Raw genomic sequence first — 144179 nt, 5'->3', positions numbered from 1 at the left:
AGGGGGCCTGTCTCAACTCCAGGGGAAGAATGTTCCAGAGGGCAGGAGCTACTGCAGAGAAGGCCCACTTCCGAGACCCTGCCAGATGGAGTTCTTTTATAGATGGGGTCCATAGCATGCCCTCTCTGCATGACCAGGTGGAACGGATCAATGTGATTGGGATGAGATGGTCCCTCAGGTAGCCTGGCCCCATACCATGTAGGACTTTAAAGGTCATACCCAACATCTTGAATTGGACCTGGAAGCAAACTGGAACCCAGTGCAGCTCGCTTAGCAAAGGTGTTACACATGCCGACCTTGGGGCACCTAAGATTGCCCACGCGGCTGCATTCTGGACCAGCTGTAGCTAGCCTATGGTCTTCTTTATATTTAATTTATATTTAATCTTAGTTTCAGTTTTTCACTGTGCTCCTTGGATTTCATTACTAGTTCTTACAGATCATTTGCACTTTTAGCAATCACAGTAGTGTCATCAACATAGGGAATTCCTCTCCTAGGGCTTTTCCAGGACATGAAGCAAGGGTAGCCACGCAACAGCCAAAGCACATTCCATTACCTCACCCCAATAAAGCTGCAAAGTATTACAACCAAAATTGTTAATATGTTTTCTAATACAGATTAAGGATACTATGGTAACTAATCATTTTGGCCGGGTGAAGAGGTTGAATTTAATTGTCCCCTTTTCATGTGTTAATGGTTGCATTGCCTAAGGGAGGAACTTGCCTGAACTTGTTTTAGTTTCAGTTTCCCTTCTATGTAGGCTTGCAGAGAATATGCAGCTGAGAGAAATCTCTCCTCTCAGCAAACAGCCTTTAAATATGTTTGTTTTCTGTAAATAAAATTATTTTTATAGAAATGCCTGGTGTGTGACTTTTCTGATCTCTCCTGGGCCAAATGCTTTCTAGCACTCTGCCAACAAAAATTACATTTCAAATGAATGTTAAAGCAATCTGAGGATGAAGTACATTACTTACAGTATATTATAAATTCCTTAAATTAGTACATTTTCAATAATGCAAATAATGACATAAAGAGTATCACTGGTGGCAGCCTGCTTCTACAAGAGGCCTTACATCTGAGTTCACGCTTTCTTGTAGCAAGTTTAATTCACCAATAAACATAACAAAAGAAAAGAAAAAACCCTAAAGCCTTATGTTCAGGGACTACTATTGATGCCTGAGGATGTTGCTTAATCAGGTCATAACCATTTGTAGGATTGTGGGTAGCTCCAAGCAGAGAACTTGAATCAAAAAACATGCAAGGACACTTCCACCTGGATTCTGGCCATTATGAAATCAGCTCTGAACCCATTATTCCCATGATTTAAACAAGCAGAGCCTGAGCTAATTTATTTTCAGCTCAGCTGCAATTTTGTTGAACTCCAGCAAAATTAGGGTGTTTGGGGTTTGGTACCTTGAAGGGGGGGTCCTTACTTCCATACTGCTTCTCTTCACCCAGCTTGCTGGTTAGAAAAATTCAGGAAGTAAATGTCAGCTTGATGGTTTGCAGCTTCACTTCTTGTACTCTAGACAAAGTGAGCTGGATTGAAATTGGCAAGACCTTTGTCAGTTTCCTCCTCTTTACTCTTGTAAATACTACCAACCATGGGGTGCTCTTTTCTTTCTTCCCCTTTTGCTTGGAATAGGACTGAGTAGATATTTACTGCTACAGAAGTTGCAACAGCTTCAAATAAAGCAGTGATTTTTCTCTTCTTTCCTCAACATTTCAAGTTGATAGAAGTGAAGACAACCACAATTTGCCTTCAACCTGTTTGTGAGAGCTTCAGGAGTTTTAACAGTAGTGGTTTGGATGTGCCCTAATTTTTTTTATATAATCCATTTTGAAGTATGTTCTTCAAAAAGTACTAGAGATAACTTCACTAAAATATCCAATGATTTTTACACAAAATGCTTAAGTATGCACTTTTTTAAAAACAAAAAAGTTCCTTTGTGAAAAAGCAGCATGTTTTTTTATTTAAAGAGAAAAAATGGTAATCTTTGTAGAACAGGTAAAAATCAGAACAATCTAATGAAGGAAAGACCTTCAGGTCAGATTCTGAACTGACATTAATAGTTGCTGAACCAGAAATTGAAAATGACAAATCCTTTCAAAAGTACTACAATTAAAAAGCAAAATTCTTTCTGCTTTGTGGGTAGGTGAGAAAGTAAGTAAGTAAGTGGGCAGCAAACTACAACAGTTACAGAAGAATAGGGAAACAGTTACATAATGATGGAATCCATTGAGACAAGTATGCCCAGAGGTTTCAGCCAGGCAGTCAAGAAAGATGTTAAATGGTTGACTGTACATAGTGTGGGTTTGCCTTAAAGGCAATATAATTAATGGGTGGGCAAAAATTGTGCTAAGTGTGATATGTGATGACTCAAACGCTGCCTTGAAAAGAAGTCAATTTACTAAAACCAAGATAAGGTACTTCAGCAAAGGATCGTTACCTTGTCGTGGTGCTGGAGCTTGAGCACCTCAATGATGCCATGAGCTAAACCGTGAAGGGCCACCCAAGACGGGAAGGTCATGACAGAGAGGTCAGACTAAATGCGATCCCTGGGGAAGGTAATGGCAACCCACCTCAGTATTCTTGCCGTGAAAACTAAATGGATCAGTACAACCAGAGATATGTCGGTATACCATCGGAAGATGAGACCCCCAGGTCGGAAGATGGTCAAAATGCTACTGGGGAGGAACAGAGGATGAGCTCAACTAGCCCCAGACGTGATGACGCAGCTAGCTCAAAGCCGGAAGGACGGCTAGTGGCCGACGGTGCTGGTGGTGAACGGCGAATCCGATGTTCTAAGGATCAACACACCATCGGAACCTGGAATGTAAGATCTATGAGCCAGGGCAAATTGGATGTGGTTATTGGTGAGATGTCAAGATTAAAGATAGACATTCTGGGCATCAGTGAACTGAAATGGACTGGAATGGGCCACTTCACATCAAATGACCACCAGATCTACTACTGCGGACAAGAGGACCACAGAAGAAATGGAGTAGCCTTCATAATTAATAGTAAAGTGGCTAAAGCAGTGCTTGGATACAACCCAAAAAACGACAGAATGATCTCAATTCGAATTCAGGGCAAGCCATCTAACATCACAGTGATCCAAATATACGCCCCAACCACAAGTGCTGAAGAAGCTGAAGTAGAGCAGTTCTATGAGGATCTGCAGCACCTACTGGACAACACGCCTAAAAGAGATGTTATTTTCATCACAGGAGACTGGAATGCTAAGGTGGGCAGTCAAATGACACCTCGAATTACAGGTAAGTATGGCCTGGGAGAACAAAACGAAGCAGGACACAGGCTGATAGAATTTTGCCAAGACAACTCACTCTGCATAACAAACACTCTCTTCCAACAACCTAAGAGACGGCTTTATACATGGACTTCACCAGATGGACAACACCGAAATCAGATTGATTACATCCTTTGCAGCCAAAGGTGGCGGACATCTGTACAGTCGGTAAAAACAAGGCCTGGAGCTGACTGTAGTTCAGATCACGAACTTCTTCTTGCACAATTTAGGATCAGACTAAAGAGATTAGGGAAGACCCACAGATCAGCTAGATATGAGCTCACTAATATTCCTAAGGAATATGCAGTGGAGGTGAAGAATCGATTTAAGGGACTGGACTTAGTAGATAGGGTCCCGGAAGAACTCTGGACAGAAGTTGGCAGCATTGTTCAGGAGGCGGCAACAAAATACATCCCAAAGAAAGAGAAAACCAAGAAGGCAAAATGGCTGTCTGCTGAGACACTAGAAGTAGCCCAAGAAAGAAGGAAAGCAAAAGGCAACAGTGATAGGGGGAGATATGCCCAATTAAATGCAAAATTCCAGAGGTTAGCCAGAAGAGATAAGGAATTATTTTTAAACAAACAATGCGCGGAAGTGGAAGAAGACAATAGAATAGGAAGGACAAGAGACCTCTTCCAGAAAATTAGAAACATTGGAGGTAAATTCCAGGCCAAAATGGGTATGATCAAAAACAAAGATGGCAAGGACCTAACAGAAGAAGAAGAGATCAAGAAAAGGTGGCAAGAATATACGGAAGACCTGTATAGGAAGGATAACAATATCGGGGATAGCTTTGACGGTGTGGTCGGTGAGCTAGAGCCAGACATCCTGAAGAGTGAGGTTGAGTGGGCCTTAAGAAGCATTGCTAATAACAAGGCAACAGGAGACGATGGCATCCCAGCTGAACTGTTCAAAATCTTACAAGATGATGCTGTCAAGGTAATGCATGCTATATGCCAGCAAATTTGGAAAACACAAGAATGGCCATCAGACTGGAAAAAATCAACTTATATCCCCATACCAAAAAAGGGAAACACTAAAGAATGTTCAAACTATCGAACAGTGGCACTCATTTCACATGCCAGTAAGGTAATGCTCAAGATCCTGCAAGGTAGACTTCAGCAGTTCATGGAGCGAGAATTGCCAGATGTACAAGCTGGGTTTAGAAAAGGCAGAGGAACTAGAGACCAAATTGCCAATATCCGCTGGATAATGGAAAAAGCCAGGGAGTTTCAGAAAAACATCTATTTCTGTTTTATTGACTATTCTAAAGCCTTTGACTGTGTGGACCATAACAAATTGTGGCAAGTTCTTAGTGGTATGGGGATACCAAGTCATCTTGTATGCCTCCTGAAGAATCTGTATAATGACCAAGTAGCAACAGTAAGAACAGACCACGGAACAACAGACTGGTTTAAGATTGGGAAAGGAGTACGGCAGGGCTGTATACTCTCACCCTACCTATTCAACTTGTATGCAGAACACATCATGCGACAAGCTGGCCTTGAGGAATCCAAGGCTGGAGTTAAAATCTCTGGAAGAAACATTAACAATCTCAGATATGCAGATGATACCACCTTGATGGCTGAAAGTGAAGAGGAACTGAGGAGCCTTATGATGAAGGTGAAAGAAGAAAGTGCAAAAGCTGGTTTGCAGCTAAACCTCAAAAAAACCAAGATTATGGCAACCAGCTTGATTGATAACTGGCAAATAGAGGGAGAAAATGTAGAAGCAGTGAAAGACTTTGTATTCCTAGGTGCAAAGATTACTGCAGATGCTGACTGCAGTCAGGAAATCAGAAGACGCTTAATCCTTGGAAGAAGAGCAATGACAAATCTCGATAAAATAGTTAAGAGCAGAGACATCACACTGACAACAAAGGCCCGCATAGTTAAAGCAATGGTGTTCCCTGTAGTAACATATGGCTGCGAGAGCTGGACCATAAGGAAGGCTGAGCGAAGGAAGATTGATGCTTTTGAACTGTGGTGTTGGAGGAAAATTCTGAGAGTGCCTTGGACTGCCAGAAGATCCAACCAGTCCATCCTCCAGGAAATCAAGCCAGACTGCTCACTTGGGGGAATGATATTCAAGGCAAAACTGAAATACTTTGGCCACATAATGAGAAGACAGGACACCCTGGAGAAGATGCTGATGGTAGGGAGAGTGGAAGGCAAAAGGAAGAGGGGCCGACCAAGGGCAAGATGGATGGATGATATTCTAGAGGTGACGGACTCGTCCCTGGGGGAGCTGGGGGTGTTGACGACCGACAGGAAGCTCTGGCGTGGGCTGGTCCATGAAGTCACGAAGAGTCGGAAGCGACTAAACGAATAAACAACAACAAAAACAAGATAAGGTAAATAAATAAAATATAATAATTGTTAATAGCAGGACAGGGTTTATATATTGGGTGCCATTCTGAAAAGGATCTGTCTAAAGTTGCCATGTACCTTCGTTTGGATATTAGACCATGTAGCACCTACACTGAAACTTTCCCTGTTAGCAACTAACCATGGCAAAACATGCCCTGCAAAGTCTCGCCTTTTCTTTTTCCTGTCATGGAAAAAAGAAAGATGTAAGTCATATTTCGTGATACTGTAGTGCTTCCCCTCGAAACCAACAGCATCCAAGAAAGTATGTAAAATCTGTTTGTTAAGAAGGATGAGCAGTGCTTTAGATCCAAAGGAGGAAGAAATGCTTCAGAGAGGGTATAGGGATGAATGCTACAGCTATCAGCACCTCCTCGAAAAAGCTGCCTCTTTTCATAGTTCGTTAACCACTCAGTCACAGAAAAACATAATTTGTTTCTGTGCATTAGCTGAATTATACTGTCTTAATTATCTGATTGGGAATTAATCAGATTCTTTACTCTTTTTACTCTTGTTATACTAAGAATTTTTTTAAAAATTGGAATGGTTCACAAGCAAAATCTGGCATGCTGTATTTTGTCTGATTAACCCTGAGAACAGAAAGGAAAAGCATGGTGATCTGTAATGTTAACAGAATCCAGAAACTGGTGACTGTGAGCTACCCATAGAGACCTTGTATTTTATCTTTATTTTATTTTATTTGATATGATTATAAGACTAATCTATCAATATACTATCTGTCTAGCTATCCATAGAGAGCTGTCCTTTCTGGACAAGAAAGTGGCGGGGGGGGGGGGCACTGGCAGGAAAGGAAGAGGAAGAGGGGCATATAATGACTTTTTGTAAATTACCTATATACAACTAAAACTCTCATGTCTGTTTGTTTGTAACCTTTAACTGGGCAAAATGGTGTATCATAGGGCAACAATTTTTGAACCAAGGTATCTCAAAAGGGCTAACTTACACAATGTGTCCAAAATCCGGGACCCATGACTCCTGTGGAATAGAAATTTGGCAAATTTTATAAAACATTTCATGACATGAAAATTATCATAAAACATTTTATCACATAATACAAAATGTCATAAAACATTTTCTGTGGTCAGCTCCTGCTGTTTGTGCTGTACAGTTCAATCTGAATGCCATGGGCTATACATCTCATCCCTGAATTTTTAAGAACTTTTCCAGTGAAGGCAGTACATTAGAAGCTCTGCCATTGTTGAAGGCATTGAGGAATCTGGTAAGGAAATATTTCTGAAACAATGACCCAATGTGTCATGAGTTGTCTAGTTGTTAATAAATTCCTTTAGGCAGGCCTGCTCTGCATTTGAGATTATATAAGGGCGCTTCACAGAAATTTGGCTTCCAAGAATGAGGTTGATTATGCGGTCACAGGGCCAATGAATAGGTATAGACTGTGCTTTTCTCCTGACTGTAGAATCCAAATATTTGGAAGGTAAAGTAGAGGATTTTACTTCTGTAAAACAGTGAATGAGATGAACCTGAGTCTTTGCAGGCTATGAGTCTTATATCCTGGGATATCAAAGATGATACCCTCATGGCTCAGTGAATAATGAATATTCTCACAAAGGAGGTAGTAGTAGCATTCTCATTCTCTTCCTCTTTCCTTCTTTACCACTGTTCCGCCATGGTTCCTACTAGGGCCTCAGGCTTGGGCTAGAATCTTTGGACTGCAAAAATCCAGGTGATCACTAGAAATGGCAGCAAAGAAATTCAGAAAAATTTTCCCAGCCTCGATATAGTGCTACCCTGAGCTATCAAGTTTGTTGATGGTGTACAATAAAGAAACGGTAGCAAGGAGGAACCTGGGTGGGAGGTCTCCTGTGCAGGTCCTAATCAATTATATCTCTGTTTTCACTATATTTATGCCACTGCACATCAGGAAAAGTGCTTACATTTTAGCAACTTACAGCTACTTGACGGGGAATTCAATAGGACTACCATGCTGGAAGAAAAGTTTAACTCTTTCCCTCAGCATAGATTTTCAGAATGTTTTTCACAAAGAGTACTTGTGTTCTAACTGTAAATTGCCTTCAAATAAATGTTAGTCATCGGAGCTCATGTTCCTTGGATTAACCATTTCTAGCCTGTACCATAAGGAAAGAAGCCTGACACCATCAAGGCTCATCTTGCTGGTTAAGAATTATGGGTGCTAATTCACTTTCCCATTATCAGAAAACCTTTGAAAAAAGTGTAAGAAAACATGATAGCAATTATCTTATTTAAGCAGGTCCTTTGATTCCTTGAAAAATGTAGTAAGCAATGATCTGCTAATATCTAGAATCTTGTATATTAGGCATTTTGTAGTACTAGCTATATAGCAGGATATCTGATAGTCCTGAGAGTAATTCCCTTCATGTATTGCTGTGTCTCTAGAACAGAGATCTCCCATTCATTATCATTGTTAAACTAGCATTTGCAGATTTAGGAATTACAGACATTAAGAAAGAAGTTGGCTGCAATTCTAGGTTCACTGTCACTGGCATAAGTCCACTTTTTACATGTTCAGTGTTTTACATGTCTACTATAGTCTCATCCTAAATATACAGACTGAAATCTGTCATCATATCCTTCAAAGCAATCTTACTAAAATCCATTAAATTGAAAAGGGTTCTTCTAACATTGGTACTTTGTGAATTTAACTTGTTTTATTCCAATAGAAGGCTGACTTTATCAGCTCTAGCTTTTAACAGTTAATTAAGAAAGTCAGGGTATAATAAATTCACTAAAGTTTATTTTTCTTAAAACAGCTAATGATATCCCATGGGTCAAACCAAAATAATATCATGTGCAGGGAAATACCAATTGAACACAGTAGGAATAAGCAGTAAAGTTCTTCCTTGGAGATAATGTTGTTTTCTCATTTGCAGACTTAAATTTCAGGGGACTCAAATCCTTAGAACTGATATCTAGAGAAGAGAAACCGTCCTAGTAAATTTACAGATTACATTTTGCTCAGAGAACTATTTAAAAGGTTGAAACTATTAAAAATTGAAACTATTTAAGACCTATTTTTATTTATTTATTTAAATGTAGATCTTTAAGAAATTAATTTTGATATTTCTCTGTAGCAAGAGCACCTAATAAATACAGGTTTTTAACTTACTTGATTATTATAATATGAAGGAGATGGGCGGTGATAAAAATATGATAAATAAATAAATAAAATAAAGATAGGTGCACATCAAAGTCACTGAGATCCATTGGTCAAATAGTTCTTAATTTCTTTTTTCAACTAGGTGATGCAGTCAATTCCCAAAGAGAATAATAATGGGAAGAAAAAACGAGGCCATAATGGGGTAGAAGAAACAGAGCCCTGGAAAACGTTATAGGGAAATAGGATTGAAAGAAGCTGTCCAGACAGATGAAAGAAGGGATGGAGCAGAAAGAGGAATCCGAAAGAGAAGAAAAAACTGGGAATGGTCTGGAGAGACAGAAGAGAGTTCAAATGGCTCTCTATTGATTTAAAATAATCAGCTAATGGTATCTCTCTGTGTGTTTCCAGCCAAAGCACATGTTGTGACTTTCTAACATCAATTGTAGCAAAAAAAAAATGTCTTCACCACAACACAATGGAAATTGAAGTGAAATGCACCGCTGAGGTTCTTAAATGCTGTTGTCCTTTTTTTTTTCATCCCACTAAATATGTATAATCTTTCACTTTTATTTTTGTTTTGCCTTAGACCTGTTCATTCAGATCCATAAGTCTTGTTGTTCTGTTCAGATCCATAAATGAAATACAAAGGCTCAATGATCAAGCTTCACACCAGGGAACTCCCAAGAAACCATACTGAGATGTCAACAGCTTATAGAAAAAAACAAAGTAAAACACATTAGAGCACTGCATTTCCACCCAATATTCTCTCACTAAAATATGCAACATGAAACAGTACACAGTGAGTTGTGTTCAGCCTTCTGAATTTCTACAGTGAACATCATCGAGTTTCCAAAGCATGGAAAACTACTGTGTGTGAAAGAAAACTTTTCTCTGAATAGCAAACAATTTTCAAATGGCCTCATATTTCTACCCTTGCATTGCTTTTCAGTTTCATGAAGGCTGTAGAGAATTAAATGACCAAGCCTAAGGAGTCAGCATGCTTTGATCTGAAGACTTCAGATTATTCTAAAGTTCTGCTGGTTGGGTAAACCAGTAAGACATAAAGAGGAAAAAGGAGTATTTGTTTTTTCCCATTACTTTTAACAAATTCCCCTTTCATTTTTGTTATTTTTGCCTAACTCCTTCATCCCTATGCAAATCCTTTGCATTATAAGCCATAGAAGGGACTTTATTTTGTCTAACCAAACCACTGGTGTAAATCTCTACTACTCACCTACTCCAGTTAGAGACATGGGAGAGGCCTGGGAAGAGGATTTAGGAACTTCTAAACACTCAGCTCTCCTATTACATCTGCTGTTTGGTCCTTGTTCTGTCTCCTCTGATTGTGTCAGCCCTGGAGGCTAGTATGGAGGAAGAGTAATGGCCAAAAAAAGGTCCCAGTCCATTTGTAATATGGCATTGCTCTACTGATACACTGGATTCCTTGAGGTTGGCAATAATACCACAGAAATCCCAGTGTGTGGGAATTCTAGAATCTAACCAGAAACTAGCCCCATGATATTCTTGGTCCTGCAAGTCTAAGATTGAGTTCTACTTATTGTTCTATGATGTAATTGTAAAAACATTTTATTTGTTTAATTTTTATCACGCCTTTATTATTTTGTAACACCTCATATAGGGCTTTCCTCCTTTCTTCAGCCAGTTTCTTCCAATACTGGTATGAAGGATTTCCTTTTGCTGTAAGATCGGAAGGCTGGATCGCTCCTCATATGTTTCTGTGTTCCATTTTATCAGCAGCCTCAGGTTTGGAAACTTTTGAGATAAGCTGATCACTCCAAAATTTCTTCTTGACTAAAGACTTAGCCTGCTCATTTGCCCTGCCCACAAGACAACCTGTAATAGACGGCTGTATCATCCTAAGGGTCTGTCTCTGTGATGTGCAATTTGTATTACTTGTAGAAACCTTCACCGTGGGATGTTTTTCAGTATTTGACTGCTGCGTCATTTTAGAATACATGTTTCTCTTTCTAAAGCCAAAAGGGCTCCCTAAGAGGCCGCTTGCGGACCAACCCCTCACCTTGGATCCTGCGCTTGCTTAAACAAGGAGACTTTCACACATAGCCCTAAAGACCGCCTTTATTATTTTTATAAATAACTCAACATACCTCATACTCCTTCCTCCTCCTATTTTCCCCACAACAACAACCCTGTGAGGTGAGTGGGGCTGAGAGAGAGGGACTGGCCCAAGGTCACCCAGCCAGCTTTCATGCCTCAGGCAGGACTAGAACTCTCAGTCTGCTGGTTTCTAGCCCAGCACCTTAACCATTACTGTCTTTTTGAAGTGTGCCAACAGGTATAGTAAAACAAGTACAATACTGTTTGGTATTCTAGGTTTGAGAAATGCTTTATTAATCAAAATATTTTAATAAGACCTATCACGACAGTAAGGTTAAATTAAGTAAATCTATGTAACCACATTCATGTAAAGCTATGTTTGAAAACTGATACTTATTCCTTAAATTTCAGTTAGAATGTATGCAGTATTACAAGCAAGTACTAATTTCATGAGTTTATTATCAAAGCAATCATGTGGTTCTAAATCTATTTTTATGATTTGTCTGAAAAAATATTGATGGCAGTAGCTGGAAAATAATTTGCTATAATATAAATCAGTTCCTGCTATGCAAAGTTAAGGAAAACCAAGACACTATGATTAAATACAAATTATTGAAATGGTTCATTTGAAAACCTTGCTATTTTTAGTTCATAATTCTAAATGAATGCTACAAGGGTTATTTTGTAAAAAAGAAAAGAAAATAAAAGAAATGGGATATTTACTAAAACATACCAGCAAAATAAGTTAGCTTGAAAAGTTGCTTCTGTTTTTTATCATTAAACTAGGAATAATGGAACAACATAGCAATTAAACAGGATATATGCATCTGGATCTACTGTTTCATTTGGCTGGAAACACTTGGAAACCCATGAAAGCAAGATTAACAGATAAAATTAATAAATGGGTAAGACTGTTACCAGTTATCATGCAAACAAATCTCAAAAACATGATGTGTCTTCTAATAATAAAATAGAAACTTCCCATACTCTGATCCTCTCCAGATCTTACAATGACTTTTTTCAGAGACATTCGGTTAACAACTGGAGGATTAAGTAAGATATAATACTTTCAGATCTTGCCCATTAGATTTCAAGGGAGGCAGAATTTCAAGCTTAAGAACAAAACATATACTGTGGTTTTCCAATTAATTATGGGAAGAAGAAAAGGAAAACTCATAAAGGATCTACATAGCTTAGGCCACAGATAGACAGTTCCTCACTATCTGGCTGCATCTAGTTCATTTACATCTCTTTTTCACCCCCTTTAAAGTGTGGCAGACAGCTGATATATTCATGATCCTGCACACTCCAAAACATCTTTTGAAAATTGAATCTGAGGCATGACAGAACCCTAAAAATAGTATTAAAAGGTTGCAAAAGTAGGTTACCATAGGATAACATTCATTAATACATTGCTATATCAAGGTTTATAAAAATAGGGGCTTGCAAAGGTTATCTGAAATTTGGCAGTAAGAGAGCATATGTTGTCTACTTCAGATATTGAAACAGGTTGTGAATAGATTCTTGTTGATACCTTTTCTGATTTAATAAGTACTTAACAATTCATTTATCATGCTGGACAGATAGTCATGGACAGATAATACTATCTTCTTTCTTAAAGCATAAAGTATTTATTAATGCATACATTGTTTAAGCAGATTTAATGTAGATAAAATCATAACCCCAAATTTCAAGGTCTCTGCACTGTTTTCTATCATTCCCTTTTATAGCTTTCTATCCATTTGGAGAGGTCTCAAAGAAGTATACAATGAAGAATAATGAATAGAATAACAATAATTCACCAAAATTCAAAAGAGGAAGTTGAGGCAGTGCTGAAGCATACCTATGAATCTGGAAGAAAATGAAATATCATTAAGATATCTTTTTCATATCATTTACTTTATTACACAGAAAGAGTGACATAGAAAGTGTAAATAATTTTCTTTTATATCTGTTAGTTACAAAGAACTTGGACATAAAATGCATGAGTTTCAGGTAATAAGAGAAACAATTTTTATTTTCAATATCACACCTTACACAGAAGCTCAAATCAGTATCAATGTCACTGCTTCTGAAGCATCACACCATGACCCTGAAATCATCATTAGTTGTTTATTACAGTCACAGAAATGCTGACTTTGTAGAGCTCCAAAATATACTATGTCTTTCAGTTGTATAGCCAAAGCTGTGGCTGGTGGGTGGCCAAATGGGACAGTAACCTCTGTGCAGCTTGTCCTCCCCAAAAATCCTACAACAATGTATGCTGGAGGAAGACTATAGGGAGAACAAGAGGCATAGTGGTCAAGTGTATAGCCCCCATGCTCCTGCAGGGACTTGAACACCTCCTCAGGTGTGACCAAACCACTAATTAGATGTGTGCATGTGTGGAAAAAGTGTGTAATAAACCTATTTATATTGTAAAGTTGTATATTAGGGTTGTACAAGTGTGTCCTGCCTTCCTGCTAATGATGTGCTAATTAGCCTTTGGTCCACTTGCATGATCATTGTTTGTGTGATCATTATTTTCACTCCATAATAGCCCCATCATCAGAACAGGTGGGCTGTCATGAGTAAGGATGGCGAGCAGGGGGCTCCCATCCAGACTGTCAAGCGCATGCGTAGCACTGAGGAATTGGTCAGCCGTTCAAAGAGACACAGATCGGGACCGCCTTAACCCTTGGGGGTTATATGTCTGGGTTTTTCCCACGCTTCTTCAGTTTGTTAGGATTCCTGTTAAGTACTAGCAATAAATATTAGAGACCAGTTCCTTGTCTCAGTGTGTTTCCTGGCTGTTAGGACATGGGCCAACCTTTTTGGTAGACAGAAATAGATGGTTTTGCCACTCATTGTCAGTGTGACCTCAGCAAATGTTTATTTCTATTTATTTATGTATTGCTTTATTGTCCAAGATCAAACTAATATACTTTAAAACATATACAACAATTAAAATGCATGTATAAAAAAGGAGGCACCAGTTGGTTTCTATAGGCTGATAATACAGATAGAAATTTGTCACCATCAATGATACATCTAAAAATTGGTCACTTAAAAGAAAAACAGTGATCTCTTCTTCATGAGGGACATTAAAATTCCTAATAATTGCAGTTATGAATTCTAATCACCAGTGTGAATGTAGTAGACATTTTAATAAGACATGAGATACCAATTTAACTTCTATGCTTGAGTATACACAAGTTTTGTATGGGAGATTGTAATATCTTGCAATTGGGTTATGTATTGACTTGAGAGAAAAAAACCTCCTAGGCGGAGCATGCATGACCCTGAAAAAATAATTAGGAAGAGTCTAAAGAGAGGAGGTGATTATTCTTCAGTAAAGATGGGAAATTTAGCCCAATCTGCCTGAATAGCTAAGTCCCAAACCCGCTGATTAAATTCTGTTAAGCTTTTATTGGGCCTAGGATAAGGAGGACTGGTTCTGACAAATAACAATATATCAGATCTTGGTCAACTGGGCTTCACAGAGTGGATTCAAATCTATCGTTCAGGGTAAGACCAAAGAGGTCCCACAAAAATTTGCTTTGCCCAAGATCTGAAGCAGCATAATTTTGCATGAATCTCAAAAAAGACAAACTCAATTCCAATCATGTTAGAGCATTAGAAGTCGATTGAGGAATATGTGCTATCATTTAAAAAAAAATAAATTGTATAGAATCTAAGGTTGAGATCTTCCTATAGATGCACAACTGAGTTCCATAAAGCAACATACCCCAAACTTTGGCCTTGAATAACTTACTGACAACTGGGACAAAATTGTTCCCATGTCAACTTGCAAATTTGGTAATAGCAAGAGATGCTTCTGAGTTCCTGCACTTGATTTTCCCATCAGGTAGAGGATTGAAAATATATTCCTAAATATTTAAAGGATTTCACCTGCTCAATAGTTCTTCCATTAATCATTCACCTACTTGAGGGATTGGGGTGCTTTCTGGAAAATACCAGAATGCTCTAAGGCACCTAAGCAAGTTTTTCTAATCCATTGCCAAAGTAGATTTTTTTGTGTGATGTCACTTCTGTGCTCCTGTCTGTTTGGGATAACATGCTTAAATTTGTTGCAAGCTAACTCCAGTTGCTCATTGGCTACTTTGCAGAGGAAGGAATCAGTGTCCAACTGAATCAGTGTTTACCATGCATTCTAATCTTTATACTCCCTTTTACAGCAGTGCTGAGATTGTGCAGTGACTGAGATCTTTGTGTAGCATATCAAAAGTTGCTGGTTTTGAAGCCAATTCAGCGGCCTGCTAGAACCACTGAAATGGAGCAGAGCTTATAACACAGCTTAGAAACTGGCACAGAAAAAAGAATTATCTTAGATAGCTTCATTGAGCATGCCAGAGAAACACAGGTTATTGCTCTTACACATTCAGCCCTCCCAAGCATAAAGAATCACATGCTTAGACACATTAGGTTAAGAAGTAAGAAGAAGCTTACTGACTTTCTTCTTTGTTGCTTCTGCTACATCCATCTTGGTGGAAAAAGATGAAGTTCCTTTGTTCTTCTTTTCTTTCTAATTACATAGTTTGCCCTAAACTCTCAGCCCTACAGCTACGAAGAGGTGTGTGAAAGAAAGGGGCAGAATCCCTCATCAAGGCCCAAGCACATGGCCCTGATGAAGAGAGCAGCATCTAGGCTGCCTCTCCCTGGGTGGAGAAGAGAAAGAGAGAAACAGGAAGTGGGAGTGGGAGTGGCAACAAACAGCTTCCTCAGAGTTGCATTTTGGGCAACTTAATTTACATGTTAATGAGGCATGCTGGATTTGCCAAAACTTCCAACAGGTTTGATGCAGAAATGTTGTTGGTTGTTGTTGTTATTTTCTTAGACCAACTAGTTCTCCTCCCCCCTTTTTTTTAAACAAGTCCGGGAGTACACAGAGCAAACTATGTTTATCAGGAAGACTACCCTTTGCAATTGGCGATCAAGTTCCTGGAACAGAAATATGGAAGGGCACAGCAGCATTGGAATTCTGCAATGGGAGAACACAACAGCCTGCAATTTGGACTTAATACTTTGCAAATTTTTGAGAAGGTGTCTCAGTTGGGACAGAATTTCTTCAGCCAGCTCAGAGTCAAGCCAGCTTCAGGACAGAAGCAGTTAAACAATAAATGTGGCTATGTCCTATGTGAAGGGACCATATATCTGAATCAAGGTACTGTACCTGCTTAAAACTCTTCTAGATGAGGCAGGATCCTGGTTCTGTGGAAATACCATTCACATGGACAAATTATCTGGGTTTATATCAATCTTTTCTCACTAGTCTGAAAACATGCTACACTGCCCTTCTGCTCACCACCCCAATTTCTTATGATCAGATGTTTACCATTCCAAACCTGTTTAAGCCCCGCAACACAATTCATAAATTGTAATAAAACACAATTAAATAATTGTTTTAACCATCTTACTGGGTTTTTTTTTATTTTTGCACTCTGACATTTGTGATTCCATCTAGAGAACAATTGGTTTATTTCTGATTCAGCTGCAGTATATGAAATCTCAATAAAATTAGTACTTCTTTTTAAATGCTGCAGTTCTGTGGAACTTCTTAACAGTCTGTTCTCCCATTTCCAGGAACTTTTTCCTCACCCCACCTCTCACCTGCCCCAAAGAGAAAGGTAGCTTGGTGGCTTCCTAGCTTTCCCTCTTAGGACCTGCTAGGATTTTTTTCCATACAACTAGACAGATACACACAATATGAAGTAAGATGAGTGTGAACTTGCATTTTTTTTTAAAAAATCCCTTGGTGTAGAATGGAGATAATGTTTGACAGGCTCTACAATGTTTTTCCAGGATCTATAGTAGCTTGGAGCGCAGCAGAGATGACATGACGTTCTTTGCGTCTTAGTGTCATTTTTCAAATTGTTCTTGGAAAATTGGAGAATGGAAACAGTGCCAGTATTACCAGATACCTATTTCTCTCACTGAATGTTACAACTGTCACTGTCAGATGATAATGACCACAAGAGCACCAAAACATTTATCTGAAATGTATACATGTTGAGATGTTGGAACTGAAATCAAGATTCTAAGTGGGAGGCTCAATTGCTTATTCCGAAAATTACAGTTGGAATAATTTATTATTTGATGGCAGATTCTGCTGTTTGTTACCATATATTCATTTTAATATTTGAAGCAAGCTACAGTATATATAATGCAATATAACCTGATTACTGTAGTAGTTTTCTTCTTTAGGATATTTCTTTCCCCACTCCTCACCCGAAAGGCTTTAATGATGGCTAACACTGATGGAAAAAAATAATCTTTGCCAAAATCTGTCTTCTAGTTTCCTAAAAGTGATTTTTCCTTAAGCAGTTTCCCAGGTTAGCATTTCATCTCTATTCACCTTTCACATTTTACTCCTAAAAGATTTGTAATTATCTAACCAAAAGGACCTACTATTTAAAATCAGGTTTATGCAAAGGATAAGAGTATTTTTGAAAGCTGAGATTTAAAGGCAAATGGGGATGTGGCTTATAGGAAACTCTGCTACATTTTACCAGCTCATTGTTTTTACCCTTTAAGTTTTAGTAAATAATGAAAATTAAGTATTATACTTGATCAGATAAAATGAAAGCTAATGCAGCTATCAATAATGATATGAGTCCAGGAGTAACTATTTTCTTATGGGAAAAATGATTTAAAAGTACTCCTCGTTATCCTTCAGATACATTGGACAAGCTCCTCTAATCCTCAAATTCTGGCAGTGGGATTATGAGTATTGAATACATCTGGAGGGCGTTAGTTTAGGAACAGCTGGAATAAACTTTTAAGTTACTAAGATATAATCAATGATATGAAGAGAATGATATGACCAATTGTTATATTACAGCAGGGAAATGTTGAATTCTAAGTGCAAAACATGAAATGTTCCAGTGTTATCCAGAACCCAGCCTTTCTGGAAGTAAAACTTTTGAAACAAGAAGTGGTTCACAGTCTTCCATTCAGAGGTAGACCATGTCTGAAACACTGAACCACTTCCAGGTCCAGAAGGTTTAAAGTCCAGGTTTCTGGAAACCCCAAATTGGTACTTGACACAGTAGGCCACAAAGCTTAGAGCCAAGCAAAACATGATAAAATGGTGTGCAGTCAAATATCTTGGTTCATTTTCCATCAAATTCTTATGTGTTTTGTAAAATTCAATTAAAATTCATGACATCTTCAGGCGTGTGTGTGTGTGTGTATGCATATATGTATGTATATATCATCCCGAGTCATTAGAATAAAACTTGAACTCTGTTTAATTATTGTTTTAAATGCCCTTTTTCCCCCTACACACAGAATAGGCAATATTTTCTCCTCTCAAATTTTTGAGAACAAGCTTCCTATTCTATAAAAGAAGATGCTGAACCCCTATTTGACCTAAAGTATTTTTGAAAATCAAAAGCCATTTGCTTTTTAATATATTATTTAATACTTCCTTTGGGGAAGGGAGATTATAACATATTTGAGGATCCACAGGGATAAAATTGTTAATTTCTAGACTTGTTAATCCCACAGAATTTAATGGGATGTACATTTAGAGCATGATGAGGATGGTACACTTGCTTTCTTCCCTTTTATTGTCCTTTTGCCAAAATTTCAAGTTGTGAAGCATCCTAAATAGGAGAATCCAAATAAAGTATTCAAATACAGGGCAACCTTGATTATCTAGACCTCGATTCAGTGGATTTTAGATGCAGTCAATAACATTTTACTTTGGATGTCACAATTTTCAAGACAATCTAGAGACAGTTGATGTAATTAGTGTCATATGTGTAATTATACAATTATGCAAACCATGTAAATTGATGCAAATGATATAAATGCATCAGTTACATAATTACACAAAAGATATAAATTCAGATTTAACAGACATTCAGATTTAATGGATACCTCTTCCTCAAATCGTCAGTTAGACTGAGGCTTTAGTGTAAACATATCTCTGTGCAATAATATATAGCATAGTTTATTAAGTTCAGATATGTATTTTTATACAATACTCACATATTTTAAATGCAATGAATAAACAAACACTTTCAAATTAGCATCATAAAAATGAAATATTTGCCAAAATAAATTTAAACAACCACATACAAATTATTGAATGTAAGGAATATTTAATATATTTGCTACATAAACTTCAGAAAGCTTAGACTGTGGTACACATTTTGTCTACAAACCATGTTATCCTCATAATCCTGTGAGTGATAATAGAATAATTTTATTGTCATTTTACTATACACCAAAGTGTAGATTAAAATGAAATTTCATTACAATGGGCTCAGCAATAAAATAAAAATACCCTGATTACTATAATATGTATATACATTGTTTACCCATGCCACTCCTCTAATCTTGATCTCTAATAAATATCAGTCCTACACACAGCATGTGTACCCATGGAGTGAGAAAGGGTTATTAAGAGTTCAGGAGTCTAATACCCCAGGGAACAAAACTATTATCTAATCTAGCTGTTCTACATCAAATGCAGCGGAACCTTTTCCCAGAGGGTAACAAGGAAAAGCCATGATGGGGGTAGGAGGGATCACTAACAATATTTCGGGCTCTGGACAGATAGTGTGTATGTGCTATATCCTGAATGAGAGGAAGTGAAATCCCAATTATCTTCTCTGCTGCCCTCACCACCCTCTGCAGAGACTTCTTATCCGAGGCACTACAGCCTCTAAACCAGATAGAAATACAGTTGGTCAATACACTCTCTATAGTGCCTCTATAGAAAGTAAGGAGGATGGGAGGTGGAAGATGTGCTTTCCCTATCCGGCGCAGAAAATGCAAATGCCGCTGTACTTGTTTTACCAAGGATGCAGTATTAAGAGACCAAGTCAGTCTATTCGTTATCTGCACCCCCAGATACCTGATGCTACTAACTGACTCCACAGCTATGTCATTAATAAAGAGTGGTGTATGGCTGGGCCGGTTATTTCTAAGGTCAATAATAATCTCCTCAGTTTTTTCAACATTTAGAACCAGGCTATTTTTATTACACCAATCCACCAAACTCTTCACCTCCTCCCTATAAGCCCAATCATTGTCATCCCTGATAAGACCCACCACCATTGTATCATCCGCATACTTCACAACGGAGTTGGTGGTAAACCTGGCACAACAGTCATGGGTCTTCAGGGTAAACAACAATGGGCTCAGGACACAGCCCTGAGGAGGACCAATGCTCAAGGGAATAGAGCTGGAGATATTGTTCCCAACTCTCACTGACTGAGTGAGGAAGTCAAGTAGCCAATTACACAAAGAAGTAATAAGACCCAGTGAACCCAGTTTGTCCACCAGATGCCGAGGAACAATCATATTAAATGCTGAGCTGAAATCAACGAACAGCAATCGCACACAGCTGTTCTTCTCCTCTAGATGTGCCAAGCTGAAATGGAGAACAGAGAAGATTGCATCCTCTATAGAGCAGTTCTGCCGGTAAGCAAACTGAAATGGATCAAATGATGGAGGAAGTCTGGAGACTATATGGTTCTTTATCAGCCGCTCAAAACATTTCATCATAATAGGAGTAAGTGTTGTCGGGTGATAATCATTAAGACATGTGATCGTAGATTTTTTAGGCACAGGTATAATGGTTGCAGTCTTAAAACATACTGGGACCACAGCCTGACACAATGAAATGTTAAAAATGTCTGTGAAGACACTGGCCAACTGATCAGCACAGTCCTTGAGTACCCGCCTTGGAATATTATCTGGGCCCACTGCTTTCCGTATTTTAATTTTTCTCAGGGTCCTCCAGACATCAACTATATCAAGGATAAGTGCCTTGGTTAAGGAGGAAGAACAGGAAGGGTTTCTAATGGAGATTATTCCATAAACCCCAGTCCCATGAAAAACTTATTTTAGATAGCACTGCAACCTCTCCTCCCACAGGCTCTGATTCTAAATTAGATACTGACCCACTAGTCAGTAGGAGTGTCAATGGATGTGGAGGGAAAGCAGGAAATAGGAGTGCCCATTTGCAGAGAGAAGCTCATAGCAGAAGTGAAACTGGCAGGTAGTTTTGCAGCACCAGGCTCTGTAAATAGGCGTGATAGGCGCCAGTATGCCTGGACAAAGGCTGAGAGCATGTGGAATTAAGACTCTACCAAAGTACAATCATTGGCAATAACTGTTTTGGGCTCCATTTATGTTGCACTTGACTGTCTCAACCCTTAACCACATCTGTGTCCTGACCATATCTCTGCCTTGCCTGTTGGATCTTGGTTGACATACTCTGTTGTCCCTAGAACCTCTGCTTCATTTGGATCAAGTTTTTGTGTTGCTCTTCAGATCCAGTCTGCCAGCTGGAGCCTTGATTTAGACTGCATTAGTTTAAAAGCCTTGGCTTGGAAATGAATTGAGAGTAGCTTTGTAATTTACAACTAGCTGTAAAAGTGGTGGGATAGGTCAATATGGTACTATGACTAGGGATACATGAACAATTTATTTCATTTCAGTTGTTATATAAATTTGATCATAGTCACATGTGAACTTATAGCAAAACCAGAATGCACCATCATTCTGAAATCTGCACTTTTCAGAAGTTTGCAAATGGAACATAGGTATGAAAAGGAAATGGACACACAAAAATTTGTATCTTAGGGTAAAATATATAACAAGCATGTTTTATATTAGTGAAAATCATGTGCACACTAGGCAAAATGCAAGCAAAAATGTTTACATAAAGGGAATTGCATAGGAAAACATGTATGTACTACTGACTGAAGAAAAAAAATTGAGCAGATTTCTGTAGCAGGAGGGGCAAAAAAATGATTTGTTTGGTAAAACAAAGAATTAAGGAGAATGCAGATGAACAGCTGGGGTGGGGAAGTTTCATTTCAAGAGGCTGAGATACTGAGGCATGTTAGCTGGCCTTCATTCTAGGTAATGGGTAGAAACAACCAAATCCCAGGACAATCAAATGCTGAGGAGTCAGTCAGCAGGATGAGCTTCCCTGCTGAGGGAGGCTTTTATAAGAGGGGAGACTAGTCTCCGTTATGTCCTCTTATTTTGCTACTTGTGGTTTCTCCTCCAAGGCTGGTTGCAGTCAAAACCCCCGGTCAGCAGCAACAGGGTTAAATCTAGTGAATGTGGACAACTAGCTAGGGCCAGTGAAACAGGCTGTAATATCAATTCTGTTTTATTTTTATGGAGTGAGATCTAGGCTATAAGAACCTCATCTAGCATGTGTACATATGAGAGAGTGATCCTGACTGAGGGCACAGCTAGTCTCTGGGCTGACAGGGACTGAGGTCAATCACTTCAGAAGGCAACTGTTCATTCCTTCTTCCTTTTCAGCTTTTCTCATAGGTTTCCCATCTTGTCATATACCATAAACAATGGAATTCTTAATGAAGCAATGGTGCTAATTCTGGAAAGGGAACCTGTCCTTTAGTACATGCTTCCTTGCTTGGTCAGGCTACTGAAAGAAGATTGGTGCCACTTACACCTTCCCAGATATATATCAGCGGGAGCTCAAGCCCCCACATTCCATGTGAGTGCATGCCCCATTATACAGTACCTATCTATACAGAGAGCTACAGTAAGTTGTAGAAGACGCTTTTCTGTAAAACCAAGTATCTTGTTTCTTCTCTCTTCTCACACCTTGTTCCTGCTTTCTATCCACATTGCCCTCACTGAAGAAATTGAGTGGTTGTTTGTCAGAAAGGTTCCCACAGTTTACAGTGATTGTTTGAAACAGGAGGGCTACAGCCTTTTTCTTGACTAAAATGCATTGTTTTATTTACAGTAAGTACTTCAAAAACCATAAATAGTCCTTGTTTTTACTTTCACGGAATACCTCCTGTGCCATATGAATGGAAAACATGTGTTTGTTTTCAAAACAATTGGTCATGAAAATCCAGGCAGACTTAAATAAAATGTTTGTATTTATATAATTAACTAACAACAAACTTCTTAAGTTAGAATATAGCCTTGCTTTAAAATGGTTGCGTTAACTCCTAGTTTTTCTTACAATGAAAATAGTACAAAGGTAGTCTTACATTTAAAATGGTAGATTATTTACTTATTTATCTATCAAATTTGTCACCGCCCATCTCCTCCCATCAGATGTGGGAGTGCCTTGCGTAGTCCCTTGTGTAAAAACACCTTAGAATATGAAAATACTTTATCGGAATAACTTTACATCTCATTCAGATCTGGTAATGCCATACAAATCTTTACGTGATAGAAAATGTAATGAATTAGATCAGACAGTTTAGTCATGAACTTTAATTTTTTTAAAGTCATGTTTTATCTGATTTCCTAAGGAAGATACTGGAGATTAAATCTATGCTCTAGATAATGTAGTGTTAATGAAGTTAAATATTATGCAAGCAAGTGTGATCTTCAAAGCAATACTGCCCCATAAAAGAAGGTTCCTAAAAATATACCTTTGTTTTACCAAATATCTTCTTCAGCAGGAGCAGACCTTAATCTTTATAAGAAAACCTACATCTGAAAACTGTTCTAATTCTACTACAATTAAAATTTCTACCTATTAGCCTTCTGACAGCAATTCCGATTGGCATATGGCATGGAGAAAGAACAATGGTGAAAAACTAGAGTTTGGACAACTGCCCTTAAATCTAACAAAATCAAGGTGACTGTTCATTTCATTCATTTATTTATTTAATACCCTGCCTTTATTATTTTTTTATAAATAACTCAAGGCAGCAAACATACCAAATACTCCTTCCTCCTCCTATTTTCCCCACAACAACAACCCTGTGAGGTGAGTTGGCTGAAAGAGAGTGACTGGCCCAAGGTCACCCAGCCGGCTATATTAGAAGTGCATCTGCTGACACATGAGTGGACAATAACCACTGGGAATTTTTTCTAGTCTTTGAATAAAAATAAGATTTTTTTCCTTAGGATTTTGTTGTTAGTACCATAAAATGGACAAAAGCCATTTTATATAGAAGTATTGCAGCTAACCTCTTCACAGTGGCTTATGATAAAATCCCATTAGTATTTAGAAATCAGGCTCATAAGCAAAATATACATAAATCAGATGAAATGTCTCTTATAAACAGTGGTTTTGAAAGGATCACACGACAGATTTTCTCCAGTGGCATGAAAGCAGCCAGAAAACATATGCTGGAGTGTCTGCTAGGCTAAGTTAAAAAATCAGAATCATTTACAGTTCTTTATACAACAGATATAGGGTTTAAAGAAACAAAAATGTGATCTCTCATCCATCAGAAACCTTCCTAGATCAAATTATTTCATTATAAATAATTCACTATAAAACAAATAGCATAGCAAAAAAGAAATGATTACAAGCAACACCAACAACCAGAGCTAATGAACAAATAGTGTTCAAATACAATAAGCTAAAGGAAGATCATAAAATTTCACTATTCTCCAAAACAAGGCAGGATAGACACACAAAAATAACTCCCAAAGCAATGGAAAATATTGTGAACATGCCACAATATTAATGCTATACTTGAATTTGTGATCAAAATGTGCAGTAAAGGATGCTTAAGAAAATGTGTGGCAGCTCAGTACATCTATAATGCAACAGTTACTGTAAAAGCTGAAGCTGAAGCTGTGGGAATAAGCAGTGCTTAGGATTTTGCAAACACTGAGCAAATATTGGACTCTTAAGGTGGCCAGGAATGGAATGCCCAAAAGTTCATTGACTCAAAAAGGCTTTTGTGTGAGTTGGGCAGCCATATAAATCACATAAATAAAATAATACATGCTACTTGATTACTTTTGTTTGCAACCTCCTGCCAGCAGCAGAGGTTAAACCAACTATAGTCTGATTTTTTTAAACTGGGATCCTTATCTTGTTCCTCATTTACAAATTAGAAAGTTAAGCCAGGGTTTATGCTGCTGGTTTGCTAGGAAACAAATATGTATAGTTTTATATATCTAGGCCAGCCGTCCCCAACCGGGCTCCCTCCAGTTGGACTACAGTTCGCATAATTCCTAGTCACATCTGGAGGATATCAAGTGGCAGAAGTCTTGAATTGCACGAGGGTTATGGATCTTTCTGACTGCTGAATTGAGATGTTATCTACCCATCTTTGAGACAGCATTCCTGCTAGTATGGTAATTTGTTGTCCCAACTGCTGATCCTTACCCTGCCTCTATTACATCTTTTCTGAGCCTCTGCCAAATGCTGCTGTCCTGATTATGCATATGTAGCATATGATAAGCAAACTGATTGGTTGATTCTCCAATTTTGATGCCTACACTAATCATGGAAGCAGGAATGCAGCAATCGAACTACAGGATTCTGTCATCTTTTAAGTTACCTGTGTTGAAAAAAAGTTAAAAGAAAAAGATTTGAGTCACGGAAGGAGCTGAGTTATAAGCAGCAGGCTTATTTAGGATTTCTCTCCCCTTCTTTATGTCAAGCTCCTTCCTTGAGTTGGCTTCAATCTGGCAGAAGCAACACTCAACATGATACAGTTAAGAATCTTTACTGCAGACTAGACTGAAGCCTGTTAAATCATTTGATTGCCTTCTGCCCAAGGTGAAAGAACAGTCTCTTTTACTTCCTTAAGTTTAAACTTGGCCCCTCTTTCTCCCGTCTTTCCCATGGTTTAATGGATACCTTCTTTTGTGTTTCTCAAGCTTGGTGTGAGGTTCCAAGTACTGATAGTCAGCATTTCTGTCTTTGGAAACTCTCAATCAGTCTCCCATACTTTATATAGGCAACAAGTGCTGACTTCCAGATTCCTCCATGTTTCATTTAGGGAGAAGGGTTGCTCCTCTCATTCCCAGATTATGTTGTTCTAGCCTTCTGCTAAATCAGTAAGTGCCACAGAGTTAAAGCACTTACAGTACTGCCACTGAGCAGTCCAGTGCTGTTGCACAATTGTTACAGACCACCATTTAAATTTACCAACCACTGGTTACTTGAACTATATAATGAAGGATGTAAAAAGGCCCATAAACACACCTCTCTGATACCACCCACTATTTCACCTCTGACATAATGTCTGATGAAGCATAGGAGATTTTACACATAGCTGTTGTTGAATACTCTCAGCTTAAGGCAGGAAATGCTGGTTTAAAACTAGTACAGTTACAGACAATTTAAGCTTGTCTCACTTATACTGTAAATTGTGGGGATTTGGCAGGAAAGAAAATGTTGCCAAGATCCTCCCTCTTTCTGTTTGGTTAATCAGCAAACTAGGCCTCTATAGTTCTAGTGGTGACCTTTTCAGGAGACAGTTTTTAAGGCAAACATCACTACCACAATCTTTTTCCAGGCATTTTTTCCTGACCTCTCTCTATAGTTGGCTGCTTCTTTCGCCAAATCCTCAGTGGTTGCACTCTTCATTGAAGGGGCTTTATCTTCCCATTTGTGAAAAAGCACTTAGTTCAGTGTGGTTGAACCCACAACCTAAATAATAAATGAGGACAAAGCAGATAGAAAGTGATGGGCAAATATAAAACAAGTTTTATTTTAAAATTTAACAGAAAGTACAGAAGACTCAGAATAGAGCATGGTTCACAAAGCATTACAAAATACATTATTAAGACGGAAGAAAATCACTTTGAACAGCCTGGGAAAATAACTTATTAACCAAGAAAATCACAACATTTTCTCTAGATCCAGATCTACAGCTCTTTTAGACCACCCTGAATTACTGTATCTTCTCAAACACTGCACAGAACTAAACGCCTCATTCATTAAAAGTAACCCAAAGGAAGATAATTTAAATTCAATTTTATCTGAACCATCCAATGTACTGAGTTTTGGATTGTCCACAATTAATCCTAATGAGTCACAAAGTGAAATAATTTTCCAGACAATAACATGATAGCACTTCCTCCACAGATAAACAGTGCTGGAAATATTTATGCATGGACTAGTACTCCAGTTGGGTGAGGTATACATGAGAAATCTCATTCCTTTTAATCAATGCTTTTTTCCACATTCATTCTTTCCACTGTAAGATGAAGAAAGAGTTCAAACCCTTTCAAAATACAAATGCTAACACAATTTAAAATGTTACTTTCTATCTAAACATTGTGGAAAAGAGCCAGCATGATGTAGGATGTGCAAAGAGTTGAATATAGATGGAAAATCTCCAGATTCAAGCTGTTGCTCAGACATAAAAAGCTATTGCTCAGCCATCAGAACAATCTGAACAATCTCAGGCCAAACACTCAACAAACTACAGTTATTGAATAAATCATGGCCACCTGATTCTCATAATATTAAAGCATAAACCACTACTTTGTACCATAATAATTGGGTTCAACAACTTGCATTATTGCTTGGCTTGATAGGTGAACCAAGCTATCTCAGTTGAATCTACATGTCATCTAACCCACCTTTCAGAGCTGTTTGGATATAAAATGGGAGAATTCTTATAAACTGTTCTGCATTTCTTTGGAGATACATGGTATACCACTGAAAAATGTAAGCAGGTAAATATTAACCAATTTAAAGATAATTTTTAAAAATAATTGAAGGAAAAAGAACCATAGATTTTGTAGGGAGCTTGTGACTCTCTTGACTTTGCTAAAGTACAACTGCTACCATTCCTCACCATCTGAAAGTGCTGACTGAGGCTCCTGACTTAGGAAATTTTCCCTATTTACAGTAAGTCCAAGAATTGAGATAGCTATTTCAATAACTTACAAGTGGAAATATTGATTAGGCAAAAAAGGAACATTATTTAAAAGAAGCCCTAGCAAACAAAACAAAAAATAGGAAATCAATATTCATATTGAATCATAAGACCCTAACAGAAATATATGTGGGGAAAAAAAATGAATATTATTTCAAACCCTTCATACCAGAAGTTCAGATTTCCATAGGATGAATATATGCACTTAGCTTAAGCACAATACCATAATGGATTTATTTGATCGGGCTTTATGTGTTGTGTGAATGTAGCCAATAGTGATTTGTTCAATAAACCATGCTTAAACTAACCATAACTTGTTCAATATGTAAGTCAATATACATCATAAAGGATTTAAATTATTTAAAGCACCTGTATTTTATATTCCCACATGCTACTACAGTTCATCTGGGAGTTCCAGATTCAACGTTGTCTTGCCATAGCTGCATATTTATCACAAACTGGTGCTAAGAATCCATGGGCAGAATGATTCATATATAATTAACAGAGCAGACGTCCATTTAAAACCAATCCCTTTCTTGCCCTCCATTGTCTTTTCTGCCCTCAAACATTGTTCACAGAGAGTTGGGGGGGGGGGCTTTTTGAGTAATAGTCATTGTTTCAGGCACCTACAAGGGATCAATGATTTGCCGTAAATCAAGCAGAAGTAAGATTCTTTTGCTCAGTTTTTGAAGATTTCCTTCAGGAACCAAAAAGGGGGTGGCATGGGGAGGAATTGCTGCTGCTGCACTGTCCCCCCACATAAGAACCAATGGATCTGCTGCCTCAATCAGTGGCTCTTCCCAACATTTCTCCTTCTTTCCCCCACTCCCCCATCCCAGGACTCCAAACATGAAGCATGCCTTATCTCACAGGCCCTCCTGATAACCTTCCCTCTTCCATCCAGAACTTGCATATGTTTTGCAAGTATGGACTTTTTTTGTGTGTGTGTGCCTATAAGTCAACTCTTGACTCCTGGCAACTGTCTGGACAAGTCCCTGCAGTTTTCTTGGCAAGATTTTTCAAAAGTGTTTTGTCCTTGCCTCCTTCCTAGGGCTGAGAGAGAGTGACTGGCCCCAGGTCACCCAGCTGGCTTTGTGCCTAAGGCGGGACTAGTCACAGTCTCCCAGTTTCTAGCCTGGTGCCTTAACCACTACACCAAACTGGTTCTCTCAAGTATGGATTGAATGTTTATGGCGGGCTTGTGGAAAAGCTAAGAAATTCTGGAATCAAATATGTATTTGATTCCGGAATATTGTGTTCAAAAGATTCTCAAAGTGGACTTACAATTGAAACCGGAGCTGTTTCTCTTGGGTTTGATGGACCAACAGCTTGAGAAGCAACATGGAACTCTGTTCTTATATATGATAACAGCAGCAAGACTCTTATATGCTCAAAGATGGAAGGATGCACAAATTCCCTCAATGGAGGACTGGATGATTAAGTTAATGGAACTGGCACAAATGTCTAAACTGACAGCATTGATAAGAGAAAATACTGTAACTGGATTTGTTTCTATTTGGAAGCCTTTTGGACTATTTGTTTGTAACAGAAAAAAATGAAGTTCTGATTTTGGGTTTTGATGATTAAATGGTTTGATTTTAGAAAAATAATCTTACTAAATGTTTAATTAACAGTAAGAGATTAACTTTTATATCTCTGTTGGAAAAGGTCGGAAGTCACCTGTCTTTTATGTTTTTCTGTCTATTCCTGCACTGTTTTAGTTTCTCTTGTTTCTTTTTTAGACTTTATATGTTCTATATTTTATATTTTGTGTTTTAATTATATCTTGGAAATTAATAAAGCTTTATTTAAAAAGTATAGATTGAATTGACTATTTTTGCAAAAAAATAGAAACGTTCATTATTTTGGGGTGCTCTCTAGATAAAGAAACGTTACTGAAAGTTAACTAAACTCAAGATTTACTGTATTTATTGCATTTTTCCAGTACTCTGTAGGTAAGCATCTCCCAAACTCACTTTAATTAAAAGACAAAGGCAGGCCATATTGACATGCTCACAGTCTTTAAAAAAAATACAAAAGGAAAAGGGAGCAGAAGGAATGGAGGGAGGACAGGGATCTTTACAAGCTAAAACAGCAACCAGGAGTAAAACTGTTACTGAAATAATTCATGATAAATTCTTAGATTGAGCAATTTTAAAAATTATTTTAATGCCTTGCTGTACCATTTTATTATTTTAGTGCTACTGTAATTAGCAATTTTTTGAAAGATGAAAAAGCTCCTTTAGTTTTGTTTGGTTTAGTTTTAAGGGGAAAGTCTTCCTCATTTTGAGCTTGACTGCTAGTGACTTCGAACATGTCCATATTGTTTTCCTGACAACAATACAGGTATGGAAGTTGTGTGACATTGCCTTCTAGGAAATTTTTTGTTGCTTGTCTGAGAGTACAGTACCTTAATGAACAAGAAAGCAGGATATCCTACTCTCAAAGTACTATCAGTCCAATCAGCTATGATCTAAATGTCCATTAATTTTAAAAGTCCATTAATTTCATTATTTTCCAATAAGACTGATAAGCAAAACTGGAGGAAAAATATTTTTAAAATAATGCTAGATTTGCCTTTTTAAAAAATATTTGTAACTGTGATTTGAGGTTGAAGGAAGGGATCGTAAAGACTTGTTCATAGCTTCATGACTTAGCTATCACAGCACTGTTTGATAGGGCCAGTGTGTTTGTCATTTATTAGACAATATTTTTGCTTTTTTATAGAATTAGTGGCTGAGTCATGATTTACTAACGCTTGTACCAGCACAAAGAAGTTTCTGGGCTCATCTGTACAGGACAGGACATGCAAACAGACACAAGGACTTTACCAAGGGAATTTCAAACTACTCATATTACACGGAAGTTAAACTACCTGAAGTTCAGTGAGGCTTATTTGGTGTGTATAGCATTGCAGTCTCTGCTATTACTATGAACTCAGTCAGACATCCACGTTAACACGCTACCCTTGTCTTTGAGTCAATAGAAGAGTATGCTAGCACAAATCACAGTGCCCCAAATGCTGAGCCTTATTCCACCTCATGATCAGCAAGTGGTGCTCTCCTTAGTTTTAATGGGGGATATATTAAGAACAAAAATTGGGGAATTTCTCTGGCTTAGTCTTCCCTCCCACTGAGCATCACTGGCAATGGAAGAACACCCACCACTCATTCACCTTAACTTGTGGTAGGGCAGAGTTGGGTAAATATAGTTGGTGCCTGGGATGATGGGGTTAGCCATTTTTCAGAGGTCCTCTATGCCTCTCTCCTGGTATCCAGGCTATGTAGGGTCACCAGTTTAGCCCCACTTTTTAAAAAGAGTACTAGATCTCTGTTGAGAAATACCCTAACTGAAAGGTCACAGTTGTGGAGGAGAGGTTGTAAAAAGTATTGGGGGTGCTCCCTCTTTGTTCATCCTATGCCCTTGTTTCCCCCCCCCCCCCGTGACCTATTAGTCAATTGAGGAGGTACGCAGGTAAAGTGGGAGGGATCAAATGATAATAAGTGAGCTCCATGTTTGAGAGGTAGCCCTGGAGGAGACGAAATTATACCTTCCTGCCACATACCAATAAAATGTACTGCCAGGCAAAACAGTTTGTCAGGCAGAAACAGTGAAAACTTGTAATGTACCCATTGGTGACACAACCAGCAACAGACAGCTGTCAGAACCCATCTTTCTTTCCCAGTTTAAACTGAGGTTCCATGCAGCAGAAGAATAGCTTCTCTCACAAGAGGAAGGCTCTTGTTTTTAAATTTTGAGTCTAGTGCAAGACTATTAAACCTGTTTTTTTTAAAAAAAACAGGTTCTAGTATTTTTCTAAATCTATAGCAATAAGGACCATGTGTAAGAACTGACAGGTGCTCTGGAAAGCACTAGTGGCTGCCTGTCTATGCAGATGGCCAGTGGCCATGGATGGAAGCACCTAGTGACCTGAGAGAGGGGGGCACGTCCACAGAAGCCAAAGATGGCCAAAAAGAGCTGAGTAGATCCCAGCCTCTTACTGCATCATCACTTCATTTTCAGTGAAGCATGCTAGATCATGTCCATGGGAAAAATGTGTTGGGAGGAGGAAAAAAAAAGCATTCCTTTTATTCTGGAACAGCTGTCAATGACTTTAAGTTGCCTCGGCTGTGGGCTACAGATGATCTACAGGCAATATCATGAGGGAAGGTCGTTTAAAAACAGTTTTGGAGGGAGACATAAGAATGAGCCCTCTATTTCTGTTATATGCTGTTAGAGATACATAACAAGGAGATATATTGTTAACATTTAAATAATTTATGAACATTATATTGAGAAAGTTTATCACCATTTCTGCTATTAATTCTGCACTTTAAAATGGATGTTAGTATTTTATTATCCTTGTAGTGCTTTACTAATCTTGCACTCAAAACAGGAAAAACAAGGGTTAGGATTTATTGCAATAAGAGAGCCTACCTCTACACTGCTATTAAAGAAGTCCACAGTACAGCTAATCTTTATGGACAACCTTTGAATCTAACTTATTTAAGGAAACAGATTTCAAAGTTTTGGACTTTATGCATAGTTAGATATTTCAAATTTCAAATCTAATACAAATAAATTGATACAAAATAGTGTCTTTTATGTAGTAATTCATTTTTCTCCTAAATGTTGAAAGCTGTATATATGATATCTCACAACAACTCTGTGAGGTAGACTGAGAGACAACAACTGGCTGTAGTTCATCCTATGGTTGTTAGTAAACACCTGGCTAGAAAGTAACCAACATTTTAAACTAGGATGTTGTGCGAACCAAAGCTGTGTGGTTATTTTTCAGTGTGTTGTATGAATGCAGAAAATTGTGCCAACTAATCAAAGCATGATTCAATTAAGCATAGATAAATAAGTTGTGCAAACATAGACAATGACTTCCATGGCATAGAGGGAATCTGAATCTGGGTCTCCCATTTCTTATGCAACAGTTCACATGCACCATCAAAGCTCTTTATGTAGTACTGCCATAAAGTAACATAGATTTTTTTTATTTTTTGGAAGACTTTATTTCAACAAATATTTGCAGAGTTAGGGGCTGACTTCTTATTTCTTGCTATATTTTTGGGACCCACAGTCCCAGGAAGACTTAGTTATAGGTAATTGGAAATACATATTCCAACATATTTATCAGAGAACTACTTAATAGGCAGAATGGCAGGGAACAATTTCATCAGATTATTTTCTAAGTGGGTGTTTTGTGGTTGGCCACCCATATCATGCCAACTATGTTTTAAACAGACAAGCTTTAGGCCTGAGTGACTTTTTGGGCCTGAGTGACACTTTTTCTATAATGGCCATCAGTCAGAATCTGATACAAAATAGTAGGTGGGACATGAAGAAAGGAGGAACTAGTTGCAAAATATTAAGGATCTGGAAGTAACCCTATGTAATTGCTCTAATCTCATCTACACTTCAGTGACGTGCCTATGGTTTACATTATTATTTAAGGCATTTTCAGACAGATTCTTAATGTTTTTGTGCCATGGACCCCTTTTAAGAAAAATGTATTTAAATGCATAAGCACATAGATATAGATTGTATTACAAGGTCTCAACAAACACAATGGGTTTTTAACACTTTACCAGTACTTTATAAATTAACAATTGTAATCTGTCTCATGTGCAAATCTGCATAAACAAATGGCCTTCCTATCCTTTCCCCTCCCCTCCCTCACTCTAATTGTAATCCTACAATAGTCTAGTGTCACTCAGATGTATAGATGAAGTGAGCTACAACTCACAAAAGTATATGCTTTCTAATAAAATTTCATTCAGAAAATATGCTACCAGTCTCGGAGTTTTTGGCACCACATGGCTCTTCTACAAAGGAACCAATAATGCTCAAATATACTTATCAAAGTATAAAAATTAACAAATATGTAATATAGTAATATATATACTTCTTTATTCTATTAATACTAGCTAAATATTAGATTAGTGACAATAAAGTTGTAATTTTGTTCCCATCCAAGTTCCTGGAGCCCAGGAGGTCATAGACCCCAAGTTAAGAATCCCTACTTTAAGATGCTTTTACCTCGCCACAGCTTCAAGGTGTAAATAACTCTGTAATGCTTTCTCACCTATTATCTTGGAGATGGCGACTAGGTAACCTGCTGTAGATGTGATCACCAGCATGTTTGGGGTATGTTGGAAAGCACAGATGTGTCCCCTCCTCTCAGGTTGCTTGCCTGCCTGCCATTTCTCTCCCCGCGTTTGCCCTCTCCATTACTATTTTGTCTGAGGAATTCCTTTCATATACATCACTCCCTGCTCCGCTTTTCACACCAATTTCTAGAAAAATTTCCACCAGGTCTGCCAAGGAAGAATGTAAGTGTATAGGTAATGTAACACTGCTATATCTTGTTGTGGCAGAGATTATACGGAATACTGCTGAGTGCTATGTAGAAATTAAATAGCCCTATTATTTTCTACATCTTCTAGGGGAAAAAATCAGCTTATACCAGTTTATATTTCTTTCCCTAATTGCGGGGAAGATTAGATCCAAAACATGCTCTAGTTTCAGTGCAGATCAATGATCAAACTACAATTCCCACAGCCCCCCGGGAAGATTCTGTGATGATGTTACCCAGCGACAGTCCAGACGAGCGTGCGAGCCTTCTTTCTTTGCAATGCGCATGCGCTTCTGCAAGAAACTCTCAGAATTCAGAATGATGGAGGGGGGGTAAGTTGCGACTGGGCGGAACACCGCGGCGTCTCCTTTCCTCCCGCTCTTCCCAGTTGCTACTAAACATGGCGTCTCGAAGAAATCGCCCCGCCTCAGGTCAGTGAGAGCCCTATTTCTTTCAGGGCTGTCATGGCGCTATTCCTGCCTTCCCGAATGGAGCTGGCCAGCGTTTCGGGAAGAGATTAAAACCGCTAGTCGAGGAAACGGTTGGCCCGTTTGGCCAGAAGTCGCCCTCGGGCCTCTTCTGACCTTCGCTCTGCGCAGGCAGAGGCTCCCTCCCTCCAACCTCCCTGTGGGTTGAGCGAGAGCTGAGTGGTTGCCCGCGCGGGGCGGAGCTTGCTCAGGCCTTTCCTCGGACGCCCGCTGGGAAACGTGAAGGGCAGGCGGGGCGAAGCGGTGGTCTTTAGCGGGGGCGTCTGGTGGGATGCTGCCTCGCGTTTAACCAGGGAGAAATCTAAGTGGGACTCGCCTTCCTAGTAAAAGGATGTCAGATCGTGCTTTAGAAGAGCCTTGCAGAAGCAGATGAAAAGCCGACTTAGGTCCCAAAATGGCCAACCAGATGCCCCACAGGGATGCTCATGAGCAAGGCGATTCAGAGCTATGCTACCTTTGATCCTGGAGCGTCGTGATTAGTAGCCATGTGGCTTTGCCATTTCCACTCTTGAGTTTGCCTCTCGGTTCCCGATGCTGCGACGATCCACTCTGCTCGCTGGAATTAAGAAGAGTTACTCCCTCCCTGCCATCTCCCCATTTAATTAACATATTACTGATTCTGATTGTAGTTTATGAGCCCATGTGTTAATGTAAACTTAAGCTAGAAATGTATATACTGTGTTGCTGTGTTCACCTGAGAAGGGGGATTGGCTGAGGTTCATTGTTCAGTCGGTGCTTGGTAGTGATTGTGGGGTTTTACCAACAAGAAATATGTCATGGCCTTTTTGAACAAGATCATTAGACACAGGACAGCTCTTTTGTGTATGTATAACTATCTCCTTTCATAGCATGCATCATTTGTTCCATGCTTAATCTAGGACACAGGCAATAAGTAGCATTCCAGCCTTCCCTATAGCATTGGGGATTAATTGGGAAGACCCTCAGTTTGATATTTTTGCTCCAGTAGTTTTATTTGGGTGTGGTTGGGTGTTTACCATGGATTTTTTTTTCCTGTTAACTGCTGGGCGTATTGGAGATTGTGGTAGAAAGCAAAGTAAATAAATACAGTAGTATTTATCTGAATGTGTTGTTTTCCTGGAGAAAGTTCCCATACTGATAGGAGGAAAAAGACACATGGTCCAGATTGGTCTTACTGTTGCTTCTAAGAGGCTTTGCTTAGGGGGGAATCCACATTTGGTGTGAAAAAACTAGCACCATTAGGCTGTAACTCAAAATAAGCTCTCATTGTGTTCACAACTTACTCAGCTAACCCAATTTTATGGATTAGTTGCAATATGTTCAACCACAAACTAGACAAACATGCTTTGGGTGCTGACCAAGCCTAGCCATTGTATTCTTACATACCATGTGTTGTGTGATGCCATTTTACTCCATTTTTAAATAGTTACAAGGCAGTAAATAGAGTATCATTTAACTATTCCCCCATCCAACCTGGAGTTTTAATTTTGCAAAATGTTGAACTTGAGGATAGTGCCATATACTTTTAGAATTAATGATTCTTGTATTTATAATTTTAAATATTTTAGAGGTTGAGAAAATGTCAACTGAAAATAGAATTGGAAACCATAGATTATTCAGAGTTCATGATACTATAATTCCTTTTAGCTGAAGTAGGTCCATGAGATTCATTTTAATTCTGTTTCTTTTTTCCCTAAATTGTATTTACACTTTTAAAATTAAAATTGAATGGGAAATATAAATTATTTTACAAATAGAACATTTCAGGCAGGATCTTGAAATTGTGAGAATTTCATTTTTCATTGTAGCTTGAAAGAGTTACCACCAGGGACCACTGAAAATATAATATTTTGGAAATCTGATTGCAGTAGGTGTCATATATATCTCTTGTAACAGATTCTAATATGTACTGATCCATATTAATCTTTACTTCATGTCTATAATTTATAGTTTAGTTTATGTTGGATTCAACTTGCATTAGTCCCTGTTACTACAGTCTTCGTCATGAAGAAAGGGAATTGAAATCCAGCATCAGAAGAGCTATAAGTTATCACCCATAGAGCTTAGAAATAGATTGTATTTAGTGCATCTGTAGCATTGAAACTCACAAAACACATTAGAGACTCTGAAATATTTTAGTTAACAGTAAATATAGTTTTCTGTTCTATTGATTTTTATGAAAACATCAGTAGTTTAGAATTACATAGGAATGAAATTCCACATCTATTTATAGATAAATCATGCTTTGTTAACAGCCAATGCAAACTTGGTTGACTGGTTATCTAACAGTAGAAAAGCCTTTTTTTACTTTATTTTTAGAAGTTTACAAAATATAAACAGAATACTAAAATACACAGCAATAAGAACATTTAATTCAAGAAATAAGAATTTTTTAAAAAGTAAAATGAGAAGTGAAAAAAGAAAAAGATAAAAAGGACACCCTAAAAACCTTAATAAATTTAACCAATTACAGTACTAAAGAGTTTGGTTGAAAATAAAAATCTAACATATGTTAAACTTACAGTCACTAGTTTGCGAAAAGTACCATATAATACTGTATTATACAAGACAACCCCCCCCCCAATGCTATTATATTATTGTAAAATATCATAAAATATCTTCAGCAAAGGATCGTTACCTTGTCGTGGTGCTGGAGCTTGAGCACCTCAATGATGCCATGAGCTAAACCGTGAAGGGCCACCCAAGACGGGAAGGTCATGACAGAGAGGTCAGACTAAATGCGATCCCTGGGGAAGGTAATGGCAACCCACCTCAGTATTCTTGCCGTGAAAACTAAATGGATCAGTACAACCAGAGATATGTCGGTATACCATCGGAAGATGAGACCCCCAGGTCGGAAGATGGTCAAAATGCTACTGGGGAGGAACAGAGGATGAGCTCAACTAGCCCCAGACGTGATGACGCAGCTAGCTCAAAGCCGAAAGGACGGCTAGCGGCCGACGGTGCTGGTGGTGAACGGCGAATCCGATGTTCTAAGGATCAACACACCATTGGAACCTGGAATGTAAGATCTATGAGCCAGGGCAAATTGGATGTGGTTATTGGTGAGATGTCAAGATTAAAGATAGACATTCTGGGCGTCAGTGAACTGAAATGGACTGGAATGGGCCACTTCACATCAAATGACCACCAGATCTACTACTGCGGACAAGAGGACCACAGAAGAAATGGAGTAGCCTTCATAATTACTAGTAAAGTGGCTAAAGCAGTGCTTGGATACAACCCAAAAAACGACAGAATGATCTCAATTCGAATTCAGGGCAAGCCATCTAACATCACAGTGATCCAAATATACGCCCCAACCACAAATGCTGAAGAAGCTGAAGTAGAGCAGTTCTATGAGGATCTGCAGCACCTACTGGACAACACGCCTAAAAGAGATGTTATTTTCATCACAGGAGACTGGAATGCTAAGGTGGGCAGTCAAATGACACCTCGAATTACAGGTAAGTATGGCCTGGGAGAACAAAACGAAGCAGGACACAGGCTGATAGAATTTTGCCAAGACAATTCACTCTGCATAACAAACACTCTCTTCCAACAACCTAAGAGACGGCTTTATACATGGACTTCACCAGATGGACAACACCGAAATCAGATTGATTACATCCTTTGCAGCCAAAGGTGGCGGACATCTGTACAGTCGGTAAAAACAAGGCCTGGAGCTGACTGTAGTTCAGATCACGAACTTCTTCTTGCACAATTTAGGATCAGACTAAAGAGATTAGGGAAGACCCACAGATCAGCTAGATATGAGCTCACTAATATTCCTAAGGAATATGCAGTGGAGGTGAAGAATAGATTTAAGGGACTGGACTTAGTAGATAGGGTCCCGGAAGAACTCTGGACAGAAGTTGGCAGCATTGTTCAGGAGGCGGCAACAAAATACATCCCAAAGAAAGAGAAAACCAAGAAGGCAAAATGGCTGTCTGCTGAGACACTAGAAGTAGCCCAAGAAAGAAGGAAAGCAAAAGGCCACAGTGATAGGGGGAGATATGCCCAATTAAATGCAAAATTCCAGAGGTTAGCCAGAAGAGATCAGGAATTATTTTTAAACAAGCAATGCGCGGAAGTGGAAGAAGACAATAGAATAGGAAGGACAAGAGACCTCTTCCAGAAAATTAGAAACATTGGAGGTAAATTCCAGGCAAAAATGGGTATGATCAAAAACAAAGATGGCAAGGACCTAACAGAAGAAGAAGAGATCAAGAAAAGGTGGCAAGAATATACAGAAAACCTGTATAGGAAGGATAACAATATCGGGGATAGCTTTGACGGTGTGGTCGGTGAGCTAGAGCCAGACATCCTGAAGAGTGAGGTTGAGTGGGCCTTAAGAAGCATTGCTAATAACAAGGCAACAGGAGACGACGGCATCCCAGCTGAACTGTTCAAAATCTTGCAAGATGATGCTGTCGAGGTAATGCATGCTATATGCCAGCAAATTTGGAAAACACAAGAATGGCCATCAGACTGGAAAAAATCAACTTATATCCCCATACCAAAAAAGGGGAACACTAAAGAATGTTCAAACTATCGAACAGTGGCACTCATTTCACATGCCAGTAAGGTAATGCTCAAGATCCTGCAAGGTAGACTTCAGCAGTTCATGGAGCGAGAATTGCCAGATGTACAAGCTGGGTATAGAAAAGGCAGAGGAACTAGAGACCAAATTGCCAATATCCGCTGGATAATGGAAAAAGCCAGGGAGTTTCAGAAAAACATCTATTTCTGTTTTATTGACTATTCTAAAGCCTTTGACTGTGTGGACCATAACAAATTGTGGCAAGTTCTTAGTGGTATGGGGATACCAAGTCATCTTGTATGACTCCTGAAGAATCTGTATAACGACCAAGTAGCAACAGTAAGAACAGACCACGGAACAACAGACTGGTTTAAGATTGGGAAAGGAGTACGGCAGGGCTGTATACTCTCACCCTACCTATTCAACTTGTACGCAGAACACATCATGCGACAAGCTGGGCTTGAGGAATCCAAGGCTGGAGTTAAAATCTCTGGAAGAAACATTAACAATCTCAGATATGCAGATGATACCACTTTGATGGCTGAAAGTGAAGAGGAACTGAGGAGCCTTATGATGAAGGTGAAAGAAGAAAGTGCAAAAGCTGGTTTGCAGCTAAACCTCAAAAAAACCAAGATTATGGCAACCAGCTTGATTGATAACTGGCAAATAGAGGGAGAAAATGTAGAAGCAGTGAAAGACTTTGTATTTCTAGGTGCAAAGATTACTGCAGATGCTGACTGCAGTCAGGAAATCAGAAGACGCTTAATCCTTGGGAGAAGAGCAATGACAAATCTCGATAAAATAGTTAAGAGCAGAGACATCACACTGACAACAAAGGCCCGCATAGTTAAAGCAATGGTGTTCCCTGTAGTAACATATGGCTGCGAGAGCTGGACCATAAGGAAGGCTGAGCGAAGGAAGATCGATGCTTTTGAACTGTGATGTTGGAGGAAAATTCTGAGAGTGCCTTGGACTGCAAGAAGATCCAACCAGTCCATCCTCCAGGAAATAAAGCCAGACTGCTCACTTGAGGGAATGATATTAAAGGCAAAACTGAAATACTTTGGCCACATAATGAGAAGACAGGACACCCTGGAGAAGATGCTGATGCTAGGGAGAGTGGAAGGCAAAAGGAAGAGGGGTCGACCAAGGGCAAGATGGATGGATGATATTCTAGAGGTGACGGACTCGTCCCTGGGGGAGCTGGGGGTGTTGACGACCGACAGGAAGCTCTGGCGTGGGCTGGTCCATGAAGTCACGAAGAGTCGGAAGCGACTAAACGAATAAACAACAAAATCATAAAATATATGCCAGAGAAAAACATATTTCTTCATCCTTTGATTAGTAGAAAATATTGCTTTTTCCAGAATGGATAAATAGCATATTTCCAAGAGCCGGTTCTTACTGTCTGGAATAATAGCACTTTTCAAATTTCTGTATGTAATTCTTCCGTGCCCCCCTACCCATGCCCGGTACAACCATAATTCCTCATAGACAGTTACATTCCAGAGTTTTGGTATATAATTCAACATCACATCTTTAATGTTGACGTAGTTCCCCATAAATCTACTTGTGTACATTAAAATACCATTCCAGAAATCTTCTAAAGTTCACATAAACATTTCATATGGGTCAATGATTCCTCAAAATTTTAGTATCTCCAACAGAGAAAATCTGATATCATCCTTTCAAGTATATTGTTTGGGGATTCCAATATATTTTAAATAGCGTTTTTTGATGAATCAACTTTAATCTCAAGTTCGTAAATACCATTTTAACATTTTAAAGGATATTATAATACAGGTAGTCCTCATTTAGCAACCACAATTGGGACTGGCAACTTGGTTGTTAAGCAAAGCAGTTGCTAAGTGAAAAATCACTGAGGCTGTGCTTAACTATCTTATTTCAGCTTTCGTTTTCTCTACAGACCTGTGAAGGTTGTAAATGCAGGCATTGGTTGCAAAGTTACTTCTTCATCAGTGTCATAACTGAATGATCACTGTCTGAGGCAGTCGCTAAGCGAGGACTACTTGTATTATATTGGCATTAACAGAGATTCCAAATCTAGGTTTGATTGCCATATTCAATGCTTTCAAAGATAATTAAAATATCTTCTCTTTATCATTGTTTTTATTACTAAGAAAATACAACAGTTTTGTATAATTTGATATTCAGGGTAGCTCAGTGAAAATGCACTTGTATTATCTAGTTTCATAATGCATATGTTTGCTACTTAGCATTATTGGGAGCCATGTTGAGTACTTCCTCATCTTTTTAAAGTTTAGAACGTGTCTAACTTTCCATTTCTTTTAAAGAACATGACAGTGATGATGATTCATACGAAGTACTGGATTTAACAGAATATGCAAGGCGTCATCATTGGTGGAACCGGGTATTTGGCAGAAATTCTGAACCTATTGTAGAAAAATATTCTGTAGCTACTCAGATTGTAATGGGTGGTATAACAGGCTGGTGAGAACAAATTACTTTGACATTCTATTTTGCACAATTATTTTTCATACTTAATCTCTTTTCTTTTTAAAAATTATATCTAATTCAATGCTAAATTTATTAATTTGCTGTATTTTTCTATTAAGTAACTTACTGTCTGATGGATTATAAAACTATTAAGCAAGTTAATAGAAGTAAAAGAATTTTTCAATACATGCAAGTAATTTGTAAAGTATCTTAAAAGTATCGTAAAGTATCTTAAACAGAAACGTTTTCTATTGTGATTTTTGAAAAGAAAATGAAAAAAAATATGAGTAGATTAAATGGTTAGTTTTAGGTATCAGAAATATTTTTTATGTGACTAAAAACAAGAAGCTGAAAAGTGATTAAGTGGTCTTCCCAGAAATGAATACAGATGCTACAGAAAAGTTTATTTTAAAAGTACCATGTAATTGGGCTGAAAGAGACTGAACAAATATGTTCAACACTGGGGTATGTGGTACAGTGATGATATAGTTTATATTTGACAGCATCTTCATTGTATGTTGTTATGAATAGCATATTCTCCTTAAAGACTGTGATTATTTCAATACATGAAGATACAGAAAGCTGCATGGTCATATTTATTAAAGAAGATAGATTCTAGCCTTACATTTTAAAATGACTAAATCTCTTGTGTTACTCTGCTATTACTTCCTCTGCATTGCCAACATTCTGGCATATTTCCTATACTTTTCACAATGGACATTTTTAGAATGTTAAAGTTAACACCAGTGATCTGATTATTTTTATTGCCCATTGTCTTATGAATGCTTATTTGAAAGTAGGTGTGCAGTAAGTATACACAGATCCTGAATTTTATTTCTCTCTCTCTTCTTTAAGGTGTGCAGGATTTTTGTTTCAGAAGGTTGGAAAACTTGCAGCAACTGCAGTAGGTGGTGGCTTTCTTTTGCTACAAGTAGGTAGATGTTATTATTCTGAAAATACAAATTCAAGTAGATGTCAGTTAAATGTTTTACAAATGGAAAAGGAGGTGGAACCTACAGAAATATTTAAGGGATTGTGCAAACAGATTTTCAGAAGTATTTAAAGCTAACTAAAACTTTTTTAAAAATAAAAAGTTGCATATATTTAACAACAAATCACATGAGCTGACATACAGAAGCTTATCATTCTGCATACTCCCCTTGCCCCAGTCTTCAGTAGAGATCACCCAATTCCTAAAGCATATTTTGACAAGAAGCTAATAACTGGGGAGAGAAAATCCATTCTACCAGTAAAAATAGACATAGTTAGGTACAGTCCTATAGATTTAGTAAAAAAAATTGCTGTATTTATTTTTGTGCAGATTTCTATTAATATACTGTATTCTAATAAGTATAGGGCTTTATGTAAAATCTAAGTGTACATATTTTAAAACACACTGCAATCAAGTATCTATTCAATAAACCCGATTGGTAATTAGGTAGAAAGTAACAAGTTTGATCCATAAGGAGAACAAACCTATTTCAGTTTAAGATTAAGAGTTTGATGTGTATTGTTATTTTATCTAGGGAGATATGTAATGTGAAATGGCAAAACTAATATTTCCTATTGAATTATCCTCTGTCATAAATGCATAGTTTAAATCTTTAAAAAGGATGTTTTTGCTTTATACTGATGGCAGCACCAGGGGAGACATCCATGTGTAGAGAAATGGCATCATGTGTCCTTTTGATTTGCTATTGATAGAGCAGAATACAGTGGTGGAAAAGCTTTCCCAGCTTATTGATTAGCTGTCTGCATTATATGGAGCCATCAGGCTGTTTGTTTATTTAGTACATTTATAGGCTACCCATTTCATATACTTGACTCTGGGTGGCTGGTACATATTGGGGAATCAAACTGGGTTAGAAAGTGGTATCTTGTACTCACCCCTTCAGGCTCCATTTTTCCCCCTGCTGCACTGGGAAAATTGAGACAGTGGAACATTGAATGAGTAGAACTTTCTATGGGTGGGCTGAGACATTTCTTGCAGATGTCGTTTTTTCTGGCCTACTTCTGTCTTGACTGGCACAGACATCACTTCCTGAGGCCCCTCAGCCAGCTCACAAGTGGTTTATTTCTTTGGTATAAAGTCCTTTATATCCTGATAGTTTTTAAAATTTATTTTGCTCAATGCAAATATATATTTTTTTGAATTCTTAAAATGTGTCTCTTATATTCCTAGATAGCTAGCCATAGTGGTTACATACAAATTGACTGGAAAAGAGTCGAAAAAGATGTAAATAAAGCAAAAAAGCAGCTCAAAAAACGTGCAAACAAAGCAGCACCAGAAATCAACACATTAATTGAAGAGGTAAAATATGTATTACTGATTTTGAATATTGATTTTGTGTACTTTCTTGGTATAAGGATGGCCCATTCAGGGGAAAAACGTGTTTGATAGATCTTCAGCATGTCATATCTCATGCTGTCTCAGCTTTATTCTGAACTTGTCAGAAACAAGTGAATTCAGTCATGTTCAGTTAGTAGTAGTGGAGGAAGAGAAGTGGGTCAGTTGTCTCTGCCTTGCAGAGTTCTTCAGGGATTGCTCTGCTCTCCCCTGCTCTTTAACATGTATATGAAGCTGCTGGTGAGGTCATCTGACACACAGTTCAGGGTGATCCTTGTGATGCTGAACTTTACATCACTATTTCTGGAGGTAGGGGAAAGGCTATTGATGTCCTTTCTGGATACTTGGAGACTATCAGGGATTGGATGTGCAGAACAGACTGTAGCCATGTCCAAACCAGAGGTACTATTTGCCATTGAGGCACTCCATTGACACCAATGTTCTGTCTGGAAGACAGGCACACCCCTGAAGGAGCAGGTTTGGGACTTGGGGATTCTTCTAGTCTTCTAGCTTTTGCTAGTACAGCAGGTGGAAGCTGTGACTTGAGGGGTCTTTGCCCAGCTTCAGCTAGTGCACCAGTTAAGGCATTACCTGGCAGAAGAGGACCTTGCTACAGTAACTTCTGCTCTTATTACCACCAGGTTAGATGATTGCAGTGTACTTCGTAATAGTCTGCCTTTAAAGAGAATTCAGAAGCAGTAATTAGTACAAAATGCAGTGGCCTATATGATAACTGGCACTTGCTGCTGGAACATATTACACTTTTTGCTATGGGGCTCTGCACAAGCTACCAATTAGCTTCTGGGTGCAATTTAAAAAGCTGGTTTTGACCTACAAAACCCTTTATGTTTTGGCACATGGGTAATTACAGGACTGCTTGCTCCAACCAGAGTCAGCCTAATCAATTAGTTCATCCACGGAGAAAGTGCTTCTAGTGTCCCACTTTTGGGGATAAAAGGAGCTACTTCTTGGTAGTAGGGCCCGTTCTGTACAACAGTCTTCCTGTGAAAAGCAGACTGGCCCCCTCACTGATTTTATTCAGAAAGATGCTGAAACAACTGTTCCAGAGGGCATTCTGATTAAATTGGGTCATTTCTTTTTTATTTGGGAGATTGTTTTATTCTTGATATTGTTATATTGTTTTGATTTTATGCTTATTTTATTCTTACTCTTTTTGTATATAAGGTTAACTGCCAAGGGTTGTTTGTGGTAAGATATAAATGAGATAAATAAGCACAGTACTGACATAGAATAAATCAAGAATTGATACAATAATGTATTACAATAAATTACAGTATAAAGGCATTTCTAAAGATACATGACCTGTAGTATTAACCTATATGCTTTCAAAGCAGCAAGTAAGGGTTTACTTATTTATTATAAAGCAATTTCACAGGGGCAGATGATAAGGAAATGTTTTTAGTGCTTTTTTAAAGTTAAGTGATTCAACTTCAAGTTTAATCCTAGTGAGAGTCTGTTGCAGAGAGCCAGAGTCAGATGAGAAAAAGCTCTTAAGAGAGCCCTGGATATGCTAGTATGTAGTAGAATCAAATGATCCTGGCCCAATGTAACATTATTAAAAGAGTCAGAAACAAAATAAGAAAGATCCATAAAAGTATGAACAACAGTACTCTGGTCATGAATCAAGCTATGGAATGAAATCTTGGATAACCTAGTCAACAGGCTGCTACAATAATCCAAGTGTGACACAATCAGGGCATTAACCAAGAAGATCTGACAGATTCTGTGTGCATTCATTCCATGGAAATAGGTTTTAAGAAGCTGTGTTTTTGGGGGGAATGTTTTTAATAAAAGTTTTTAAGATGATATATCACGGGTTTGGACTTCCAGGAAGCTCACAACTGACAACCTTGGAACTCAAAGTGAGAAATAGGAAAGGGAGGGTGGGGAATGAGATGATCAGCTTGGAACACAATAATCTCTACCATATGTTCAATGTAAGACAGTGGGAGGAGATCCAATACGAAACCATGCTATAGCAGTAATAAAAAAAATTCCCACATTATTGTTATCCACAGAAGGGACAAACAAATCTGAAAGTTGTCAGCATATATGTAGGATTTAATTTGGAATACAAAATCAGAGCACATCCTGGAAGAGTTTATCAAGGGACCTAACACTGAGCTGTGAAGAATTCCTACTGGCGGTGGGAAAGATTCATTCCATGAAACTGAAAACATTCTGTGAGATTAAGACTGAAACCACTGAATCTGCAGTTTAGCTATTTGCAGTTGTAAGTTGAAATGGAACTCCTGCAAATAATGGGTATTTGAAGAAAAATAGACATTTTTTTCCTTCTCTTCTCTTCTGTATTTGGATAGCCAACAAAAAGAGTTTCTTACTATTCTTCGAAAATGTAAGTGAGAACTAATGGGATGTTATCTAATCCTTTTCATTGAAGAGAGATGTACAGCAGGGTTATGCTGTCATTAAAACTTTTTAGCTTGTGCAGATGGAGCAGAATGATTCATAGCTTCATACATACGAAGAATAGAAAGTAATCCTATTTGCAGATTATGTGTGGTGTTTATTGATAAATCTGAATCTCTCATAGCAAAATTAGTAGCATTAGTAGCATTAATTGAGGGCTTCAGACCCTTCTCTGAATACCAACTTGTATTAGTCTAAATTTCAACCAAAGCTTTCGGGGCAGGAGGATTAGGGGATTCTCTTGGACCAGTAGGTTGCCCATCTGTGTACGACAGGAATAGCCAAATACCATAGCAAAACCTTTGTAGTATAACTGCGCACTGGTTAGCATCCAATGCATATATGCAATCTGACATAAACCTCTTTCATTTTCAGTCAACGGAATTTCTTAAACAGAACATTGTGGTGTCTGGTGGGTTTGTCGGAGGCTTCTTGTTGGGCCTTGCATCTTAAGGACATGATTTTCATCATCCTGCTGACTTAACCACAGTAAAGACGAATGACAACAATGCACAGACCCTTTCTGAGTCTCTTCCTAAATCTCCTGAGCAAGAAGGATGGAATTACCAGACACATTGGAACATTTTATGTCTTAGGCTTTACCTCCTTAAGCTTGCCAAAGCAGGTTTGCTGAAAATTCTGCTTTGCATTCAGTATCATTCCTGAAGAAAAAAAGGCTAATTCTCATAATATTTTTATTTTCTTTTAGACTTCATATGAATATGTTATTTTTGTTCTGCATTTCTCATTTTAGGGTTTATATTTATTATGTAAAGTTATCTCATATGTGGTTAATATTGTACTTCAAGTGCAGGGCTAGCCATCTTTCTTTTGAAATCACTGCATAATAATTTGTACATGTAATATCTTTTTTTTTGCAAAGATAAAATAATAAGCAACTATGAACCTATTAAAGAGTAAAAATATCATTAACAGATCTTTGCTTTTTTATATTTTCATTCTTTTATCAACTTGGGATTGCATTATGAATCAGGCTTCAAGTGGCCTCTTTCTGATGTAAACTATATCTTCTTGGTTCTGGACTACAAAGTACAACTCATTCTTTCAGTGCTACAGTATCATTGTTGCATAATGGTACCTTTGGGAAATTGAGTTAGTAGATTAAGAAGTACATGCAACTATATTGATGAAGAAAAGAAGTCCATATTAAGGCAACTGTTTTATTACCCAGTTAAGCAAATAGCATGCAAGCTTTTGAATTTCAAGTATCCTTCTTCCAGATAGCATGGCTAAATAACCAGAAGAGAAAAGAAGGGGAGTTGGGAGACAAATTGCTGCTGTTAAAGCTATGTCTGCACCACGTTACAGTATTAGAGAGCATGTTAGAGTAGTGGACAGATAATGTAAATTGGTTCTTGTTAAGTGCATAAATGTTTTTAAGTTGTACCTAGGACTCTCCCAAGGTTTGCTGGGAAGAAGAATCCAACAAATAATTAACTGGAGATTGCCATTTTTGGTAAGTCTGAAATTCAACATTTAAAGTCAAAATTGTTTCCTTGCGTATTAAGATACAGAATATCTGAAAGCAGAAAAGAAATCAACTAGGCCAGCCTTTCCAGTCTAGGCATCCTCCAGACATATGACTAACTTGAAGAATTCCCCAACCAGCATACCATTGCTGAGAATTTTGGAAGGTGAAGACCAGGCATGTAGAGGTTATCCAGATTATGGCAGGCTAGGCAGTCTCTGTTACCAGTGCTAGAAATAAGATGTATTAGAGAAGAACAATAAAAAAAAATTGTAAAGGTCATTTGGGAAAACTTTCCATTGATTCCAGCTATGTTTCTATTCTTTCATGTCTTTTGGCTCAGTTCATTTTTTTTTAATTGGACCTCTTACACTGTTCATTCTTAAACTCAGTTGATATTTTGGTTTACCCCTCCATTGGGGTTCTTCAGGACTGAGTTTTTAGCCAACTTCTTTTCACTATCATTGCTTTCTCTTGACAGCTGATTTATTTCTTTTGGGGTGCAGTATTGTTGTTACTGGTGGTGGTATCCAGTTCTGTTTTTCTGTTTCTTCCTTTCTGTTCATCCTACTACATGCAGCTGTTTCACAGCTATTCCTCTTTGGATGGAGGATTATCTCAAAAATACGAAAGACAGAGTATATTGCTTTTTGTAAATCTTCACTTTTACCTTGTCTCTCTCTTGTATAGCAGTATCTGAGTGAGTGTTCTCGGCAAGTTAAAATTTGGAGCTTTTACCGTTCTTACTACATATTTCTGCCAAAACTAAATTCTATCAACTTTTCCCCTCATTTTTTAAATTAATCCTTTCACTGATTAAAACAAATTCCATTGAGTTATTTAAGGCTGAGTAAGGTATCCTTACATAAGTAAGAGGGGTAGCATGCACACCAGCCCTGCTTACCCTCTCTGGTTTGAGTGGGAAGGTCTGCAGATTACCAAATTATTAGTATAATTAATTTTTCAGGATTCCTGACCATGCAGACTTATATTCAAGTGAGCAACAGCCCAACAGTAAGGGCCCCCCTCCCCACCGGGTGGACTGGGAGCAGTGAGCAAGGGTGGATTTGGGAGCACTGAGCAAGCCCAGGGTTCTCATATATAAATTCAACATTCTAGTCTTTTGCCATAGACACACAAGGAAAAAAGTAATCTCAACTTCTCTTTCTCTACTACCTTGCTAACCTGTTTCATTAGCATGCACTATCCACTGTCGGGAATTAGAGTCTAGCCACTATACCATCTAGGATGCTTTTTGACAGGTCATGATGAGGGGCCACCCACATTGCTTTCATTTTTTCTCTAGACTAATGCTTTGGCTTTTTTGTACTAGCCTTAAGGCAAAAAATGAGCTCTTGGCTGGACCACTCAACCCTCATCTTTCCTATTCCTCCAACTATGCAAAAAAGCTGTAGAAGCTACTTTATGTATTGGAGAGCTGTTTCCATTTTTAACTACTGTAACACAGTGACTATGTAAGCAGAGGTTTTGGGGTATACTCCCATCTTGAAACATTTTGCAGTTTTTAGAAATCCACCAACATTTCTCAGAAATGTTTATGTTCATTATGCCAATATACATTTATTTAGTTTTAGCAAGACTTAAGTTTTTTTGGCAATCCTGTTTTCTAGATTTTAGAATTGAGGGGAAAAAAACAGTAAGCAGTATCTTGGTTTTGGCAAGAAGCATAAACTTTTAAGAATAAATAAGACAAAACAGTTTTGTTTCTAAATAAATTCTAGTCATCAAATCAACTTGATTGCTTTCTTTTTTGCTAATCTTGAGGTAATTCTTACTACCACATTTACAGCCTAATTCATAAGGGAAGTTCTAGGATTTGATTAAACTCAGTTGAAGACAATGGGATTAGTCTGGCATAGGTCCAAGCTTTTTAGTTTAATTGGTTTGTGCATTGAGTAAAAATCACTCATTCTGACTACAGATAGGAAATGTATTAATAGCTATGATTTACTTAAAAAAAGAATATTTTTATTCAGCAACAAAACAGATAAGCCATTGCAAGTTCAATCAAGAATTTTTATTACAATGGAATGTGCAGACTTTTGATTCATTGAATATGATTCATGCATTATAAATGACATTGATAAATGAAGTATAAATTAATGTCTGATACATTTTTCTTGGGGAACAAAATGTAGTAATGAGATAATTCTTACATGAATCCAGTCAGTTACATTTAGCTATTACAGAATTTTCATTCATTGTGCAAAACCTGTTCACAAATCTTATGGAAGCCTCACTGAAATGAATGGGCATTATAATGAGCAAGAACAATGTTTGATGGCTTGTGTTCCCTATTTACATCTGTTGCATTAAATATTCAAAACAAAATCACCCTAAAAATGTCATGTGTAGCAATTTTGCTTTAATCACTTAAGACAAACATCTGTTTATTCCAAGACTGACAACTCTTTCCCACAGAATGATTTCACTTAATTTCTTCATGGTTTGGATTTAGGAAAGGAATATCACTAACGCCTAAGAACATAAGTTAACTAAAATTATCATCTTAATGGTCAGTTTAATAATACCAGCCAAACCCACAAGCCATATAGGAAGGGATAGTCTACCTCTGTAATTGTTGGTTTCCCAAAAACTGGCTTGTTTTAAAGATTGAAGTCCTGTTCCACTATTAATATAAATTTATATATATATATATGGATATGGGTTTCTTTAGCCTTTTTAAACACAGAAATAGGCTTGTTTTAAAGATTGAAGTCCTGTTCCACTATTAATATAAATTTATTTATATATATATATATATATATATGGATATGGGTTTCTTTAGCCTTTTTAAACACCTTTAACTAGTGGTCATATATGTCCTATACTGTAGCTGAGAATTCCTTAATTTTATTCAGAGAGTTATATAGTATAACTGCACTACTAGCCAAATTTTACTGCAGCATTAACAAATTGGGAGCTTTCTAGATATGCTGAACAGCAAATTATGTCTGGATAAGGTTTGGAATGGTGGGATTTATAGTCTACCACAATTGAATGGTATAGAATCATGACTCCTGCTTTATTGGCTAGCATCAAATGCAAATTCTCATCTTTCATATTTTCAGTGTGCCTTACGTCTAAGAAGAATGTCTATTATTAACACCTGTTTTCTACTCATATTTAGGTTCTTGATAAATTAGGTTAAATTTAGAGATAGTGACTGGTCATCCATTGTTCTAACCCATAATCCATTGCTGTAACCCATTGTTAGTTTTTTTTCCAAATTGACAGGTAGCTGTCTCCCAAGAACCACTAACATAATGGATAGTGATCTAAGCAAATTTATGGGTTCATGTCATCATCTGGCTTCTATGCATTTTTGGTAAATGGTTAAAAGGAACCAACATTGAGTGCAATTACATCCTGGAATATATGGGCTACTTACTGGCCATATGTAAGACTTCCACAACTTGCTTCTTTCTATTTTGCAGCCACAGAAAACTGATTAGCTACTGTGTTACTTAATGTTAGTCCCTATGTAGCTTTCAGGCATAACCTGACACTCTAATTGCAATATTTCCCTTAACTCCTTTTACTGAAACAGCTGGAAAGAAAGAAATGTTTAATTAAAAATGCAATTGAAAAGCTACAAAGCTTGGCAGAAGCAAAAGCTCTGAGATTTCAGGTTGATGGGATTGTATTAAGAATGAAACTGAGCAGGTCATGCATGCCACAATTAAATTCCAGCCACAGCTAGTCTTCCACACAAACTGCTGTGAGTCATGTTTGCATTGACAGTGAACAGTGTTGCATGTTAATTGAATCATTTACTGATTTAATTTGAAATTGACAAGGAAAGAAGCAATTTTGAATAAAACTATGTAATGGGAAATATGTGGGTGGGATGGGCATTCTTGTCAGTAGCACTTCAGTGATAATCTATTTAAAAAACCTTCTCAAACATATTAAAGAAATTCCAGCATTCTTTCCTTGTGAATCTTTGTTGGTTTCAGAAAATAAATAATAGCTTTCAGTTCTAAAATTTGTTATTCCTCTACAAACATTTTTTTCCAGACCTGTAAATAATACCTTCATTATTTTCAACGATACTGTATTTACTGAATCCATTATTAACTTGCTTGCTTTGTGTTGTAAAACAATTGAAAGTCATGCTTAAAATGTATGGTAGGTGGAGAGGCAGCTTAGTCACAAAACAGACATATCCATCAAATGGGTTTGCTTCACTTAGCTGAAACCCCTAACTCTGCTACAGTTGTCTTCTTCCAATCTTCTTCAGTGTGATGTTCTCCAGATGAAGTCTCCAGTCTATGAAGGGCAATTTTATCCAAATTTCTTCACTGCCTATCTGCCATAAGAATGGTCCAGATAAGAGGGTTACATTTATGTAAAATGTATATAGATTGTGGAGCAAAATTGCGCTCTACTTCCATAGTAAAATACAAATAATATTACTTAAAACTCCACCCCCTACATATACAGAAATCTATTAAAACTTTATAGCTGAATGTAATCAGCATCTTGTTAAAATAAGAATGCCAGAAAAGCAAATGGGTCTTTAAGATTTTTCTAATAATAATGCTTGATGCACTGCAGCCAGCGATACATTGATTGATTGATTGATTGTCTATCCTGCCTTTATTATTTTTATAACTAACTCAAGGCGGTGAACATAACTAACACTCCTTCCTCCTATTTTCCCCACAACAACAACCCTGTGAGGTGAGATGGGCTGAGAGAGAGTAACTGGCCCAAGGTCACCCAGTCAGCTTTCATGCCTAAGGCAGGACTAGAACTCTCATTCCAAAACAATGGCCATTCTTACTTGAGTCTATTAAAGTAATTGTTCTTGGATGCAGGCTATGAGAAGGACCATTTTTATCTTAAAGCATGCATAGGTCCTTCAAACAACTTAATCCCAAGCACTTTAAAGCTAAGGCTATCTGATATGGGTAGCAAAAATCCAGATGGAAAAAAGTTGAGTTTTCTGCATCTTTGGTTCCATATAGTGGGGTATCTGGATTTTGCAACCCAGATCTTGTACATCTTACTAAATTGGGCTTGGAAATATTGGCAACCAGCATAACTGATGCAGGTTAGGCATCATGGACAGATAAATTCTGCACCAACTAAGGTTTCTTTACTATCTTTAAAGGAAGTTTCACTGAGAATGTGTATCTTCACTGTCTCCGAACTGCATCCAGGCCCTAGTTCTTAAGTTCTTGGAGGTGGGTAACAATGTGAAATAGAGCTGAGTAATCAACATGTATGGTGAGGATACATCAATCCAATCATCCAAATAATGTCTAGTAGTAGTTTTATGTAGTTATTTAACCTTGTAAAGGTAGAGGACAAAATATAAGTTTATGGCATCCAGCGGGCAAACAAAATCTTTTCTCCAAGGAGGATCAGAATCATCATACTGTTATGCCACCTAAACTCAATCCAGAAGGATCTATGGCTGGTAGTACTGAAATTGCTAAGAGGTTCCAAAGCTTTATTACACCAGATCATATAGTATTCCATGGTTTGTTTAACCAGAATTAATTAAGTCTCAATTGATGGGGTTCAGAAAGCACAACAAACCATAAGCCATGCTTTATGTAATGATTGCCTATTCTAAACACCATCAGACTCATAAGCAGGATCACAAAGATATCTGATTTATTAAAGAATAGTATGCAGGTTCACAAAGAAAGCTGAGAATGGAAAAAGCATGCCAAATGCAAACTAAAAAACCCTCGGTACAAATGAGATCCCTCCCCCCGTAGAATCTTCCCAGGCTCACAATCCCAGGTGCTCCTAACGGCTTCTGATGGTCCATGGGAAAAGTCCTTGAGCAGAGCACATAACCCAAACACATGCCATTGAAACGAACATAGATACAGAGCTTGGCACAAGGTTTCACAGCAGCTCCCTCCCAAAAGAAACGCGCATCAGCACCATGGCATGTGAAACGTTACGATGTACAGTGCACATTGAAACAGTGAACATGACACTTTACAAACCACAGCAATTAAACTCAAGGATCATTCAGTTCTAAAACCACACAGATTACAGCCTAGCACAGTATGTTAATCTTAGCACAGTATGTGAATCCAGTCATAAGTGTGCATTCTTCCAAGATGCAAGATTGTGCCTACCAATCTCCAAACCAGACCTAATGTTGGTTATATACATTCCCATGTGGTCAAAGCTTGTGAAAAGAGAGTTCTGATGACCATTTCACTAAGGTTTCTACCACTTTTCTTGAAGTGAATTTCTTTCCTAAGGAGACAGAGGGAGTAGATCTCTCGTACTTGACAAGGCTCAGTCTGATAGGCAGCAAGGTTACAGGCCAGAATATGGAGGATATAACACATGCAAGCGTATCATTCAAATCAAAGTAGTCCAGGGACACCATATTTGGGCTACAAAAACCTGGATGACCACTAAATGGCATTAAGAGACTTTCTGTATCTCTAGACTGCCATCTAGTAGTCATCTGGATTTTCAATCCAGATCATATATTAATATAACATAATACATTACATTATACTACATTATATTACATATATACACCTCAAATCCTGTGCTGCTTCATCATGGTAGGGGTGGGGTGGTTATTTTTCTGGGAGGGATAAGCAATACTTCACTCCCTCTCACAACGTCTTCATCGTAGAGTATATTCCAGAAATCTGGCTTCCCAGATGGCATGGACTTGAAAGAATAATACTGACTTTTAAGCATTTTGCACTCCCTTCAATGATTTTTAAACATAAACATCTTCTAAGGAGATTTGAAATTATGTCCATACATGTCTTTCGCAATAGCAGTGTACAGCCACTGCTAACTCCTGGGAGGGAGCCAAGCCTGCAAGTGAGGATGGTAGAAGCACCAGTTCATAATCTCAGCCACCAACTACCCACACAACAGAGCACTCTACCAACTCCACGGTCAGGACTAGATAAGCAAAGGAGGCATAATACTCTTGATTTAATTAAAGGGGAAGAAGAAGAATTAGCTCAGCTGTTTGGCACCCTTCCTATAGAAGAACAACAAACAATTACAAGAAAACTTGAGGCAGTTAAATCAATGTTTCAGTCAGTGACTGCTGCAACTGAATCCCTCAATACTCTATTGCCCTCCAATTGTCCTCATGTTGAAATGCTGACAAGTTCAGCCTCTGAGCACTTAACATCTCCAAAAAATAAAAAAAGAAGGCGCTCCAGTCCAAAACTCACTCCGACAAATGAAGGGAACACCAAGTTGATCAATGTAACACAATCTCTCTATAATCCTCCAGATGATCAATCCACAGGTGATAATCCCTTACAACTGGTTTCTAAAAAACAGACTAGTCAGACTATAGCTCCATCCCCACTGACTCTTCCCTGTATGGACCCTGATTCTATTCATCCAATGATTGCCCCTACAATTTCCCATTCTTCCCTGCAAATCAATTCTCTCCACAGGAACCCTGAATATAATTAATCCTGTAACTCTGACCACCAGTCTAGCCTTATTTGCTCTACTCGTAAAATTATGGAATAATCCCAGATTCAGGACACTATCCACACTATTTGAAAGCAGGAGATCTGTCCTCTGTCTTCTCCCCCAATCACCGATTTGTTCAACCCAAGTGTTGCTCCTTCTGAACAACTATCCAGCGACAGTACCCCAAGAAAACCAGCAAACTGACAACTACATTCTGCTAACAATCTCTCAGTCCTCTCATGGAATATAGCTGGATGGACCTCAAAACAAGCAGACCCTGATTTTCTTGGATTCTTGTCCCATTCTGACATAATTTTTTTGCAGGAGACATGGATGCTGAGGGAATTTTTAATCCCTAACTACTTCTTTCTACTAGCCCCTGCACAGCCTAGCCTCAGAGGTGGCAGACCCAAAAGGGGACTTAGTCTATTTATAGCCTTTAACGTGTATTCAAATTGTAAAACAGCTACCCCAATCTGAGAATGCTGTATCAGTTTTGTTAGTCTTTGACCAATTTTCCTTACTATGTATTAATTTTTATCTTCCTCCCCAGCAGCTTCAGTCACAGGTCACCCAAACATGGAGTCAGGTTGATACCTTCCTCACACTTTGTCTGAATAAGTTCCCCAGTGCATATATTATAATAGGCGGGGATTTCAGTGCAGGAGTTGGTTGTAATGATGAAGCTCTCTGTGAAAGTTTCAATGCCTGTCTCCCTGAAGAAGTAACTGAACCACCATTTCTGTCCAGATCCTTTAAAGACACAAAATACAACCTAGCTGGCTTTAGGTTGCTGCATCTTATAAATAGGCTTAACCTTCAAGTGTCAAATGGTTCAGTCCAAACTGATTTCCCTGGGCAGTATACATTTTGGTCAGCCCACAAGTTATCCACTATAGATTATTTAATAATCTCCAGAGACCTGGCCCCTCGCCTTAAGCCCTTTGGCATAGTTCCTAGGTCGGAAAGTGACCACCTTCCACTTCTTTTACATATAGATTTAGGCAAGGCCCAATTAGGAACCAAATTAAGGCCAATTCAAAATGCCTGAAGGGAGGTCAGATGGAATAACTCCTTTGAAGATAGGATAGCCCAATGGTTTCACTCAGAAGAAGCAAGAGCATTCTCTTCATCCCTCTGTAAATTTGGGGCACGCTCAGACCCAACCACCCCACAAGATAGCAGCACACTTGATGCATATCACAACCTCATAGCTAAGCTCCAACCTTTCGTAACAAAGGTGAATACCAACCCAACCAGGATGGGATGGCATTCTAAGAGCTGGTTTGCCAAATCTTGTATCGCTGCTAAAGCAGCAGTGTTGGAATCCTATGCCACCTCACTGCAGGCCAATTCACCAATTCCATCCAAACCTTAAAGGAGTGGAAAAGACAATATAAGGCCCTGCTCAGAAAGAAAAAAACCCAATACCAGAAGAAAAAATGGTCACAGTCAAAAAATCCTTCCCTATTCTGGCATATTATAACTAACTGTTCCCATAATGTCACCATACAAGTGCACTGTAGTAGTCTCTCAGGCACCTGGGTACATCATTTCCAAACCTACCCTCTACTGTGATCTGCATGCCAACACTTATGTGATGGCTTTACCCTTATCCTCACTACCACAGTGGCCCCAGTCACATGCAAGGAAGTTAAAAATCTTATTAACCAGCTTAAGTGTGGCAAAGCCCCTGGGAGTGATCATATTCCCCCTGAGCTAATTAAATCCAATTCAAACTGGTGGGCTTCTGTATTGGCCTCACTCTTTTTATACATTAACCACAAAGCTAAGATTCCAGAGGACTGGGGGGAAGCCATAATTGTTCCCTTATATAAAAAGAGGGATAGAAATGACCCAGCTAACTATAGGCCAATTAGTTTATTGAACATTATTAGCAAATTATATCCCAGGTTCACCAAACTCCAAACCTGGGTAGTAGATGAGGGAATAATCAACCCAGAGCAACCAGGTTTCCAACCAGGACGATCTACTATAGACCATTGTTTGGTGCTTCAACACCTAGCAGACAAATATACTAATCACTCTGGTCTGAATCTATATGCAGCCTTTATTGATTTCAAGGCAGCTTTTGATAATATCTCAAGGGTCAGACTTTGGGACATTCTGAGCAGATCCTCTATAGACAAAAGACTTGCTCCAAATTCATAAGCTATATGATAAAACCACCCATAGAGTAAGATGTAGCCAGGGAGGGGACCTTTCTGATTTTATACAGACTGTTAAGGGGGTGAAACAAGGATGCATTTTAGCACCATTGCTTTTTAACATTTATATCAACTCTCTCTCTTCAGAGGGTTGATATCCTTGCACCTAAATTGGCCGATAGACATCTCCCAATTCTTCTCTATGCAGATGATGCAGTTCTTCTCTCCTTGTTTTCCATAGGCATGAAGTGGGCACTAAGAACCCTGGCATCCTACTGTAATGAGGAGCAATTAATAATTAATTATGAGAGATCTAAAGTCCTAGTTTTCTCTAATAAAAGACAAAAGCAAAAGTGGACAATTGACTCCCATGAACTAGAACAAGTTAAATGTTTTAAATACCTGGGCATAGTATTTCAGGCCTCTAGGAAATCAACAGCCCAGGTAAACTATGCCACTTCTACTGCCCAGAAGAGCTCACAAGCAATAATAAAATTTTACAGGCAACAGGGGGTAAATTATATCCCAGAAGCAATTAAATTGTTTATGGCCAAAATGGTTGCCCAGCTACAATATGGGATACAACTTGGCCCATACACAAACCTAAGGGCTTATGAAACCATTCAATCAAATTTCCTTAGGTCTTTGGTACCCCAAAATGCACCCCCAATGCAGTTTTGAGTTTTGAAGCTAACATGCCAAGTATTAAGGCTCAGGCCTGGATCAGGATTTTAACTTCAGGACTCAAAATCAAGTCTGATCCTACAGGCCTGATACCTTTGCTGTTGTCAGACAGCTACCAATCTCATTGGCACCGTACTTGTACAAAAGAACTTTGCAGTCTTGGCCTCTCTCCTGAATCTTTAGGCCAACTAACTCTGGAGAAGGCCAAATCAATAGTAAAAAAATTAGGGACATTGATCGCCAAATGATATTATCATTGCTCCCGAATTCTATCGTCAATTTCTAGACAGCCGCAAACCCTCTACTACAGGGTATCTATACAATCTCTCCTTAAGCAAATATAGATGGGCCTTTTCTAGAGCTCGCTTTGATGCCTTTTCTTCAGCTCTCCTGGCAGGAAGATTTCATGGGACTCCTTATTCACAGAGACTTTGCCCTTGTGCATCCAGGGAGGTAGAAACTCTTGTCCATGTCCTCATACAGTGTCCTTTTTATGGTGCCCCAGGACGTGCTCTGATCTCCCCAATTATTTCTAAATTTGTGGGTCACACTGACAGATTTTATGTTTATTTCTTTTTAAGGGATGCTGATTCTACACTCACACACCAGGTGGCCAAATATTTTTATCAAGCTATACAATTATGCTGTCCTAACAGCTAGGAACCACGCTGAGACAAGGAACTGGTCTCTAATGTTTTATTGCTTGTACATAACAGGAATCCTAACAAACTGAAGAAGCGTGGGAAAAACCCAGACATATAAACCCCAAAGGTTAAGGCGGTCCCGATCTGTGTCTCTTTGAATGGCTGCCCAATTCCTCAGTGCTACGCATGCGCTTAACAGTCTGGATGGGAGCTCCCTGCTCGCCATCCTTACTCATGACATATGCAAAACTTTTAATTAGATATATTGCTTTACTGTTTTATTGTTTCCCTTTTTCTTGACAATGAATTGTTGAATTAAACTATTTTCTTTTATTGTAAAGGCTGGTCAAAGACCATAATAAAGATATAAACTCCAATTCACCCCATCCGCCCTCCGGACAGCTGCTTGCAGCCAGAAGATCACAAATAGCGTTTCATGTTCGACTGGTAAGAGCTAGCATGGAGGCAGGAACATCATCACTTTCCAAGCCGTGCTGTAGCCTTAAAGGGACACTAAGACTGGTCACCCCATTTCTAAGTCACCAAAGTTATATATTTTTTAAGTATGTGTACCCTAAGAGAGGCTTTCTACAGCAAGGAGAAGCTGGCTGTCTTGGTGCTTATTGTTATTTTTGGGATTACTTTTTTAAAAAATTCTTTTTTAAGTTTTGGAATTTGTTTCCCTTCCAAATATAAAGTAGGATTGAGAGTAAACAGTTGTCTTCCTGCTATTATTTTGGTATTAAATTTGAAGATATTAGCATTTTCCTACATGTTGAATCAGCTGATTTAAACCTTCAGCTTTCTGTTTTTACTTTCCCTTGGGAACTGTCTGTTTATCTCACTTTCACTTTGTGTAAACACACTTCAGAACTTTTCCATATCTTCGGCTTTCACTGGTTAAGCCCCTAGGAGATGCTATAATCTACTGCATGAGACATGGAGGATTTTAAACAATTTTTTTCTGACTTCCATCAAGATTTTAAGCTAGGCTGACCATATTTCCTTGAGAGAAAAATGGGACATTGGGATGGCAAAACAGGATGGGGTTAAAGTTATGTAAAATCACGTATTCACAGAAAAGACAATAAAAATGTTATCGACAGTAAGCTGGGAAGGTGCAGGAGGGGGAGGTATGGTAATGGTTGGGTCCAGAGAGGCTGGTGCAGGGGTGGCGTTGGGCAGAGAGGTTGCAGGAGGGCTGAGGGTGATGGCGAGCTGAGACTGGAGGACGGGAATGGAGGAGTCTAGTGAACAGTTGTCCCCAACAACCTATTCCTCTCTGGGGCACCCTTTTATTTTATTTTATTCCTGCCATTTTGGCCTGAGAGCCAATCGGCTTCTTTTCTGCTGGGTGTGCTTTTCCGACTGTCATCCACTGCACTGATTGGTGGCAGCAACTCTTCCTCTTGCTCACCACCAATCAGCTGTTCCTGCAGTTCCGCTCTAGGTTTCCTGCTGGATTGAGAACTACTGCCAAGTCAGCCTCCATTTCAATTTCAATTTTTTTCCACTTTTCGCAATAACGGCTCCAACGTTTTTAAAAAATGGGACAAAATTGACATTTATATTAAAACAACGGGACAGTCAGGAAATGTTTAAAAAATGGGACTGTCCTGTTCAAAACAGGATGTATGGTCAGCCTATTTTAAACAGATGTTTTCTGACTCCTATCAAGTTTTTATACAAGACATTCAGGACATTGTGGAAAATATGAGTTTTAAAATGTGTCATCTGGTTGGGGATGTAGTGGATGAAACTGAGGAATTCAACAATGATAGAAATGTTTCTTCTAAGAGTGAGATTGGAATTTCTGTTGAGATGCTGGATGAAGATTGGATAGTGGAGTTGGAGAAATTCAGTGGAGAGAGGGATCTGCAAGCAGTAAGTAAAATTGACTTTTTGGTGAAATGTTATGAAAAAGAAAGGGTCATTATGTATGGGAGGTTTTCTGAAGAAAAGTTGGAATTTTTGAGGGGGCAGTTGGGCTGTTTGATTTTTTCAGGAGAAAAGCTCTGTGCACATTGTGGGGATATGTAAATGCTCTGGTTTATTTTGAAGTGAGGTAAGGGTTAAAGAAGGTTTTTCTGGACCACTTTTATGGTTTGACTGATATTATTTGTTTTTAAGGATATGGATTAAGATCATTAGGGTACAAAAATGTTTATTTGGATAGTTTTAAGAATTTGAATTAAAGTCATTTTTTCAAATTTCTTTTCTTTTTTGGGTTTATTAAGATTAGGATTATTAAAACTGTTGTATTATTTAGTATAATGGCAGACAATATATGTGCTTTTTAGTTTGACTTTTATTATAGTCAAACTAAATTATATCATATATTATAATATATATATATATTATATTATAGATTTTATTGTAAACCACCCAGAGTCCCCCTTTTGGGGGAGATGGGTGGTGGCAAAATTGGAATAATAAATAAATAAATAAATAAATAAATAAATAGTAGTCAGAAATGTATAGAATAGTAGTAGGAAGGGAATAATTAAGTATTATTTGTGGGGGGGAGTTGTTTAGGAGGTTTATATGAATTTTTTAAAGAATAGAATAGAACAGAACAGAACAGAATACACTTTTATTGTCATTCCACTATACACCAAGGTGCACATTAAAATGAAATTTCGTTGCAATTGGCTCACAAAAAATAATTACTATAATATATAATACATATTCTTTACCATTCCACTCCCCTAGTCATCCCTAATAAATATCACGGTCCAACATACAACATGTACCACAATAAAATAAGAGGGGATTATTAAGAGTTCAGGAGTCTTAATAGCCCAGGGGACAAAACTATTACCTGATCTAGCTGTTCTGCATTAGATGCAGCGGAACCTTTTCGCAGAGGGTAGCAAGGAGAACAAGCCATAATGAGGGTGGGAGGGGTCTCTGACAATATTTTGGGCTCTGGACAGACAGCATGTATGCGCTACATCCTGAATGAGAGGAAGCGAAATCCCAATTATCTTCTCTGCTGCCCTCACCACCCTCTGCACAGACTTCTTATCCGAGGCACTGCAGCCTCCAAGCCAGATAGAAATACAGTGGGTCAATACACTCTCTAGAGTGCCTCTATAGAAAGGAAGGAGGACGGGAGGTGGAAAATGTGCTTTCCTCATCCAGTGCAGAAAATGCAAACGCTGCTGTGCCTGTTTTACCAAGGATGCAGTATTTTATTTTAATATAAGGGGAGGGAGTAACTGTACTTAGTGAATTTTATAATGTGCTAAAGAGGAATGATTTATAGAAGTAATGTGATTTTGGTTTAATATAGAATAAGTGATTATGGAAAAATTTTGTATATCCTTGCTGTTAAAAGTCAGAAGATCACAAATAGCGTCTTTCTGTAATGTAAAATTTTTTTCTTTTGTGTTTTCACACCTTTTTAGTTTTTCTTTTCTTTTTTTATAGTTTTTTTTTGTTTTTTCATAGCTTTTATCTTTCTCTTTAAACTTAATAAAATTCATAATAATAATAATAAAAAACGGAATTGCTTTAAAATCCTGAACTTCATTGACAGGGAAACAGAGGAACTGTGGAATGAAACCAAGAAGTTACTAAAGATGAATGTAAAAAGAAACCACCAAATATCAAGAAAAAGAAGAAAGCAAGCTAATGTCAGAATGAGTGGTGGAAATTCCCAAGAAGAGAAGCCAAAGCCAATAAAGACAAAATTATCAGGAAAGAACTTAACAAAAAAAATTGAGAGAGCTGTTAGAAGAGACAAGAACAGTATTACAATGACATCTGTGAAGACATTGGAGATGAAAACAGACATGGAAAAACAAGAAAAGTCTTCCCAAAGAACTCTGAACTCAGAAGGAGGATCCAGTCTTGAACTGATATACTAAAGGGCACCAACAGACAGTAGAAAGTAAATCAAATAAAGATGCAAGGAGTATACTGAAAATTTGTACACCACTGCTGTCAACATCCAAGACAGTTTAGAAGGTATTCCCTACTTAAAAGCACTAGAAGAGGAAGTTAGATTAGGACTCCAGTCATTACCAAGTTGGAAGCCTACAGAGATGGATGGAGAATCACAGAAATATGACAAGTAACAGAAGACTCAGTAGAGGGTCTAATCAGATTGCGCCAGCAAATCTGGAGAATGACACAGTGGCCAACAGATTTATTTAATTAATTTATTATTTCAATGTATATGGTCCCCACTTGTCTTGCAACTCAGGGCAGCTAACACAACACAGCAAATAATGTAAACTTTGGCCAATGAAATAATACTGATCAGTCTGTCTGTTACAATGATATAAAATCAGTCCATAAGCAGACAGTAAATCAACATTGTTCCCAGATTGTAAATTTGGAATGGCATTTTCTTCCTATTGTATTCTGCTGTTGTAACTGTCATTACACTTACCAGGATAATACTGGTGGTCATTCATTTTACCACACCAGGCACTTGCTAAGAGGCTGGACGCCAACTGCAGTTGCACTACTGACTTTTAAGAAAGAATAATGTGGCCCTGGGGAAACCAGCCTGCTCCTTTAGATCTGGCAAGGTAGAAGTAGGTAAAGGCTGCCTGTTTCTCTATCCTTACTCACTCATATGCACTCGATAGTCCTGGGACTGGAGAACTGAAGGGCAGCACATTCTGACCATGTTTCTCAATCAGAAGATTGAAAGTCCATCAGTTGCTGTCAAGCAATACCAGCAAACACCAAGTAGTATGAACAGCATATAAATGTCAATTTATAGCTTACCACTTTGTTCTGCCTCTCCTTTTTCCAGTAGGCTACCCTTCCATTGTGCCTCTTGTCTGTTTAATGGACAGGTAGTCCTCACCACTTGTTCTGCAACCATTCAAAGTTATGACTACACTGAAAAAGAAGATTTACAACCTTTCTTTATTGTTTACTTTCTGAACATATTAAGAGTAGATCTTCAGAATAGATTACAAATATAATATATAACTAGGTAGCTAGCTATATAGACACATGGAAAGGACATGTCAGCCCTGTAAGGTAGACCTGGTCAAGAAACAGATACAGCAGGGATTCCAGGAATGCTCTTTATTATTGTCAGGCAGAATAACAGAATCTTGAAAATTTCTCTGTTATGCCAAACAACATCAAGGTGGGGCTATTTTGATTTTCTTTCTCACACTTTCCTCCTTCTCAGGACCAAGTAATTTTTTTTCCTGAAACTTCCTGTCATGAGTAAGGATGGTGAGCAGGGGGCTCCCATCCAGACTGTTAAGCGCATGCATAGCACTGAGGAATTAGGTAGCCATTCAAAGAGACACAGATCGGGACCGCCTTAACCTTTGGGGTTTATATGGCTGGGTTTTTCCCACGCTTTTTCAGTTTGTTAGGATTCCTGTTATGTACAAGCAATAAAACATTAGAGACCAGTTCCTTGTCTCAGCGTGTTTCCTGACAGTTAGGACACTTCCCCCTTTAACAGTTCACTCATTCCTTCCCCATTCCCAAGGCCAGATCTATATTCCTGCACAGAGCATGTGCTTGCAACATAAAAGAGACATATGTGGAACCACACAAATGAATCTGCCCCTCTGCTTTGGATATGTGCTTGTCTTGTCTTGTGTTTCCTCACCTTCCTCTTCCTCTTTTTTTATGGTTTATCAATAGTTTCCATAGTTTGTAAAGCTTCTAGGGCTGGATGGGGAATGTTTTGAGGAAATGTTTATTGAATGTAGGTACTGATTTTTGTCCTTTTGCAGAATGGTGTCTAAAATGTTTTTAAAATACACAAGAGTGTATTTTAATATAAGGACATTAAAATGACATATTTAGAGGATTTGAGATTGGGCTGAATAGATCATAATGAGGTGAGCAACCCTGCGTCTTATAGATGTTGTGAAACATATCCTATAGTCTTTTATCACTGGCCATGCTGGCTGTGACTGATAGGCACTGTTGTCGAAAACCTCTCCCTATTCCAGTTCCAATGGATTCCTTTAAAATTTCTCTTAGCTTTGAGATTCCTATCCTTTACCCTAGAGCTTCAACCTGAAATAAGAGTTTTTTTTAAAAAAATTAGGTATTATATAACAACAAAATTAGTTTAAGTTACTGCAAACTAGCTGAATACTGAATTGGTTTAACATTTTGACTCAAAGAGTTATGTAATCTTGGCCTTTTTAGCTAGATAAAAATTATTCAATTGTAAAAGGTCCTTGAGCATGTAACATTTACATCTATCTATAAGCCCTGTAGATTTCTCATAAAATTCCTCTGATCGTAATGACTTGAAGCCCATTTTTATGCACATTTACTCCAATGACAATCCTTCAGTGTTCAATAGGATTAACTCATGTGTGTATAGAAGTGCAGTCATGGAAGCTAAAAACTATTTTATGGCAATGTAGTACAATAAACAATTATCCAATAATTTTGTGTCACGTTTTAACATTTCCCCCCATCTAAATGCCATGCCATTTTGTCCCCAGTTATGAGACAATTTTTTACAATAATTTGTTTGTAAGTCAGGCACCACACTTAATACATTGATTCTGTTTTATTTAACAATTGAAGGGAACAAAATCAAGTATGTTAAGTTTTTAGCATGCATTAACTTGTTTCATTTAACAGGAATAATTAGCCTGAAGGATCTTATGCTGTTTAAATGTAGCATAGCTAGAGCAATTAGCATAAAATGTGAAGCTGTGGGTTTTACAGAAAACAATCTGGTGTTTTTGCACTAGGAAGATGTGTGAGGGTTTCCAACTGATATTAACTTGAACTCGGGGAAAGTAAAAGTCAGTTGTTCCCAAAACTGTACCTTGGTAACCTCTGGACAGAAATGCAAACAAAAACCTGATTAATGAAACTTTATTAACATTCATAAAACATCAGAGCAAACTGTCACATCAAATCATACTCTAAAACCAAACAGATGCACACGCACACTCTAGCTGCAGTTCTAGTTCTGATCAGTTTTGTTTTGATCAATTTTCTTAATTCTAGGGTGCTCTAATGTACTGTTGGACAACAGTGAATGCCCTTTCAGTATGACAGAAGCAAAAGTATACCCATACTGTTCGCTAACTGGAATTAAGCAGGCCTGGAATGACATGGGGAATTCAGATTATATATTAATCTGAACTGGAAAAGGCAAGAGACATTCTCTCATTTGTTAAAAAATTTAGTCCAACCATTGGAGATGGCTATGATTCTTCAGAATGGTACACTATTGTGAGTCTGGGGAGCAAAAGTCTGAGGCAACCTTCCCCAAACTGTTCCTCCCAGGGTTTTGGACTTTTACTCCTGTAATTCCTAACCATCAACTGAAATCCAGCATATTCAGTTGGGGGAGTCTGGCTTAATGTATGGTAACAAAAGATCCTTCATCTGAAAAAAAGTGAGAAAGATCACATTTTAATTAACTGCTTTTTCAACTCAGAAATTTTTTAATGATTTTACAGAGAGAAGGAATGTAGCATCCTGACCACCAAACAATGCATTCAAGGGTAATACGTATCTGCTATAGCTGTACAGCTGCCCAGATTTAAAGGGAAAAAGACACTGGGAACATGCATGGTCAGGCAATTCCTTAAAGAAGCTGTATGTTTTCCATGTGTGACACTAGACAATACCAGGAAAAAACATGTTTGCCTTAAGGACATGCTGACAGGTGTGATACACGTACCCACACATGCCCCAAATCAGCTTTATACAAAAAGGTATCAGAAATAATATTCTTCCAAAATTATTTGCAACCATTCATACTTCATCAATTCAAAAAGTAAGCATTTATCTGTTTACTTTTATTTTCAGTTTTATTATTAGTTTTATTTTATTATCTGTTCTGCGAGAGTGTGTGTCTGGAGGGAGAGCAAGGTTCCTATTTTGAAGAATTACAGTAAATACTTAACAAAGAATTTTGTGGTACCTTGTTTTTCCTCCAAATAGCTATGAGGATTATCCTTCTTGAAATAAAGAATTACTCCAGAAGGTGCATAAAGAGCTGGACTGTATTGGCATTTTGGTGTTTTCATATTTTCTTTTTAGGTTACATTATGACCATTAGGACTATAATAATTCAAGGGACAGGAATGTCAAGGAAGAGCTTAAAATACTGTGATGTTCCATTGACCATGGTGGTTCGAATGGAATAATCTCTGAGCTGAAGAGGAGAAAAGGATGCAGTTGGAGGAGTGTGCAATCAATATCATCACATTGCCTTATTAAAAGCTTAATTTAAAAATGCTCTTATCTGGTTCAAAAAAATCAGTTGTAACAACACAACATCACAAATGAATCTCACAAATATACCACAAACTACACACACACACAATGATTTGGCTTCTTTCTTTGAGCAACTACAAATTGCTATCGAAGATTAACAAAAGCATGGTGAAAATTAGTCAAATGCTGCAGGGAGCCCCTGTGCTTACAATGTTCCAACTGAATTAATGGTTTCTACAATGCAAAGTCTTTCTACTGCCCTGTAAAGAGAACTTTAGAGGTTGTGGTGAAATGACAGTTTACTTCGTAAGTATAATTAACTGAACATAGCAGAAAACTAAGAAACTAGTACCTAAGAGAGGGAAGGGGAGGGGAGGGGAGGGGTTTAGATCTGGCCTTGGGAATGGGAAGGATGAGTGGATCATTAAGAGGGAGTTTCAGAAAAGATTGCTTGGTCCCCAGAAAAAGGAAAGTATGAGAAAAAAACTCAATAAATAAACAAACAATAAAATAAAAAAAATAATGTCTTGATTTTCTAAATAAATAAAAGACAGAATATAATGACTCCCCCCACATAAACCAAATACTACATTACAAGAAGAAGCAATAAGAGAGGAGATAGCCTCAGTATAGAGCCAATCTGGTGTAGAGGTTAAGACATCAGATCAGGCTGGAAACCAGGAGACCGTGAATTCTAGTCCTGCATTACGCACAAAGCCAGCTGGGTGACCTTGGACCAGACACTCTCTCTCAGCCCTGGGAAGGAGGCAAGGGCAAACCACTTCTGGAAAACCTTGCCAAGAAAACTGCAGGGACGAATCCAGGCAGTCACCAGGGGTCAAAAACTGACTCAAAGACACACACACACACAAAAGCCTCAGTAAAACAACACTATTATTATTATTATTATTATTATTATTGTTAGTGGCAGTGAGATTTTAAACTATATTTATTCAACCCCAAAATAAACTTAAACAAATTAAGCCATTTCTGACTGAATATGCCAGTTTCCACCACAGTAATACTGTAAACTGAAACAAAGTCATGCCAAAAGATTATCAAAGAGCTGAATCAGAAGCTTTAACCCTAACATCAATTCGCATCTGCCATTCTTCACTTATTTCCATCATTTTGTTTCCTGCACTCTGAGAAATAGGGAACAGGATTTGACCTTTTGTTTAACATTCCTTCAGGTTAGGAAATGCTATATACTCTGTCTCAACTGTCTTTTCTCAATACTAAAATTATCCCTAATAAAATTTTATTTTTAGTCCCCTGATCATCGTTGTTTCTTTTTTGTGAACCTGTTCCAGATTTCTGTTTTTTTCTTTGTGCTGTCCAGAAATGTGGAGGAGTTTCATTAATGTAGAATCTGGTGGAATTATTACTTCCTATGAACTGGAAACTAAATTTCTATTAATGTAGCTGAAAATTGCTTTTGCCTGTTAGCAGTAATATTATTTTTCTGGCTTATACACAGCTTGTGATCAACTACAATTCCAAGGTCCTTGTTTGATGTATTGTTATCAGATATTTCCCATCCTGTATCTGTAAATCTGGTTTCTTTTATCTGTATGCAGAACTTCGTGTTTGGTTCTATGAAATGTAATTTTTATCCCACTGCTCTAACTTCTCAAGATCATTTTGAATTGGTGTGCCAGAACTGAATAATATTAAATACCCATAAAGACATAAATAAGTCAGATGCTAAAGCTTGAGCAGTTTCCTATAAGCCTAATTAATGCTAATTCCAATTAATTCATTCAATGTATCATTCATACTTATATCATTACACTTTGTGTTGCTAAACAAAAGGGAGTTAGAGGCTAGAGAAATGGAACATGTACATAAATTCTCTCAGGGCTGCAGATGGAGTCTTCTCTCTGTCCCTCTATGAAGCTAGAACTTTCACTGGCTTTTATCTCGCTTCCACTTATAATCATATCCAAAGAGTTCCCTCTTTGGACACACTTAACAAACACATCCCTCTGTAGTTTTTACATTTACCTTTGCTGCCTTTTCCTGTGGATAGAGGAGCTATAATGGCATGGCCACTGGCCTATCGTTCCAAGTAGCCAAGTCCAAATATACTTCTTTAATAAAGAATTTCACCACTGCTTCCTTCCTTTATGGTTGCAGAAAGATCCATTTGCTGCAAATAAGCATTAATAATCTCACAAATTATTGGGAGGATCAAGTCTTTAAAGGCTTTAAGAAGCCAGGATCTAATAGATAAGAGTGGAATGAACCTGTCCAAGGATTTTACCTGCTTCCTTGAGACAAAAGCCACAAATTGGGTACTTCTAATCTTAAATACAGTATTACTCAAAATGGTGTGAAACTCAGGATAAATATGAGCAATTTTATCTGCCACAAACCACCCAAATTGCTTACAGTGGAACTCATATGCTACTAGGGCACCAGCTTGGGCCTCCAAAGACTATGTTATCCTCGAAACACCCTAAAGAACTTCTGTGGCCAATTTGCTGCTGATGCTATAAGAAAAGAAAATCATTGCTTCTTTCCTTCTCTAATTGACACTGCATAACTTTTATGATGGCAGCTATAGAATGTCTATCAGACTACTGTCACTCAAGTCACCTACTGTTATGCTTCATTGCCTGGAACAGTTAGGTATACCATAGTGCGCTATGGGCTCTGATGCAGGACAAGAATGCTTAGGAGCCAGCATGTCATATATTTATTCCATGTCTTCCCCCAGGTCATTGATAGGGGTGGCTGGTCTGTTATGGGTAGTAATTATACTTTTGAAACTTTTGAAACTCTGCAAAATGAATATAACTTACCTAGAAAGGCAGAATGGCAATACATACAGTTAAAACACTTAACATTTACATTGTTTGACCCTGATTCCCTTGTGGCCTCAGAAACACCAGAAATTTAAAAATTGTTGGAGACAGTCTGTGGAAACTGTGGTGGCAATTTATTATCATCAAAATTTTTTAAAGATTTCAAAAATAAATTTGGATAATATTCAAGGATAATACAATTTGGAGTAGTGAATTGGAGTATTTAATGCTACGCAATCAATGGCTCCAGATTTTAAAAAATAGTGCATATTAAAAATCAATGAGTTTAGCAAAAAAATTCTCTTTAGGGTCTACTGAACCCCTCAGAGAATGTTTTAAAAAAGTTGGCTGTCATCATTTTTATGCTGAAGATATAATAGATATGAAGAACTATGGGCTTCTCTACTTGCAGTTCTGTATTGGTTAGGTATTATAGTTATGATGAATCAGGTTCTTAAAAGGTAGTTAACAGTAAATATTAATGTCAATATTTTGTTAAATTATATCTCCCAAATCTGATACCTTTCAATCCTTGAAGGATTTCGGTTATATTGTTTTTCTACAGTGGCACAGAAATGAAGTTTATGTACTTACGGAAGAATGTCTGTATCCCTGACTCTAAATGTTGGCTTAATGAAATTTGTCAATTCTCAGTCTTTGATTTAGTTTCTATCAACAGAGAGGCAAGATCAGATAATATGATTCTGTACAGTCTAAGTTCAATTCATTGTTTAAAAATTAAAATACAGCTTCAAAAAAATTGAAGAAAGTCACAATCTTAGGGTAGTATTTATGTATCTCAGCATCGCTCTATCTATCTAAAAGCACATATATTTTTTATAAAAAGAGGAAAGTTAGATATTTCAGTGTTTGCTGTGTTTTTAATTTTTTTTTAGTTTAATGTATGATTTTTTTTCTGAGTTTTTTTTTGTTTCTTTAGGTAGTTTAATATAGTATAGCATTTTCTTTTTCCTTTTTTCTTCATGTTTTTTTTATATATATAATAGATTAGAATAGAATAGGTATCTATTCTAAGCTATATAATTGTATTATATAATAATAATATTATATTTTGTACTTAGTTTTTGTATAATACCATAGTTTTAAAAATAAATGTTAATTGCATTTTTTAAAAACTTTATATTATAATGTTCTGAGCAGGGGGGAAAATTCAATAGTTTTTCAAATAGGCCTGAAAGAATAACTGGAAAGCTCTTTATTAAAGAATGAAGATGTTTCTTTCCTATTTAAAAAACTGAAAAAGTATTAAATCTCAGACATAGCATATCAGTAGCACAGTCAGAAAATACCAGCATCTTTTAAAGAAGTCTGGATGTTAGATTTGAAGACTGATTGGCAGAGTAAGTTTTAGCTGCAGATTTGAGGGTTTTAAGATTTTTACTACCCCCCTGTCCCCTTAATTTGAGAAAGATTAAGTTTAAAAATTGCAGTGTAGGAGGAGAAATAGATAATTCCTTCATTCATCTTCAGGGGACATTGGAATAAGGTCAGGGGAATTTTCAAAGACAGAAAGCAGCAGGTTAAGGACATCTTCTGGAAATAATGTCAGCATGTGGCTTTTCAGAAATTCATTCTTTCTAGCTCAGTACTTTCCAGGACATTTGGGAACAGAGCTGTCACTATCTCCAGCTAGTTTGACCACTGGAAAATAAGAGCTACAGTCAGCGAGGTTAGAGAAAGTGGCCCACCTATACAAATACTGATTCTAGGTAAGCTCAACTTGACTTGAAACTGAAAACCAGTGCAGCTGCTAAATGCTCTCTCTGGACATCATCTGTATTTAAGACAACTGTGGTAAGTAGGGTGGTTCAAGATATTATGCTGGCATGAGCCAACCACATGATAATATTCTCCTCTACCATTTTTGACATAGAGCAGCTGATCTCAAGGCTGATAACAGTCTCTCTTACAGCTGAGGCCATCAAGTTAGTTAGAGGGTACTGAACATCTTCATGACATATGAAATTCATTTACCCACCAGGGGAAAATGCCCATGAAGCGGTTGCAGGGGAAAAGATGAGGAGCTGCTTCCACTATTCCCCCTACCCCAACATTAGTTATCTTGAAGTGGTTACTTCTCCTGCCAAATGGCTGGCCTTAGAAGTGAGGTCCACATTCTTTTAGGCCATTCTGGTTGAATCCTGATGAAGTACTAAGACACTGCAGAGGATATGAGAAAAATGCCAATACAACATTTCTTGATCATTCAGTAGTAATAATGACAGATTGCTCTATTAGTCCAATAAAATTGTTGGTGATAAACAAATATGTCCTAAAGTATGTCCTAAAGTAGTGCTATTTTCACTCATTATTGCTTGAGTTATACCTCAGGAATTGTCAAGCAGAGCTTATGGAGAAGAGTGTTAATCCTAAACCCATTTTGGAGATGAACTCATCTGGGATGATTAGGAGAGCTGTTCTTCATCTAACAACTGCTGCCTGAAACAGCTACTTAGTTTAGTTTAATTGTAGAGCTAGATTCAGTTGCTCACATATGCCAAAAAAGAAATGTGAAGATATTATTGTAAAGTTAAGGCCTCTACTTAAATTATTTATATTACACTGAAGTAACACGAGTCAGTATATTGCTCAGTATGTCATAATAATAGAGCTTCCTAACACTAGAATTTCCAGGACATTAAATGGCATATCTTCATCAGTTTCATTTCCACCCCTCCCAATCTTCAGATCCAAGATTACCTGCAGTCTTCTTCACTTGTGCTGATCTTAAGATGCAGAGAAAGCCATGAACCAATCAATGTTCTCTCCAGCTGACCTATAGGAGAATGCAAAAAACTCTGCATCCTGTTCCAAATTACTGCCAAATCTGGAACAGTAAAAATTCCATTCACCACTGATTTGCACCAAAGTGAAAGAACATACATCGCTATCAACCTCCTTATTTATTTTTCTTTTGTTCAATTGATATGCATCTCTCTGGCTGTATACAAATGTCTTGTAAATACAAAAAAAAATACAAAAAACTAAGTTTTTTGTATTTAAAAGGCAATTTCAAAAACCTGCTGCTGGACCTGAAACAAATTGGCTCAGTTACTGAACATAGCCAACACTATGAGATCAAACATGTGTGGAAGTGATTTGAACTGGTGGAAAGTCATTGTGTAGAAGTGACCAAAGTTCTAGTTAAGCTTTATTTCATGCTGATTTGGCTGGCATTTTGCCAACACCTAAATTTGGAACATAAATTCCAACCACAGGGGCAAACTGAATTCATCTCAAAATTGCGGTAGTATGCAGAGGTGTAGCTAAGTAGTGTTCAGCTTTGGTTTAATGTAGGTGCTCTCTTTGTATGGCTATGACCTGTATTTGGGAATAAGCACCATTCTGGGGTGCCGTAGAAATTGAGAAGGTAGTAGTAAAGAGAAAGGGATATGTGGTGCCTGAGAATTTGACCCTGAGGTCTATTCCTAACTTGCATCACTAGCAGTGTGTGTGAGGTGCTTGGTTATTCCGGAGCACATTTACTTGAGATTCTGAAAAGGTTCTGCTGAAATATATTGAATACAACTGAGTAGCACACAAAAGTGATACATAACTGAACCACTTCCTTCCTGGTAGGTTTTCACAAGGCTGTAAAAACTTGGCTATTTGATAAGGTCTTCAGAGGATGTTAGTTTGGTGGATGGCACCTTTCTTGTAGTATTGATTTTATCTGTTGTCTTTTCTAGCATCCTTAATGTGTTGCTATAAGCTGTTCAGAGCCATTCTGGAATGGGATGGCAAAGAAATCTTACTAATAGTAAACATACAAGCAAGCAGATAGACGAACCAACCAAGGAAATGCTGGCATTCTGCTGAGCTCTTACATGATCTTGGCAGCCATTTTTTAGGTCCTGGAGGGTGAAAGGGACTACTTTTCAAAATCATGTTCTTCCTGTTTGCATCTTCCCTCTCAGTTTTATTTACAAAAAGCATGCTCCCTCCTCTCCTCTTCCTTTTCATACTGGAAAAAAAAAGCCTTGGAAGCATCTCCATATGTTCACAAAGTCTTTCATCCTCTTCCCAGAATATCTGTAAACCCACCTACTCCCCCTTTTTCTTTCTGAGACATCCTGCCTAGCTATAAATAAAAACGCCAAACTTCTGCATGCCTTGGTTTTTTCCAGTATATGAATAACTACACATAAATTATGACTTTCAGTTTAGTCTTTAAAAGTTTTGATTTGTTTAGCATCCTGAGCTTAAGCATTTGTACTGTCATATTAACTTGCCATACATTCCTGCAACAGAGGAATAAGTTGCAGTAAAGTTATTCTTAAACAACAGTTGAACAACTTTCATTTAACATAGAAAGTTGATGTGACTTTTTAGTCTCTGTGAGGTAAATTTGTTTACCATGAATTGGTCTGATGTGTTACATATGTTGTGAGTGGTTCAATATATTTTTATCAAGATTCAGCCTTAATTAGGCAGAGTGACTTTGAAGTTTGTTTATCTTTGGTAGCTGTTATAGGAATAAATATTGGCCAAATTACAATTCAGACTTCCATGACAGAAATTACCACAAAATATCTCTGTTGCAAAATGGGCCAGCAAATAAACCCACTAAACCTGTTCCTGCTTGTAAAATAAGTTGCAAAAGGGCATCCTGAATATATGTAGAATGCAGATGATTGGCTTGTTAGTAGAGAAACAAGGCATTTTGGTCTTGATAGGGAAAAGAAACAGGGATTTACAGTAAGTACAAAGGATATGCAGAAAGGATACCAGTATTAGTTTACTAAGCTCTACCAACACAAAGTTAAATTACAGCTGATGTGAAATGCACTTTTTAAATTATTGTTTCCCAAGTCCACATCATTTATAAAACAGTTTGTTTCATTCAGTCACTTCTTTTTCAACAAACAAACAAAGTTGTGAACTAGAGTTTACTTCCATTCCATTATCAACTGGTTACAAAAAGTGATAATCAAATGCAAAAAAACAAAGACTGTGATATGGAAAAGAGACTTATTTCACTTGGCTTCCTTTTGAAAGGACACAGTGATTGAACTGTAGATGAACCGAAGGTTGTCTTTTCACACAGAAATTGTATGAAGACCAAGATATAAGGCCTCCCTCGCTGCAAAGTTTGTGTAAATAGACTCATGTGAAATAAGTCTAACTGCTAAGAAAGTAATGGGTAAGAAGGACATGTGAAATGTAGAGATAGCTGCTCGATAGGAAAAGCAGCTACTGCTAGCTTCATGTCACTCAACAGGAACAATCTCTTTGTAATACAGCCAAAGAAGAGGGAAGAAAATGATTTCCCAGAAAGTTCAGCTAGCTATACAAGGGCTTAATTTTAGGCTTTAATTCACAATTCATGTTGTTGGGAAAAACACTAGTTATGGTAAGTAACAAATAAATGTCATCATGTACAATGCACAAATACATATTTGTCATTGACTGTGAAATCAAGCAATGAGAAGCATATTTCAAGGAGGGATCTCAAATCATATTGGAAACTATGCTTTTATATTGCTAGATGACATTGAAAAAGGTGAACAAAATGAGTCTAGAGGACACCCTGATATACAGCTATGCATTCAAGGGTGAGTTAGATGGACTGTAGGGCCAGGGGGCCTAATACTATCTTGTTGTCCATATGATCAACATGCTGGGGGTAAAGATTCCATGCATTCCAATATAGAACACTTTTTCTCCTTGCACAGAGAGTTTTCACACCCATACATTGATATGTCCACAGAAAACTGTGGTTGGGAAGCCTTTGGGAGATTTTCAGTGTTTTTGCTTAATTTTTGAAAACAGTTGATCTTCCTTCAAATAGCTTTTACAATAGCAACCTCTCAGACTTTTTGCAAACTACCTCTGACTCACAAACCTTGCTTTATTTGGTCAAAAGTGTCAATTTATTCTAAGTATTTTGGGATAAATATAATTTAAAATTTGCTGCCATCACCACAAAATGATAAACTTAAGAGTTCTTATACTGTTATCTCATTGTAAGAGGAGATAATATAAGATACAGGCTGTTTCTCTTTAAAAAGGTACATCAGTAAAGATCCTTCTAGGTGCTTCATTACAAAATGTTTGTCACTAATATCACTCATTCCTTTTGTTCTATATGTTTGTTATCTCCTTTTCCTCTTTCTGCTCTGCCTACTGTTACCTGCTCTTCTCTTCTCTTAGACCCCTTCTCCCCCAAAGTTCTCTCTGTTTTTTGGTCACTTTTCTAATAAGGAGGAATCTAGTTGATCTTATATTTCCTTCTGGCTACTGCAGTATCTATTCCTTCATCATAGGGAAATGGTTTGGGTATTTGTTATGCCACAGATGGTGATAACTCAAAGGATAGGAGGTTCTTTGCGCTCTTCAAATGGTCTGTTGGAGAAAAAAAGGTCAGCAGAAGTGAAAATGGTTGTGAGTTGGATAGTTTATGAGGGATTTGGGGTGGAGATGGTGGTGTGGAAAATGCCTGGCTGTGAATGTGCCTGTGTGCAACTCACAGGGGCTTTTATAAAAATCAGTGCTTCATTGGCAATGATTTTCTGGGGTTTTAAGCAAGAGATCTCCCCACTCTGCTTGGAGGTAGAAACTGATACCTGCAAGTAAAGCACATGTTCTACCATTAAGGTCCCATTATAATATTGCCTGAAGAATTCATGTATAACTTCAACCCTCCTCTCAGTTTTTCCAGTTTAGTTCATGAATCCTGCTGACTGGATCTGGGAATGTAAGCAGCTGTAGAAAACATGTCTCCAGTTCATTTGTAAAACTGGCTATCCTGTTGATCTCTGCTTGATACCAATTTTTCAGGAAGAAAATGGCAGCCATTATCAAGATGCATAACATTCAGTGACTTGGAAACAAAACATTCTGGAGAATACCCCGAAGAACTAATAAAGATGGACACACACGATTAGCAGCACTTTGTCAGCTGGTTTTAAGGTTACATTATAAGTGCCAAGTCATGTTCACATCATACAGTAATGTATTAATATTATTAAATTTATATCTTGCCTTTCTTCAGAAAGCTTCAGGTGGCTTATGTGAGGATCTTTATTTTGCCTCCAGAATAGCAACCCAATGAGGGAGCTTGTGCTGAGAAACTGGCCCAAAGACACTCCAATGAACTTCCATGACTAAGGGAAGACTTGAACTTGGGTCTCGCTGGTTGTAGTTCAACACCTTAACCACGACACCACAGTGGCGTATGTGGAAAGTCAAAGGGCTGAGAGATTGGTAGGAAAAGGAGTGGGCAGAAAGAAGTCTTCTGCACAGCTTAAAATCCACTGAGGTTCTGTATTCCATTTCTGTACAGAGCATGAAAGAGAAGAGAGGGGAGAAGCATATGAGCTTGAGCAAATAGCAAGTTTTGCAGATTGCTAATTGTTTCATTCATAGCACTTATATTCTCATTTGCAATTTACTTAATGAAATGTTGACAAAAGTAGATTTATTTGCTCAACAGATGAGAGAACACATTTTTAAAATTGTTAGGAGGAAATTGATTTTTATAGTCAAAAACATGGGGGAGGGGTGGTATCAGAGGATGAACACTATAGAAGTCAATGTATAACACACTTAATCTGTTCCCTAATTTTCTTCAGCAGTGAGAAAGACCAGAAATTAAAATGATGGCTTTGAATTTGTTTTCTGGCTCATGTAAGAAAAAAAAAAGCCTTTGTGATATTTTAAAGACTAAAAAAAGAGACAGAAGATTATGGAATCCTGACCAATCACATCCTGGAAAGGTGCTAGGTTCAACATTCATAATCTCAGTTTGAAGTCAGATACCTTTGGAAGATACTAGATAGGGAACAGTTTGAGGATTAGTGTTTACTTCATCAAATATGAAAGTGAAACTGGTATGTTCACTTGGTAGGTTACAGGTGGGTATAGACAAATATATGTAGCAGTGAATTCAGTGAATGACACTATCTTAAGGCTTAATAAACGATCCCAGGATGTCTAGTTGACATTATCTTATTCATTTCAAAAAGACTTCCACTCCCAGGTGTGTATAGCGGATTCCAGCCTAAACAAATGCAAAAGAACAGTGACCATTCACAGCAGGACTGATTGATGAGACATTATCTCATGGAGTGAACAGAAAACAAAAAAGCAAAATCAGTGCTGACAGAATTTTTGACTCAGGAGTTCCAGGTCAAAAAAAAAAAAAAAAGGAAGATGCCTCCTAAGTGAAAATTGGAAGGTTCAGAATTTCTGAAGTCAGCTGTATTACATGTACCACGTAATATAATATATTAAGGGTGAGACACAATATAAAGTAACTGTAACTGTACTGTAATTAAAGGGATACGTTTGTTATGTCAATTTTTAAGAATTGGCCGATTTCAATACACACATCCGTTTAACTAATTTGTGAGCTGAGGTGGCAACAATTCCCTCGGGTATGTACAATGAAGAGGAGGAAAGACCATTCCAAGAGAGTAGATGGAACTTCGGATACCTCAACTGCAAAGCGCGATCTAACAGCCCCAGTCCCCCTCCCCCGCAAGTTTTGCGGCAGAGAGTCTAGTGCCTGCAGGGGGCAGCATAGAGCAGGGGCGAAGCGAATGCACCATTCCCCGCCACCCTATGTGACGTCAAACGGGGGTCTCCAGGCAACTGGACTCCAAACAGCGCGGGTGCGCTTCCTTCGGCCTTGGTAGCGCGGAGGGCGACCGGCCGGGTTCGGGCAGCAACACCAGCCCTGAGGCGGCGGGGAGCGCGGCCGTCAGGACCGGCACAACTATGGCGCTACCGCTCCTGCCCGGGAACTCTTTCAACAGGAATGTAAGTAATGTTGGTTGAGGTCCAACGGCAACCGGGGGCTTCCTAACTTTAGGTTTACAGAATGTTTTGCGGGGATGCCTGTCCACGTGCGTAAACTTCGTTCTGGAAACTGATTCTAAATGCCAACAACTGCCGTCCACCAAGGGAAAGAATCTCTTCCCTCCAGAAGCAAACTCAGAGTCTCCGTTTCATCAGGTCTCAAACTATTTAAAGGGTTCTCCAACATGGCACAATCCCATCTTGCTTCCTGGACCTGCACCATCTGAGTAAAGAGAAGGCTAAACCTGATCCTTTCTACAAATGTGGGTAACGTAACAGGAGCTGTGCACCTAGGGAGGGAGAAGGTGGATGAATCAGTTTTTTTTTACTTCCACCCTTCTTTCACTGTTGAGATTGGCAGAATAATGTATAGCCTGCCCTCTTTCAGTGCATCAAACTTTCTGATACAAGGACATGACTTTTACTGAAAGGGATCTTACAGCTGACTGGCAGTAGATATTCAGCCTAAGGCATTCCTTGCCTTTCTACTCATCTACAAATATGTAAAAATATTTTATATTTAAAAACCCCATATACTTCATTACAGTAGTCTTACCCTTATTTAATATTTGAATTTACCTGAAGTGTAGCTGTCCACCCTTTCAGTCTGTGTAAAACATTAAGGAGCATGGTACAATGAAACATGTTAGAAATACATTGAAAGATTTTGCCTCTTGCATCACCAGCAATCCAAGTTTAGTAGTTTCTTAAGTCCTTACAGTATTGCATATTTGTGTGTGATGTGTACCATCATTAAAGTGCATGTGTATGTTTTCATGGAGCATGTCCAAATATATTTGCATTGTTATTGACAGAAATACCACTTTCAATCTGCAGTCAGGTCTGTGTTTTGTTACATGATACATTTTGGCATTAGCTCTTGTGAAACTAAGGCACAGTACTAAGATAATTATTTCCATTTCTATGGCATTAATCCACTCAGTTAAGTCTTACTCAGTAAAGGATAGATTTAAATCACCATTCTACTTTGTTCTTAGCTTTTAATTTAAGGTTATATCAATTCTGAGTATCTTTTGTTAGACTTTTTTTTTGTTGTGGTTCCAATTTTTAAAAGACAGTTCTCTTGGTTATTATCATACTTAGTTTGCTTAGCACATACATTATAATGAACTAATAGATGTTTACATGTGTTTCTACAGGCACCTTGATGATGAATTATTAGCCAAGCGGATATTTACCTTCATTTTTTCTTTGGACAGAAGGTGTTCATATGCTCTCTAACCATGTTTCAGGCATTTCCCCCCTTTGGTTAGACATGACAGCAGCTGGCTTGATCAGGCAGAGTAGGAAGAAAAAGCAGAGTACTCACTCCAGGCTTTTCTTTCCCTTCTTCCTGGACAAGCCAGCTGTCACCTGGTCATTGTTGTTTGGTGTGTAGATAGAATTTGAAGGAGGGTGGTATATATACTGTTAAAGATTATTATTATTGACTTTTGTGAATTATTTTCCAAGAGGCCACTTAACATGTTGAAACAGCTACCACTTGCTTCTACCACCCAAACGTCCAGAGTACTTTGATGCTGACCATCCATCATCTTCCCTTCTGAACTTGAAATGCTGTGGACATGCAGATTTCACTTTGAGCCAATGAGCACTTCCTCCAGCTGACCAATGCGAGAGTGCAAGAAATTATCGATCCTTACCCTCTGAGCTGCTGTGCTAAAAACAACAACACTCCAGGTCCTTTCTTCCTACTAAAAGAAAACAAATAGCTACCCTAGCTCCATCATTTTCGGTTTATCCTTAGAGCATTTATTTGCTTGTTTCTCCCCCCCGCCAAAAAAGGGAGAAAGCTGACTGCAAAGACATTACTCCTCCTGGATTTAAAAGTCTCTTGCAAGCTGTGATGGTGAAATGGTAGCATATCAGAATTTTGCAATCAGTCTCTTTCTTCAGTAGCTTAGGCATGGTTTTGTGCAGCTGCGGTGGCTTGAATAGGGGAGATACATGCTAAACAATATCTGTAGACATGCAGGCACCTGGAAAAGTTGTATTGAGGCCAGGAGCCAGGAGGCAGGATGAGTTGGGAGTTTCCAGCAGTGGGAGAACAAACTACTCCAGAGTTGCAGCTTTGGAAAGAAAAAAGCTAGCTTTATTTCAGGTTCAAATAATCTGTACCTGAAGGCAGAAAATAATTGATTCTGTTCGCAAAGTCAGGAAACATTGTGCAACTGCACAAGTCCAGAGCTTATTCTGAAGCACACAAAGCCCTTGTCTGAAAGTGTCTTGAACTTACAAACAGTATCTAGTGGATAGGAGGACATTTTTACAGTTACTGTTGTGGATGAAGATAGCTGTACCATTTCTCCTTTTTGCTGTTTTGTAAAGGCTAAATATATAAAATGCATTGTGGGAGCACTTGGCAAATAAGTTATTTTAAGGAGTGAAAACTATGATCATACTACAGTATGTTTATGCTAGCCTCAACAATTTTTCCAGAAAAAGCAGCTAGGCTTTGATCTAACCACAATGCTGGTTTTCTTCTGAAAATCAATACATCCCATCCCACCCATCTGCTATTACCAAAAATACTTCTGGTGCTAATCTCAATTGGGATCTTATGTGAATACTTTTCTGAAAAAAAGAAAGAATAGTCTTAACGTGTAACATGACTTGTCATTGTCACTAGTTCTATCAAAGTCTGAGGACTCTTCAATAGAAGTCCTAGCCAGTAGTCAGCCCTGCTACAAATCCCCTTTTTGCACTCATAATTCATACGCCTCTATTTTTGCCAGTGGTGAATAGACTGTTTACATTATGCAGTCTTGTCCCACCTATATCTTTAAATGTGACTGAAAATATATAACACTTCAGCACTGATAATAGAACTGACCACTACTCAGATTCCTTCAGAGTCCTAGATTCCAGAATATTCTTGCATTTTCAGACCTACAGATGCATGGCCTTTTTGTTGGAGTGTTTTTTTAAATAAAACTTTATTATTTTCAAGATATAATTAAGATACAAACAAAAGCAAATATAGAACAGATAGAAAACAGAACTAAAGAAAAAAGAGCAAACTATAAAAGTGTCAGTAGAAAGAAAAACAGAAAAGGAAAGTGACTTCCAACTTTCTCTGATACAGATATAAATTTACAAATCTAATCTCTTACAATTAATTAACCTATCTTAACATTATTTCTATTAAAGCAAACCATTTAATCTCTAAAACCCAAAATCAAAACATCACCTTTTTCTATTACAAGCAAGTAATCCAAAAGTGGTTGCCAAGTTGATATAAATGCAGAAACAGAATGATCTCTTATTAAAGCTGTTAATTTAGCCATTTGAGCCAAGTCCATTAGTTTCACAATCCAATCTTCAACCGAAGGTATTTGTGGATCTTTCCATCATTGTGCATATAACAATCTTGCAGCCGTGATCATGTAACAACAACATGTTGTTCCTTTTCCATCAATCCCAAAAGAAAAAGTTCTTGTTTTCTTTGTATATTTACTTTGAGAATCTTTTGAATAATATTTGATCCCAGAACTTTTTAGCCTTCTCACAAGTCCACCAAAGATGGTAAAAGATTCCTTCACCCTGTAAACATTTTCAACAGCCATTAGTTACACCATTATACATTTCTGACAACTTATCAGGAGTTAAATACCAACAATACATCATCTTATAGTTTTCTTTTAAATTATAATTCAATGTGAATTTCAGATCTTTCATCCACATATTCTCCCATTGAGCCAGCATGATATTATATCCAAAATTCTTAGCCCACTTAGTCATGCAGTCCTTGACTTGTTCATCTTCCATATTCATCTGTAACAAAATCTTATACATCTTAGTAATAACATGATCATCATTTATACAAATGTCCATTTCAAACTGAATTATTTCATTAACAAATTTATAGTTCTTTTTGTCCAATTTAAAATGTTCTACCAGTTGCATATAGGTGAACCAATAACAGGTAAATCCATGTAACTAACATTTCCCTTGTTTTAATTTTTGGTTCACCCTCCTCAAACTTTAACAAATCTTTATATTTTAACCAACTAATAGCTCCCACATTTTCTCTTCTAACAAATGCTTCCTGAGGTGACAACCATAAAGGTACATTTGGAGATAACCTTATCTTATATTTATTCCAGATTCTCAGTATGGTATTCCTGATAAAATGATTTTTAAAATCCTTATTAACTTTGTCATACCATAAATAAGCATGCCACCCGAATCTTAAGTCATGTCCTTCAAGCTGTAGTAATTTCTTGTTCTCCAAGGTAATCCATTCCTTCATCCAAAGCAAACAACAGGCATCAAAGTACTCCTTTTTGTTGGAGTATTGAGTGTGCTGTAAGATCTGGAACTCTGTTCTGAAAAAAAAAAATCCAATTTCCTTACTAACAGTTTTCTGAAGTTGGTGAAGACCTTTCTCCCTGGGGTTTTATTTAAAATCTTATTCCTGATTTTATTTAGATGAAATTACTTTTTTGGTATTTTTATTGCTGTTGTGTTATTCTCCTACTGTTCTCTTTTTCTCTTCGGAGCCTTTGAAAACTTTCTGGAGGAAAGGCAGGATAGATAAGTTTTAAATAAATGAATATATAAAGCAAGCATGCTTTCAGAGGGTTTTAAATATCCAACACTTTTTACCATTTATTTGTTAAAATTATGTTATTTAAAGTTTAAATGTTTCTTCACTTTTTATACACTTTGAGATATCTTTCTTTGAGATATCTTTGAGATATTTTAGACTGAAAAGCAGTCTAAAAATAATTAAATAAATGTTAATAGATTAAAAATACTGTGCTCATTTCAGATGGTTTTGGAAAAGGGCACATTATGCCATTCCATTGCCTCATCAAAAAAATTAGTGGAATTATTTAGCAGATGAGATTAATGAAACTACAGTAAAGCCTCACTTTACTGAACTTTAATTCAGTGGACTTTGGAATCCACCAGATATATTTTTACTCTGATATCGCCCACATTTAATAGATTAATGTTTGTTAAAATGAAGGCTTGTTCATTAAATTGAGGTTTTACTGCAAATGATGCCATATACATCAAATATGTAATTATCCAAATTACTGAAATTGACCCAAATGTTGTAATTCAACTTCAGATTTAATGGAACTCCCACTCCCCAGTAATTCAAGGTTTTACTGTATTTCAAAGCAGATGTTATTCAGTGCAGGGCTGGTATTTAGTAACCTGTGAACTGCATGCAGCCCTTTCTTTCTGAGGCTTTGGTGCAGCTTCTAGACTGATTTTAAATTGCTGCTGGAAATCATTAGCGGATTGATTTGACTCTAGCTTCTTTTTGGTGTGACCCTCAACTCAGCAAAGACTGAGTGTGATCCTTGGACCAAACCTTGTTGCTTACCTTTTGTAGGAAAATATCATATCTAAATAACAACTTGATCAAAAGTTTGCTATAAAAAGTTTATATTAAAATTGATTTATCATTATTTTGCCATTATTAATAATGTTTTATGGGTTTGAACATGTCTGATTTTTATTCTTATAATTAGAAATTTCTAGGCAGGGAATGTGATTTCTATTTAATGCTACTTCTTCCAGACAAGGATTCGAAAATATCCTCCCAAGTTGCCCAGTTTTGCGCTACCATCTGTATGATATGCAGCACCATTACTTAGGTTTAGAATTTCTTAAAAAAAATTATTTTGATTTATTTTAGTATTTTTATTCTTAATTATTTTTAGATCTTATCATATTGTTTTTCTGTTATTATATGTGTGTGTGTGTGTGTGTGTGTATGTATGTATGTGTATATATATATATAAAATATCTAATAATATATTGCTAATTATTAGATATTTTGATTGTATCTGGCCTTAGGGCTGTAATAAATTTGATGATGATATTCTTACAATTGTTTATATATTTAAAACGTCCTCTTACTTCCTTTGTTTTCTAAATATATTTATTTCATTTTGACTGCAGCTAGGAAAAGAAAAGTTCCATAAGTCTCAACATTGGAGTTATTGCAATAAGGTTTCTATGTTGGTGGGAGAAGACAAACCTGGAATAGGAGGCAAACCTTTGCTTGGACAAAAACTAAAACCAAAGTATACTGTATTTCCTAGAGGTGTTGGAAGTGATGCGCCTTCATGGGTAGCATTTGATAAACAGGTACATTGTAATTGATTTGTTTATTCACTTATTAATTTGCTTCTGTGTTTTTTGTTTGTTGTCATTTTCAGTAATGAATTAGATCCTAAAATAAGTTAACTTAAAAAATGAAGGAAGACAGTTTATTGTACCCCACAAAAAGCCTTTTCGGAGAGCGAGAGATTGGCCATTGTGCATCAGATGGGAGGAAGTAGAGGAGCTACTAATGAGGAAGAGAATAATCCAAAATTGGTGGAAATCTTTGCTATTGTGTAATTGAAATCTGGCCAGGCTGCTAGACAAATTCTATGCTATTGGACTGTGCTCACACAAACAAAATTTTTTGAGGTTGGGGCACATGCAGAAATGGACTGCAGGGACAGTTGTCTAAGCTTTCCATAGCTGTTAGAATTCACAAGCCAAATCTTCTAGAGCTCTCCAGTAGTTTTGAATTATGTATAGACAAGTTCTAGTGTGTGAATGGGTAGGTGTTCACAAGTCATTTGTATAGTTAAAAGGAGCTGAACACTCCAGCCTTGCAATTTGTGACACACATTTATTCAGATGAAAGAGGTAAATTAAGAAGCCCAGCCCAATTGACCAGAGATTCTTTCATTTCTGCTACTGATTTATTCTCCTGAATTTGTAAACAAATCAGAGATTTGTTATCCTAAATACACTGGTTGTGCAAACACGCTTAGCATACATTTGCTGTTTCATAGATTTTATGAATTTTATAAGTATTGTACCTCCAGGGTTACCCCATCCTGTGCAATAAATATTAAGGACACATCTAGCCTGGGGTTTTAGCTGTAAAGTTCTAACAGAAAATAATCTAAAGTATGAATTTAGAAAATCCTAGTTCAAATCTCACAGTACCATGTTTGAATTTAGTACCTTAGGAATCCACTGTCTTTCAGCCTCTGGTTCCTCATCTATAAAATTAAGGTAATATTGATCTAACTTGGAAGATTATTGTGGGGCTATGTAGGTCATGGGTCTACACAAATAATATTTCTGTACCTTCAAACTCTAGTTTGGATGGAAACAGACTGTTATGCTTCCTGTGATTAGCAAGCCCTCTGATCCAGGATTGCTAAACACAGTGTAATCTAGTTTACTGTCTTGCTTTTCAGATCTTGCTGCAATCACACACTCTAATTACAGACTACTAGAAAACAGTGGAAAAGGGCTATCACCCTCCTGTCCATGCTTGATTCCAAAATGTGTTTGGTTGACCATGTGTTACACAGAATGCTGGACAAGATAAGCCTTTAGCCAGATCCTGTTGGTCTTCTCATTTTCTTATATAAACAGAAGTATTCCATTTATAATCCAGCACTTAAAAGTTTGTATCATGAAGTGGTTACATACTATTCTTTTTGCTCCTAATTTTATATTTTCAAGAAATATACTAATAGAAGAATTGTGATGACTGGAGAAAGGTTTGCATTTAGTGCATTCTAATGATACATAAAATGATGATCTTAGTTTTCTGTTTGTGTAATGCTTGCCACAAGAATGTAATGCTTGCAGCATGATCTACAAACTAGTTCAGCCAAAGTGCTTTGGAGTTAAATCATTTCTCAGTCTGAAAAAACCTGTGGGGCAGAATTAATATAAATCCAAATATAGTTACTTAACTGGACTATGAATTAGGATGTTAAATAGTTAAATCACATTTGGGACAATTCATGCTTGAAAATATTCCTTGTAAAACATGTTCATTAAATTATATTGTCCAAGCAAGCCAAACATAATGCTGTTTCCAAAGTGCCCCCCAGGATTTGGCTAATCTCCATTTTCTCTCTCTCCCACCATCTTTTCCCCCTTGATATAGAACTTCTATTAATTTTATTGAAAGAGAGAGGATAAACATCAGCACGTGCATGCCAAACACCAGGCAGATAGTGTTAAATTGTTTCCAAAACTATATGCTTACAAGAAATAGGAACATTTCAAAAGTTCAGAGATTTGAATTACCAGAAAGTATGATCTGCAATGTTAATCTCCTTGCTAATATGAACATTTTTCTTGATGAAAATGTTATGACTGTTTCCATTTGATACTGGTAATGCTAGCTGCACAATGAGTGTTTAATTAACTATGTACAGCCTGTCTAATTTGGAGATTAAATCTATTCATTAAGGGTAAGTTCAGATGAGACTTTACCTTTCATAATCTTTTTCTTGCCTACACAGCTGCTGTCCCTCAATCTTGGTAGCAGAACATGCTTTGGCATTCTTTCAGTAAGGAATGCTAAAGGATTTCTTCCTTCCTGCTGTGTACCATCATGACTGCACACATTATAAAAATAAATGTCATCATATTAAGGCATTTTTAAATAATACATTTTCCAATGCACATTACAAAGCCAGAAGATGTTCTGAGCCACATCTTTGCAGTATTGGGAGAATCAGACAGCATGACATTCAGCAGAGTTCCTTTTTTTTTAAAGTTTATTATTTCCATAGTTGTGTCAATTAAAAAAGATATTGACCAATTTTCTGTTGGTTTTGCCTGCCTGCCTGCCTGCCTGCCTGCTTGCTTTCCTTCCTTCCTTCCTTCCTTCCTTCCTTCCTTCCTTCCTTCCTTCCTTCCTTCCTTCCTTCCTTCCTTCCTTCCTTCCTTCCTTCCTTCCTTCCTTCCTTCCTTCCTTCCTTCTCATGAATAGGAAGATGTAATACTGATTGTCATTCTTAGATTGTGGATCTATCTGCCATATCCCAATACTCAACTTCAAGATGATAGAGCAGGCATTGGCAGAGGTGGTGAAAATGGCCAATCTTGTAGCCTTTCTTCACGAATTAAAAATAATAATAATTGGAGTGTTACTACACTCAGTTCAACCTCAGGGTCACTGGGTGGGATTAAGCAAGATAGTGTTTCTTAGCTTCATTAGGAAGACTCACATGTGAGGACTTCTGGGGAAGAAATGGTGAACTAAAGACATGGAGCCAACAACTGGGGGTGGGGGGATGAAGAGCCCGTGTGTAGACCAGCTCTTCATAATTCCTCTCTGGACAAAGAGAGGACTTGAGATTGCCCACAAGTGATCCATATAGTTGTTCTTCATGAGGAGACTGCAAGATAGCGGTCACCAGCAGGCTTAGAGCTCTGGGAGATGAGGAAATAACAATGGACCCAGGAGTTAATTTTAAGATTGTCTGCCTCTGTAGATAGACTATGTTTAAAAGGTGTTATGAAAGAGGACAAGTTTTACCTGACAAGATTAAGACTGATCTGAAAGTGGATTTAAAAATGATAAGCTACAAGAATGATATGGAAAAAGATGCTACATTGGACATACAAAAGAAACTGGCTGATGTCTTAATAATTAAAACCAAGAGGATAATTTTCCTATATTGGATTTACAAAAGAGGCTTGTTAAAGCTTTGAAGAATTTTGTAAGACAGGACAAAGAAAAAATGAAAAGAAATCAAGTTCTAGGACATTATTTGAAGGGGCTAAAGATCAAGATTGTTAAGGAATATAAAGTTGTTTTATTTAATCAAGGTTAAAATAGATATGTTGTCATCCCTGGTAACCCTTAATGGACTTTTGCTGGTCAGGACTGAAATCATGAGGTTTTAAGGATTTGTTTATAGATAAGAGATGGGATATGGGAAGAAGAGATCATTTGTTGTATTTTAAGAGAAGGTGATAAGTTTATTTATTTATTCATCAAATTTATCACTGCCCATCTCCCCCACAAGGAGTTACTAAAGTTATTTATACTTGTTATGAAGTGGGAAGTAATTTCTTTATATTTCTTTTCTTTTTCTCTACTATATTCTTATTTTTTTCTTTCTTTTCTATTTTCTTATTTCTGCACTTTCTATTTTTTCTTTTTATTCTTTTATTTTTTAGTTCATATTAGTTTTTATTTTTGAAATTGTAATTTTTAATAAAATTATTATTGAAAAAAGGAACACTCACATATATCCTATAGTAACCCATTACATTTACATTGTACACTTGTACAGTAATATATCTTTATCAGTTTAACATTATGTTCTAATAATAATATGATATTGTTTTGGAATTTTTGTTCATAAACTGGACCAATGCTACTTTTTTTCAAACTATAACATATATTATTAACCTTACAGAACTTACGGACTACAAAACTGTAAGAACATAACTTTGGTTTGTTCAGCCATGTTCATGAGTGACATTCCTATGTTATTTGTGTTAAATCGGAATGTAAGAATCTGGATAAGTAATTTATTGTATAATCTAATCAATTCAATAAATATGATCACATAACAGATCAGTAAAACTAATTTAAAATATCTCTATAATAAATACAAAATGGTATAGTATCTATCTATCTACCTTTCGGTTCATTTAAATTCTTGCTTACAACAGAGTGGAACTGATTTTGTGGGTGGTCAATCTGTGCTTTTTATATAGGTATTGTCTTTTGATGCTTATTTTGATGAAGAAGTTCCTGACAAAAATCAAGAGCTATACAGAATAAGACATTGTAAAATATATTTCTATCTTGAAGATGACACAATTCAGGTGGTTGAACCCCAGGTGAAGAATAGTGGAATCCCACAAGGTATTTTATATCTTTTTTATTACAAATGTTCTTTCTTTGGTTCTGAGAGTTTTTAAGTTGTTTCTTTTGCTTGCCTAATACATTTTTTTTAGTCAAGAACCAGTTAAATATTATGTTGAGGTTCAGGCACAGAATAAAATTTAGTGATGTAGGCCACAGCCATCCATCATTTAGCAACAGGTTTTATGTCAGCTAAACTATATGGAATTGCATATAGAGCAATTGTTGAGGTTCTCACTCTATTTGATACCAATCTGAGAAATTGTAAAAATGTTTTTGTGATCCTATGTATGCATGTGTAGATTTTATTATAGTTTCTCACTGTAGGAAAAATACAGCTGTACTTCTGTAAGAAATGTTTTTAAAGCAAAAAGTAAAATCATATAAGCATTCAAGGTAAACTAGTTCAAAGAACTAAATCAGGGTTAACAAAAATGTATGTAGATCAGGACCAAATCCCAGAACAGAACTGCCGTATCAAAAACTATATGAATCAGGTAACAGTTTGGACTTGAGATGAGTAATATAAACAGGTATTCACTTCTATATAACTTTTCCAAAGTCTAAATATATTAACAAAGTGGTAAGAAGAAACATGACATGTACACATAGATTTTACACATACTGTATAATATGATCCCCTGTTAACTGAATCCCAGCTAACGTTCTTTGGTACTGAAATGCTGTGTTCATCCTCGGAATTTACTTTCTGGTGTACTCCTTACTGCACAGTCCAGAGCACAGTTAAGATGGGCTGGCCAACTTTCTTGGGTCAGACAGTTTTAAAGAGAAAGGTGTGAGTTGCTGGGAGTCTTCCCAAAGGCCATCTGGATAAAAAGCAAAGTACAAGCAGGCACATAAGGCCTCAGTCACATCTGCTGGCTTCAGTGAATCACTGATTGTCTTAAGGCATTTGATGTTCTCAGGTACTTTAGAATATGCCCTCTGGAAGGAGGTTCCCCCAGAGTATATTTTTACAATGATACGTCTTAGCTTGGCTGCAAATGGTGATAATATGGTAATATCCTATCTAAAGAAATGACCAGCTCTAAATCTGTCAGCTATGTTGCAGAATCAAGTGTGCTTACATATATTTAATTCTTCTTGTCATCTTATTCAAACTGCAAAAGTTTTCTTTATGAATCGTGGAATTAATTGCTGCTTTGAGGATCAGTGTTCTCATACTTCCAACTTTTATATAACTAAATTAGATAGGCGGTGGAAAAACATTAAGCTGTTTTTCCTTGTTTTTGTAACTCTTTAATAATGCTATCAGATGCTGGGTATCCAGTTAACTAGCTGATAACAAATTTATTTTCTCTTAAATACCACCCTTGCTGATATGGGAAGGAATATATGTTCTGTTATTCATAAGGGGCTTCATGCAGCAATCTAATTCTGAATAGAAGAACTTTTTTTAGGGGACATGTCAGAGTAATGGGGGGGACTATTAAATGGATGAGAAATTGTTCCTAAAAACAGGACAAGATTACTATCCAATGTTCTTTTCTCATTTCTGGACATAGTTGAAAAATATTCATTGTGTTTTTTATTTGATCAGTAGCTGTCTCTGGGTTATGCTTCTTGGTGGAAGAGAGAGTTTTCAGAATAACAGATTCAAAAAGTCTAGTATAATTTTTCTCTTTCATTTTGTAGGTGGTATATTATTTGTGAAAAAAGTTTCAAGCTCAAAACAGACTGTTTTAACCATTCCAGAAGTATTTTGAGGTCAAACCAGGGCCATTTTGAGCTTGGATCACTTTTAGAATGGTAGGAACAGTCCATTTTAAACTCAGTATAGTTGTTTTAAACTCAGTGGGACATTTTGAGGTTGAAATATTTCAAAATTGAAATGTTTTCAACGTTGCTAGTTAATTGTAATTATGTGTTGCAAATAATGCGACAGTTCATTCAAATGCTTATCTGCTTTTTCAGCAGCGGGCAAAATGTATATTATGGCTTCCTCATCTTGTGCTGTCAAACACTTTTTGTTAGCATTTATTTGTTCCAATATACACAGTTTCCTAATATAATTTTATGATGATCCTGTGATTAGATCCATGTATGAACTGTAGAAATGATATTTCATATGAATTATATTTGAGTTTTGAATCTGAAATTAAAAAGACAGAGTTTAAGTTTTCTTTACCTTTGAGAGTCAGCAGTTTAAAGTTGATGGCACATTATCGTAAAAAAAACTTTGCATTATACTAAACCTAATAGTAACAGATTTGTATTTATGTACAAAAAATGAAATATTGCAGATGTTTTTTCTCCAGAAATGAAATCCTTTTTTCATTCAGTTATAATGAAAAAATCTGTTTTAGTTGGTTTGCTTTTTGATGTTTTGTGTAAGTTTTATAGTAATATTTCTGCGTTTTAACACAGTTGTTACATCAGCTTGTCCAGTAGACAAAACACTAGTGAAGTCTCAGGAGGAGGAGTCTTTTGGTCATCTGGTTGACGATGTCCCAGCATTTCTGCTTGCAGTATTCATCCCTGGTTTTCTGTTGTCTTCCCTCATCTCCATTAATTTTTACAGTTTTGCTAAAGGGGTGCTGAGAGCCAGTTTCGTGTAGTAGTTAAAGGCAATATGCTAGAAATGGGTAGACTATGAATTCTAGTCCTCCCTTAGGTACAAAGCCAGCTGGTGACTTTGGGTCAGTCACTGTCTCTCAGCAGTAGGAAGAAGACAATGGCAAACCACTTCTGAAAAATGTTGCCAAGAAAACTGCGTGGACTTGTCCATGTACTTGCTAGGAGTCAACACTGATTTGAAGGTGCACACACAAACACACAAAAGGAGAGGGGTGCTGAAGGAAAGTAAGGCAGAAGTATTTTAGTCCATTTGGTGTGGTGTTGGTATAACTGCCTTTGAATTCATTTTAAGGGAAAATTGTTCAGCTAAGAATCGTTTCCTAAAACAAGTTTGTAGGTGGTCTTCTAACTTCAGAATTTGCTACGATTGCAAAAAAAAAAAACCCCAAAACCCCCCTCTATTGTTGATCTATGTGTATTTAAGTAAACCCCACTGAATGGAGTGAGATTTGCTTTTAAATAAACATGTACAAGAACAGAATAACAGTTAAAATTAACTATTAAGAGGCAGATGGCCACATTAATGGCACTAACTGCAAATTAAAAAAAATCCATCTGGGGATCAGGAAGACATCCCGTGCATTATAAGAGATTTAAATTGGCATGGTAAGAAAACTAAGGCCAGAAACCATAGATTTTTAGAGGTGTTTATCTAATTTTAGGAAAAATAATACCTGATTTCTTTACTTGTAAATAATGTATAGTATCACACTCTCAAATGCTCTTTTTGAACAATTCCTTGTCCAAAAGAAAAGTATTGATACTCGGTCTTGCAGTGAATCTGGAGAGGAACAGAGGGATCATTTCCATTTTCTTAACTTCCATGTTATGTAATCATTTTTAAAAAATTAGAATGATTAAAAAAATACTCCAAAGTATCCTTTTACTTGTTCTTTCCCAGTAACAGGTTTCCCCACTCTTTGCCCCATGTAATAGGGAAAATAATATATTAAATAATGTGTGGAATTATAACTAAAATTCCACCTCCAGATCATTCCAAAATTGTATGTTTTCAGCAGCAAATAGCCTGATATTGGTAAGCTGATCTGAGAACCATGTTTGTCTGAAGTGTAGGCTAAAAAGCTTAAACACAGATAGATATACATTGTTCTCTCTCATAGCAGAAAGATACTATATTTTAATATAGATAATTTAGTTAGTTTAGTGTAGTATAAATAATTCTTAGTTTGCAGAGCAAACATTTTGTTCTTTTGCTTGATATTTTTGAGTTCAGTCAGTCTTGTTCCAGAAAGGTCTTATAAAACGTTTTAGATTTTTAATTATTTTAAAATACTTGATTTGTGCTTTGTACAGATTTCAGGAAAATTTCAGAGGTTGCATGATTTCATGTTCGTATATGCTATCTCATATAGGACTAGTCATGAAGAATATAATTTATTGGTTTTATTAGTTTGGGCAGTAACTAATGAGTTTTGTCTGCTATCAATGTTGACAGTACAAATAAAAGAGACAATGAGCTATGGAATCTGTTTGCATGGAAGACCAGTATGAATGTATCTCCTCCCTTAAGACCTGTGCATGGACCATTACTGATAATGTTTACAAACTATACTTCAGTTCATTCCTCACTATTGATTTGGTTCCCAAATAAATATAGTTTGACACTGATATCTCCTTTAAATATTGCTGTCATGGTTTGTGACCAGTAATTTTTCAGAATGTTCATCTCTATTATACTAGAAATTTAAAAAATCACTCCTGAAACATTGAAGAACAATGTATGTTCCTATTTTATACTTGAAAACTCAGTTTTATGATAGCTATTTTCCTATGAAAACATAGACATTATTAATTTACCATAATAATATATTTTTTATGCATACTTATATTCTGTAACTGCATTTCATGAAGTTAAAAGAGGATATGAATTGGCTATATGCCATAAGGTTTAGAATGACATACGAAGGTGAAGAAAGGAGGGTGAGAGGTAAGTTTTCGCTTATAACTATTATCTCAGTAGAGATAGGGATAATTCTTGCTCAGGAGTATGTAGCACATCCACTAAAATATATCAGCCTCCTTCATAAGTACAACCTGGCAGTGGGAGGGAGAGAGCTATATGGTTGTTATATACTCTACATACCCAGGGTATCATTTTTTTTTTCATTATGCTTCCACTAATTATTTTATTGTATTTTGGATCTTTTCTTGTAGTTTTGAACCCTTTCCCTTAAGAAATTTCAAACTTTTGGTAATGTTACTGTAAAGTTCCAATTTGGAATAAGTTATATTAATTGTGTTTTCCTCCAATATAGGGACACTTCTTAGGCGCCATCGGATTCCGCTCCCGCCTCCTAATGAAGATCAGTTTTATACTGTAGATTATTTCAACCTTGACACTGAGGTCATATTTTATGGCCGAAGATATAAAATTATAGACTGTGATCAGTTCACCAAAAATTTCTTGAGAAAGATGGGAGTCAAAGTAAATCCTTCGTTGAATCGTCCAGATGATCCCTATATGAAAGGACGCCAGAAGGTTAGCTGAAACAATCATTGACAAAACTATTGTTTGCAGGGTAAAAATAAGCACAACTTGTATATAATACAACAAGAAAAAAACCTCCTACTATACAATATTTTATGTTGGTGGAGATACATTTTAAAGAATCCCTCTTAAGAAAAGTTCTTAAATTAATAATCCATATTTATTATATTTCTTGTATTACTTTGCATATATCCCTAATTAGATACTTATTTCCTCAGAATGTGATGAGAACAATAGCCTAACATTCTGTTTACCATCACTATAAATGGTATTATAAAATTTGGTGCTTTTAAAGTATCAATGAGTAAATAACATTAAATTGGTAATATCTTAACGCGTTGTGCACAGTCTCAAACAATATCCAGGATGTGTTAGCATGTAAAATCTTGTATTCTCTCATTGCAGACCAAACAAGTTAGTGTTCAAAAGTAGACAAGGAAATTCCTTTAATATTTTTTTTAATATTGCAATCCTATATATATCTTGGGAGCAAGAACGATTGTATTCAATGGAACCTGTTTAAAAGAAACATATAATGTACTATAAATATGTTTGTTGTTTATTCATTTAGTCGCTTCCGACTCTTCGTGACTTCATGGACCAGCCCACGCCAGAGCTTCCTGTCGGTCGTCAACACCCCCAGCTCCCCCAGGGACGGGTCCGTCACCTCTAGAATATCATCTATCCATCTTGCCCTTGGTCGGCCCCTCTTCCTTTTGCCTTCCACTCTCCCTAGCATCAGCACCTTCTCCAGGGTATCCTGTCTTCTCATTATGTGTCCAAAGTATTTCAGTTTTGCATTTAATATCGTTCCCTCAAGTGAGCAGTCTGGCTTTATTTCCTGGAGGATGGGCTGGTTTGATCTTCTTGCAGTCCAAGGCACTCTCAGAATTTTCCTCCAACACCACAGTTCAAAAGCATCTATCTTCCTTCGCTCAGCCTTCCTTATGGTCCAGCTCTCGCAGCCATATGTTACTACAGGGAACACCATTGCTTTAACTATGCGGGCCTTTGTTGTCAGTGTGATGTCTCTGCTCTTAACTATTTTATTGAGATTTGTCATTGCTCTTCTCCCAAGGATTAAGCATCTTCGGATTTCCTGACTGCAGTCAGCATCTGCAGTAATCTTTGCACCTAGAAATACGAAGTCTTTCACTGCTTCTACATTTTCTCCCTCTATTTGCCAGTTATCAATCAAGCTGGTTGCCATAATCTTGGTTTTTTTGAGGTTTAGCTGCAAGCCAGCTTTTGCACTTTCTTCTTTCACCTTCATCATAAGGCTCCTCAGTTCCTCTTCGCTTTCAGCCATCAAAGTGGTATCATCTGCATATCTGAGATTGTTAATGTTTCTTCCAGCAATTTTAACTCCAGCCTTGGATTCCTCAAGCCCAGCTTGTCGCATGATGTGTTCTGCATACAAGTTGAATAGGTAGGGTGAGAGGATACAGCCCTGCTGTACTCCTTTCCCAATCTTAGACCAGTTCGTTGTTCCGTGGTCTGTTCTTACTGTTGCTACTTGGTCGTTATACAGATTCTTCAGGAGGCATACAAGATGACTTGGTATCCCCATACCACTAAGAACTTGCCACAATTTGTTATGGTCCACACAGTCAAAGGCTTTAGAATAGTCAATAAAACAGAAAGAGATGTTTTTCTGAAACTCCCTGGCTTTTTCCATTATCCAGCAGATATTGGCAATTTGGTCCCTCGTTCCTCTGCCTTTTCTAAACCCAGCTTGTACATCTGGCAATTCTCGCTCCATGAATTGCTGAAGTCTACTTTGCAGGATCTTGAGCATTACCTTACTGGCATGTGAAATGAGTGCCACTGTTCGATAGTTTGAACATTCTTTAGTGTTCCCCTTTTTTGGTATGGGGATATAAGTTGATTTTTTCCAATCTGATGGCCATTCTTGTGTTTTCCAAATTTGCTGGCATATAGCATGCATTACCTTGACAGCATCATCTTGCAAGATTTTGAACAGTTCAGCTGGGATGCCGTCGTCTCCTGCTGCCTTGTTATTAGCAATGCTTCTTAAGGCCCATTCAACCTCATTCTTCAGGAAGTCTGGCTCCAGCTTACTGACGACACCGTCAAAGCTATCCCCGATATTGTTATCCTTCCTATACAGGTCTTCTGTATATTCTTGCCACCTTTTCTTGATCTCTTCTTCTTCTGTTAGGTCCTTGCCATCTTTGTTTTTGATCATACCCATTTTGGCCTGGAATTTACCTCCGATGTTTCTAATTTTCTGGAAGAGGTCCCTTGTCCTTCCTATTCTATTGTCTTCTTCCACTTCCGCGCATTGCTTGTTTAAAAATAATTCCTTATCTCTTCTGGCTAACCTCTGGAATTTTGCATTTAATTGGGCATATCTCCCCCTATCGCTGTTGCCTTTTGCTTTCCTTCTTTCTTGGGCTACTTCTAGTGTCTCAGCAGACAGCCATTTTGCCTTCTTGGTTTTCTCTTTCTTTGGGATGTATTTTGTTGCCGCCTCCTGAACAATGTTGTGAACTTCTGTCCATAGTTCTTCTGGGACCCTATGTACTAAGTCCAGTCCCTTAAATCTGTTCTTCACCTCCACTGCATATTCCTTAGGAATATTAGTGAGCTCATATCTAGCTGATCTGTGGGTCTTCCCTAATCTCTTTAGTCTGATCCTAAATTGTGCAAGAAGAAGTTCGTGATCTGAACTACAGTCAGCTCCAGGTCTTGTTTTTACCGACTGTATAGATGTCCGCCACCTTTGGCTGCAAAGGATGTAGTCAGTCTGATTTCGGTGTTGTCCATCTGGTGAAGTCCATGTATAAGGCCGTCTCTTAGGTTGTTGGAAGAGAGTGTTTGTTATGCAGAGTGAATTGTCTTGGCAAAATTCTATCAGCCTATGACCTGCTTCGTTTTGTTCTCCCAGGCCATGCTTACCTGTAATTCCAGGTGTCATTTGACTGCCCACCTTAGCATTCCAGTCTCCCGTGATGAAAATAACATCTCTTTTAGGCGTGTTGTCCAGTAGGTGCTGCAGATCCTCATAGAACTGCTCTACTTCAGCTTCTTCAGCATCTGTGGTTGGGGCGTATATTTGGATCACTGTGATGTTAGATGGCTTGCCCTGAATTCGAATTGAGATCATTCTATCGTTTTTTGGATTGTATCCAAACACTGCTTTAGCCACTTTACTATTAATTATGAAGTCTACTCCATTTCTTCTGTGGTCCTCTTGTCCACAGTAGTAGATCTGGTGGTCATTTGATGTGAAGTGGCCCATTCCAGTCCATTTCAGTTCACTGACGCCCAGAATGTCTACCTTTAATCTTGACATCTCACCAATAACCACATCCAATTTGCCCTGGCTCATAGATCTTACATTCCAGGTTCCAATGGTGTGTTGATCCTTAGAACATTGGATTCGCCGTTCACCACCAGCACCGTCGGCCGCTAGCCGTCCTTTCGGCTTTGAGCTAGCTGCATCATCACGTCTGGGGCTAGTTGAACTCATCCTCTGTTCCTCCCCAGTAGCATTTTGACCATCTTCCGACCTGGGGGTCTCATCTTCCGATGGTATACCGACATATCTCTGGTTGTACTGATCCATTTAGTTTTCACGGCAAGAATACTGGGGTGGGTTGCCATTACCTTCCCCAGGGATCGCATTTAGTCTGACCTCTCTGTCATGACCTTCCCGTCTTGGGTGGCCCGTCACAGTTTAGCTCATGGCATCATTGAGGTGCTCAAGCTCCAGCACCACGACAAGGTAACGATCCTTTGCTGAAGACTATAAATATGTACATTCTATTAAAGTTTTCTTTAACTTTATTTAATAGAAAGACCCACATGTACGTTTTTTCAACCAATATAGTATCAGTACAGAAGACAGTAAACATAATAGCAAGCCTCCCTTCAATTATAGCAGTAATTATTTTATTGCTCTGATAAATAAAATAAAAACAAACAAACAAACAAAATAAAATAAAATAAAATCTTTCTAGTCACATTTTCAGCTATCTCCAGTCAGCCATGTAGCTTGAACATGGACAAGAGGGTTTAACCCTCTGGTCTGGCTGCTGACCCTGTTCTAAGATGCTGTTACCCTGCCCATTTTGTGTTCCATATCCCTGGGAGAGTGACTGTGATATGTGCATGCCATTGATGGGTACGCAACCTTGCTATGCTCCTATAACTATTGTTGAAAAGAAAAGAATAGTTAATTTTGGATATATGCTTCATTTGTGGGATGTGAATTTTCTGTCATCATCACCCTCCTGAGATTTTCTTTTGTCTAATATCTACTTTTTCATTATTTTTGAAAATAGCCTCATGACAGAGACATTTTAGATACGAACTAAAATTAAAATCATGGGACATGAATTCTAGAGACTTCAGGGCTATCAGATCTAGGCTGCAAAAATCTGGGTAGTCTCTAGGTTAGAGTGTTCTGAGTCACTTTGCTGCCATTAGATTTTTATAGCCTAGCTCTGGTAACCCTGAAAGCTTTGGATTCACAAGAGAGAACTGCATGATATTGGCAGAATAGTTGCACAGAGACAGAAGTCCTGGATGGATAGACTTGGTGGAAACACCTGCTCTTTGGAATGTTCTCCTCCTCCTATATAGGAGATACCTACTGTTAATTTAAGCATCTAGTGAAGGCCCATGTCCTAACAACCAGGAAACACACTGAGACAATGAACTGGTCTCTAATATTTATTACTAGTACTTAACAAGAATCCTAACAAACTGAAGAAGCGTGGGAAAAACCCAGACATATAACCCCCAAGGGTTAAGGCGGTCCCGATCTGTGTCTCTTTGAATGGCTGAACAGTTCCTCAGTGCTACGCATGCGCTTGACAGTCTGGATGGGAGCCCCCTGCTCGCCATCCTTACCCATGACAGCCTATCTTTATACTTAGATCTTCCCTGTGTGAATGTTAAGAGACTTAATTTTGTATTTTTTCCTCTGTTATATCTTTGAGTGCATATGTTTATATTGTTTTAGCATATTACTGTTGTTTAAGATTTGATTGTAAATTGTTTTGTACAAAAGCTGCTCTTTGCTGCTATCTGGTGGTCTTCTGGAGCTTTACAGTTCCGATCTGGTGACTTCAGGAAGAAAACACAGATTGGAAGAGGAAAGATTCAGAAAAATATTAGAAAGATATTGGGAAATGTTGAATGGACATAGTTTAGATTTGGAAAAAGGGAGGAGAGATACTACTGAGGAGGAGAAATGACTGAGAGAGAAGTAGAGATCAGAAAGAGAAGGTAGGCGGAGAGGACAATGACTGGTGGCTGGTGGCTGGATCTGTTTTGGGGAAAATGTGGACTAGTTTATAGTTTATATAAAGGCACACAGGGAAGCAGATGGAAAATAAGCACTGGGAATGGACTGCAGAAGCAAGAGCAGAAGGGCTTGAGTTTCTCTCCAGTAACTCCTATTGCCTAAAGCTGAATAGCTGTTAATTCCTGAGAATATTGTCAGAGATTCTTATTCTACAGTGGGAAGGTTAAGTAATGGAATGTTGAAAAAAGTGTACCTACTCCCAAGAATGAAAAAAGGCAGTGGGGGTTCTGAAAACTATACATAGTACCTGTATCACAGTGAAAGCGGAATAGGGAAGTCGATATAAAAATTGTAAGAAGAATTCACATATATAAGATATTCTGCTGAATGTTTATAATCACTCTGTAAAATATAACACAGTGCAACAGAATTCCCATTATATGAATCTGCCCAAATGCCGTGTCCTTGTATACATCCCCTTTGAGACAATTTCATTTAAATTCTAACCTTGGTGATCCCTTTAAATGTTTTGGCAGTTGTTTTATTGTTCTGAAAGGGATTGTAATATATTCAAAGCTGCTTGTTTTTAAAGCCTGGAACATAATAATAAACATAAAATAATAGATACTCCAAGGAGAGTTTTCATAAAATAAATCATCTGAACAGACGTTTGTTGGCCTACCCTAAACTACCTTCTATATTTTTCTGAAAACCCTCAGTGCCATTTGTCAAAACCCTAGCTATACTTTGCATTATTAGAATGAATGTGCAGATTGTTTATAGTTTTTCTTGTAATACATGTTTGGATGACTGCAATAGCACTACAACCTTTTACAGAGTAGATTTAATTAGGATTCTCCTCGTTTAAACATAACTGCACCATGGTAACTGTCAGATTAATTTAGTACCAGTTTGTGTTACCGTTTGTCCTTTCCTGTGTTGCATAACAATTAATTTGCAATAGAACAAAAGACAAGAGAATGAAATAAAAACTGATGGAAAGGAGTAGACTCCTTTATGTTGCAGAATTGTAGATAAGAAGGGAGTCGTATAAGCAGTGGTGGCTGAGTACATAGAGCTCTACAGTCATCATAGTAATTGCCAAGAGATTGTGGATTGATTTCTGAAATCCATTATTATGGATAGGGACAGTAGATTTAATCTAAGATTCATTAAGAATTGTAGATTATTCCCAGTTATACTTTAACAGACAAAGAAAAAAAACATAGTTCTGGGGGGTTTTTTGGTCTGGGACAGGGTCAATAGGAGCTGATTTGGAAGGCTTTGCTGTGCTGAACTTCTGGCTCTCCTGAGAATATCCACATATGCACACACATCTTTACCCAGTCTCATACACACTTATTTATACTTCTGTGATGCTTGCTTGTTTTCTCCCAATTATATTCCATTGTCAGCTCAAAGGAGATTGGAAATTCTCCTTCTCTAAATGTTTAGAAGATGTTCCACACACATCGCACAAATGACACAAATTATGTATCTAGAAGAGGATGTCCATAACAGCTTCTGCACAACGGCCAGATAAAAATACATTGTGGATTGACTAGTAATATTTTCCCATTATCATCTGCACTCCTTTAGACTTCTCTATTCAATTGGCTGCACTGACAGTGATACTACAAAAGCTGCCCATCCTCCCTTTTTTCTGAATCCTTCCAATTCTGCACACATGTATGTGCACACGCACACACACACACAGTCTGGAGAGTTTATAGCACAATATATGCAAAAGAAAAAGTAAGGTCTTAAATGTCATTTTAAGAAGCAGGGAAATGGCAATTACCACACTTGGCCATTTAGATTAACTGGCCCTTGTGCACAAATGTTTTGTGTTCCCTCAGCTCCATTTACAGAGCAGTTCTGTACTACTGGGTCTACTCCATAGTACCACTGAGTTCAGTGGTGTTTACTCCAAAGTAAACGGTTGTAGGATTGTTGCTTAATCTCCCCATTCTAGGGACTGGGAGTGGTGGATAACAAACTTGAGATGGAATTGTTCTTAGTTGACCTGCATGTAACCTACAGTATATATTTGTTTACGTTATCATTGCTAATTTTTGACCATACTTAATATTTTAGCTGACATATAAAATAATCGACTGGGAGTATATATCTTAAGCCACCTACATCTGACAAATCTGATCTATTTTCCAGGAGAATGATTATATTAATCCATGGAAGATTTAGAGAATCATTAGAGGGGTTATAATAGTACAGTGTAAGATCTAAATTCTGTAAGAGTATATTTCATTGATAAAAGTGACATTACTGAAAGGACAATTGCCTGTATTAACGTTTTCCCCTCAATCTTTTAGATCTATTCTTTTTTGCCCATTTATTCATTCTATCTCTTATGGTTTGTGAAAGGTATAACAATGATATAAAGTTAATAGACTATCAAAATGATACTAGATGTATTATGAATGATTTGAGGTGAGCAGTGTACTGACAGCTCTTATGTAATCCACATTAACTCCCATAGCTGTCCGTGTTGGCAGATGCTGGGAAAGCCTTTAGCCCAGGAGAGGTCAAAAAAGTCACACACCAAGCATTTCTATAAAAATAATTTATTTACAGAAAGCAAAAACAAAAGCAAAACCTTTAAAGGACTTAGCTCCCTTTGGAGCAAGCCTTGCTTGGCTACATTGCCAGCAGAGAAAAAAAAAAGGAAGAAAGAACAAGTCCAAGCAGGTTTCCTCCTCCCCCCAGGTGATTTTCATGAAGCACGTGAGAGGAGACAATCACTTGCAACCTTTTCACCCGGCCAAAATGACTAGGCACAATAGCAGTCTTAATCGTAAGTAGGAAAACCTCAACACTCCCCTTTTTACACTATAGATTAAGATGCAAACCAACCTTCTCTGACAACTGTATATGTCTTTCCATTCACATTTCTTTACCATTATCTCCCCTTTGGTTTAACAGAAAGCTACCATTCTTCCTGTTTTTTTTTTTTTTTTCCAAAACTAGGTTGTTATAATTCCAAGGCTTTTTAATGTGAAATGGCTTTTCATGCAGGCTTCAAAATCAAGCCTTTGTTTTTCTGTTGATGTGAACAGCAGCAAATCATCAACATAAATGCACAGATACATACAGCCTTGTTTGTCCTTCATATATACACAGGGATCTGCTTTTCCTTTTTCAAAACCAAAATTCTGCAGTTTTTCCTCTACTTTTTGGTTCCAGGATCTAGCAGCTTGTTTTAACCCATAGATTGACTTCTGCAGTTCACAGACTAGATTCTCCCCTTTTTCATAGCCAGGGGGTTGCTGCATGTATAATCTGTGATCTAAATCATCATAGAGAAATGCAGTCTGAATGCCATAGTGGTTAACTGACATTCCCTTGAGTGCAGCAACTTTTAACAGTAATCTAATTGATTCACCTTTAGTAATTGGTGCAAAAGTCTTGTCAAAGTCTAAATCTTTCCTTTTGAGTGAACCCTTTTGCAGCCAACCTTGCTTTATATTTTTGGATTTTGCCATCAGCATCCCTTTTCAGTTTGAAAACCCACCTACAACCCAGACAGCGTTCATTGGGAGGTAGATTTACCAGTTTCCATGTTTTATTTTCTTTCAAGGATGCTAATTCCTGTTGCATGGCAGAATGCCAATTTTGTGCAATCTCAGGTGGTAAAGCATTCACTTGTTCTAAAGACTCAGGTTCTGTGAATATGTGAAAAGCCGTTACTGTTTCAGCCTGAAAACATGATGGAGGAACGCCTTTATTACTCCTCTGAGATCTGCGAGGTAATACAGGGCTTAAATTTTGACTCCTATCACTTTCCTGAGAAGCATCTATCTCATCAGACAGATCTTCAGTTTGCTTTTCTGGTTTAATGTCCTCATCAGGCAAAAGATCACCATCAGCAAGTCCTTGCTGTTCTCTTGTGGTGGTCAGTTCAACTGGAGAGCTAGAATTTAATCTCCCCCAGTTTTGTTCAGCAAAAGAAGCGCTTTTGCTAATTATTAATTTCTCTCCCATTATGAACCTGTAGCTCCTCTGGCTTTGTTCATAGCCAACAAAGATGGCTTTCTTTGTTGTGGGGCCTCCTTTCCTTCTCTGCTGTTTTGGAATGTGAACCCATGCAGTGCTACCAAACACTCTAAGATGGCTTACCTTTGGTTTCACATCATAAAACAAATGGAATGGAGTGTCCTGAATCACAGAGTTATACAACCTGTTCTGTACATAAGTGGCAGTAGATATTGCCTCTCCCCAGTACTTAAAATATAATCGTGAATCTTTTAACATGCATTCCATCGCATTTTGCAAGGTTCTGCCCTTTCTTTCAGCAACACCATTTTGCTGAGGGGTGTAAGGATTAGAAAGAATTTGTTCTATCCCCTTTTCCACTAGGAACCTTCTGAATTTGTGAGAAAGGTATTCTCCTCCTCTATCACATTGGAGTGCAGATACAGGCCTAGGGAATTTTCCATTTGCCCACGTCACAAAACTTTTAAATTTCTCAAATGCCTCATCTTTATGTTTTAGGATGTAGATAAATGTGTATCTTGAGAAATCATCAATGATGGTCATTGCATACCTTGCTTGTCCAAGACTTGGAGCAAAAGGACCAATAATGTCAGAGTGTACAATTTCCAAAGGTCTAGTTGTAACTCTGTCACTGTGCTTACTCACAGGAGCTTTTAGTGTTTTGCATTCTTTGCAAACTACACAGTCTAAGTATTTATCACAGGGTTTTATCTTTAGGTCAGCACACAGCTGTGGCATTTGTGCTATAGACTTGAAATTAGCATGACCAAATCTCCTGTGCATCAGGTGTACACATTGGTCATGATATGGTGTGTTGCCAACTGCAGCCTTGCAGCTTGGCTTCCTTGCATTTTGTACAATGTACAAGGGGTCTTTTAACATACCAGTAGCACACAATTTCCCATTTTTACGTATCTCACAACCATTTTTCTTAAATGTTATGATATACCCTGTTGCAGCCAATTGTGCCACAGATAAAAGGTTTGATTGTAAATTTGGCACATACAACACACCTTTTACAGTTTCTCCCAAGCAGGATAAATACAAGTCACCTTGTCCCATAATTTTGGTCACAGACCCATCAGCCAAAGATACACTTTGTCTTTCAGTTTTAGACAGTGACACAAAAGAGCTTTTACAATTACATAAATGACAACGGGCCCCAGAATCTAACACCCATACATCAGAATTACCCTTCTCAGCAACCTGTGCAATCTGGGTTGTCTGAAGAGCCTTCTTCTGTGTTGCCCTTGTGTTGTTCTTCTCTGTCTTTCTACTCTTGGGTCTCATGGCACAGTCTCTTTGCAAATGTCCAGCTGAACCACAAGTGAAGCATCTCTGGTTGGCTAGCGCTGTGGCCTCAGGTTCCTTTCCCTTTTCCCTCATTTTCTGGTCTTGCAGCTTTCCAGAAGAGATGGGGGGGATCTTTCCTCTCTCTTCTCCCATTCAGCGAGTAAGCGCTGTGTAACATACGATGGGGTGAGGTCTGCTTCAGGCATAGCCTCCAGGGTACAAATCAGCGTGTCCCACGTTGCATTTAGTGAGGACAGGAGGATATAGGATTTTGTGAGAGGTGTAAATTCCATTCCTCTCTCCTGCAACTCAACAAACAGCTGCTGAATATAATGCAGGTGCTCAGGAAGGCTTTCTCCTTCTGCAAGGTAGGCTCTATACAGCTTTTTCGTCAGAGTAACTTTACTCCCTGCTGTTGCCTTTACATATAAGTCTCTCAAAGCGTCCCAAAGTTGCTTTGCAGACTGCATGCCTTGCACGTGGACTAGCTGATTGTTCTCAACTCCCAAGATAATGGTGGCTCTAGCCCGCTCATCCTGTCTCAGCCATTCAGCACTGGGATTTTGGGGGTTTTGCTCACCAATTGGCAGCCAAAGATTCTCTCTGCAAAGACACATCTCCATCTTCAGGGCCCAATTCAAATAGTTCGTCTCTGATAGGCGCTCCAGAGGCATCGCTGAGGGCTGGGAGGCAAAGCTTCTTTGCCCTGTAGACTGGCAGTTGCTGGAAAATCTCCAGGTGGCTCCAAAGAAAATCTTCACAGGTCTTTGCTACCTGCCTTTAAATTGTGCATGTGGAGTTGATCTCTCTTTTCTCTCTGGGTTTTACTGGGCTTACTGGGCCCATAACCTGTTGGCAGATGCTGGGAAAGCCTTTAGCCCAGGAGAGGTCAAAAAAGTCACACACCAAGCATTTCTATAAAAATAATTTATTTACAGAAAGCAAAAGCAAAACCTTTAAAGGACTTAGCTCCCTTTGGAGCAAGCCTTGCTTGGCTACATTGCCGGCAGAGAAAAAAAAAGAGGAAGTAAGAACAAGTCCAAGCAGGTTTCCTCCTCCCCCCAGGTGATTTGCATGAAGTACGTGAGAGGAGACAATCACTTGCAACCTTTTCACCCGGCCAAAATGACTAGGCACAATAGCAGTCTTAATCGTAAGTAGGAAAACCTCAACAGTCCGCATTTTCTCTCTCTCTCTTGCTCCAAATGCCATGATAGTTTTTTTCATGCAGCTGTCATCTCAGTTCCCTTATTTTTTAATCATGCTTACTCTACATGATTAAAAGAGCACAGACACTTTTTTGTTTACATAGCATTATATCACTTTATTTTAACAACCTCCTGTTATGAAAGTCCTGAGAGATACTGAGTTGTTCAAAGCATTTATTCAGTAGCCCTACTAGGGCACATCGCTTCTACTATTAACTTGTCCAAGTCTATCTTGCTTTCTAATAAAATGAAACTTTTGCTTCCCTCACAACAGTTGCATTGATCTGGATCTGATTCACACAGCATGCTATGCCGTAATGTAATTTGTTTAGTTTTGGATTAGTGCACTAAGTTAACCATGGCTTTAAATAATGTTTTATGTCTTATGTGAACCCAGCCAATAGTGATGTAATAAACCATAGTTATGCAAAATGTTGCTTAGGGTGATACATAAATCTACACTGCTGTAGTAGTCAATTCCTAAACTGGAGAGAGGCTTGGACTAGATGATGTTCAAGGTTCCTTCCAAGCCTTATATCCCATGACCTTTTTACTATTATTTCAGAGTCTGGAATACTGTGGTTGCTCAGTCATTGGTTGGGGCTTACATGATAATAGGCTAATAACATTTTCTGCCACTTTTTGCTCAAGCCTTTCTTCTTTTTTGCCTTTATTACTTTTTTTCTTGATTCCAGTCCCCTCCCCCTGCTTCCCTCCTCTCTATTTCCATATCTAGCTTCTGTGATGTCATAATATCTAAAGTCAGTGTTCTGAAGAAACAGGGATGTTAATCCTGTTTGCTTTAGGTGCTTATTGCTTGCTTCCTTCACTCACATTTTATTAATGTGATTTTTAAATCAAATTCGGGTTTCAAACTGTTGAAGGTAATATCATTTACAGTGTTCTAGGGTATTTGTATTGGCTTTCTACCTCTGTCTATGAACAATTTGGTGTCTTTTCAAACCTTTATCTGTATTATCTTTTCCTCATCTCTACCATTTCTTCAGACCACATTCTTCCATTCAAAATTTGTTCCTATTTCCACAAACTGCCTTTTTTATAGTCTTCTTACCCCCAATTCTTTACCTAGTGTGATTTTCAAAAAAATATTTATTTTATCTCTGGACCTTCTTTGTAAGCATGTTGTAGCAAATTACTAATATTGAATTAATACTAACAGTTTAATACTAAGATTGAATTAATACTGATGTATTATGAGAACAGAACCATTTTATGTTATACGCATACTGTAGCAAGCTACTGGTATTTAAATAATACTAACAGATTCATTTTGAGAACAAGAACTAACATCCATTTGGATAAGGGACTTCATAACGCCAATTCAGAAAAAAAAAAGATTGAAAAATGAATAAAATATATCTGATTCTTCCTGCCTGGGACACATCTTTGCATACATCAAACTCAAAATATGATTGTTTGCTTAGATATTGGAAGATAATGATGATTTTCAGTTTTAAGATGTTAAACTTCTTTGTAAAAAGGAAAGGAAATTTTGAAACCCTATGCCTGGGATCACTATTGAAAATGGGAGTAGTACTCAGGTTTTTTCTAGATGAAGCATATATTTCACTTGCTATTACTAAATTGAAATGTGTTCGAGTATACTACAAAAAATGAAGAACTGGGAACAAGAAGTACTAGAAAAGTTTTATGGTTCTAGCTATGAATACTCCTGCTTCTATGGGATACTTTTTAAAGTTGCTAACACATTCAGATCTGTAGGTATTATAATAATGGCAATTTAAGAAAAACTATTATTTTCTGATTTGTAGTTGATGGATAGGATGACACCGTTGCGTCCCTATGAGCGCTTTGACACACTTCGCCAGTTTCTGGAACATGAGGGACATGTTTTACGCTTTTATGGTATTTGGGATGACACTGAAACAATGTTTGGGGACATTCGAGAAGTGGTGCTACATTATTTTTTGGCTGATGATACAATTGAAATAAAAGAAGTGATCCCTGTAAATTCTGGCCGGGATGCTGTACCTCTATTCCTCAATAGACAGAAACTACCAAAGGTAAATATGTATGTGAAAAATATGTTTTGATATTAGGCATGGTTGGAATGCATTTGAACATTTATTACATTTGCTGTCTGTTTCAAAGAAATAAAAATGTAAGAACATCCTGCAAGATCAGATCAAACGTGCATCTTGTCTGTCTGTCCGTCTGCCTGTCTGTCTGTCTCTCTCCCTCTCTCTATTATATCCAGACATTCAGGCTGGAAAAGAATTCAGGCTGTCTTAAAATCTAAAAGGACATGGCATAGAAGAAAAAGGGGACAGGAATGGGAAAAAGAAAATAAGAGGCATGCAGAATACCTCCTGAAAGATGGGAAAAGACAGAGAGGATTTATTGATAACTGTTGCAAAATAATTTTGTATACTTTTTCAGCAAATTTAGACATAAATTGTTTTAATGCATATTTTTGAATACAAAAATATTTTTAAAAGTTACTATAGAAATCTTTTTGGCACAATTGTATTAGCATGTAACACTTTTTTAGAGTTTAATTTCATTATTTGTAGGTCAGTCCACATGGCTTCACCCCTAGACTGCCAGTAGCATTTTTGTGTTGCTATGCAATAATCTGCAAAAGTCATTATCTCCTAGAACCAGCCAGTTCTCCCTCCAGCTGACTAATGGAGGAACACTAGAAACAGCAGCCGGCTAATCCCCCCCCCCCACCTTTCTTTCCTTGCTGCATCTTCTTGACCATGAGGATAAAGGCAAAAGTGAATCTCAACATGGCTAAAAGGCAGTGGGGTTTGTCACCCAGTTGCCATGCACCTTTACTTCAGGAGGGGAAGGAAAACTCTAGGAGTTGGGAGGTAGGACAAAATGTGAATTCCCACCAATGGAAAGCCACCTGCCTTTCAGCTATAGAGGAAGTGGAACAAGTGTGCCATTATTGCATTTTCTTTGGAGCAGTAACACACACAGTCTGCTATAAGCAGTATGGGTTCATATACCAATCTCATATCAGTACAGTCTTGAATGTAGAAATGCCCTTAGTGGCTGGATTAACAATTTGAAAAAAACGTATGACCATCTGGTAAATGTTTCTGCTTAACAATAGCCATGCTTGGTTTTTGATAATATCACTGATAAACATTGTGTTTCTTGGTGATTTCAGAAGAGCAGGCATATTGTTATAGTCAGTTTCAGTATGAAATACAAGATTGTATATGGTAGAACATAGACCTTACGTGTAGAATGCTCGTTGTTAAATCCCTGGAAAATGCCAGTCAGCAGATAATAATGATTAAATGGTTTTTATAACTGACAGACTTCATTACTTTGTAAAATTTGAGATACTAGATAATCCTGGCTGCTCTCTTTAGTTGCTCTGGTAATTATAGGCATTAATAGCCTGTGTCTTTTTCTCTAAATCCCAGTATGCTCCAGTTGGACTATATCAGCCTGGTACAATTGCAGATCGGACAGTCTTGAATGTGTTTGGAGGGCTAGTAGGGAATAAAGGTCGTTATATTCTGGATAATCGTAAGGTAAGCTGTTTTAGACATTCATAAGTTATAAAGTTCACTATATTTAAATCTGATCTTTATATGACTGTTATTTGAGTAAGCAGGTTGGATGAAAATGTGAATTGGGGAAAGAAGTGTAATGTAATATGAAAATATAATGTAACACAGAAAAAAGTTTCTCAAACTGAAGCTTCTCAAGAAGTTTTTCAAAATAAAATTATTATATATATTTCTCTCTTTCTTTAGCATATATATTCTCTCTTTCTTCCCTCTCCCCACTTCCCTCAATTACTAGACAGGAGCAGTGTATCAGGAATTTTATAAAGACTGTGACCTGAGAATAGGATCAAGAATCAATGTTTGGGGAAGGAAAATAATTCTCTGTGATTGTGATGAGTTTACCAGAGAATATTATAAGACAAAGTATGGCATCAGTAAGTAACAATACCAATATTTTGATTTTAAATTGTGGACTTAACAAGATTGGCTTTTTAATCCATTGAGGAACTTCATCTTTGTAGTACAGGTTTTAGCATAAACATCTATATAGAAACCTAACCAGTTGGAGACAAATGTTTTTATTAATACCCTCTTATAGCAAAGATTCTGCCATATCTGAATCCCTTGGACCTCATGTGCTCCCATCTCTGGACATAGCCCTCAGAAATTGCCAAAAGTCACTATTAAATTGTAATTTGCAATGTGATAGAAGTAAAAATATTAAAAATGTGAATGGAGAGTAATATTTAATAGTAAATTAAAAATAAACAAAATGAAATTATTTGGACCAGGACACCCAGCGCACCACCAAAAGTTAAGGTGTAGTCTTTGGCTTGTACACCTCTGCCATATGGGAAAGAGTGGCTTACAAAGAGTTTGTGCAAAGAATGTGTGTAGAAAGAGATGTCCTCCACTGCAGTAAATGGAGCACACCATGCCAATCTTATTTTTACAACAAAAAATGCTAAATTGGAGGACAAGCCAATAAAATATGGGTGTGTGGGGAGGGGAATGGGGATTGGATTCCCTTGTCTTCACTAGAATCTTGGTAATTCCATGTGCTGATTGTCTATAACAAAAGAGGAATTGGACCAACTAGAAACTTCAAAGCTGCATACATTATTTTCCACCAATTAACTGAATTTTAAAACATGTCACTTAGGTGAGTAAGAGGATGACATAACAGGCTCATGATCTTACAAGAATTGGTCAACTTCTTGCTCTGCTGATCAGTAGACCTTTTAGTTGCTTCTCTGTTGGTTTGTCTCTAAAAATCTGGTTATCATCTTTTCTCTCCATATTAGGTATTGTGAGTGATCAGGAAAGTTGTAGGCAGAGTACACAATGACTGCCTAAGTTAGATGGATAACTCAGGCTGTTTCCAAGGCACACTGGAGACTAGCAGTGAGTCTCAGTATAATAGGGCAGACCTCTAGTTACTGTGGAACTGAGCAGCTTTTATAACATTTTTTTTCTCTGAATGTTTAATTTGATTTTGCATAAATTCCATTTGGAGAAGAAATTACAAGTGACACTAATTTTGCACTTTAAATTAGAATAACTTATTTATTATTTTATTTTTTATCCCGCCTTTATTATTTTTATAAATAACTCAAGGCGGCGAACATACCTAATACTCCTTCCTCCTCCTATTTTCCCCACAACAACAACCCTGTGAGGTGAGTTGGGCTGAAAGAGAGGTCACCCAGCCGGCCTTCATGCCTAAGGCAGGACTAGTACTCAGTCTCCCGTTTCTAGCCCAGCACCTTAACCACTAGACCAAACTGGCTTTTAAATTTCTTATATTTAATGGATATAGATAGTTTGTTTCTGGTAAAATACTATACATAAAAATCTATTTAACAAAAATGTCTTGAGCCTCAAAATGTACATTTCTTCATAAACCAAAGAGATGTGCCCAGCACAGAGATACATATATTAACTAATTCTTTAAAGCTGTTTTCTCTGTCAAATTCTTTATAAAATATTACTCTATAGAAAAGGTATATGTATTGATTGGACCATTGTCAAATCTTTATTATTTTAGATTGCATTGTGACTATTGATATTTCTCTTTTCATTTGCCTGTGATAATTTAACTACATTTGAAAATGTGAAGGAAACTACAGTTATACTAAATTTATTACTTTGCTGACTTCATATCCAATTTTCTTTGTGAAATGTTGCTGATCTCATTTTTTGTCTGTATGTGTGCCTTCAAATTAGTTTTTGACTCCTACCGACTGGCTGGACTAGTCCCTGCAGTTTTCATGGCAAGGTTTTTTAGAAGTGGTTTGCCATTGTCTGCTTTCTAGGGCTGAGAGGGAGTGTCTGGCCCATGGTAACCCAGCTAGCTTTGTGGCTATGGCAGGACTAGAACTTATGGTCTCCTAGTTTCTAGCCTGATGCTTTAACCACTACACCAAACTGGCTCTTACCACAATTTTAAGTATAGTTTTTAAAAAGCATTTCTCACCAAAGTCACTTACTTTCAAGTAAATATATTCAATTCTATACAGATAATTCATAATTTCTTTATGTAGTATAATTTGATTTGATCTCTTTATTCATGGTTTTAAAATATCTGATATATTTAATATCTATTTTTTCTCTCTGTGTGTCTTTCTCATATATCCAGTATTTTAGAACTAGCTTAATATATTGTTTATCATACTGTGACAATTTTCTTTGTGATATATAAACAAAATGTAATGTTTATGCTCTTCAGCCTATCAGCTGAAACAAGACTGAATTACTTTACCAGCCCGTGCCAAATACTAACCCCATAGAACCAAAAATCACTGTTGACAACACCCAGCTGACAAATGTAAACAGCTTCAAATACCTGTGAAGCATCATCTCAAGCGATGGGTCCTTGAACAAACAAATTGACTCTAGGGGCAGCCAGGCCAGCCAGGCTCTGGGGCAGCTATGTATTAGAGTGCTAAATCAACTCAATGTCCGTATCTCCACAAAGCTGAAAGTCTACATCCCTTCTCTCCTATATGGATGTGAGTCCTGAACTCTGTACCAACCACACATCAAACAATTGGAGGAATTTCACATGTGTGTTCTCTGCATCCTTGGCATTCGTTGGTAAGACCATGTCTCCAACCTGGAGGTGTAATGATTACCTATCCTGATATACTCAGACTCACAAGCAGATACTTAATGATATCTGATTTATTGGAAGAATAGTATGCAAATACAGAGAAAGCTGAGAACAACGAAAAGCGCGCCAAATACAAACTAAAAACCCTCGGCTCCAAACGTAATCCCTCCCCCCGCCCAGCCATAGCAACCACCCCCCTCCCAGGGGCTGTTCACTGTTTTCCACATATCCTGGGAAAGCAACCTTGAACACAGGAGATAACCCAAACACATTCCAACCCAGCAGCCAAGAGATAACAACTCCCCGAGAAGGAATACTCCTCCCTCCTGAGATCAAACACGTATCAGGCAAATGACATGCGAAACGTAACAATGTACCAGGAACATTGGAACAGTGAACATGACATACCGCCCCCCCCCAAATACTAAGGAGCAGGTTTCAGAGGGTAAGCAGCGTGAAAACGCCTAACTAGAAGAGGAGAGTGAAGATCGTGGGCAGCCACCCACTCAGGGTGGGGGAAATGCTTCCAGCGAACAAGGTACTGCAGGGTATTACGAAGCCTGTGGGAATCAAGGATCTCCTTCACTTCAAAGTGCTGTTGTCCGTCAATCATAATGGGTGGAGGGGGTGTAGGTTGGAGATGCCAGCGATCGGAGTGGTGAACCGGCTTGAGCAAGCTGCAGTGAAAAACAGGATGTAAGCGTTTAAGGTTGTGTGGCAAGTCCAATTTGAAAGTGACAGGGTTGATAATTCCCACTATGGGAAAGGGTCCAACAAACTTAGGAGCCAGTTTCTTAGAGGGTTGAGGGGATTTAATGAACTTGGTGGAGAGGTAGACCTTATCGCCAACTTTGAAGGCGGGCTGAAAGGCTCGCTTCTTATCAGCATGCAGTTTGTAGGTTGATTGGGCATCAGCCAGTGCTTGTTGAATTACTGGCCAGGCATCGGCCAGGTGTGCAGCCCAGTCGGAAGGGGAAGAAGGTGGTGAAGTGGGTTGAGGCAGGTCAGGAATGGGCACGAAGTCCCGGCCAAAAACAGTATGGAAGGGGGTGTGACCTGTGCTTTGATGTACAGCGTTGTTGTAAGCCACTTCAGCAAAAGGCAGGAGATCAACCCAATTGTCCTGCTGATAGTTTACAAAGGCTCTCAAATATTGTTTCAAAGTGGCATTAAGAGCCTCCGTAGATCCGTCAGTCTCAGGATGCGACGCAGTGGACAGCGCCTGTTTGGTGCCCAGCAGTTTTAAAAATGCCCGCCAAAACTGGGAAGTAAATTGTGTCCCGTGGTCTGTGACCAAACGGGCGGGGCATCCGTGAATTCTGTACACGTGGACTAGGAAGAGGCGGGCTAACTGCTGAGCCGACGGGATAGAGGCACATGGAATGAAATGGGCTTGTTTAGAAAAGTAGTCTTTTACAACCCAAATCACAGTCTTTCTCTGGCTTGGAGGCAAGTTGACAATAAAATCCATAGAGGTGTCCTCCCAAGGACGGGAGGGGCTGGCCACCGGCTGCAGCAGCCCTTGCAGTTTACCCCCCTTCTGTTTTGACATGGCACAGACAGGACAAGAAGCAACATAACTTTTTACATCACGCCTCAATGTGGGCCACCAAAACTGGCGCCGGACCAGGTGTAAGGTTTTTACAAAGCCAAAATGACCAGCCAGTTTGTCATCATGAGACCTGAGTAGGACCTCCCTTCGCAAACTGTCAGGAACATAGAGACGGCTTTGCTTCCATGCGAAGCCTTGGTCAAATGTAACATTGTCTCTATTTGCTTGCAAGCAAGTGTCAGATTTCAGTTCAGAGAGAAACTGTTGTTGCAATTTAGAAGGGATTGACAGCCTCCCCCCAGCTGGTGAAACTGAATCTGAGGGTGGCTGCACGTGTGTCTGGCTGCGAGTGACAGCCTGCATACCCAGCTGGGGGTCTGTCCACAAAGTGCCTACCACGTCAGGCACTGAGGTTGAATCTTGGGGCAGGCAGGAAAGCGCATCAGCCAGGAAGTTCTTCTTACCCGGAATGAACTTCAGCTTAAAATCAAAACGGCTGAAGAATTGAGCCCAACGAATTTGTTTAGGGCTGAGTTTACAGGGCGTGCTGAGCGCTAATAAGTTTTTATGGTCTGTCCAAACCTCAAACGGACACTTGGCCCCCTCTAAAAGGTGGCGCCATGCCTCCAAAGCTGCTTTGACAGCAAAAGCCTCCTTTTCCCAAACATGCCATCATCGTTCGGTCTCAGAAAATTTTCGGGAGAGATACGCACAGGGTCTGAGGCAGCCAGCAGCATCTGCCTGCAACAAAAGCGCTCCAATGGAGAAATCAGAGGCATCCACTTGAACCACAAAAGGTTTAGTGGGATCAGGGTGTTGCAGGATAGGCTCAGTCGTGAATAGGCTTTTTAGCTTGTCAAAAGCCACCTGGCATTCAGGTGTCCACTTGAGCAATGCTCCCGGGTTCTTTACCCTGCGTGTGTCTCCCAGACCCTTCGTTCGCAATAAGTCAGTGAGAGGCAGTGCAATCTCTGCGAACCCCTGGATGAATTGGCGATAATAGCTGGAAAATCCAAGGAAACTTTGGAGCTGCCTGCGAGTACGCGGGCGCTCCCACTCTAAAATGGCTTGGATCTTTGCAGGGTCCATTTCAATACCCCTGTCGGAAATTCTGTACCCCAAATAATCAAGCTGAGTCTTATGAAATTCACATTTAGAGAGTTTAGCATAAAGCTCAGCCTTTCTCAGTTTGCTGAGCACCTGTTTCACCAAACGCTCATGTCATATCAGCTGCTGTGCTCTGTAATGGAAGGGGTGGCAGTGAAGTTCCAGCTTCAGGTGTTGGCTGCACGTCCAGCTGTTCTCCCAGGTCTTCTTGAGTCTGGGATGTAATATGTAGTTGATCTATAGTATCTCAAGTTGTGAGAGCAGCTTCCTCTTCACTATGTTGAAGTGTTGGGTAACTAGCTGTTTCTCAGTTAGTGTGGATGCAGGTCTTCTGTCCATCCATAGTTCCCTCATATGTTTCATATATCCCCTCTCATTAGGTCTACTGTTGTAATGGCATTCCATCAATTCCAGGTTCTCTTGTCTCGTCCATGTATGGTTTGTTCCAGTAGCCCAATTATCGTCAGATTGTCCTGGTTCCCCAACATCTGGCATGGACCTTGTTAATCCGGGCAACGTCCAAGCTGGCACAACTCTCTTAGTTTGTGTCACTCTCATATTCGAGGTAGGCAGTTGAAGCGTTGGGGGGTTCTTTGCCCAAGGACCCCTACTGGTAAGGTAGGCACCAGCTGGGATTCAAACCCCAGTCTCCCACGTCTAAGGGCAGCACTCTAACCACTATATATGTTTTATTTTGACATACATACATACATACATACATATAATGTTTATGTACTACAATTCTTAGTTCCAAGCTGCAGATAGCTTTAAAGTCAAAATAATTATAGCAGCATTTAAATTATTTATGAACTCTGCTTAATTTTAAAAACTCTGTAATAGATTTCTTCCTCTGAAAGTCTAACAACCTAATATGGATTTACTAAGAAACAACATCTCTTTTGCTTTGAAAAATAAACTGGGCCAAACTATCTCTCTGGATTTTAGCAGTGATTGTAATTTGTCTATAAAAGACTAAAAATTTTGGAAAGAGTGTTTGGAGCCAGTTATCTATAAAATGTTTAACAGACCATAACCAAGACATATTAACTTATTGATCAGTAAGAGTCAGAAAGATTAGATTTTCTCTCACATCTTACCCTTAAAATGTAATGGCTATGTTAGTTTTTTTGAAAGTATGCTAATAGAAGCTTTGTTTTTGTTTTCCTGTTTAATCTTCTTTAAATTAAGGGACTTTTCCTTTTAGTTAAGATAAATTGACCTTACCAACAACCCTGGGGGCAGATATAAAATGTATATGTATATGAATATTAAGAAAGCATAGGCTGCTTACAGTGTCACTGGGCTGTGTTTGAAAAGTGGTGTCTTCTTTCCTGGCATTTCTTAGGTGACTGTATGACCGTGCTCTTTACGTATGTTTTGAAAAGTAAGAGTAATCCCAGTCTACCCCATCAGGGATATTTTTCTGGCTAGTGTTTACTTCACCATCAGTCCATTGGTAGTAAAATACCATTTTTCTTCCAGTAGGTTGCATGGCTGAATTCTTTTTAATTGTAGCGCTTATAAGATCTTGACAGCCATGATGAGTTCTAATTAAAGATGTGATGCTATACCCACTTGTACCACTGTTGTATTCATTCTGGGTATCACAATGTGTGTATATATATATATATATATAACATATGCATAGGAGAGCAGTAGGAATCCTGAAGGCACTGAAAGACCAAATGTATGAAAAAGATTGGAATAACAGTACATTTTAAATTTATCAATGTATAAGACATCTGGAAAAGCAAGGAGCAGTTATTTAAACTAATGATAATGGTTAAGGTATAGTAGATTTAATTAAAGGACTGTTGATTTAAGTCAAATTTAAAAATAATCTCTGATTAGTACAACAGTAGTTAAGGCTTCCCATGTAACTCTTACTATTAGGAAGTTCTTGGGACAAAAATAAGTAAATATCATCTATGATTCTTTAGGTCAATGGGCAGCCCATAGGCTCCGTGTGGCCCCAGACCTCCCCAGGATCAGTCCATTGAAATGATTTTCTGTGGCACAATTTTCGACCTTTTTTATGACTGAAAATTTACAATACTTGTGTCAAGCTGTTTAATTCTGAAACTTGCAAATATGGCCAAAGATAAAGCCCTGCCTTGCCCATCCCAGTACTATCACCAGCCACTCCCCATGAGTGATTTAATTAATTAAATAAATGCAGCTTCCAGGGAGAAAAAGATTTTAGGTAATGGGTGTTCTGCTCCAAACATGGGCTTGAATTCTGACTCCTGATTATTTTAATCTTCAGACGGGGTAAGAATTGATCAGCCTCCTTTAACTGTTTATTCAGTGCTGGACAAACTGGTGCCTGAATATCAGACTGCAGTAAAACTTGGTCATGGGAGCTCTATTAGAGCAACCACAGCCATTGCAAAACCTAAGTTCCAGTCTTTTAAGTTGAACTGATTTCAGTTGGAGAGTTAAGTGTGAATGTAAATAACAAACCTGTTGCATTGAAAATGATTATCTGTAGCTAGAGTATGCTATTGGATAGAGCCTGATCATCTCTATAATTTTATTATTTCTATTGGGCACTGTCCAGCTGAAAACAATGTGTGGTTGCTTGTAAGCAAGATTTTTTTTTCACATGCCTGGCAGAAATGCTTCTGAGAGAATGAGAGAAGCAACAGAAACAGTTGCCTCTTATTTATTAGAATCTGGGGATTGAAGCAGCAAAAATGCCCAAGTAAATGAATAAAATAAATACACTTGAGACATTAACATAATGTATTGCTTTCAATTTCAAACTGAACTTGATGTGAACTGCAGTTGCTGGGTGAGAGGGAGGTAGAAGAGCTGGCCTTCCATTTTTACAGTCTTTGTTCTTTTGGAAGGACCATTTTGTTAGCCCATCTTCTAGAAGTGCACTAGGTGGCACTGTTGGAATGCAAGGAAGATCTTAATCAGCATTCAATTTGCTATGCAAGTTCTGAAATTCAGATTCAGCAAGAAGATAACAGCACATTAGAAAAGTTTTTGTTCTCAGGGAACATATCCCAATTACTGTTTGGAATGTGCTATTATGTTACTCCCTTTTGGCATAAGCAGCATAAGGCAGAGAAAGTAAGAAGCAATAAGCAAAAGAAATTGAAGCCAGGAGATAAGAAAAAAGAAAAAGGAGCTCTTAACTAAATTTAGTTTACATCAACCCTGTTCAGTATAACTCCACACCTTTCAGTCCTGGCAAACCATCCTTGCTTTCACAATGTTCATATACTGATTCATGTATTGCCTTTTGTTTGTCAGGTTTCTAACCTCTCCCAGTCTACACCAGCTCTAATCACAACTTCCTTGGCCCTTCCCATCCTCTCAACCCTTAATATATTTGTTTTGTGATTTAGTCTTCATTCATTCTCTTTACATAACCAAACCACTCTGTGATACATTACTTTTTAGAACCATACTTCTCATTACATCAGAGTCTTAACATTTGCTGAAAGTGTTCTGGGTTCTCAGCTAACAACACAATCTGCCTGGAAAAGTACTTGTATAGTCATGTTCCCAACCAGCAAATGTCTAATGACACCACAAGTACTTTTTATGTATTTATGTATTAATATTTTAAATAGGCAAAAGAACATTGTGTGGCCTTAATGCTTTGCTTAGAGTTGAACCATTAGATAAGCATTCCCTTTATCCTTGTGAATGCTTTACTACAAACATATTCAGCGAGAGCCAGTTTGGTCTAGTGGTTAAGGTTCTGGGCTAGAAACCAGGAGTCTCTGAGTTCTAGTCCCCCCTTAGACATGAAAGCCGGCTGGGTGAACTTGGGCCAGTCACTTCCTCTCAGCCCAACTCGGTGCAGTGTAGACTAGCCTCTTCATGGTGCACCCCGGGCAACGTGACTTGTTACAGCTAAATAGTTTACACATCTGGCTGCTGGACCTCACAAGGATTTCCCAGCAAGAAAAAGCAGCATGAACACCGAACTACTATGCCATACGATTAAAAACAATCATATTCAGCAATCTTCCGTGCTATTTTGAAGCAAACTGTTCAAGTCAAACAGATCTGTAACTTACAAGCCAACATACTTCCTTGCAATCCAAAATACTGTTGATCACATTCCATCAACTAGAGTTACACATTATGTATTGACAGCCTTGAGGACTATATACTGTTTATAGTAAACCATCAATTTAATGGTTCATTGGGGAAAGGGATGCTCATTAAATCTAAACGTCCATTATAGCTGAATTGATATTATGTACATAATTTGCTTTATTATATAATTTTATATCTTTTGCATCAGTTTATGTACATAACTATATAATGTCATTATGTAAATACATACATATTGTAAATTTATACAAATTATGTTAGAAGATCAATTATGTAAGTGATGTAAATGATGTAAGTGTCTGCTTTAGGGGGTGAAAGGGGGTAAAAATGTGTCCATTTTTTTCAAAGTCCACTAAATGAAGGCCTGGAAAATTGAGGTTTTACTCTGCATCTGTGTGTGTCTTGCTTGTAGGAATGTGTATATATACTGATGCACACACTTTCTCTCCAGGTGTTTGTGTGTTGTTGTTGTTGTTATTACATGTATATGCCACCTGACTCCCAGCGACTCTTCACACATATACAGCTGTGATTTAGTTGAGCTCAGTGAGAATACATTGGTTTACCCATGTAATTTAATGTTAGAGAGGGTAGGGTAGTTATATATAAGATATATGTACCTGGCTGGAGTAATATAAGATATACGTAGCTGGCTGGAGTGAAAAATGTTGTGAAGTATGTCATATTTATGAAATTACTACAGATAAAATTTATTAATCTGTATTGATATTTAAAAAGACTAAAGTAATCTAAAAATTGTTATGATGTGAATCAAAGTCCATTTTCTAGAATAATATTTATTATTATACAAGTCTTTTTCCATCTATTAAAAAAAAAAGTACAGGAAGCAAAGGGAAATATCAGTGGTGATAAGTGCCCAGGGAGAAATCTTTACAAAAACTTCTGTATAGAGAAATGTCTTACTTTCCTAAAATACATACTCTTCTATGACATTTTCAAAAAATTGAGGATAATTTTATTTTAATAGATTTATAGCATAATAAATTTACGTATATGCAAGAATTGATATTCAGGAACTAAACTGAAACATGCTGATTTGCTGATTGTGTTTCACAGAGGACTTTACTCCAGTTCCATACAAGACACCACCTCCTCTGAAGATAGAAAGAAAAATTCCTCCATACAGTGGTTTTGGGTCTGAAGAAGACTCTCTTTGCTCTTGCATTAGCTTACTTCCTAAACCTCCTCAAAAGGACTTCAAGAAATTCATGGAAAAAGACAGGTATCTGAATAAAAGCTAATATTCAGAAGCTTTCCTCCCCATTTCAGAAAGAATGAATGAAAGACAGGAAGAGATGGTCACTGTGTTTCATAATGTCAATAGATGTAGGCATTTGTAGCATTGACACTTCCTGTGTGTCAGGTAGACAATACGTTCTATTAGCAGAGCTTTTGATCTCCTGATATTGATCTAATATATTTTCATTAATCTCAAATATGTAAAAGAAAATCCTAAGAAGCACCATAGTGGTTATGTAATACTCAGCAGAGAAAAGAAAAGGAAAGCTATTCTTATTTTCCATTTGTGTTTTCTGGCCTCCACCGTATAATCACTTACATACTCTGTTGATTGTCATGCTGTATTTTGCAAAGTAGTCTGGGATTTATAAAGCAATTTTTGGAATTAGGATATGTGGATCATGCGTAAATTTCATGAATTAATGGAGAAAGCCCAGCTATGGAATACCACATACAGCTATAGATTATCAATTCACTTCAGAACTATTAAAAACACATGTCTATTATGCAGTATAGAACAGAATTACTATACTACACGATGTTGTTTTTGTATGATATCCCAAAAAGTAAACAGCAATTAAATAGTTTATTTTATTAAACAATTATAGTAATTTGTTTTTGTAGACTGAATCTCCATCAGTAATAAATTGGATTGGCAGTAGAAACTAATTGAAGGGAAAACTGGGCATGAACAGTGGTGTCATGTCTTTCATGCAGGAATCAAATTAATATATAGCTTGACTATGGCATGTTTTATTCATTTTACAAAATTCATTTTACAAAATGGAATTATCTGTTTCTCTATATAAAGGAAAGTGAGACACACAATCTTGTATATCTTTTCCTCTGCTTTTTCAGACAAGGCCTTGAAAGTAACATATTGCGGTTCCTCGCGCAACTTATTACTCATGATCCCATTGCTAAAGATCGGAAGTTCCTTATTTCTTATTTTCTAAGTGATGACACCATATCAGTGTTTGAACCTCCCCAACGAAATACAGGTGAGAAAGTAATTCTGTTCTAAGCAATTCTGATAAAGAAGAGGATACAGATAGAGCTCGACAACAATAGCAATTGGGACCCAAATTTCCATCATTAAGCGATGCAGTTGTAAAGTACAACTGCATCACTTAGTGAGAGCAATCCCTGCAGTCCTCATTGCTATTGTTAACTGAATCCCATGTCTGTTAGGCAAGGCAACTTCCTGCTGGCTTCCCACAACCAAATTCAGTGGGGAAGCGGCAGGAAGGTGCAAGTCCCAGACCAGCAGGCAGGTAAGTAGCTGCTATTGGGTGGGGAAGGGAGCATGGGGGAGGTGCTGTGAGGGTTGGGAGGGATGCACGAGGGGGTACATGAGAGGTACGTGCAGGTGGGGGAGGGTGCACGAGGGTGCAAGGGTGTGTATGAAAGGTGTGGGTCAGGGAGTGGGCAAGGGGATGTGAAAGGTGTGGTAGGGTAAAGGAGGGTGCAAGGGGCTATGCGAGGGTGCAAGGGGTGAGTGAGTGGCTAGTGTGGCATGAGCGCAGAGGGGTTGGGGGAGGGTGAGCAGATGGGTGAGACTTACCAGAGTGACTTGTGGCCTTCCCTGCTGGCTTCCCTATTGACTTTCTGGGGAAACCGGCAAGGAAGGTTACAAATGGCGATCATGTGATCACAGGGCACTGCAACCGGTCATAAGTGCAAACTGATTGCCAAGCACCCAGATCTCAATCATATGACCACAGGGGTGCTGGGACAGCCAGAACTCTGAGGACCAGTCATAACCATTCATTCAGCACCCTCGTAACTTCGAATGGTTGCTGGATGGATGGATGGATGGATGCAAACCTTTAAAAAAGTTACATTTGTTTCTTTGGACCTGAAGTTGAAATTAATTCATTGAAAGTTTTTATTCTGAGTTTATTGGCCGCCTCAAAGGACATATCAGAAAGGATGGATTGTGGATTTTTCTTGGTGATGTAAGAAATTTGATGGTACATTAGCTCTTACGATTTGGTCATGTCTATTTTTGGTTTCTTTTGGGAATAATATTTTATCATGTATAAGTAGATAGATAAATGTTTTAAAGTTAAATATATCAATGTTAAATTATATTTCAAAACCATGGAATCTGACTTTTTGGGGCGAATATTGCCAGTTTGCTTCCAGGTCCAATTCAAGGTGTTGGTTATGACCTTTAAAGCCCTACATGGCATGGGGCCAGGCTACCTGAGGGACCATCTCATCCCCATAACATCGACCCATCCCACCCGGTCATGCAGAGAGGGCATGCTATGGACCCCGTTGGTGAGGGAATTCCACTTGGCGGGGTCCAGGAGGTGAGCCTTCTCTGCAGGGGCGCCCGCCCTTTGGAACATTCTGCCCTGGAGGTGAGGCAGGCCCCTTCGCCCGCTGCCTCCTGGAAGGATTTGAAGACCTGGTTCTGCTGCCGCGCCTGGGATGGGAAGGGCAATAGCTCTTCCTGGGGCTGTCTGGTGTCATACAGGCCTCCCTACTGAATATCATCTTTTCCACTTGGATTTTATATTTATTTATTTTTATTATGTTAGTTGTTTGTCTTGTAATTTATATGTTGATGGTTTTAAATGGTTAATTTTACTGTAAACAGCCCAGAGTCCCCCTTTTTGGGGGGAGATGGGCGGTGATAGAAATTTGAAAAATAAAATAAATAAATAAATAAATAAATAAATATTGGTTAGGCCTGGAGAACAGTCAAGGAAATCATACTGAGAGACTGGAAAAATAGTATTATCCCAGATATCAAAGGCTCAATTCAAGAAATCTGAAACATCAATTTTTGAAAAGGCTATTTTTTTTTCTGCTAATTAAAAAAGGTCACAATACACTTCTCTTTGGAATAGATTTCATAATATCTTACAAGCACAGATATATGTGTAATCTGAAAGATAGTTATTAAATTTAGTATGTTAATTTTACATTTTTCCTATTTTATTTTATTTTTGTTTAGATATTATAACTTCATATATTTATTGGATGTGTGTGCTGATTTCTATTTTTTTACATTGCAATAACATTATAAAAAAATAAAAATTCAATTTGAGTTAATATTTTTCCTAACTCCTTATGAATCCAATTTGTTGTAATCCCTCTAGTTTCTCCTAAGATGACAGTATGATTCTCAATGGCTGGTTGAGAAACTTCTAAAAATTGAGTTTGGTCATCATCCTGAAATACAAGAAGAATGTCATTTGACTATTAACATCATGAATACAGCAGGAAATCTGGGGGTTGGGGGGAAATGAATGGAAATAGCTTTTACGTGGGTTCAGGTATGGAAAATTCAATATGGATGAGGGAAATGTAAAGTCTTGTTTTATTTTAATGTGTACTTTATAACTTACTTTTGAAAGATCCAGTGTGCTTATGGTTTTCTCATTACAGGAATAATTGGTGGGAAATTCTTGGAAAGAGGTCGCATTAAAAAGCCAGGACAAGAGCTTTATAAAAGTGAGCTATCTGAATACTACATGGCTAAGGATCTGTATGTTGGAGCCAAAGTGTGTTTCCATGGCCACATGTTTCTTTTGGTGGATGCTGATGAATATGCTTTCAACTACTTGGAGAAGCATGCAAATGAGGCAAGCTATGTTTGCTAATCCTTATTTTTCTTTCAAGGCATATGTAGTTTTATTATCTTGCCTAAACAAGGGCAACTGAAAACCTTTGTTTATATGCTGAGGATAAAAACAGCCATCATTGTTTGATTTTATAAAAAATAATATGCTATATGAGTAATACATACCACATTATGAGTTTGGTAAATGCCATGGAGTTTATTTTGTGCCTGATGACTGAAGTTTACAGACTGATTTTCATAATTTCCTAATCCTAGCTTTGTTTTAAGAAAGGGAATAATAACAATAACAAAAAAAGGAACTACTGATAAGGCCTGTGCTTTAGCAGTTTATTTTCCCATACAAAATACAAAGAAGCTAAAGCTAATCAAACAAAATCCCTAAGAATATTTGATCTTTGTTATGACTGCTTGTTTTCTTTAGCATTTGTACAAAGCATTTGTGCAATTAGATAAAGAACAGCTAAAGTAAAAAGATAAAACTAGCTTGCTGAAAAGTTTGGCAGCATTGTAGTATTTTATTTTATTTTATTATTATTTTATTGTTTTGGTTTATATGCTGCTTCAGTTCAGAGACTAAGCAGCATCATATATCATTTCTATGTGATGTTTGTAGCTACTTAATGTATTCTATTGAAATAGACATATTTTAATAGACCATAAATAGTGATACATTTTCTCCAGTTAAAAAATAATTTCCAATGTCATTGTGCAAATCTGTACAAGTGAAAATAAGCAGTTCTAAAATTTAAATCCAGTTCAAACGTAGTGAAGATCATGCTATAATTGTTGCCTGATTCCATAGCCCTGATGTGAGCTAGCCTATGTCCTGAGTGCAAATTAGTTGCAGAACAAAATGGTGTCTCACTCTTTGAATTCATTACCATTTGTTTTTGCCAACTATTAGTGCACAGTGAATGTTTTCAGATTTTCTCACCCTCTATAGAAAAATACTGCGTATCATTGGGAGAGCAGAGTAGTCAAGTACAAGTCTTGCGAAGATTAGTCTATTTTTTAATTGGTTTAACTTTCCTAATACATTGTGGAAATACTATTGATGTAATATAGCATTTCATGAAGTATTCTGTGGCACTCAGATTACCAGGATAATTAAGTGTGGGATGGATAGCATGATCATTAAATGGAAACGTAGGTTGCTTGAAAATGATTCTTAGAATGTGCCTATCAGTGGTTCCTCAGTGGAATGTGGTATCAAATGGAGTGCTACAAATTTTAGTTCTCGTCCTTGTGCTCATTCACCTTTTATTCATGAATTAGATGAACAAAGTTGGTTGTGCTAGCTAAAATGCCAGAAGATGGAAATAACATTAAAAATGAACTTAGTAGGTTAAAGAAATGGATTTAAAAACAACACAGTGAAATTTAACAGGGAGAAATGGAAAAATCTTCACTTATGAAATATAAATCCAATGTCCAGATAAAGGATGGAGAATACTTAGCTTGATAAGAATATTTGAGGAAAAAAATCTGGAATAGGAGTTGATTGAAATAGAAAGCCATCTGATGTGGCTCCAAAAAGGGTTTTAAGTTACATCAGTAGAATACAATTTCCAAATCAAGGAAGTAATAGTTTCACTTTATGCTGCATTGGTCTTGCCATATTCAACTATTGCATCCAGTGCTGAGCTTGCCCATTTCCGTAAGGATTCAGACAAACAAACAGATTTAAAGAAGAATGAGGATGATCAGGAATTAGAACCTTATGAAGACAGATTCTAGGAACTGGTGATGTTTAACCATGAAAAGTCTGAGGGAAACATGATAGCACTCTCCAAATACCTGAAAGGATGTCATACAGAAGAAGTCAAGATCTGTTGCGCATCTTTCAAGAATGCAGGACACAAAATAATAAATTCAAATTATAGAAAGATGGTGCCAGTTGAATATTAGAAAAACAACCATCTAACAGTAGAAGTAATTCAGTAGTAGAGTAAAACATCCAGGGAAGGAGTGGACTCTCTGTCAAATGTTTTCAAGCAGAGATTATTTTATTTGGATCCTGGCACTGAATAGCATTGAATATAATGGTCTAAGTGGCTGCTTCCACCTCTGTAATTCTATCATAAAGCAGTTTGATAGTTTCTTCACCATGTGGGGAGATTACACTTGACATCCAGATCTGGCACCACTGGATCAGTCCAGGTTCTGTGCAAGTTGTATGTTCTTCCTTCCAGTTCTTTAACTTCTGATTTTTTTTCTGCACTCTAGCAATGAAGTCTTTATATCAACAACCTGACAAATTGTCTTGCTTTCACAGTAGTATTGACTGGATATGTTTTGCTGTCTTAATTCCTCACAGAAGAAGCCAGGAGGCATAAAAAACATGCTTCCAAATTACCTCCTCACTAATACTATTTTTTGTGGAGAGGGGGCTGCCTTTGAGACAGTTTTTGACTCCTGGTGACTGCCTGGACTAGTTCAGTTTATTGGCAAGACTTTTTGGAAGTGGTTTGCCATTGCCTCCTTTCTAGAGCCTGAGAGGAGTGACTGGCCCAAAATTACCCAAAATGGCTTCATGCCTAAGGTGGGACTAGAACTCCTGCTCTCCCAGTTTCTAGCCTGATGCTTAACCACTACACCAGACAGGCTCTCCACTAATACTATTACCCATGCCAAGACTCAGGAAAGAGCAGTGGTGAGATACGGATTGAAACTGCTTGCTTTCTGTATAAGGCTGCTTACAGGAATACTTCTTTACAGGCCTCGGAGAGTGCATATGCAATCTGACAGTATATTGGCATAAGATTCTCTGAAGTAAATCCTGGCATTTTTAATAGGTGGTAATTTGGAATTTGGTTTTGTCTTTGGCTTTTTTTAATGTTCAACAGGTAACATGTACAGTAGGTGTATGTCATAAGGAAAAAGAATAAATTGGCTTCATTAGAGTTCAGTCTTGCTGTACATTAATTAAATGGTACAGCAAGATCAACCTTGGGCAAGGTCAACCTTGGGCTACATTAATTAACTAGAATATTAAATACATACTCAGATACTTTTGCCTTCCCCATCTTTTTTTCTAGTTTGATATGGCCAATATCAATGTAATCCTGAACAAACTGAAAGTGATAGGAGAACCTCGGTCAAGAGAGATTAAACAGATATTTGCAGCCACTGATCCTCAAAGCACTACCATGATGGATTATGATGATTTCAGGTGAGATTCTGAGCATCCAAACAAATAGAAATTTAATTCATTCAAAATTTAATATGGCGTATTAAGTTATAGGAATTCTTCTGTGATTCTTTGATTCCAGAAGAGAAAGAGAGAGAATGTTTCAGTTATAGATGCTCTCTGTTGCATGGAGTATAAAAACTAATATAAAGTATTTCATAGTGGTACCACAGAGACCTCTTTTAATACTTATGTAGAATATTCTTAAGCAAAATGAACTTATTAACATATAAAGCTGCTATATTCTTAACTATTCATCCACTTAGCCAGCATTGTTTGTTTTCACTACTCTGCTATCTGAGATCTTTCCCAGAGGAGATAAGGCAATTGAACCTAGGTCAATATAGTAAAGTTCATAACAACAGTATAGTTCAAAAGTACCTCTCCAAAAGCCTTCCATTAACGCCAAGGGAGAGTTTTCTTTTCTTTTGTAGGGGAGGGATCATACTTGGGTCCTTGCATACTTAAAGTACCTTCACTAAATAACAGAACGGCTGCTGAATTCAACATACTGTTTTTCAGCGACATGCTTTACATGGATTGAGGCTTAAGAGTCCTCTAACAAGGTGCTCTATCAGGAACTTGAAGAAAGTTCATGAATAAGGCAAATCCTTCAGAGTCACCTAGTACAGAGTTGTATTCCAAGGGAATCAGAGATTTGTCTTATCAGAAGATACGTGATCTATCTTTATGAGTTATGCTGCTATTTTGAAACAGTAAAAAACCTTCTGAAAGTTGTATGTGCATATTACTGTATCTGTGAGAGTTCCTTATTATTGGAAAGTCATATTGTTCTTGAGCAAATGTGCATAAGTCTTTATAAAATAATTGTCTCCTGTTAAGAGTTAATCCTGTTAATCCTGTTAATCCTGTTAATCATCTTATTTACAAATTAATGCCTTTAAGCAAGACACAGTGCAATCATTTTTACCATTATTGGAATGCAACTTGTAATTTGGAATACAGCTTCAATCATCCCTGACCACTGCAGAGTTTTAAGAAAATTAGAAATTTGCTTCAGATCTCTTTTTCTTTAGAAATTGGCAGAACAGTTTTGGAGATTATACACATCCCTCTGCCACCCTGATGCAGAGGTTGTTTTGTTGTTTATGATGCTCTAAAGTAAAATCATTTGGAATGGTCCAGAGAATATAAAAGTAAAAAAAAAATGTTCCTATCCCCAAATGTGCACAATCTCAGTACCAGTAAATAATGTATAGTTTAGGATTCTGAATTTAACTTGGTTGGATTGATTGATTGATTGATTATTCATTTATTTTCTATCCCGCCTTTGTTACTTTATACAAAGTTTAAGTCTCTTTCTTGGTTTAATAAACTTGCATCTTTATCTCCATATTATAATTGCATAGATCTTATCAATATTCTTAAAAGCAGTCTGTCTACTGAGTAGATAAAAGTTCAGAAATCGACATATTGGCATGATTATGTTTTTCCATTTTATTATTCTATGAAAGTCATGGTGAAAAGTAAGTATAAAGTGCAGCAAAACATGGTCAGTTAATACTTATTTCAGCAGTATTTCATTTTATGTAATTTTAGACCAGATTAATGCCTGATTTGAGGGCAGAAATGTTCTAGAATGCCCTGCAGAATGTCAGTTTATGGATTGAATTGTAGGAATGTGGTATTATGGCTGCTTTAGTCCCAGATAGGACTTTCTCAAAAAGTATTGCTTTAGGATTTGCCCTGTGACCATTAGTTATACAGTACTTATCCTCTGTACTATTTAACATCTGTATAAAACCACTAGAAATTACCCACAAGGTTTTTGCTGCAGGGCTACTAATATGAAGATTTTACATGTCTCTGTGTCTCTTTTTTTAATCTATAAATTCTTGGGAAACATAAAAATGGCTGTTTGGTGGTAGTTAGGGGATGGATAAGGTTGAAGAGGCTGAAGTTTAATCTGGACAAAGCACAAGTGTTTCAGATAAGGAAATATTTGGATAGAGGGATTCAATTACCATTGGGTGGGGTAAAACTTTTTGTTATGGACCAATAATTTGGTAGCTTGGACTTGGAGTGTCCTTGATCAGTTTAGGCTTACAGCTTTGACTTCAATTAAGGAAAGTGGACCTCAGTAATATAGCCTGTAACAATATTTTTTTTTATTCAGAAAGTTCTGTTTATATAGAACTTGGACCCTCACATTTTTGTTGGGGCTAGGCAGTCAGATTATATTACACCAATTCAGGACCAGCTGCATCAGTTGACAGTGCATTTCAAGGCATTATTAAAATACTAGTATTTTCTTAAAAGACCTGAAATTATTGAATTAAGGTTATTTAAAAGTCCATATACAAATCTGCTTGTGTTATATTTTTTCTTCAGAACCTGTATTTATTAAAATCAATAAAGTTGAGGGATAGCAGTAAAAGAAGCCCTATCCAATGGAATTTCCTTCCTTTAGATATACAGCTGTCACTAGCAGTGGCTGCTTATAAAGACTTTTAAAACATAGTTGCTGTCTGTGCTTTGAGGTCTAAATGTCTTCCCAAGGAAAATTAGTCAGTGTGCTCCCAGTCTGGGTGAAAAGTTATTGTGAAAAATTTAGTCCAATAATATATTAGTAATGAATGTTATTATTTTTTAAGAAACACTGTGTGTTTCCCTCATTGTTTGGGCATTTTAAGTTAAAAACAGTTTTTTAATTATCATTTCTAATCCACATGAGTCCTTGGGAAATTCACCTATACAGAACTAAAATGAATGAATGCAAAATAAATAAATGAGAATATATATGTGTGTGTATGTGTGTGTGTGTGTGTGTGTATTTTCTATCCTGCCTTTATTATTTTTATAAATAACTCAAGGTGGCGAACATACTCCTTCCTCCTTCTATTTTCCCCACAACAACCCTGTGAGGTGAGTTGGGCTGAGAGAGAGTGACTGGCCAAAGGTCACCCAGCCAGCTTTCATGCCTAAGGCGGGACTAGAACTCACAGACTCCTGGTTTCTAGCCAAGCACCTTAACCACTAGACCAGACTGACTCAGATTGAACTTTGGCGTCCTAGGTGCTCTTTGAGCTTGGTTGTTGGTTGCAGACGTTTCATTACCTGACTAGGTAACATCAGTGCTAGTGAGTGTGCGGTTTGCTCCCTGTTTATATAGAGTAGTTTGCCCTGCCAGTGTTGGTGGGGGTGTGATTTTTCTCCTTGGGAGTTCCTTGATTATGGTATTGTTTTCTGCTTGATTGTTTGTCTGGTGTTAATCCCTGTTTATCTGGGTGTAGGCTGCTGGAGAGGATGTGTTCTGCTCTTTTTTGTTTTCTTCTTAGCTGTTTTATTGTCTCTTTTGAATGGTGTATAAATGTGGTTTATCTCTATGCGTCTATTGATGGCTGACTTGTCTGAATGCGAAGCTTCCAGGAATTCCTTTATCAAAAAGTGCCTGATTAAACCCACTACAGCACAGCCAACACAAGCTATGAAAAGGATAACACTGCCATACATCAGAAACATCTCAGAAACTACCAACAGACTATTACAACCACATGGCATCACCATAGCATACAAACCAACTAAAGCCCTCCAAAACACCTTAAGAAAACCAAAAGACTGAGTAGCCCAAGAAGAAAAAACAGAAGTCATCTACAACATAGAGTGTAAGGAGGAGAAACTGGATAGGACTTTTGGGAAAGGGGCCATCTTCTGCCCTGTTGCATCTGAGAACAAAGCAAAGGCAATCCATTTCTAAGTTACCAGTAGTTGACTCAACCTGAAGGAGATTTTAACTTAATTTTTTAAAATTGCAGGCAACTTTTGGTTGCACGTTTTAAGTGGCATTGGGATGCATATAACATTGACATTTTCTGCTCCATTCTTCATAAACTTAATATCCTTTCCTCCCTGCTGGCAATAGAAAGGGCTGTATTTTATTGCTGGATGACGTACACAAAAACATTCTGCATACTAATAATCTAAAAATGCCAGTGGATGGATGGATGGATTAATCTTTTAATTTGCTTTTCTTTTTTAGAAATGTGATGTTGAATATCTCAGATGGAAAATTATCAGAACATGAAATTATGACTATTGGGCGATATTACAGTGTAAGAGAGGAGAATGAAATGGATGCCTCTTATCTTCTGGCAGTGTCCCAGGAACATCTCAAGAAAAATAACTTTGAGAATTTTGGCCAGCTGTTGGCAGCCCTGGCATACAGTGATCGGGGAAAGTAAGAAATTCCTCTATTATTAAATCTGCATGGTTATTACTATTCTTATTAAACCCCCGCTACCGCCGCCACCCCATCTAATAAAATAGGTGCTCTCTTTCTCCTCACTTTAAGTCAATCTGTGTTGCTGGTAAGTTTAAGACTTCTATATCTCAGCTGATTGACATTGGAAATACATCTCCATGTCAGCCTTCCTGACAAAGGAGAAGTGAACAGGAATTACTCTTACTCCCACCATCCTTCCCATTTAAACTGGGTGTCATGCAGTACACAGAACTACTAATAGGGAAACTGCCAGAAGCACAGATATAATGGACTAATCATCCTTCCTTCATAACTGTGCTTTATCACTCAGCCTAATGGTAAGAACATTTGGCAATGGCAGCGGTTTGGGTATGTAAGAGTTATATATGCACAGTATAAGACCTCCATGGGCTGTGAGTTGGCCATTTGGACTTATGAATACCCTGATTTAGGTAACTGAAGAAGGTGGGGGTTTTTTTACATTATATTGAATGGAAGCAAAGGGAGAGACTTGTCTCCAGCTTTCTGCAACATTCTAGAAAGGCACGGACCAGTATCATGTTACAACTTCCTTTCCTTTCTGGTATGGTTCAAGATTTTTGTTATTTTTGTTGTTCTAAGTATCCTATAGCAGGATTATGGTCCAGATTTTATTACTAGAGGGGAAGATTTTTAATACTGTTAACAAATTGTAGACCAAAACAGTTTAATCGATTTAAAGCTGTAGATTTGAAAGAGAAGATAAATACATATTTGTCGTTGTCGCTACATGGGTTTTTGTGTCTTGGAGGCAGAATTGTCTGTAGGTTGAGTCATGGCAATTGGATTTCTTTCTTTTTGGTTGAACCATTTCACTGCTTGTCCAAGCAGCTTCTTCAGTCTCCAGAAACTGCTGAAACTGCTTGGACAAGCAGCGAAACATTTCAACGAGAAAGAAAGAAATCCAGTTGCCATGACTCACCCTACAGACAATTCCACCTGGATGACTGAAAATCTTCATCGACATGGAGGCAGAATTCTTTAGCAAGGAGGAAGGATGAGGAAGGAGGCTGCTCAACCATGAGTTGAGGGTGGACCCCCATCAAGTACAGCAGCAGAAGTGGAAGCAAGTGTTTCTTAATCCCTGAATTGGGGATGGGAAGATGGGAGGAGCTTTGGCAGGAGGTTGTTGGTGGGGAAGCCAAATGGCTGCTTGATGGAAAGGGTGTAGGTGTCCAGGAGCATCGGTTTTCTCTAGGATTCAGTACTCTCTATAAAGACTGAGGACCAAAAGAAGTAGCAGGGCCATTTGAACCAGATTTCCTTTTCACTTCCCATCCTTTTCACATTCCTTTCTAGTGCATATCTAACCTTCTTTTAAACCATGCATCATGGTTGTTCTTAGTAAAGGTAAAGGTTTCCCTTGACGTAAAGTCCAGTCGTGTCCGACTCTAGGGGGCGGTGCTCATCTCCATTTCTAAGCCTTTAGAGCCGGCGTTGTCCATAGGACACTTCTGGGTCATGTGGCCAGCATGACTCACGGAACACCGTTACCTTCCTGCCGAAGCGGTACCTATTGATCTACTCACATTTGCATGTTTTCGAACTGCTAGGTGAGCAGGAGCTGGGACGAGCAACGGGAGCTCACCCCGCCGCGTGGTTTCGAACCGCCGACCTTCCGATCGGCAGCTCAGCGGTTTAACCCGCAGCGCCACCGCGTCCCTGGTTGTTCTTAATTCTAATTTTAAAATAAATAGACATTACTTTTGTTTGTGCAGATGCGGAGTGCTGGCCAGTGACAAGTGCAGGACTGTTTGCAAATCCTTCAGGCTACCATTAGCAGATGATCTTCTACGAGCTTTATTGGCTGCGTAAGTCATAATTCTAATATGATAATTAGTGTGAATAAGATAATTATAGAATCTTTTTTCTTTTCAGAGCCACATTCCCTTGCTGATAATGTACCAGAGGCTATATTCTGGCAGTGAGAAAGACCATCTCTTTTCCTTCTACCTGTCCACCCACCCCTTCTTCCCCTCTCTGTTGCCTGTTGTAGTCAGGACACAGGATTAAACTAATTGTTTGGAGAAGGGATTTAAAACAAAAAAAGCCAAGAGCCGCATAACATTCGACTGACTCTAATATAAATTCTTCAGGCAATATGTCTGAGATGTGATGATGAAGCAATTCCACTGTAAATTAGTAATTATTATTTGGAAGCAATTTCAATGAAAGTTATGGATTTTGAAATGTGGGATGACTCTCTGTGCTAGCAAGCCCTAAGTTTTCTAGAGTTCTTGCTCCCATCCCCCAATTAGGAGAATCCTACCTTGTCTTAGTCTATGCAGCAGGAGTCATCTAAGTCCTTCTGCCAAAGACTAATCACCTCAGCATCACTCTAAGAAAAATAAAGATTTTAGTTTAAAAATGTGAAAATGGCAGGAATAGAAATATCTGTTTACCTGTGAAGAGATTAGCAAGAAATTTCTTTTTTCAAATAATATATCCAAATATTCAGCATCTAAACAACAATTGATGTTTATTTGGAAAAAGCAGGGGAAAAGAAATAGTAAGGGAAGGCAACAGTCCACACTTAGTTGCATATTAATTGTTTGAGAAGGGTTCCCAAGCATACACATAAAAGCTGGGCCCATGATTTTAAGGAACCTACATTTACATTATATAGAAACCAGCAAGACAAGCAATACTTTAGGACAAGATGGTGGGACTACCATTTATAACTTCTTCAGTCCCAGATCTGTGCAAGAGTCATGTGTATACTTGCAGAGTTTAATGCAGTCTTTTTAATCAGAGATTGAAATGGCAGATAAAGAGTCTGCTACATGTCTAGAGATGACTTTGTGATGCAATTTCCTTTCCAAATCTGGGAGATACAAAGGAATCTAGTCATAGCTGGTTTATGAAATAGTAGAAAAATATACAAAACCCATTTTCCTTAAGTGGGAATGGAATTACTTAAATATCATCCCTTTAATTAAAATCCCTTTTAATTCTGAGAAAAATTATTAAACATATTCAGCTTGGATGAAACGGCAAGCTGCAAGCAATTCTGAACTTTGTATTGTTTATATTCTAATGCTCTTTCTCCCCAGGGATCTTTTGGATATTCATGCTGTTTTCATTTTGACTACAGCCTTGTTATATCTCTGCTTAATATTTTTATTAATCAGATGAATCATGTGTGTACATTGCACTTTAATATGTTAGTGATGTTGAAACAAATGAGAATATTGTTTAGAAAATGTGCTGTTAAGACAGCTGTTTCAGAAGAAAATACAAATTGTAGAAACAGCTTGAATGAAAAAGAGGCCTCATTGTTATTGAAGTGTGGGCTGTGTAGGCTGAAATTAAACAGTGCAAGTATTAAAGATCTGCTATATATCTGTCACTGCCTATTGTTTTGAGCATCCTACTTGCAAAAGTACAGTGGAGGATAGTTGTTTCAATCTGTTATTCCAAAAGTGCAACACTAGTCATAGCTCTCATATTTATATTAAGAATTAATAAGATGGTTATGATAATTTATGGTGACAGATCAAAACTGATACAACACAGTCACACGAAGTGAGAAATTAACACAATAAAATCCAAATGATTATTAAATGGATAATAAACTATATCCAAACAGGAATAAACCAGTCAGTGAACATTTCCAGTGTTAAACCCTGACCTTGCAGCCAACAAAGTTTGGCAACTCCCCTAGATATTTCTAAAGGCTAGTGTGTAGTGGTTAAAGTGTTGGCCTAGGAATGAGGAGACCCAGGTTCTGGTTTGTTCTCAGCCATAGAAACTCACTGGGTGACCTTGGGCCAGTCACTTTTTCTAAGCCCAACCGACCTCAAAGGGTCTTATACTGCCTTTTGATATATTGCAAATCAACTCCCCCCTCCCCCAACCAATCTATTAATAAGGAAGAAAGCATTCAAGTCTTCAAGGCAACCCAAGCAGTTAATTTGGGTATTATTCATTCAGAACACCAGAGGGCAGCCCAGCGATGCATGAGATACTGTCACATTGTCCCATTTCAGCAGAAGCCCTGGTGATCTTGGAGTGGAATGTTGTTAAATCTCCCCTCTAGAACCATGGATGGCAGAGCACTAAGTTTAGCCCATGAGAATGCTTTCCTATGCAAGATGGAGAGAATATTTGTAAAATAGCTGTGGTAGTCCTTTAACCAGCTATTAGTAAAATAGCTAGTTAAAGGACTACCACAGTGGCTGTCTGTTACATTAATGAGGAGTTCTACTATCTCTGTAAACCCAAGCTGGAGATTTGCTGCTTTATTTCTAAAATGGCTCTCAAACCCCAGCATCATCAAGAATGATGTGAGAAGCCACAATAATTCAAATCTGAGACCATGCATTTCTTCTAAGAAGAAGCAAGCTTTTCAGCTAGGACTAGACCATAACTAGACTAGAGATGCTTCTCTAAAGGCTAATTTTAGCCAGTACTTTAATTGGAAAGACTTTATAGGAACCTCTAGAGAAGGAGGGCTAGGGGTTCCATGTGCAGAAGAACAATTGACATACATCAGGGGATGTATAATGTAGTTCTTACGAATTTTCTTTGCTTTTAGTTACTTCAAGTCCATCTATTGTTGTCATTCCAAACACAGGACTGTGCTCCGTGAAACACAAGACTCAGTACCTTAGCTCTGAATATAGGATGACAGTTTGAATATACAGTTTTATTCAGTTAATAACGTCTCTTCATAGGACTACAGAAAATAATCTTAACCTTTATCTGAAATGCCTAATGAATACAAAAGTGCTAATGAAAACATTGGTTCCTTCATAAAGTAAAAGCATTTCAGGGAGTTCACCATAGTGGGAGATGGATAAATTCTGCAATTTGCTGCATATTCATCATTGATAACACCTGGTCATGAGCATTAGTTAAAAGGAGTAAAGTAATTTGTTTTTAGACTCCCACTAACCTGAATGGTTAGAAAGTTAGGACAGCTAGAATCCAGAAATGAAAAATTCTTTCTGTTCCATAAACCAGTAATAAAAGAATTGTATCCAAAAAGTATTGGGATAAATGCACTGAATATTTAATATGAGGTCTTTGTATAGATCAGGGTTTCTCAACCAGGGTTCCGTGGAACCCTAGGGTTCCACAAGAGATCACTAGAGGTTCCCTGGGAGATCACAATTTATTTAAAAAATTAGTTCTAATTCAGGCAACTTCACACTAAAGAGGTAAGTTTCATTCTTTATTTTTAGTTTAAGAACACTGTTAATACATGTATAAAGGTCTACACATGAAATGAATACAATAATTTTGTAACTTCTGGCCTATATTTGAGCCTGAACATGCAGGGGTTCCCTGAGGCCTGAAAAATATTTCAAGGGCTCTTCCAGGGTCAAAAAGTTGAGAAAGGCTGGTGTAGATAATATGGAGGAGTACAATAAAACTGTTTGATATATATACTCTGATCCTGAATGAATTCCATAATGTGACAATTTTGATCACCCTAAATTTAATTTGTTATGTGAAAGTTGAACTTTCTCTGAATTAAGTCTTATACTTAAAATCCATGTGTTAACCTGAAAAGAATCTACAAAATTTCATATTGTGAAATATAAAATGAGCCGCGGGAATGTACTGTATCTGAAACAAAGCCATTAATTGAATTGCCATGGTTATTTGATAGCAATTAAGAAAGAGGGCCTAGAAGGTTTCCCACAATATTGTAGCACATTTATTGGAATATGTTTTAAAACTCGATCCAACTTGAAAATTGGAGTATGTTCCCAGTTATTTCCTGAATTATACAATACCACTTTTACAGCAGTGGAATGAATATGCACTGTTTGTTCAGATGTTGAGTATAGAAGACACTATTTTTTTTAATAGAAAAGGTCCATCTTTGGGTTCTGTAGTTGTTGTTTATATGCAACAGTGTAACAATATTTCTTTCTTCTTACGCTTACTATTTCTCCTCTGGTTTTTTTCTGAGCCAGCCAAATACTATGAAAGCAAAAAGCTAAAAACCTATCTATTAATATAATGTAGCAATCTAATATCTCCCTATAGGATACTTGCCCCATAGGACCCTCCCTAGCCTTTACTGAAAGATTACATATTATCTCAAGGCACACATGTAAAACTGGTTTAATACCAGTTGACTTTTATTGAGTGTATTTGTTATTTAAACATAAAGGATTGAGAATTATTGTTATTTCGGATTTAATCTTTTAAAATATGGCTATTTATTGGCTCAGTATTTATGTGCAATAAGTGATTGTTTTTCCCAAATGGGAAGAATAAATGTAGTAATGCAAAACACATTCATGGCAGTTGACCAGATTTTGAATCAGCAAACAAATCAGGAATATTACTTGTGTTAATCTGTTTTAGTTCAAAGGCCACCACTATAATTTACTTCTTTTTGGGTTATTTGGCTTTTTGTTATCTGTTTTTGTAATGCATAACTGATATTTCAGTCTTCCTTAAGTAAAAGGAGAATTGTATCATAAAAATACATTTCTATCGGCTACTTGCGGTCAAATAACTCAAGGAAACACTCCATGAATGTGCACCTGCAAAGTATCAACTTTAAAAACTTCCCACAAACAGGGGACTTTTAAGCATTTACATAAAATAGTTTGATTCCTTGGAATTTGATTTCTGGATTCTAAAACAAGCCTCTTAGGTATCAGCTGTCTCACTGACAGACCAGTCCTCTCTTGTGACAGCTAAGCATCAAGGGCTAGGGGCCCATGCCAACATGGTGCTTTGCCAGATAAACCAAGAGTATCAGGTCATCCAGAAGAGAAAAGAGGAAAAACAAGAGGTCCCTCTAGTTAGCCTGTGTTAGAATAGGGAGTTGCTTCAGAGTTGCTTCCATAATTTCTGTATGTATGTATGTATGTATGTATGTGTGTGTGTGTGTGTGTGTGTGTGTTTGTGTGTGTGTATGTGTGTGTGTGTGTTTGTGTGTGTGTATGTGTGTGTGTGTATGTATGTATGTATGTGTGTGTGTGTGTGTGTGTGTGTATGTGTATATATATATATATATATATATATATATATATATATATATATAAAAAATGAAGATTTGTCTACTTATAAGACAGGAGTGAACACAGGCTAAGAGCATGGGTCCTTCTCCTCCTTACTTTTCTTCTGTTTTCATGAGTTCCAGATATATTCCATAGATATTTTCATTATTAATTATATCAAACTAAATGATAGGTTAAACCATATAATAGAGGGTAAGCCAAATAATCAACATATGCATGCTCCATTTGTATTTAGGTGTGAAGATTGCAAAGAACAAGTAAATTATAAGAAGTTGGTTGATGGGCTGAACTGGAGAGAGCATCCAATTCCAGCTTTCCAAACCACCTTGATGCCATTACAGGTAAAGTAAAATATGTTTCATTAAAAGTTTCCAAAAATTATAAATTATAATAGTAAAGTGCTCAAACAAGAGTACAGAATAGCTTGTGTTTACTGACAAAACTTTACTGCTATTCATGAGGAATCTTTTTTAATTTTACATTATGTTTTTGCTACAACACAGTATCTTTCTCTCTATGCTGAACTGTGAGCCAGTTGTTCCTTTGTCAGCTCTGTTCTTGGTATTAATGTCTATGGGCTCTATATGTAGCTAAGATATACTTTCATAGGCACTCCATTATACAAGTAATAATCCTATATAATCAGGATCATGCCCACAGGAGAAACTTCTCTATCCATATTAATATGTGGCTCCTTATGCTGACTGAAGTTGCTAGGAGGTTTCATCAGTGTACAAACCAGGCAAGATTAACTTAAATTGATTAAGAAGATATACAGTAGGTTGGTGAAGAGAGTCCACAGCAGACTGCTTTGTCCCAAACTCTATGTCATAACTGAGATTGTTTAGTTTTGGAGGTGCAGACCTATCTATGATAGCTTCATAATGTTCAAACCAGGCCATTAGAGTCCAAACTATGACTGAAAAAAAAAAGTCAAAATATTATGTGAGAATGCAGCCTTGAGAATCTACCAGATATGTATTTAAAAGTTTCTCATATCTGCTATCATAATATCCTGTGGCAGTGCATTAAATAGACATATAAGTAAACATTCCTTCAGATATTAAAAACCACCATCTATTTGACAAGAGATACTAATGACAGTTAGATTTAAGCAGAAATGAAATGGACTAGACTTACAAGGAAATATATGAAACTGATATTGCAAATTAGGAATTGGCAGTGCAATCCCTAATTTGCATAATGTTAACACACATTTTTTCAGTCTCAAATTCAGTTTATGCATTAATTTCTTTTTAAAGTCAGCATGAACATCCATACAAACTTTCATACATATTTTTGCATATAAAATGTAATGTGCATTTTTGTACAAAAGCACTCTCTCACTAATTTTGCATGCCTTTTTAATAATGTTGCCTTTTTTAAATCAGAGAACTGCATTACAAAATTTGAAAAAGTATGAAACAGAACAATAATTATAGTTTTATTAGCAACATATTTTTTTTCTCTTATAAAAATACTTGGGAACTGTAAATTAGGTTGATTCATACTGAAATGCACGCCAAGTAAATTTTTCTTACATCCTCAGTACAAATGGATCACTTCTCTCTTTTCATGAAAAATAAAGTCTCCTTCAAGTCAAATTTGACTCCTATTGACCACATGGACCCATGCATCTTATTTTCTGGCCAATAAGATGACGTGGTTTGCCATTGCCTCCCTCTAAGATTTTGTTTGTTTCCCAGTCTAGTTTATAGGTCTGGACTATCCTTATAATTGCTCATTCAGTAACTAGCCTGGTCTGACCCATTTAGTTATCTGATTAAGGTTAGCTGGCTGCTGCTACCTATTGTACTTGATTTATGAAGTTTAGGGAGGAAAAAAAAATCAGGTTACAAGAAGCCAAAATTTATATTTAATAGAGTATTGAAAACAAGAAAACATTATGAGCTGACCCCAAGCCTTTTTGAAATTCAGCTCCTACTCTCTGATGCTTCCTTCCACCAGTTTCTAAGAATGTAACCTAAAATGACCAGGCAGTTTGTTTCAACAGAAGCTTGAGGCTTTATATTTATAGAACTGGAAGATCCTAATTATTTATTGACAAAGAAATGACATTTCCTATAAGCTGTTGGGTATGCAGCAGCAGCTGAGTGTCTTAAAGATGAAACTTCTCAGATTTTTGAAGTTCTCACAAGTCATCTCTACTACCAGTAGTGTCAGAGTCTCTCCCTCCCTCCCCCCCTCTCTCTCTTTCTCTTTTAACTGTGCAAGCTTTAGGACAGTGGAAAGATAGAACAGTTGGGCAGAGATTCCCTTGCAAATTTTTTCAAACTACTGTTTGAAGTCTCATTCTTTTTCTGCAAGCTCCAAGAAAACTGGAAAGGCTAATCGTAAGATGAATTGAAAAATAAACATATTTTTCATTTAAAATAACCACTGGATAACATGGGTAGCATACATTTAAGGTGGAGTGTAGAAATCTGTATTCACTTGTCCCTTGATATATGCAAGCAGGAAACAAAAAATCATACTGTTCCCAAATTAAACATTGTCTCACACAGTTATATAATAACATGGATCCTACTTTAACTTGGAACAATAACAATAATATGCCTTCCTTACCAGTATTTCTCCAAGGATTTCTATCTGGCTGTCTTCTCATTTTAATTTTTCTTGGATTGAGACCAGTCTCTCTCCAGAAGAAACTTTGACTGAGGATTCCCATTGGCAGCCAGTTTGCCTGACAGAGGATTCCCCACCATCTGCTAAGTAGACTGGCCAGCACTGTCTCTTCCCCAAACAGGCCAAAGAAATATACAAATAGTCATTACCTCCAAGACGTAATCCTTTTGGAGGGTCTCCTGGAACAGAGCCCAAGAATAACAGATTGCAAAGTAAGGAGCACAAGTTGCCCCTTGCCTGAATAATATGTGTTTAAATGTTAATCTGTTTCTGGCTCTGGTCATGTCAAAAACATAGAGAAACAAGAATGTATGGGATAAGATTCTTTATGAATTGGCTACTAGCAAGGCATCACATTAAGATTTGTTGCAAATTAGTATCATAACAGTAGAGTTATTATTGTTACTGCTGTTATTATTTATTTAGGGGAGTGCTACTGTTACTGAGGTTTTTTTTTCTTGCATTCACACTCACCAGAGTGAGATCATATACCTTCTGAGAGAATTTTTCATTTTATTTTTAACTTAATATTATTTTTTCCACATTCTTTAATGTCATAAAACAGACACAGGCAACCCCCAGATATTTTAGAATGTAATCTCAAATCCCAGGCGATTGGCTGTTGTGGCTGGGACATCTGGAGGGCACAGAAAATTATAATGCAAATATGTGGTGTGCTATTTTGACCGAAAGAAAGACTGCAATGCTTGATGGTATTCAACATGATTCTGGTTGCTTTTCATTTCACTTTGCAGTTCTAAACCTTTTTACCCTTTGTTTATTGCTTTCAGTATGAAGATGGATGGAGTGGGGAGCCACCAACACTTCCAGTGAAAAAAATAAAATACTTACCATTAATAGAAGATATCTTTGGCATCAAAGATTAGCCTTAGTCCATACATCATACTTCTTATGGATAAACATTGCAACTTTCTTTCTCTGGACAGGTTACTGCATATTTTTATTTAAACAAAATAAAAGAATCACAGTTACAGATTTTTTGGGGGGAATGTAAGTTTGATTTTTTACTTTATTGTAGAAATATAATTAATATACTTTTGTAATCCTTTGAAACTCCAATAGACTGTACCATATATTCAATATAATAATTAAAATAATTTAAATGTATCTTTATTTTCAGTTCTTACATGTGGAAGGGATGCTGGGTAACTTAGAATTTTGCTCCTCTCCACTTGAACAATCAAGCTGTTACCCTTTATTTTCTCAGAGAGTCCTTGCAACCTCTGGGATTAAAGCCTGGCTCTTTAAGAACTACATAGAAGAGAAGAATTGACCAGAAAATTCTACTCTAGCATTTTGGCTTTAATAAGTGTAGTTAATTAGTAACCGCAGTTCAACTTCCACATGAAAGGGAACAGGGCATAATATAGTCTGGTTGCATGCCAGAGTTAAATGATAGATTGATTGACTCCAGACTATCTCCAGGCTGGTTCTATGATTATAATAATATAATATTTCTTCAAAATTCCCAATTGTTAGTTAAAAACTACCAAAGGAAAGCATAAGAAATATCAAGAAGAAAAATTTATTGATGGCAGATCACAGGGATGTGTTTTGTGTAGATATGGATTGCTCGTGGAGTAAGTTTAATAACATTTAAAACAAGTTTAGTTCTCAGCTGTCTCATGACAAAAGTAACTGTACCATTCTTCATTCTGTTTTGTTAATATTGCCTTATGCCTCTCCTTAATGTACTGTAGGTGTGTGTATGTGTGTATATAAGCGTTATAGATAATAGGTATAGGTATAGAGATAGAGATAGTGATAGTGATAGAGATAGAGATAGATATGTACAGTAGTGTGTGCAGTCCTCTCACAAATGTGGTACAGTTCTATTTAGTCACTCACAGTGTACACTTCATATTTTGTTTGGGGGAGAGAGACACTAGTATGAACTCCATTGTTTCAGACAAAAACACCCCTGCAAATAAAAGTGAAAGTTGAAATAGCTTCATTGTATGAAAACATTGTTCTCTGTTAGTTCCAGTATATGTGACCTCTTCCCTTGCTTCCTCTGATTTCAGTACCTTTTGTTTTTATAAGATGAAGGATATCCATTATAGCATAGACCATATAAAATGCATCCATGTAGAGGGAATGCTTGTATTAATATAAACAATGGCATACTATTCAAAGCATATCTGCTTTCAGATATATGAGATGACTTTCATCATAAAAGCATGATGTGTTACTTTGAGGGCATAAGGTTGCTTTTTTTCTGACATATAATAATCCTGAATGGAGTTGTCGTCGTCGTCGTCATCATCATCATCATCATCATCATCATCATCATCATCATCATCCCTGTACAAAGAGAACTACAAATCAAGGCCTTGCTAGATTTTTTTCATCCTATTCTCTACATCTGTAATAACACAGATCCCATGCAAGTTCACCATCTCGATGAAAATTAGGGTATATTTTAGAGCAGGCTTCCCCCAACCTGAGCATCCTTCATATCTAAAATTCTCAGCATTGGCCTCACTGGCTGAGAATGATGACAGCGAAGTCCCCACATCTCAAGAAAGTCCAGAGGAGGAAACATTGGGTTAAAGTAACTAAAATGCCATAGAAATTAATCACTTCCTTCATAGTTTTGCCACATCCAACTCTTCCTATTTCTTAGCTGTAGCCCCATTACAGTCTTGTTCTAGAAATGCCAAATAAACACTGATTTTGATTTATATTATTCTGAAATCTGATCACAGCAGTAAATATTTTGTTAGTGGAATCTAAGCTAATAAACATGCCATTATTCTTATTGTTAAATCATTAGTACAAATACTGTAGGTGTGGGTATGTTGTATTACAGTATTGGCCAGCATAAGTAATATTAAAACTATAAAAATGTTCAGTTTTCCCATAACTGGTAATACATT

The 144179-nt window shown here is 37.6% G+C and overlaps 2 protein-coding genes across 2 annotated transcripts; both read left to right on the top strand.

Moving 5' to 3' along the window:
- Nucleotides 1-34135: 34135 nt before the first annotated feature.
- FUNDC1 (FUN14 domain containing 1) lies at nucleotides 34136-47049 on the top strand. Its single transcript, XM_063305264.1, has 5 exons — nucleotides 34136-34267; nucleotides 41162-41318; nucleotides 42180-42255; nucleotides 43507-43635; nucleotides 46498-47049. Exons 1-5 carry the CDS (start codon nucleotides 34237-34239, stop codon nucleotides 46573-46575), a joined length of 471 nt encoding a protein of 156 aa, XP_063161334.1. The 5' UTR covers nucleotides 34136-34236; the 3' UTR covers nucleotides 46576-47049.
- A 31184-nt stretch (nucleotides 47050-78233) lies between these two features.
- Nucleotides 78234-143013, top strand: EFHC2 (EF-hand domain containing 2). Its single transcript, XM_063305263.1, has 15 exons — nucleotides 78234-78352; nucleotides 84335-84523; nucleotides 88919-89069; nucleotides 93944-94167; nucleotides 107763-108014; nucleotides 109395-109505; nucleotides 109780-109918; nucleotides 120413-120578; nucleotides 121454-121596; nucleotides 123998-124194; nucleotides 127232-127365; nucleotides 131384-131581; nucleotides 133363-133455; nucleotides 138869-138974; nucleotides 142071-143013. The coding sequence occupies exons 1-15, from the start codon at nucleotides 78311-78313 to the stop codon at nucleotides 142164-142166; spliced, it is 2241 nt and encodes a 746-aa protein (XP_063161333.1). The 5' UTR covers nucleotides 78234-78310; the 3' UTR covers nucleotides 142167-143013.
- The last annotated feature ends 1166 nt before the right edge of the window (nucleotides 143014-144179 follow it).

The sequence above is a fragment of the Candoia aspera genome, chromosome 5 (genome assembly GCF_035149785.1).
Source record: "Candoia aspera isolate rCanAsp1 chromosome 5, rCanAsp1.hap2, whole genome shotgun sequence".
Taxonomy (NCBI): domain Eukaryota; kingdom Metazoa; phylum Chordata; class Lepidosauria; order Squamata; family Boidae; genus Candoia; species Candoia aspera.
Note: the sequence above shows the minus strand (reverse complement) of the source record. Positions and strands in the feature narration are given on the sequence as shown.

Excerpts from the sequence above, each read along its gene's own strand:
- EFHC2 (XM_063305263.1), top strand. The coding sequence starts at position 78,311 with ATGGCGCTACCGCTCCTGCCCGGGAACTCTTTCAACAGGAAT. Across the intron at positions 109,506-109,779 it reads ATATTCTGGATAATCGTAAG|ACAGGAGCAGTGTATCAGGA; the intron begins GTAAGCTGTTTT and ends CTCAATTACTAG. Across the intron at positions 124,195-127,231 it reads TGGAGAAGCATGCAAATGAG|TTTGATATGGCCAATATCAA; the intron begins GCAAGCTATGTT and ends CTTTTTTTCTAG.
- FUNDC1 (XM_063305264.1), top strand. The coding sequence starts at position 34,237 with ATGGCGTCTCGAAGAAATCGCCCCGCCTCAG. Across the intron at positions 34,268-41,161 it reads AAGAAATCGCCCCGCCTCAG|AACATGACAGTGATGATGAT; the intron begins GTCAGTGAGAGC and ends TTTCTTTTAAAG. Across the intron at positions 43,636-46,497 it reads TCAACACATTAATTGAAGAG|TCAACGGAATTTCTTAAACA; the intron begins GTAAAATATGTA and ends TTTCATTTTCAG.